At 43.1% G+C, this 144179-nt stretch overlaps 4 protein-coding genes and 1 pseudogene across 4 annotated transcripts; 1 reads left to right on the forward strand and 4 right to left on the reverse strand.

Annotated features, from left to right (window-relative positions):
* Positions 1-1026: 1026 nt before the first annotated feature.
* On the reverse strand, positions 1027-16974 carry LOC130123971 (vang-like protein 2). The gene is made up of 7 exons (XM_056293317.1): positions 16718-16974; positions 14818-14941; positions 12901-13508; positions 11366-11499; positions 10846-10981; positions 8012-8255; positions 1027-3068 (listed from the first exon to the last, which is right to left on the reverse strand). The coding sequence occupies exons 1-7, from the start codon at positions 16786-16788 to the stop codon at positions 2808-2810; spliced, it is 1578 nt and encodes a 525-aa protein (XP_056149292.1). The 5' UTR covers positions 16789-16974; the 3' UTR covers positions 1027-2807.
* An 8303-nt stretch (positions 16975-25277) lies between these two features.
* Positions 25278-51762, reverse strand: ncstn (nicastrin). The gene is made up of 17 exons (XM_056292861.1): positions 51688-51762; positions 50878-50979; positions 47747-47870; positions 47187-47308; positions 44059-44204; positions 39914-40058; positions 37813-37925; positions 36485-36637; positions 34317-34421; positions 33921-34001; positions 32640-32809; positions 31756-31858; positions 31503-31601; positions 30964-31051; positions 28459-28631; positions 27597-27812; positions 25278-26676 (listed from the first exon to the last, which is right to left on the reverse strand). Exons 1-17 carry the CDS (start codon positions 51743-51745, stop codon positions 26554-26556), a joined length of 2121 nt encoding a protein of 706 aa, XP_056148836.1. The 5' UTR covers positions 51746-51762; the 3' UTR covers positions 25278-26553.
* Positions 51763-54631: 2869 nt separating this feature from the next.
* copa (COPI coat complex subunit alpha) lies at positions 54632-84209 on the reverse strand. The gene is made up of 30 exons (XM_056292860.1): positions 84041-84209; positions 83550-83663; positions 83375-83448; positions 82979-83059; positions 82360-82436; positions 81885-81994; positions 79920-80029; positions 78623-78722; positions 76961-77179; positions 75983-76133; positions 75585-75651; positions 75403-75478; positions 70138-70220; positions 67393-67618; positions 66926-67064; positions 65885-66047; positions 62897-63043; positions 62201-62390; positions 61915-62010; positions 61664-61752; positions 61281-61404; positions 60644-60733; positions 60079-60185; positions 59656-59802; positions 59330-59470; positions 58981-59163; positions 57104-57214; positions 55942-56103; positions 55555-55749; positions 54632-55005 (listed from the first exon to the last, which is right to left on the reverse strand). Exons 1-30 carry the CDS (start codon positions 84078-84080, stop codon positions 54946-54948), a joined length of 3672 nt encoding a protein of 1223 aa, XP_056148835.1. The 5' UTR covers positions 84081-84209; the 3' UTR covers positions 54632-54945.
* A 2542-nt stretch (positions 84210-86751) lies between these two features.
* On the reverse strand, positions 86752-91776 carry pex19 (peroxisomal biogenesis factor 19). Its single transcript, XM_056293206.1, has 8 exons — positions 91639-91776; positions 90999-91087; positions 90460-90622; positions 90283-90368; positions 89960-90133; positions 89693-89863; positions 88780-88824; positions 86752-88525 (listed from the first exon to the last, which is right to left on the reverse strand). Exons 1-8 carry the CDS (start codon positions 91700-91702, stop codon positions 88439-88441), a joined length of 879 nt encoding a protein of 292 aa, XP_056149181.1. The 5' UTR covers positions 91703-91776; the 3' UTR covers positions 86752-88438.
* A 1769-nt stretch (positions 91777-93545) lies between these two features.
* LOC130124219 (uncharacterized) lies at positions 93546-113259 on the forward strand (annotated as a pseudogene).
* The last annotated feature ends 30920 nt before the right edge of the window (positions 113260-144179 follow it).

The raw sequence follows: 144179 nt of genomic DNA on the forward strand, positions 1-144179 counted from the left end.
TGCCCCATCCATTTCTTAGACAACACCAGACTCAAAAATGTGCTAAAGTTACCATATCTTGGCAGCCTTCGCTTCTCCAAAGCCAACAGTGACATTGAAATACATCATCATCTCAGTTGTGCCAGCCAGGCCTTCTCAAGATTGAGTAAAAGGGTATTTGAAAATTGCAACTTTCAGGCCAGAACAAAAATTCTGTTGTACAAAACAGTATTGCTGCCCACCCTACTGTATGGATCAGAAACATGGACCACATATATAACAGGCATCTGAAGGCACTCGAGGCATACCAACAGTGATGCCTCAGGAAGATTCTTAAGATCAGCTGGGAGGATAAGTGCACCAACTTCAGTGTCCTTGAGGAGACCAACATGCCTACTATAACTTCCACCATCGCAGAACATCAGCTGAGATGGACTGGCTATGTCCTCTGCATGTTTGACTGTTGCCTCCTGAAACAAGTCCTTTACTCTCAGCTCGTGACAGGACACCCCAGGAGGACAAAATAAACAATATAAAGATAACATCAAGGCCCACATCAAAAGGCTTGGCATTGAACTTAACACCTGGGAACAAGCAGCAAAAAAAAAAGGAGGCCTGGAGACTGGCTGTCCGTGAGGGTGCGGTGGTGTACGCTACAACCATGACCTCCACTGTGCTGCTGAAAACAAGCACAGACTTAGAAAGGAACGAGTTACCAGAAAGGACCAAACCACATCCTCAGCCACACCTTCACACCCTTGCCCACATTGCCCCAAACTATGCAGCTCCAGGACCGGCCTCTATGCCTACCTGAAGACCCTTAAGGACGTAGGAGAACAGTCATACTTGACCCCGAGTGACTGCTGATGATGGTGCCACACAAGCAGAAATCCCATAATTTGTACCATTAATGAATATGCAAACATAAAAAGATAAAGAAGCCTGAAAAGTTGGTCTTAGAAACGAGTTAACATACATCAAAAACACAACCACAAATTTATTTTGAACTGGATGCTCTGCGCCCTAGAGGACTTTGAGTTTTCTATAAATGCATCACATTAAAAGCGTCACCCAATGAGCTTTGTGATGTTTTGATCCCTGAAGCTAAGCTTCAAATTAATGAGAAAAATAGTTACAAGGAATAAATGGTTTAATAGTGAAAAAATGGCTAAAACACTATACAAACTACAGTTACCAAAAGTGGGAAGAAAATACAAAACAAATCTACATAATTTTTTTTACAAGCCACCTCTTTTTCAAAAGTAAAAACATTCTGAAAATTGCATCATTATAATTTAGGCACCTTAAAAATGATAGAAAACAAGTTCTCAAAACAAAGTGTAAAAAAAAGTGAATTTGAACCCCACATAATTCTAGCATGCATTTAGAAAAAAGGAAAGCAACAATCATTTGCATTTTGATCACACTGATGTATGTCGATCGAGCAGGTATAGCCGTTGTTCGTTGGTAGGGTAAGTCTCACAGAAATGTAAGGCCATTTTTGTCACTCACGTTCCTTTGAAATGTCAACCGGCCAGTTGGTCACACTGTGGCTCAGCAAAGGCATATACAGCTGGGACTGTCTTAAGTCTCAGGTGTCGGAACCTGGGAGTGGTCAGAATAAGAGATACTTTCCCCCCTCGCTCCTGGTTAAGGCTGAAAGATGGAGGCAACATTTGCACTGTGCACAGTGTGGCGATGATGCTACTACTGCAGGAGGACTCGCAGTGATGGGAAGTACAATCACACAGTCAGGGCTGGTTGAAACAGTTTGAAAATGTATACAAAAAGATTTTGTGAAATGATGTCCTGAGAAATCAGTTCACAGTTAAACTATAGCTGCTTCTTCTGGACTAATTTCTTAAGTGATATACAGTGTTAAAAGGCAGAAAAAATGGATGGAACCCCATTTAGTCTCCCTGTTAAAATTCTAACATTATAACTGAGTACAAAGGCCAGTGTAGGGTAAAATAAAAGTCGCATATGTAGACAATCATGAATTATAACAACATAGTCTCAGGCTGAAGAGGCAACCATTTAGAAATACACTTCCTTTTTTTCTGTACAGACACACGAAAAGACATTAAGGCCTAAAGGCCAAAAAACAGTTTGTTAATTCCATAAGCATAACGCTACATTCTGTAATAACAGAAAGAGTCACACCACCTATATGAAAACAGTCCTAATGATTTTCAACCAAAATCATACAAGTGACGGGCAGCCTGATCCATGTAGTGAACCAGCCTTTGCAGTCAAAGCCATGCAGATTGGTCTGTTAAGACATCAGGAAGAGGAAGTGAGATGGGTGATGTGATCTCCCCCTCTAGTGGTTAATGTGATGAGTCAGCACAGTCATGTAGTCCAGTGGTTACAGCAACATAAACCAAAAAAAGGGTAAAGAAAATGGGAACATGTACAGTGTGATGTATAGACAAAGGTTTGGAGATTGTATCAAAGAGAAATGAACAAGGCAGTCATTTTGGGGGATTTGGAGTCATGTAGCTTATCACAGTTTGACAACAGAGCATCCCTATGTGGATGATGCAATGAGAAGGTGGTCATTGAATCCAGCCCTTTGGAGAGGGGGGGGGGGTTAAATTTCTGTTGGGTCCAAATGCTCAAAAATGACTTCCTCCTCTTGAATCATTTTCTCTTCGTGTCTCAGACTGGGGAAAACATTGAATGAGTATGGATTACATTGCTTCAACTTGTGTCACATCACGTAAGATCAGTAATTGAGGAGGAGAAAGCACAATGTGAGGAGACAAAGGAAGATGAGGGGACACGTGTTGGGGGGCATGATGAGGGGCTGCCCTGTGATCCGCTTTCTACACCGACGTCTCTGACTGCAGCCTCATGACAAACTTGTGGCTCTTGGGGTCGATGAACTCCTCACCAAGGCGAAGGAAGGGGAGGGGCGTCACCGTGACGACCAAGGAGAAGTCGAGGCGCCGCAGCGAGAAGACCAGGCCCTGGCGCAGGGCGGTGGTCACTGGCTCCTCGCTCACCAGTGTCCATTGGCGCCCTCTGCCGTTCTCTCTCTGGTACTGCATGGTGGGGCCGGGGGTGAGGTAGCGCTCCAGGAAGGCCTAACGGTGGGAATAATGAAGTCTGGTATCATTTTAACAGCTAAAAGAATCGTTGAAAGCTCCTACAAAAAGTGTTTGATAAAAATATTCTCTCTGTGATTCTGTATTACATGTCACCTAAATCTTTAGGTAAAATATTGAGTATAATATTTATTATGGCACAATGGTGTCGTAATAATAATTAATAATAATTCATGAGTGCAATGATGTGGGAGAAATGTATGAACCACAGCTTTGGCCTGAAGGGATTTTTGTGCGGCGTTTCTATGAGGTGCGCAAAACCCAGGGCTACTACAGGGCCAGTGGATGTAAAAACAACTTATTGCTGCAAGGAATATGCGTGTACCTGAGGCTGGGGCATCTGATGCAATGTAGATATGGTTGTGATTCATGAGAGCTGTGTCATATAACTAGCGTGGCTTGCGCTTGGGTCAGAGCGCAGGGGACAAAGCACAACGTATTGTTATAGACAAGTTCCTCGGACAACGCTGATATCTTGTGTATACAAGAGTCGTTATTAGCTGAACAAGATTTAGACAAACTTAATTCTGTTAAAAATGATTTCCATGGGGCAGGGGATTCCACAACAGACCTAAGCATGGGGATAGTGCGTGGCAGAGTACCTGGGGCAGTAGCCATTCTCTGGCACAAGAAATACGTATGATCTACTGATCAGTGTGATTAGATTAGAGGTGGACTGGTGCAGAGCAATCAAAGTTGTACATAATAAGAATGTCTTTATAATTCTAAATGTTTACACTCCTTATGAATGTTACCAAAAGAATACCTTAATAGGCTCGCTTTTATTAGTGCATTTATTAAAGAAAGTGCATATATGTGCATATTTGTTGTGGGAGAGATGAATGCTGATATCTCAGATATTAATTCCTTATTTGGTCAACATCTAATCTGGTTTTGTCAAGATTGCAAGTTGGTTGTTTCTAGTAAAGTGCTGCTATCAGTAAATAGCTACACATATACCAGTGAAGCATGGCATACAATATCCTGGCTGGATCACTGTATAGTATGTACAGCCGATGCTCATTAATGTTTAGAGCAAGTGGAGCGCTTGTATGGTCTGGCCACAACAGATCACATACCTGTGTCTATGATATTAAATGTGAAGAGTCTACCTGAGTTGACCAGTTATGATAACCATGAACAAAGTGGGAAAGTAGATTGGTCTAGGCTTACAGAAGATGACTTAAAGCATTATAATTCAATGACTGACAACAGCCCAAGTAATATGGATATACCATTTGATGCTATTCTGTGCGGCAGCATTAACTGTAAAAACCAAAACCACAACCATGATATGTGTATAATGTATGATAAAATTGTGAATTGTCTTAATAATGGCAGTAAATCATTCTACCAAAAAGGGCTAAACAACATAACGTCAGGCCAGGATGGAATGAATATGTAGCTGAACTACATGTAGAGGCCAAATAAGCTTTTAAAAACTGGGTCTTATCGGGAAAAGCTAGGCATGGCCCAGAGTGTGAACACAAGAAACACACTAACGCTAGACTTAAATATGCTGTATGTTTTATTAAAAGAAATGAGCAGGCCATGAGGGCAAACTCCATGGCCAAAAAGCTTCAGCAGAATAATGTCTATGACTTCTGGAAGGAAGTTAAGGTTATTAATAATAGTAAGATGCCCTTGCCATTCAGCATTGATGGGATTACTGGGCCTGAAAATATTGCTTAACTGTGGCGAAAACACTAGAGATATTTTTAATTGTGTCAAGAGTGATGAATTTAATGTGGGTGATGTCTCTAACAATGATGATGTGGTTATTAGATCTGATGAAGTGTGCTATGTCATTGAGAAATTGTCAGAGAACAAAGCATGTGGGCTTGACCAAATAACAGTAGAACATCTGAAGTATGCTAGCCACAGAATCTCAGTGTTACTGGCTATGTGTTTTTCTGGATTGTTAATGCATGGCATACTACCTGACTCTATGTTGTCTGTCTTAGTAGTGCCAGTAATCAAAGACAAAACCGATAAAATATCCAGCATAGAAAATTATAGGCCCACTGCTCTGGCTAGCATACTATCCAAAGTATTAGAACGAATTCTCTTGGATAGGCTTCAACAATACATATCAACTACTGACAATCAAGTTGGTTTTAAAAATAAACATGGCACAGATCTGTGCATATATGCTCTGAAGGAAGTTGTTGGTAAGTATCGAAGACATAACAGTACAGTATTTATGTGTTTCCTGGATGCATCAAAAGCTTTTGACCGAGTTAATCATGGTAATTTGTTTGTTAAACTAAAAGAGCGAGGGGTCCCCTCTTATTTGATAAAGATCTTGCCTTGTTGGTATTCACATCAAACCATGCAAGTTAGATGTGGTAAGAGTATATCTGTACCCTTCCCAATGACCAATGGGGTCCGACAAGGTGGAATACTGTCACCTGTTCTATTCAATGTGTATATGGATGATCCCTCTAAAAAGTTAAAAGAGTGTAAGACTGGCTGTATGGTGGGGGATAGTCTTATTAACCATCTGATGTACGCTGATGACTTAGTCGTCCTGTCTCCTTATAGTGCTGGCTTATAGCAACTGCTCAGAGTCTGCTCAAGTTATGGTGTACAGAATGACATTAAATTTAACTCAAAAAAGAGTGTTATCATGATTGCTAAAACCAAGGAGTATCAGAAGCAACATTTTCCTCCATTCTTCTTGGCAGACCAAGCACTAAATGTGGGGAACAAAGTAAGATATCTGGGTCACATCAACAGGAATGATTCATGTGATGACGATGATGTGCAGCACCAGTGTTGCAAACTGTATGCACAAACCAATATGCTGGCATGCAAATTTCATATGTGTACAGATGATGTTAAAACTGCTCTTTTTATGGTCTACTGTACTCCACTCTATACAGTCCACTTGTGGTGCGATTATAGCAAAGCAAAAACGAAAAAGCTGCAAGTAGCATATAATGATGCTTTCAGAATCTTGCTCAAGCTTCCAAGATGGACAAGTGCAAGTCATATGTTTGTGACTAGCAATGCTCCCACTTTTCATGCTGTGTTGAGGAATTTTATGTATAAATTTAAGTGCCGATTAATTGATTCCAAAAATGTAATTATAATGCTCTTAATTGAGCCTACACAAAGTGACACAAGATACTCCTCTTGTTTCTGGAAACATTGGAACAAATGTCTGTATAGGTTTTAATCATTGTGGACTTGTGAACTGCTATTAGCTATATTTTTGTGTTGTTGTCCTGTCTTGTACTTTTCTTTTTAATATGGACCTACCTATGTGTCTGAATAAAGTAAGATTTGAATAATTAACAATAATAACAATTAATCTGAGGAGAGCAATAACCATTTAGACAAGGCAATGTTTGCTGCCTTCTGAGTGCTTAAGAGTAAATTTTGATAGATTGCACTTCCCTTTTATCTGATTTCGATTGCATTTTTGTGTGAAATGCATTCATCAAACGCACATTACAGTACCATGGACACACAAATTTAACATGTTTAGCCAAAGTGAGCCACAGCGCTTTGTGCATTTTTACATGTTTTACGCTGAACTCTTGTTCATCATTTGTGTGTGTGACATTCTTCTGTAAGAAGTGGGGTTGTTGTGAAGCGTCTAGTGTGTTGCTGTAGTGTTCTGTGCCTGTCGCGTCTCACTCTCAACCTTCACTGCTGGCTACCAGAAATGCGAACAGGACAGCCAAGCACGTAAGTCTCTCCCTGCCAGTACATATAGCCTCTCCAACAGCAAGCCCTGTGTACTGCCTCCTCATGGCAACACACGGTAACTGGGTACACCTTGGACCCTGACTGAACTACAAGGGACTCGTTGGAGGTCTGGCCCCTAGACTGGTGTGTGGATATTCCCTGATGCCCACGAACCAGCCCCCAGCTATGGATTAAATAGTGCCATTGCCTAGTGGATACATTGGGAGAGGAATAGGCTACGGGAGTAAACCCCTACTGAAAATTAACGTCTACATTGCTGTTGTTTTTTGTTTTTCTTGCTCTTTTGTATCCATTTAAGTTGGAGAGTACTGCTGGCGTTGTGTGTGGGTACCACTTCTCCCTCCCGTAGCCCCCCCTTCCCATCCACCCCTGTATGTATGTGTTATGTTTATCTGTTGTCTTGTTTCACCACCGTTTATTGTAAAGCGACTTTGAGTGTTAGAAAAGTGCTATATAAGATTGATTTATTATTATTATTATCATTTATAACTGCTTTCTTGATCAAACCAAAGATCAGGTTAAAGTAAAAAAAATCCAACAAAGACTATATCAGTTTTTTACAAACAGGGTCTTGTTTTTGTACTTTCTTACCATCATGCGTTTTAGTTACGATATAATTTTAGTCACCAGGTTTGGTTTTTGAGATTTTGAACACAGAACCACCACTTGACAGAGCTTTATATTGGCATCTTATGGGGCAACCTTACACAAGCTTTAAACCTGTTCTTTCAAAAGAACAAATAAACCGTCATGCCTAAAGTTATACCGTGTACATAATTTCACATTATTTATGACTTCTAAGTTTATCAGCAGGCAGTTTATCGATGGTTGCTACTTCTGACGGTAAATAAAGGATGCTCATTCCTTCAAGGTAAACCAGGCACTTCCTCAGCAATTCAGTCAAGCATTGATAACATTGGAAATTTGGTGTAATACTGTTTAAGTCTTGCTTTTGTTTTCATTTCCAAATAGGTAGTTTAGGTAACTGGGTTAAACTGGACTTGCTGAAGCATGCAAAGCTGTTGTAAAGCTGTGTCCAGTGGCGATCGCAGATCCAAAATCTCAACAACAAAACTGGTGAGCAAAAATCATATAATAGATATGCATGATGGCAAAAACTATGAAAATAAGACCAAGGTTGTACAAAAACTGAATTATTTTTTAAGCCGCAATGCTTCTAGGTGAAGGTCACTAAGGGCACCCACCTTGGGGGTCATGTTGTGCGTGATGCAGAACTGAAGATGTGTGAGGATGCTCTCCATGCTGTGGAAGGGCTGCTGACGGGTGGTCCTCAGGTACTTCTGCATGGCTCTGGCCATGGGGGCAAAAATGGCCTGGGCAGCCTCCCGGGGATCCATCACCTCTCTGGGGTGTTTAGGGGAAGACGCGACCTCGTCCTCATGAAGGCGCTTGATGTGTGTGAAGGCCTCCTCAACTGCTACTACCAGCCTGGTTGGGATAATGGGAGGTTTAAATAGTATTATATTCAGCTATGTGCTAATTACATGCAATAAGAGTTTGCAACAGCTTATATTTTATCTTAAGAGTGTTGTATTATTTAAGAGTATACTGGAGTGCAATGGCTCTCTAACTGAGGCAAAAAGGACCACATGGGATTCATGAAAATGTCTAAGGGGGTTCACATCAAAATAAGATATACTTAATTACTTTTGCTTTCTTTAAAGCAGATCCACTAATAGAATACAAGAGATTTACCAAGTCGTAGGTTTTATTCCCCATATGTACATTAAAAATCAAACAGCTGCGAAATTCTTTTCTAAATAACTCTCCTGAGAAAAGGGTTCTTAGGACAGATCTGACTGAATGGGGGTCTGTAGTCTAATGCCTATGTGTTTGGAGATCCTTAGCATGACAAAATGTCAAATTTCCGTAATCATGAAACCCTGTTCATAGTTCTTCAGCTTGATTGCTCTTCACAGTAACCGTATTTCCCGGACTATAAGTTGCTATTTTTATCCTCGCCTGGCTGGTCTTGCAACTTATATTCCAAAGCGACTTATACAATGTAATTTTGTGGGATGAATACACAGCATTTCAAATAAGGCCACTAGACAGCACTGTTTAATCTTGTGACTCAATTGAAAATACTGTACCAGTGATGTCTTCATGCATGCCCAATATATAGACTGTACCAGTCTATATATTACAATAGTATATATAGACTGTACCAGTGACGCGTGGGTCAGGCGGGTTCGGGTAAACTTACTAGGAGAATTTCACGTGTTCGGGCCGGCAGGTCAAAAAGTGATAAAGCAGTGCTCCGAGTAAGTTATAAATAACTTAACAGAAACATTGCATGCAATATGCTAGGCTGTGTGTTACTAGACCACCTTCTCTTCCCCCTTTTCTCTCCCTCTCTCTCGCTCTCTCTCTCTCTCTCTCTCTCTAAGACACATAGGCAAGCAGCTTTATCATAAATTTGTGATTGTAGTTTTGGTCAGTGCATGTGTTTCAGAGTGCTGAGGCTTCCCCTACAAGTTTTTTTCCCAGTGGTATCCGTAGCCTTTGTTAACGCCGCCAAAACTCTTTCTTTGGTCAGAGAGACAAGGCATGTGTGTGAGTGGAGAGAAGGAAAGAGACAGAGTTCATGTCTTTAATGAAGGTTTACTTGTTTTGCTGCTATTCAACAATAAAGAACACCGTTTGGAACAATTCATCTGTTTATTTAGTAGCCTAGACCAGACGCCGTTAGGCTAATATAAGTCAGTCAGTCAAATAAATTCAGGGGCGTCCGGGTGGCGTGGCGGTCTATTCCATTGCCTACCAACAGGGGGATCGCCGGTTCGAATCCCTGTGTTACCTCTGGCTCGGTCGGGCATCCCTACAGACACAATTGGCCGTGTATGTGGGTGGGAAGCCGGATGTGGGTATGTGTCCTGGTCGCTGCACTAGTGCCTCCTCTGGTCGGTCGGGGTGCCTGTTCAGGGGAGAGGGGCAACTGGGGGAAATAGCGTGATCATCCCATGTGCTATGTCTCTCTGGCAAAACTCCTCACTCTCAGGTGAAAAGAAGTGGCTGGCGACTCCATGTGTATCGGAGGAGACATGTGGTAGTCTGCAGCCCTCCCTGGATCAGCAGAGGGGGTGGAGCAGTGACCGGGATGGCTCAGAAGAGTGGGGGAATTGGCCGGATACAATTGGGGAGAAAAGGGGGCGAAAATCCAAAAAAAAAAAAAATCAAATAAATAGGCTATGCCTTGCAATCAGTGTATTATGCTGGGCAAACAGCCCAAAAACAAAATAGTACAACTGCTCACTTTGCTGTAGCCTAGGCTAAATTTGGAGGTTTTTGATTTGGGATGGGTTCAGGTGGTTATTTTAGCGGGTCAGGCAGTGCGGATTTGCTTTCCTATTGGGTCGGGTGGATGCGAGTATTAAAAAGCCCCGACCTGCAACATCACTACTGTACTACCATATAAATGCAACTTATACACTGAAGGGACTTACAAGTTTTTTTCTCTCGCAACAAAACTTTTTTTGCTGAGTGCAACATACTTCGGTGTGACTTGTAGTCCAATAAATACGGTAAATCCCGCTATCATATCATCCATCCATCCATTATCCTGCTCTCAGGGTTGCTGGAGCCTATCCCAGCAGTCATTGCGCAGCAGGCGGGGAGACACCCTGGACAGGCTGCCAAGCCATCACACACACACACACACACACACACACACACACACACACACACACACACACACACACACACACACACACACACACACACACACACACACACACATTCATACCTAGGGACAATTTAGTATGGCCGATTCACCTGACCTACATATCTTTGGACTGTGGGAAGAAACAGGAGCACCCGGTGGAAACCCACGCAGACAACTTGCAAATTCCACAAAGAGGACGTACCAGGACGACCCCCAAGATTGGACTATCCCGGGGCTAGAACCCAGGACCTTCTTGCTGTGAGGCGACCGCGCTAACCACTGTGCCACCGTGCCGCCTGGCATCATATCATATCAAATCTAATGAAAATTTAAACTGAGCAGTTTCTATTTTACCTGGCCTTGCGTTTGCGGATCCTACGGTCCATCTCAGCCTCCTCATAGTAGTATTCGTTGTGGGAATTGTCTCTCCTCCTTGCGGCTGCTGCTATCATGGCCCGAGACTGGCCTGTAGAGTTATTGGTGGGGTTCTCTACAAGCCAACATAAAAACATTTAATCAATGCTCGGTTATGGTAGGGATTAGTAGATTACATTAAACATTTTTTACATATTTAAGCATTTAGCTAATGCACTTACTGGAAAATGTTCTGTAGAAGAGTGGTGGTAAAATAAGCTTGAATCCCTAGGTAATTCCTAAGTGCATTTATGTATTTATGGTAAAGTTAGTTATTTATAGTTAGTCATAGTTTTCTTGGTTCTGTGTGACAAGTTTCACATTAATTTACAATACCATACATAAATCAAGGGATTTGCACAGCGAAAAAGATATTTGTAGATAATATCTGAGCTAGCTCTTCACTCTTATATGATGCTATACTGGAAAAATGACATCAGAGATGTAAGGCTGTATTTACCATCCAGAGAGTAAACCTTGAAACCAGTCATCTTCTTTGAGAGGATGGACTTGGGCAGGTTGAGCAGGGCAGGGTTGTAGACAGGGAAGTCGCTGTAATAACGGTCTAAAACCCAGACGGCTGCCCGCTGGATGCTGAAATAACAAGTTGACATTCATTATTACCAGAGCAAATACAAGTCAGATGTCAACTCATCTCTTTGTCTACCAACACGGGGATTGGTGGTTCAAAACCCCGTGTTAACTCCGGCTTGGTCGTGCATCCCTACAGACACAATTGGCCTTGTATGTGGATGGGAAGCCGGATGTGGGTATGTGTCCTGGTCGCTGCACTAGTGCCTCCTCTGGTCGGTCGGGGCGCCTGTTCAGGGGGGAGGGAGAACTGGGGGAATAGCGTGATCCTCTCATGCGCTACATCCCCCTGGCGAAACTCCTCACTGTCAGGTGAAAAGAAGCGGCTGGCAACTCCACATGTATCGGAGGAGGCATGTGGTAGTCTGCAGCCCTGCCCAGATCAGCAGAGTGGGTGGAGCAGTGACCAGGACAGCTCGGAAGAGTGGGGTAATTGGCCAGGTACAATTGGGGAGAAAAAGAGGGGAGGAGGAATCAAAAAAAAAAAAGAAGAAAAAAAGATGTCAACCCATCTCTTGTGCGATGGCAGTACATACATAATGGTAAATGAAGGTACTGTGGACTTATGGACATAATTCACCATAGCTTGTTTGTATGAAGTTGACATGTTCACGTTAAGGGCTCGGGGTGTGGCCAGGGTGACGCAGCACCATGTGGTTGGGTGGGGTAGTGTATATAAGAAAATAAACAACACACGTGAGGTGGTGGTCAAAAAGAAAAGCTGTTCGTCTCTTTTTTCATCCCCACAAGTCTGCAGTCAGCAGAATACATTTTCATCCATCACCACGCCCACCACGGTCCCCTGCAGCCTCCCTATGATGGCCGTTCCATGTCCTGGAGACTGGGAACAAGCACTTTGTCGTGGACCAGGCCCCCATCCCCCAACAATGCCCCCAAGGCTCCTCCACCCCCCACCTTACCCCCACGCCGCCGAAGGGTCCCTAAGACCCCTCCAGCCGGAGTTCCTGGCCCCTGCTCTCGTTCGGCAGAGCCGCTGCGGCTGGACCATCCAGCCTCCGCCACGTTAACTCTTCCTGTTATGGTAAATGCTGGGGGGATGTGTGTCACCATAGCTTGTTTGTATGACGTACTTGCCTTAAGGGCTCAGGGTGTGGCCATGGTGACGCAGCGCCATGTGATTGGGCAGGGTAGTGAATATAAGGAAATAAATGACACACGCGAGGTGGTGGTCCAAGGGAGAAGTTGTTCGTCTCCATTTTCTCCCAACTTCGACAGTATTGTCTTTTATGCAACAGAATTATACTGCTTAAGAAGTACATGACTGATCAGAGAGTGAGTTTACAAAGATTTCTCCTCTAAACAGATGATCTTCTTATATGATTCAAACCTGCCGAGACTATAAATCTGACATAGGGCTATGTAAATAAACCTGACTTCACCAACCTGAGGTGGCCCACATTGTAGAACTTGCTTGCTCCATCCGTGGTCCTGACCACCTTGAGGCAAAAGGCCGGCTGTAGGTGTCTGACCTCAAGCAACACCAGGGCCAGGTACTGGATGAAGAGGAGGGCGTCCACCAGCGAGGCGGCGTACTCCACGATCCCCCTATAGTCCCTCTCCCTGGGCTCCAGCACACGCACGCCATAGAACAGCCAATAGGACGCCACGAATAGGAACACCAGTACCATCAGCAGACAGCGGAAGACAAAGAACCGTGGCAGGGTGGCACGAGGTGGTCTGAGGAACAGTGCCCAGGAGGAGATGAGGAGGACCAGGAGTTTGAAGGCCAGTGAAACATAGAGGCCTTCGCAGGGCGTGCCACATGGGTCCAGGGTGTCACGCCACAGTACCTGGGGGAGGACCAGGAAGGCCAGAGGGGTGATCAGGGCAAAGAGGCTGAGGCAGCCGCCCAGCGCTGGGCCAACGAAGCGCTTGCACTCCAGCGGAGTGGACTCCTCTAGTTCTTTGGAGACGCGTGTCAGATCTTCGTTGGAGACGCTGTGCTCCGAGGTACCAGTGACCACTGTGGTGGTCTCGCCCCAGTTGTCATCCTGTAGGATCAGAGAGATGAAGAAATGGTAATGAATATGAAATCTAATTTTACTACCTCTCGTTCAATTTAAAGCAGCGGGTATCATTCTGGTCCTCAGGGACCCACATGTTGCTGGTTTTCTACTCTGCCAGGTAGTTTATTACATTCACATGTTGTTCTAGGTCTAAAAACTCACCGATTAAAGGTTAAAATAAGTAAGTAAATAAGCAAGCAAATAACGTTTATTTAGATAGCACCTTTCACAGACAGTCTCAAAGTGCTTCACAATGAAAGAAAAGGGAAAAAAATGAAGATTTAAAAGATAAACAGATTACATAAACTAAAAAATAATAAGCAATGCACAAATTAAACAAAAGCCAGACTAAACAGGCGAGTTTGCTGGTAATATAATGATAATAACAACTGAAACAATAGGTTAATATAAGAAAAAACAACCTCATGGCAGAATAGAAAACCAGTAGTACTGCAGCTCCCAAAAGCCTTGATTGAGAACGAGTAGGTTTAAAGTGAACACTGATGCAGAAACCCAGTTTGTGATGGAAGCCAGCTATGGAACTAAAGGCAGAAAATGTTTTGTTTTGTTTTCCGTCGAGTGTCCCCTACATCACAGATGATAAAACTGAATCTCATTACTTAAACACTTTACTTGGCCTCCATATGAGAATAACCAATAAAAGATGGAAGGTTTACAATCTTCATACTGGAAAGTTAAAGGGCTCTGAGTAGTTTTCTCAACTCATTGAACAACACACAATGATTCTGATTCCGAATGGAATGATAGTCTACTCTTACTATGTTGAGTAACTTTATTTATGGGTTGTTCACATGATACACATAAGAGGTCATATATTGTGATGGCAATATATTATGAAAGTAGTACATCTAAATCTAAGCAGGGAAGAAAATCAACAAATTTCAGAGAAAAATGGGGCCCTTCTATACAGTGGGCAAATAGTTGATGATTAACAATATTGTAAAAGTATGTTTGCAAGAGTTATTATCTAACAAGCAGTGATAGTGGGTCTCTTCTATAAACACCGCACTAGTAAAACACATTAACAGACATAATAAGTGGTCTGGGGAAACACCTTATACATGGGTGGTATAAACATAAAGATGGGTATAAAGGTGGTATAAAGGGTAAATATACAATACATACAAAAATTACAGCAATATAACCACAGCAAATCTGAGTATTAATAATTGACTAAACTGAACTAAATACTGGATAGCATGGACAAACAGGGCTATTCTGAACCACATTTTAAAATGGAAAGACTTGTACAGGATGAGGCAGTGTGACTGACCCTGTCATCTCCACGGGTGGACTCTGCATCCAGCAGGGGCTCCCCGGGAGCCTGGATGGTGACTGATTTATCTCCACGGCTGCTACTTTCTCGGCTCTTAGACCGGTGCCTGTCCCTGCGATCCCTGGAGGACACACACAGGGCAGCAGCAACCACCAGGATTATTGGTATTTGAGTAAGCTACATTTTAAATGTGGCAAGACATTTCTCAGTACAGCCAAAGGGTTCCTGAATCTAATCATCTATGGAAATATACCAGCGTGCTCCAAGGACAGACATCTACAACCTGTAAATTAGATTTTACAACATCACATTTAGCAGACGCTCATCTGGAGCAACTTCCAAGAGTCAAAATTAGCAGATACATTGATGTGTGACCTACAGACACCTTAATATACTGAATAGTCATCTTATTATAGCCAAGAATGCATTTCTTGTCATATACAATCAGTGTAAGTGTAGAATAGGTAGATAACCAACACACAAATAACACGAGTCATAGTGGATATAAATTAGCCAGGGGATGCCACAAATCAGTGTCATAGACGTATCATAGTCAAGAGTGCATGTCATGCTGAGTGCAAATACTGTAAGTGAATAGGGAGACCACTAACAGTGACATGTGTAATAGTACTACATGAATCAAATTAGAAATGAGCTGGACAATGCCAAAATCAGATTAACACACATGTTTAGAGATGATCTATGGATTTGGGCCTGGAAAAGGAAAAGTCTGTAGTTCTGGTGCAAGACAGTTCATTTCAACATTTTTGGGCCAAGTGAGAAAACTCTGGACCTAGAGCATTATTAGCTAAAAAATACAATTGAAATGGCATCTACCGGCAACATACCCTTTGGTTGGATCTGTCATTAATTGAATTACAAAAAAAGACAAACTATATATATGACACAAATACAGTATTTGTGGTTGATTGCTTGCATGGCATGTTAGAAATAATACACATTCACAATATTATAACCATACTTAGACACTTCACCCTGGTTGTTAAACACATAAATACTTTTAAAGTTGGATGTTTGCCTCAAACAACAAAGGATGTTGGGAGACTGTGTGACATGAATCTCCTCTTAAGGAGAGCAATACAAGTCAAACATGAGATCAAACGTTTATCCAATTGCTCAGAGATAGCCGGATGCATTTGTCCACCATGTCCGTGGTCACGTACAGACCCCTGCTGGCCAAGAATCAAATCCTATCACAAACTTTCTTTGTGTCTCCTCTTCTCTGTCTCCCTCCCAACTTTCCAACTGTGTGACCAAATGAGTACAAGTACTACAATGAAAGAACTGCCCAATAAATAAATAAATAAATAAATACATCTATTTGAAGTAACATTACAAAATTCTTCCCCGAGTTAAGACTGCACAGGGTTACACTCAAGTAAAATTTATTCATGAATGTGAGTCTCCAGTGGCTCCAGTGGCAAACCCTGGGTGGAAAAAAAAATCCTCTCATTGAAGCATCCTCTAAATCCTCTCATTGTGCAATATGTAGATAAAAGACTCTTCCAATGATGGGCCAAAATTCATATGGGGGGGGGGTATCACGGAAGGGCTATAAGAAGTCAAAACACAGTATCTGGTAAATATACAGATGGAAAATCCACACACCGAGAAACATCTAAATTTTGACAATAAAACTGAACTCAAAAGTTACAATATCTAAATCTAAATTCTATCTAAAAGTAGATTCTAGACACAAGTTTTTATCTGAATCTGAATTCAAGACTTACAATGCTTTATTTCTGTTATGTTTTCTTGGGGCTTTGGGATTCGATTAAATAGCAAATGACTTTTTCAGCACATACAGAAACCCAGGTACAACTCCTGCACAACCTTGTTCGTTTAAAACCCATCGACAGCAACTGCTCCATCCTACCTGTGCTTGCGGGAACTGCGGGAGTGAGAGGACTTGTAGGAGTAGCCCGAGTACTGCGACTCGTTGTCCATGTCCCGGGTCGGCAGTGGGCGGGCTTTGCGGGCCCCCCCCCCTCCTCCTCCTCCTCCCGAGCCGCGCTGCTCACCCGCTCCTCCCAGCTGACTCTTGCGCTCAGAGATAGACTTGGTGGAGAGGGCCAGAGGCAGCTTGAGCAGGTCAACCTTACTCCTGAGGGACTCTATCTTGAAGGCCGACGAGGAGGGAGCAGGAGAAGGGAGTCAGGAGGACAGGACGGGCAGCGGCGAGGAGGAGATGAAGAGGGAGGTGGGTGGGGGGGTGTCGAGGGATGGGAGAGAGGGCAGAGGAGAGGATGGTAGGTAGGAGTGTTGTGGTGGGGGAACGCTCAGGTGGCCAGGATCTGAAAAAAAGGGATGGGACAATACATTAAGGAAAACATTCACCCTTAGTATCACTTTAAGATGTCACATGGACAGAATGAGCTGTGGATCACATCATTCTGTTTAGAGGTCAAAGCCTACAGAGCTAATTACTGAATTACTGTAGTTTTAAAAGCTAATAAGATTTCTCGAGCTACAAACAAGGTTAGTTGCTTGTTACACAAAAACAGGCCTGAAAACCACCTCAGGCCCCTTCATAGCACAGTTTCTTCCGATCACTGGTACTCCTTGAGGCTGATACACAATCTAATGCAATTTATCCCAGTCTCAGTGTACCCATGCTGTAAATTAAGTCAATTCAGTTACATGACAGACCCCATTTTAGGGGAGACCTTTATCCAAGGCACCTTACAGCATAAAAGGCACTATTTTTGTGAGCAGAGAACGGTAAGACCCAACTGGGTATCGAACCCACAACCCTGGCAGTGAGTCATGCTCTATCCTTTAAGACACATGGCACATAGCAGTCATTCCTAGAGACTGGGTCGCAACCCATGGGTCACATGAGATTTTATTTTAGTCGCCAAATAAATTTGTAGAATTTCTTCCAGTCTTTTATTTTTATTCTTTATTTTATTCTTATTTAAGATTTATCCCTGCAGTACACCTTTGAGCCACATGAGTGAGCTCGTTGGTATTGCTACCACACTCACGGTTTCAGCGATAACACAGAACACAGAAATAGACAAAAAGCTGCACTGGATATGCACGCTGCACTCTCCCCTATTAAACCAGACTGGAATGAAATACTAAAAAGCAAGCAGGCCCACCTATCACATTAGCAAGGTGTGAGGAAAATTAATACGCACAACTGGATATTTGGAGTAGGCCTAAAAAGATAATATGCAGGATAAGCAAATAGCGCATAATGGGCCTAATGAGATTTGACGTGGAATAGACCTGATGTGGCTAACGAATTGATTGACTGTTTGATAACAATAGCTGCGCTAACACAAGCTTAGGCATGAGCATTTAAAAAACCTTTCAACAAGAAGCATGTTTTTGATAGTAATATATGTTCATATTGTTCCGATAATTGTACTTATAGCATTGAATCTAATATAATATGAAAGGCTAGCATACGTTTGTTTACCTGATCTCTCTTCGAAATGGCTGGTTTACCTATTCAAGATATAAGATATAAGGTGATGTGGAAATGGCAGTAAAAATGGTCAGAAACATTCATTTATGCACAAATTCAGTACTCTCATGATTTATAGATAAGTCCTATTGTGAACTGGGTCACAATGGTTTGTCATTTTCAAAAGGTGGGTCCCCAGAAAAAAGTTTAGGAAACACTGCTTTATATTGATATTGATATTGACATTTATGTTGATTATCAGGTCTCAACTGAGGTTATCCCTCACACCTGCTCAGAATCAAGAAGCTAGCTTAGCCGCCGTTAGCTCAGGCACAATGTCGGCCATATTGGATTACTGCTTCTTCCACAAAACTTGTTTGCCCTCTCCCTCCCTGTTGCCATCTCGCATTCCCTCCCGTACTCCCCCCGTCCCCTGGGTAACAGGGCCTCTCCGCTGCCATGGCGATGAAAGAGGGTGTTCAGCTGAAGGGGATTGGAGGTTGACAGTTTCCACGGAAACCTGACCTTAAGCCGCCCTCTACCACTCTGAGAAATGTGCTCCCGATCGTCCCCAAAATAAGTGTTGGCATGACGGATGTAGACCTGTCATATGCCAGTTAATTGATAAAGGATGGGAGTGGCCGCTGGCTTTGATTAGCTTTGCATGGGAAATAGAGAGGGAAGGAAGCCGCCATCATTATCACTGGCCTTATAAAAGGAACTGAAATGGGTTAATTTATATTTTGTAACCCCCTAAACCACCACTGTAGTTTCCTTCGAGTCTGGTATGTGTTATTTCATATGTACAAGTGACATAGCCCTCACGTTACCTAGTTTTTCTGTCTGTCATTGTCTGCTAAGTTGTAGTCTTGTACAAACTGCTCTGCAACAAGCTCTGTATCTTCCAGAGAAGTAAAATCCTAGAGGTCCTATGCTGAACCACAACTGCTTCCATATTATGCTGTCAAACCCATATCAAATGTTATAATCAAAACAGATCCAAACCCCTTTTAAACAAATTTAGACAGCTACCATTGAGTTTTATTGCTGTTGTCATGGAGAACAGCATTTCCCAAAATAAAGCTGGCCTGGCCAACTTTAATTTGAATGATAAAGACCTGGAATGTTGATTTATTTTCTTCTTCTTTCTATCTGCTAATCTAAAAGTACATCAGGCCATAGTTTACAATGAAATGAGTAGATGCTGCAAAGATTTGTACTAGCAAAACCTAACATCCTTATGAGAAGCTGAAAATGTTTAATGCAACTGCCCATGTAATGTTATTGTTATAATGACTAATTAGCTATCTATGCCTTAATCAAAATGAGTTCTTCTTGTCATGTCAATTTTATCAAAATCCATGGCTTTTTCCAGTGAAGTGTACCATTTGAATCACCATTCAAGACTGATGGTATATTAAGGAAACTGTTCTTACCAAGCCCTTTGTTTCAAACTCTAAAACTCTCAGTAGCTTTGGCACATTTCTAGCCTACATATTACCTCCGCTAGCTGACTGCTAAGTACACAGGATAATCAATACAACAGGGGATAACCAGGGAAAAAACACACCAGCAGGGTACTCCACTCACAGATTCGTGACAAGGGAAATTCTTAGTAAATTGTTTATTAAATCTAAATGCACATTGTATTTTTGTAAACCTTTCACGATGCTACATACTTGACTCTTACATATTTCACTGTCTCTGCTTGCACAAAACTAATATGAAAGAGGAGAACTTTGCACTGCTAATTGATACATCCACATAGCATTTCTGATTAACTCGCTGCATCCGGTAAGTTCCCAGGTGGCCAGCGTTTACGTAAAGGATTTGGAGAGCAACATCACAAGTGCAGCCTGAGTGAAGTTTCATACTTTTCACTCAAAACAAAGGCCTAAACAGAGGAATGGGACAGGTGTGCCCTTCCTGACCGGCACATGTCAATTCACATCACATAATGCCAACATCTTGGTGAGCACTTTTATCCAGTGTACTGGAGTGCTATGAGAACACACATCAGCAGCACGGGGGCCTCAGTGGGAATTGAACTCCTGAGCCTGGCACCCAATAACAATAATACCATTAATACTAATAATAAACCCAATACAGTGACTATACCTGTAGCTTGATATGTGTCAGAGCACCTGTCTATGAGGGTTTGACAGAACACTTGATCTGCCAAGGTGTGGTCCACTGGAGAGATGGATACTGTTTCCTATTCATCCCACTGTCCTATAGCCTACTTAATGACCGAGAGCGGGACTCCTCTTATTCAACTCATTGTCAGTTCAAAAATGAAACACCACGTAGAAATGATAAATTTGAACGAGTGTGACAAGCACATCATCTAGTATGTCTGTCCTGCAAGGGACATTGCATTACTGTTATTGATGTAGCCACAGATGGTTTTTCCTGCTGGCATATTATGTTCAAGAGGGATGAATTCAACAAGACAATCCAATGTCCAGTGTGTGTGGTCTGTGATTAAGACATATTACCATGTCCGACTTAATGCCAACTAGTGTCATGGCTCTAAGGAGGCAAGACATGATAGAGGCAGGAGTGTTACCCTCTATATCCACATTACTACCCAACAACTATGATATATTATTTCTGTGCATGCATTGGCTAGGAAAGGTAGGGTAATGCTCTGTCATGTTAAAGGTTCTTTGTTTCTGAAGTAAATAATTCACGTTGTATGCACATTAATCCATAAAAGACAATGTGTCAGTCCCCTAAAGGAGCTGCAGAATTAACTGTAAATTCAGGCATATTTAAAAATCAAAATTTTTTATTCGCTCTGAAACTCTGATGTAGCTTAAGTCAGAATATTGTTTTAATGTGCAGTAAAAAAACAATAAAAAACTTTCGAGTCGCTCTCTAAAGTCAATGACACCGACAATTGCAATTCATAACTGTAATTACAACATCTAAAGAAAAACTAAGCAGAATTATCGTTTTAGCCATTACCGTGCAGTCCCATCACTAGCCCTATCTTCTGAAATCAAAACCCATGACAGACCATTATGGGATTTACATTCTCAAAAAAGTACAACCTCAAGTTGTCATCAAACCATTTCAAGTCACTGGCTCCAAGCCAGCAGCTGTCACAGTGGAAAAGAGATATGGGCCGTCCCAGAGATGACCGGCTCCATCCAGCAGCCATTTGAGGCCTCATACACCAATTGTGAAAATAAGTACACCCTTGCTCCACTAGGCTAGGGAAAAGGTTGGTTCATGTAATCGGGGGCCACACACACATACATACAATCGACCGCCACCCACTGCTGACAAACAAGACAACTGTTTCTGTCAACCTTAATGCCCACCTGGCAAAATGGAGCAGGTGTGTTTGTGGTGTATAAATCTAATAGGGTGTGGTTGAATCAACAAGCTGATCTTCTGCTTAGTCATGTGATTGAGGGAGGGGTGGGTCAAAGCCACATGGCCCCTCGTACAACAGTCTGTCACCATGTCCACACACAAAGTATTACAATGACAGGGAGTAATCCAGCGGGTCGAGATGGACTTTCACTGTATATAGTCACAGAGGCAACTGTTGGACTGAATAATCGGGTTACTACTGCGAAACAAGAACCCGCTTCATCCTGAGCCTATGGGACGCAACTCGTGCAAAGCTTAATGTAAAGGGCTAAATCCTCTGGCAAACACGAAAAAAAGGTTTTTTTGTGTGAAGCCAATGTGCAAAACACAGCTACCCAGATATGATACAATTATTGGTTTTAACTAATAACACTTGATAATTCTATGTAAAATCTGCAGGTGTAACAAGTCTCACGTCTCGAGCTACAACAGACTGCGCCCAGTGCAACTCAATGCATCGTCTTATTCAAAAGCGCGACATTTGTAAGCATGCGTTCAACAATTAGCTACATTTCCATCGGGGGCTTCAGATTCCGGGCAGGAGGAGGCTCAAGAGAGGCGAGTCGCTTTCACAGTCCAACAACTGCCATAGCATAACCACAACCAAGCGTCAGGGTCCAACTTACTGTCTATTCGCCCGAATGTGAGAGGGACACGAAGAGTTATGCGACCACCAAAATCTCCAGAAAGGAGGCTCCCGGAGCAGACAATGGACGAGGCTCCCAGTCTCTTTCTCTCTCTCTCTTCCCCCCTTTCCACTATCGGGTACTGAAACCAAATTATCACAAGCGATGGTTTCCTTTTCCCCCTCTTCCGAAACGGGGCGCTCTCAAAGTAATGAATGGATGCGGCGAAATTTCCCACCGTGTAGGAAGGAGAAAAAAAAACCCCAACTACGCAAGGCCTTCGCTGGTTTTTTGTACTCGTCTCACATTTTACATAGCACACAGAAAACACTCGACCCCCGTGCTCAAAACCGACCAGGAGAGCTACGTGGCCTGGGTGGGAAAAAACACAATAGGGCCGATTAGGGCTGCTAAACTTCCCTGCTGTTGCTGCTGCTGCGGTTTCCAAACGGGACCATCGCGTCTACTCGACTATTGTTTGAGAAACATGAGACCCCCCAGCGCACAAAACGACCGCTCCTTTTGTCGTTACGTCGGTGCAACAAAAAAAAGAAAAAAGAAAAAGAAAACGTTTATGACTCAGCGTTATCAGCGTTTTAAAAAATATATATCAATTCACAACCGAAATCGCTACTTACTTATTCCGGAATATCCATTCAGGTATTTTCTCCACTTTCTACTTCTTTCCGCTCGGCCGTAACGCAGCGCGCCCCGCCCCCGACTCATCATGGCCCCTCCTCCGGTTCGCTAGGGACGTGGAGGGATCGCTCCCAAAAATGTTTAAATTTAATTGTCTAAACTAAATAATAATAATGATAATGATAATTTGCAGTTTTAAATGTTACAGACCACAATGCAGAATGTAACTTTTTAACAGGGACTTCACCTACCTGCCCAGGAACTGCAGATGGAAATTAGCCAGCTATTAGCTAAATCTGATACAAAGCAAAAGGTCCCTATTGAAAAGTAAACATCTAAAAACAGCCAAATGTAGAAGACAAATTCTCACTTAGGCTAGTTGAGAAAATGTTAGGACAAGAGAGAACCATCATTTGACCTGGTTAAATCCCACGGGCTGTATTTGGGTGACAAGCTATTATGATCTGCATTTGTGTTTTTCCCCGTTCCCATCACTGTAAAGAAAACAAATTTAAAAGAAGTTTATTTCATTATGAAGGCATTAATCATTACACTGTTATGAGATTTGTTTCGTCAAAATGAATATCCATTGATACATCAAAAACCCCAGCTTGATGTAATCAAAATTTCAAAGGTATATCATTAAAATAACTGAACTGTTGCAAAAGTGTACTAACCAAAGCTCATACAACCAGGGTTCCAACACATATTCTTTATGGCATCAATTTTTTGACTGGATATGAAAACTTAAGGGGGTGTTGTACGACGTATGCCAATAACTGCAGGTTACAATAGGGGTGGGACGATACTGGATCGAATTCCGAATCGTTCGATACGGTCTTCACGGTTCGAGATGCTCCCCATGTCGCGAGATCCTGTGTTATTAACACTAGAACGACCGGGGTTTCACTCCTACGTAAAACGACCATGGGCGGTCAAAATGACCGTAGGTTTTAAAACTATACTCTGTCAAGATAAATATCTAATTGAGATATTAATGCATTGCATATGTTATTGTCTGTTAAGAAACGACTGACATGGTCATTATGACCGTTTTGGATTTTCAAAGTTTAATAACTTTGTGGAACAAACAAAATATAGACCTGCCGCTCCCTGAATGCTCCTAAAATTGCATGTTATTTGCATTAAAATGAGTTTTAGATCAACTGCACACAAAAAACGTACGAAGATCTACCTAAAACGACCATGACCGGTCAAAATGACCGCGTGTAATTTGCGCGTGATCGTGCGCGTCATGTCACTATTTACGGCGTGAGTTGGTCACATCATTTCCATCGCGTTGCTCATTGCTCTGTCCTAGAAAAGAACTAGCGTTCTCCAGTGCACAGTAATGGTCTAACCTTGATTTTTTATTATTGCCAACATGCGTTGTGACAGATGCCATTTCAGACGCACCATGACTACAACCGAGGCGTTGCAGTATTTACAGGCGTTGGACGGCGGCTATTTTAATTTGAAAAAAGTATTAAAGTTGTTAAAATGTTAATTTTGGTGTCAGTCGCTTCTTAACAGACGTACTAACATGTGTAATGCATTAATATCTCAATTGAGTATTTATCTTGACGGAATCTAGTGTGACGTGCATGGATAAGTAGACACGTTGGTCTTTAACTAACGGGTCAGACCTTTTAGTCGACTGGTTAACGTTGTCGCTTGCGGAGTAGAAGGTACGGGTTCGCGTCCCGACTGCGGCGGTTAGGGTTAATCAATTTGACCGCCCATGGCCGTTTCAGGTAGGGGTGAAAGCCTGGTCGTTCTAAAATACTGTAGCGAATTCAGAGGGCAGCCGGGAACGGCCGCAGCCGGGAGGCGAATCCGGCAATCCCGCATGACTACGTTAAGCAGTCGACTAAAGGGTCCGACCCGTGAGCTAACGGGCTAGCGAGTCTACACATCCGTGACCGTTACAATACTATTTTTCAAAAAATTTAAAATCGCCGCTGTCCAACGCCTGTAAATACTGCAACGCCTCGGTGGTAGTCGTGGTGCGACTGAAACAGCGACATGTTGGAAATAATACCTTAAAAACAAAACGGAAAACACATATTGCTAATCTAACAAACACAACGCCTATAAAACATGAAACGTAAAAAGAACTGAATGTTGCGAAGGAAATGACGCGAACAATACACGTCATATTGAATAACACACGTCATATATGACAAAGTGTTCCTGATAGTGACATGACGCGCACGATGACGCGCAAATTACGCGCGGTTATTTTGACCGCTCGTCGTCGTTTTAGGTAGAGCTTATCATATAACTTTTTTTATGAAATTGATCCAACACTCATTTTAATGCAAATATATGCAATTTTAGGAGCATCCAGGGAGTGCCAGGTCTGTATCTTTTTCTTTTTTTCCCCAAAAAGTTATTTAACTTTGAAAATCCAAAACGGTCCAAATAAGCACCTTGGTCGTTCTAGTAGTTTTTAGAGTTGAAAGTTTTAAAGTAAAGCAATTGTGTAACCAAACAAGAAAAGATGGCACAAAATTTTGTTGGAACTTTTGCACTTGCATTACGTTTGAATACGTGGCTTGATAATGCCAAAATGTTGGACCTACTTCTTAAAATAAATGAAAAATAGAGAACTGCAATGGTGTATTGTCGCTTGCTTACCAAGGCATCTACTGTATTGTATTGAATCGAAATCGTGAGCCCTGAATCATTAAACATATCGAACCGTGAGATTTGTGAATCGTCCCACACAAATGTCACAATATGTTAAATGACAGAGGGTCTACGGGTACATACATCTGTAGTTATATGTGTACAGGGACTGAGCAACTATATTTTCTAATACATTAAGTATTTTTTACATAAACTTTATTTTGTGAACGATGACCTTGTTCAAATTTGTTTAAGTTTTCATCGCACTCTTCCAGATTTTTCCGGGCCTTGTGGAGGAACCCTGTGCAGTACAATTGTATCATTTTATTGTATCTTAATCTGTGCGTTCATTCATCAGCTCACACCTAACTACCCGAGTCTTCTCATAACCCAGGAAGTGGTTCCTTTGATTAGAAATGTCTGATAAGTTAACTACATACGGAGAAAAGATGGGTATTGCACATACCATCACAATCTTCATACAACATTCACACACATTCAGAGGGGATCTCACACCTCGCACACACGCGCATGCACACACACACACACACACACACACAGAAGTGTAGGTTCAAACAATGTCGTGTCCAATCCCATAACACAGTAAACAAAACATTCTATGAAAACAAAGGGAAAAAAAGAATCCCCCCAAAAAGAAAAATATGAACATCTTTTACACTGGCAGAGCCAAGCGACACTAGACCAGTGCTTTCTGACCCTGATGAGTCCGAAGCCATCCAGGCCAATCCAGTCCTTATGCCCCACCTCACTTAAGTGAGTCCATGGTTGCAGAATCATGGTCGAAAATGTTAAACTCCTCCAGCTACACCTAACCTGTCTATGTACCTAAATGCTTGTGTTGTAAAAAAAAAAAAAACAACAACAGACGGGGGAAAAAAAAAAACAACTCCCAGTCCATGCTTGGCTGGAAGAGCAGTAGTAGTCGTACTAGTGGTTGTGGGTTTGAAACCCTCTCTCGTCCCCCTCCCTCTCCACCCCACCCAGTCGTGCTCCATCTTAGTATGTGGCATTGGTAGGCTCTCTCCCCGAGCTGAATAGTATGTCGGCCTTGGAGGTGATGACATATGTGAGCAGTAGGGACATCAGCAGCACAGCCACACCAACCCCCAGTGTCAGCATCTATATGTGAGAGAGAGAGAGCTAGCTATATCATTCCGTTCTACCAACATCCAATAAACATGCAGACAAAAAAAATAAGAGTCTTTTTCCATTGTGAATGGACCTGAAACATTTAGCAGATTTTTGCCACTAGAACATGGGAACTTCTGTGTTTCAATTGCCCCCGCTACAGTTCCACAGAGTTCTTGCTGTTGATTTGTGGTACCTCTTTGAGTTGTGTGAAACAGGACCTCGGGGATGGGACTAGCAGCACTGCTTATCACTGATTGGTTATGCACGTTGCATCACTCAAGTTGCTGTGAGCAACCGCCAGATACAATTTCATTGTGTGGTTAGCTGCGTTCTTTTTTTTTATTATTTGTTTGATATGAGCCAAAATACATTGGTTCTGCTACACAGCTTATCAGGAATAGAGACAAAATTCAACAGAGGACTTCATTTGCCATATCTCCTCTAATAATGCTGCTGAAATTATTTAGCCCTGCGCTTTAATGGTGTCAGTTGCTTTTTCCTGTCATCACTATACAGCTGTAGCTGTTTCCCATGAAGCCGTGGAAACAAAAACGGGAAAATGGTGTCACTTATTGTTAGCGCCCAGTTGGGCTTAATCTTGTTTTTTCTTGTGCAATGGAAAAGGAGCTTTAAATTTTTCTCACATGGCACAACTCAGGCTAGGTGTTCAACTCAAATCATAATTATCCATTTACTCTGCATTTACTCAGGATGAGTGAAACCAGGATCAAAAGTATCACAGGTTGAGATACTTGAGCACATTTTTTCTACAATTTTATCTTGATCAGTTTATTGAATTTCTTTACAGGGATTAATAAGGTTAATCTCATCTCCCTATGCTACATTAAGCTATTTGTTATGTTATCTGAAATGGTTGCAGATAGGAAGATGAGAAGAGGAAGACTCACCTGCAGGTCATGGCTGGCCACCAGGAATATACGTGCACTAATGAACTTCCACCGGGACTCTGTCCACGTGGAGTAGTCTTTAGAGTTGTACTCCTGGAGGAGGTCAAAGGCTGGGGACACTGCTTTAGAGAGGCGCACTGAGGAGCGGACACAGAGGCCCTCCCTCTCTGTGCCATTTGGGGTAGCCGGACCCTGGACCCACAGGAAGGAGTACATCTGAGGGAGGGGAACAAGAGGGAGAGAGGACAGATGAGACAGGGGACGGTAGTAAAGTGGAATATTTCTATTATTTATTATTGCTTCTTGAATCTTTATCCATATAGTGCACCAAATTTTCCAAACAAACAAAAAGAGGCTAAGGCTTTGTTTCAAATTTAACAACTGAGAGGGAGTGAAAGAAGATGATCAGAGAAAATGAGAAGAGGGCATGGAGAAAAGAATGGACAACTCAGTTTACTTCAGCTTTGGAGTACAACATGGGGGGAAAAAAAAACAATTTCTTCAGGGCTTTACCCAGCTGTGTAGGAAGAGTCAATCCAGTTTATCACTCTACTGGGGACAAACCAACCAACAAATCCAGTCTTATATTCAGATAATATAGCTGTGTTTTTAGTTGTCATTTTACAATAAAAAAGATGTTAGCACTTCGGAGATGCAATTTTAAAATCAACCATTGCCTTTCTGCCATTCCTGATTAGGTTAAACAGGTAAGGAAAAAGCTTTCAAAGTCAGTCATAATCGAAAACACTTTTTGAATACATTAAATCTTTCTGGTAAAAATTAATCATGGCATAAACAAAAGAACAAGACAGACAATCATTTACATAGACAGACAAATAGACCAACAGACTTTAGGTCTCACATGTTTGCTCTCTTTGTCCTCCTCATCTATTCTCTGGTTTTGACAGTTCTCCTGGCTGATATTTAGGGCGGTACCCGTTAGGTTAGCCAGCACATACTGGACCAGACGGGTGGAGGTCCGGGCCAGGCTGGATGAGAGGGCCACACCCACGTAGTACTCTGGTGGCTCAGATTCTGAAAGATGAAAAATACAGCAGTCAAATAAAAGAAGAAAAAAGTGTTTCTGCATCCTTAAGATAAGCCTTTCATAACTGAGTGTCTTGTATCCTAACAACCAAAACATCGACCATAAAAAAAAAAGGAATTTGTATTTGTGGACTGACTTCCCATGTTACGAAAGTAAAAAATTAACAGTTACTCTCTGAAGGTTAAGTAAAACGAATATTATGCCTTTTCCCAGGTATATGATGGCCTGCTGGTTGTGCTGTCTTCAAACGGTGTTTGAAAAATTCTCTCTAACCATTTAGTTTCAAGTCCTGGGAGCAACTTTATCCTCAGTTTCCGCCATGACATCTTACCCCAGTGTTAAGTCTCTACCCAGGTTCTTCCAAAATTTTCTCCCAAAAATGAGTGAGAAACACAATGGCGTCAAAAGCAACCCTTTAAATGTTTTTGTTTCCCCTTTATTGATTAACTTAAATAGGACAGTCTGTCAGAGGGAGGACAAGAGAAGGTAAAACAACAGGATGGGACTCAAACACAAAACCATGCTGTTAGATCTAGAGGCCATACAGTATACCTGATCTGGGTGAGCAAGCAAGACACACTGCAGTAGAGGTGGGAATCTCTAGGCACCTCACGATTTGATTCGATCTCAATTCAGAGGGCTACGATGCGATTATAAAATCATTATTGATGCATCTTGATGCATCAACATTTTTGGTTTCTATACATGATTTACTTTTTCTCCCTGTGTGATACTTGCTACTTTTAAAACATAGCATGTTTGTAATGATCCATAATTAAAATAAACAGATGAATTAACTTCCATTATCTTTTATTAATAAAGTAACAAATAGAAGAGATGCGTCAACTAAAAGGTCACGTTTCTCAGCATTGCGAAGAACGAACAAGAAAAGAAACAAAAGTGTGCCTGTAGCAGCATCCTTGTTGTAAATAAACATGGGCTTCAGCAAGACTTCAGCAATCACTTGATAACATAAAAAGCTGCCCTCATTCGCAAATAAATAATAAAGACTTTAACTGAAATCCTCCTGTTATGGGCAATGAGCACAGAATCTCTCAGACAAAAAAACAAAAACAAAAAACAAAACATTTTGCTGTATATTAAAATCAAAAACAGCTTTCATACAAAAACAGCATAGAATTCTGTACTAGCTCTCATACAAAACTAACGCTTTCTGTGGAATATGTGGTAAAACAATAAATTATGGAGAAAATACAAATAATAGGCCATAATGAAATCATGGCAATGCAACAGAGCAAATGGCCTTAGCTGGTGAACGCTGGAATGTGTAAGATTTGTGTAATCATCAGAATCAGAATACTTTATTTATCCCTTAGGGGAAACTGAGCTAAGAACAGGAGTTGGTCTACATGCTCTGGTGTAAGTGCACTCCGCTGTGCAGTAACTATATCCCCTGCACGTGAGACACGAGCTGCCACTCATCGGTAATAAAGTGCGCAGTTACGGTGACATAAGATTCTGTAGCAATGGACATCCATGCATCACATGTTATTGCTATCCTACCCGCTTTCTTCAGTGATTCCATGACTTTGGTTTTGGTTTTATTGTAGAGTGTGGGTATCGCTGTGTCAGTGAAAAAACATCGAGATGGGATGTTGTATCTTGGCTCCAAAGTGTACAGCACAGAGTGAAAGCCCTGGTTCTCAATGATTGAGTAGGGGCGCAAATCGTTGGCAATAAAAGTTGTGATCAACTTTGTGATTCGCTTTGCTCTTTCCGAGTTCGGTGGAAGCTTTGATATGACTTGTTCAATTGTTCTCTGGTGGCAGCAACTACAACCAGCTGTTTTTCCTCCAACTCCGGGTGGAATATGGTTTCTCATGTTTGTTGTGTTCCCAAAATATTTTATTTTAGTTAGACACAACTTGCATACAGTGGGGCTCTTGCCCAGGTCCCTTTTCCCTTCAACTTCATAGAAGCCAAAACGTTTCAATGCGCTGGCTTTTAAGCCAGAGGGTGCCGGTCAGATTGCATCCAACTTCGGTTGCTCACGCTCAGCCATCCTCACCAAAAATGAGGAAGTAGCCTAGCTTAGAACGTAAACACAACGCAGATGTTTTACATCCATTACGTTTCACCATCCAGTTGGTTCAGCGGCAGCCATAAGGAGCGTACAGCCCAGTCAAGAATTGAGCTATTGAGCTTTAAATTTCCGATTACTGAGTTTTCTGCATCAAGACATAATCTTTTATGAGAGAATCTTGATGCATCTAAGAATCGACTCCCCCCACCCCTTCACTGCAATATTTTTGCCCAATATTTCTTGAAAACAAAGCGCTGTTGAACATTTAAACTCACTGAGAAGGCTCTGGAGTTCTGGTGGTATTACAGCCTGGAACCAAGAGTTATTGGACCGTACCAGGAAGCCATACAGCATCTGAGTCACCTGAAAAAAAGAGAGCGAGAGAGAGAAAGAATGCCCAAGGCTAGTCGTCATCATTCATGATACTACTATAAGACAAATAACACAGAGCAACAGACATGAAATTTATAAAGAAACATCAAAGCGTTGCAAAATTAACAACAATTTGAAATACATTTGCAACATTTGCAACAAAAAAAATCTTCCTTTATATTTAAACTGAGCATGCTCTATTCACATCATTCTTCTTGACATCTTCTTGCTTGTAATGTATTTTCTCCACTACCTGAAAGAGCACTTGTACATAAAAGTGGTTTTAGCATGTATCACCATTCATATCAATATAAGTATATGAGTATTGTCACTAGATCAGAATTAAGAAGCAAGACTGATAGGCCGTTGGAAACATTTTGTTGGGGAACAAACTCCAGCAGCTGTATACCAGTGTCACAGGTAATGAAATACTCAGTCTTACTATTTGAGGATCTGCAATGATGTTGGCTACTTGGGCATCATCTCCGCCTGCCTGCTTATAGAGAGCACGGGCAATCACTGTGGCCAACTCAGTCAGAGCCTTAGAAGATATGGTGAGAAAAGGGGGGGGGGGCAAGCTGGAGTTAAGATGCCAATGGAACGCCCTTTCTTATTCAACATAACATCTGTGAATATTGGTATGTTTTTCAGCGGCATGTCTACACAAATGACCTACTTGACATATATATAGTTACCCTTGCTGTCTCTGTGACAAACTCCAGCTGCTGCTCTGGAGTCAGGTTTGGTGGGTAGGTTAGGTTCAGGTACGCTGCATTATCATACATACTCTCATAGTACCTGTGTATAGACGTGAAAAATAATATAAAAAAACATGAGGAAATACCGTGAATCATAACTAAATATTGGCTATAAAGAACAAATATTTTTAAGGGGCAGCTGCAAACTGGAAGAATGTGTCCAACCATTGATGGTCCATTTATTCCATGGCTGGCAGGTTTTAATAATCTACCAACTATTTGGGCAGGTATTCAGGCATCCTTTGAGTTTTTTTTTTTGTCTTTTATAAATTTATTTCTTTTTTTTCCCCTTTATTCTCCCAATTTAGTGGCCAATCGATCCCTATCTTAATTCAAACACCCACCCTCGTACTGCATGCGTTCGCCAACTGCATCTCTCCGGCCGGCAGTCTCGAAGGAGACCGCCTCCCCACTTTCGTGACAAAGTGACTCCAGGCCGAACCACTGTTTTTTCCAACACACACAGAGACGCATTCACGTGACGAACACAAACCGACCCCGCCCCCTTCCCGAAGATAGCGTTGCCAATGATTGCTGCTTCATCGAGTCCGGCCATAGTCGGATCTGACGAGACCGGGGCGCGAACCCCAGTCCCCAGTGGGCAACTGCATCGACACAAAGCCGATGCTTCGACCGCTACACCACCGCGGACCCTTGTTTTTGTTTTTAATGTAATTTAGCTGATAAATTGGTGAGAGTGACTAGTACACTTAAGAAGCCACCAGCTATTACGGTCAGTAGACAAATAAGTTTGTTTCCAATCATGATTATGATGAACTACATGGTCAATGTTACCACTGGGATGAAGCAAACTTTGTCACCTATTGGCAAAAGCAGTTTGGTGGTCTGTGATAACGATGCCGGGGATTGGCTGAGCTCGCAGGAAACGTTGGAAGGATGAAGGCGGGAGTGGTTGAGAGACAGTAGGTTCAACCAATGAGATGTTTAGGTCTGTGGCTGCAGACTGCAAATTGCCAATGAGTGTCCTCACCTAAAACAGAGAAAGAGATGCTAATGATGGTATGCACACACCACATCTAAATATTTTTCATAAGCAAAGATGTTTATGGTATACCCATGTGATAAGAGTCCATCTTGGAAAAATCATTGTTCTGCTCGTAAAGACTTGAGGTTTTTATTTATATAACAATGTCGGCTCCTTCATAGGTCAGTATTTTTTAGTGATCTCTAAAATGTCTTAATTGTTGCCCAATAGTCAAGTTCAAAGTGGTCTAAAAGTGGTCAAATAAAAGTTAAGTCTCCTTTATTAATCCATCCATCCATTATCCAAACCGCTTATCCTGCTCTCAGGGTCAGGGAGATGCTGGAGCTTATCCCAGCAGTCATTGTGGGGCAGGCAAGAGACACCCTGGACAGATCGCCAGGCCATCACAGGGCCCACACTCACACTCACACTCTCACACACACACACACACACACACACACACACACACACACACACACACACACACACACACACACACACACCCTGGGAAAATTTACTACGGCCGATTCACCTGACCTACATGTCTTTGGACTGCGGGAGGAAACTGGAGCACCCAGAGGAAACCCATGCAGACACGAGCATGCAAACATGCAAACTCCACACAGAGGATGACCCTGGATGACCCCACGATTGGACTACCCTGGGGCTCGACCCAGGACCTTCTTGCGGTGAGGCAACCGCACTAACCACTTTGCCACCGTGCCGCCTCCTTTATTAATCTCCTTGAGGAAATTTATTTACTGCAAATTCATCCATCCCTATTGTGATCTGTGTAGCTAGGAGCAGTGGGCTGCCGCCTTCATGCTGTGCCCGGGGATCAACTTCAGTTCTTTTTATGAGTTTTGGTTCCATGTCTATTACTGTCCATGATCATAGCATAAACTGCATTTACAAAAAAAAAAAAAACACTTTTCAGTGGATACCTTATTCCAACATTAAATCCAAACATGAACGCAGCACATCACAGAGGAAAATTTTGCTGAATTTTGCTTGTGATTTATAATTTCTTGCTGTGAGGGCAAACCAATGCTAAATTAATGCTAAAGACCTGCTAAATTAAGTTGGAGTGGACACAGCAATATATTTGGCTACAAACCTCATTATTTATGCTGCTGCTATTCCTCCTGGACACGGGGTCTGAGTGAAGCCACAGGCCAGAGCCTTTGCCTAGTCCCACCTAGGCAAAAAAGCAACATAACAGGATTTTAACATAACATTATTAGGTCACTACGTCATCATTAAACACACTGTTGAATAATTCTTATGGCTTGTTTCATGATAATAAGCAGCTAGAGGAGTAGGGTTTGTTGCGAAAGTTCAGATAATCAAAAGACAGGATTTTTAACTTCTTAGCTCCATTTTTCTGTGGCTGTCTATTCACACCATCTAAAATGTTCTGATGTCATCAACCCCACCTATCAACAACTTAGAAATGCTAATTTAAGCAGATTCAACTTGAGCCAATAAAGGGTTTCCGGAGATTGATCTATACCTGTCCAATCTCCAGAACAGAGTGGATGTTGTCCAAGTCTATGGCAAACTGATCATTCCCCATTTCATACACCATCCGTGAACTGCCAATGTAGTCAAAGGCTTCCTAGGGTCAAAGAGGAAGTAATTCATTAAAATGGGTCTTCATCACGTGTCAGAACTGATGACTGAAAAACACAAGCATCAACAAGCACACGTCCAGGAGACTAAGGTTCAGCATCCACTGGGTACCTGTTTTTAGAGGCTGGCAGTGGTTTAAAGAGCTGGTTGCGCCTCTGGCCAGAACTACAAGACAACTGAAAATTTGTTGGAGAACATTAACATATTCTAGGCTCTGTAAAGTGAGTAATACCTAGGTTCTACTTCTACCTGAGCTCCTCGCCATCTCTTTATTTAAAATGGAAATTAATCTGTTAAACAAACCAAAATGATTCAGATAGATAAGGATGTTTTTAGTGCTGGGATCACAAGGTTGAATCAGTTCAGCTAGATACAATGTTTATGACAGATAAGTTTCATCACTCATCTAAGTGACATCTGAAAATATCACTTAGATGAGTGATGAAATATATCTGTCAATAAAGGTTGTATCCAAATGAACTGATTCAACTTTCTTTGATTTTCTTACCTGGATTATTGAGCATGCATCAGGACATTTCAAACAAATATTTTTATCAAAAAAAAAAAAACCAAAAAAAAAAAATATGGCTGCAGGAGCCATGACACAAATGCATCTATTTTTACATGGCATGCACACACAAGGACAATTAGTATCATAAATGCAAAGCACAACTCCTTTTACAACTTTTTGTTCCGTTATTACAGAGTTGTAGCTTTTGAAAGCTTTTCAGTGCATTTGCCGTCTTTTGTTTTTCTGCGTGTACACACACACCTTAAACAGTCCTCAACAGTGGTTATGTGACTTTGTTGCAAACAGAATAATTTGGGATCATTATCTTGAGTTTTTAATTGGAAGTAGGCAAAGTATTGTCGGCACGGGTTCAATTGAGGAACTATCGTATTGCATTATTTACCTAATATCCTGATTGGGCACTTCACATGTACATTGTAAAATTTACCTTTTTTCCACTAAAATTAGTGCATATATGTGGGGGGATTTTTTTAAATGTGGGAAAACCCACTAAAAATCAGGGATTGACTCCTTTCCCATCACCGGTACATGAGTATGCCTTTCTGTTTTTTTTCTTATGTGTAGGTTTTTTTTAAACACAGGAAAGCCCACTAAAAATCGGCAACTAAGTCCTTTCCTATTGCCAGTAGACGAGTATGCCTTTCTGTTTTTCTGGGGTGTCACGTTTGACGTCACGAACATGCCGGAAAAGGGGTGATAATTAGCATATCTACATGGTTGTCATATTTTTCCATCGCTGCCGATCAAAGCTGGAGCCAATAAATATCCGTGACTACTGCAGAGGATTTGTCCGGGGAATGAATGCCAATTGTAACCAGTCCCACTAAAGACAAAAGCCAGATGTTAGTGGGTTTTTTGTCCAGTGGGAAAGAGATCACAGATGCTTTTGCACCAGTTCAACAGAACTAAAGTTAGCTTTTCTGAATTGTTTTCAGCTAACCAACAACCCCAAAAAACAAGCAGATACAACAGAAACACACGCAAAAATGTAATCAAAAGATTTGGTTTAGCACATTAAAGGTCACGTCTTATTTGCACCTCTGTTAATGGTGTTTCTGTGAAATCTGAATGAAACTGCACGGGCCCCTGGTCACCTCCCTGGTCACCTCTTATGCATCACTTGGTGCAAGTGATGCATAAGAGGGAGAAGCTAAGAGAGAATAATGATGGGGTGCGGAGAAAATATATTTTGCCAATTTTCTGACCAAAGAGGATTATAACGTTAATGGGGAAAAAAATCGTTAACGTCATCCAAAAGACCTATGCAGATGGTACAGCTAAAAGTGAGACTAAATGTCAGTTTGCGAGCGAGTTAGAGGCCAGGTTCATGAGGAGCTTCATTTCAAGGAAAAAAGGGCGTTTGGTAAACACAGGGTTAATCAAGTGAAGCCTTATCCACATCACAGTTAGGATAACAGTTGTTTTACAAATTACCCATTATTAGATATTCATAATGTTAAGAGAGGAAAGCTGTCAGGTGAGCTCAGCAGAAGACTCGACAGTGTTATAAAACTAACCCCTTGGAAGAAGGTGTAAAGGATGGTGCGTGGAGGGTGGGCCGCCTGGGTGGCTTTATGCAGCGCATGGGCGGCAGCCAGCAGAGTGACAAACCCCGAGACCCCACTCTCTGCTCCGGGAGCAACCTCCGAGAAAAAGGACCTGCTGTCAAGCTAGGATAGGAGAGAAGACGAGAACAGGAGAAAAAGGTAAGAGGGGAGGATTGGAGATGATGGGAAGTGAAGTGAACAGGAGGAAAGAAGAGGTAGCGATAGACGAAAGGAGGATGAGAGGCAAAAGAGGGAAGAATGGGAAAGTATAGCAAAGGAGAATGACGGGGAGAGGAGATAAACAATGGAAGGGTGTTGAGAGGGGAGGGGAGAGGGAGAGGAAATGAGAAGTGAGTAGGTGATAGCAAAGGAATGAGATGACAGAGGTAAAGGAGATAACAGGAGGGCACAGAAGGAAAGGGAGGGAGAGTGGAGAGGAGATGAGTAAAATGAGTAAAGCAGGTAAGGGGGGAGAGAGGAGGGCACAGTAAGAGGGAGGGGAAGTGCAGAAGAGAGAAAAGAAAGGTCAGAAGGAATGATAAGGGGGGCAAAGACAAGGGGAGAGTAAAGGAGAATACAGAGGGGAGATCAGGAGCAGTCGGTGCACACAATGGGTAGAATAGAGAGAATTCAAACAAGTAGAGATCATATCTAGGTAAGTAGTTCAGTTCAGCTTGTTGTAGCACATTTTATAGTCTCATAAATCAAAAATGTGGCCCCAAACTACACAGGAATGTAGACTACTTTGTCTCTAGGCCTACCTGTTATATATTACGGTCTAGCAAAACATCATAAGATTTATGCAAGGTCTATGGTGAGTGAGATTTCACTTGAGAAAAGTAATTTTATTTTTTGTCATAATTCACAAATGGGTAAGTCCAAATACGTCTTGATATCACTTGCATTTAATTTTTCTAGACTACAACAAAAAATGAAATGAGAAAGCTTCCCCTTGAACACACAAAACGCAGGATTAAAAATGATCCAGACCACACCCATGTATGAGGATTAATTTAATGGACTTCTAAAACAGAAGTAAGTAGGCAACACCACTATAGATTCCTACAGGGGACAACATTGGCAGTTTAAATTTCAATAAAGTCTCAAGAGAGCTGTAAAGCAAGTATGTTCCTTCAAACTGAACTATCGCTTTAGGTGTCTAAACTTTACAGTGTTGCGAAAGACACACACACACACACACACACACACACACACACACACACACACACACACACACACACACACACACACACACACACAAAAACAAAAAAAAACAAAACCCTTTTTGAGGCACTCACCCTTGCTGCAGCTATAACCATGCTCTCCTCTTCCTTGTGGCCTTTTGCTGTGCTGTTGAGAGGCTTGGTAGAGCCCCACACATTGAAGTCACCCAAAGGGTCACACACCACCTCTGAATGGAGACAGAAAATAAAAGAGAAGGGTGGGGGTGGGGGGTGGGGTTATAAAATAACACAATAATGACTAACAAACTTTACAAATCTCACAAGGGGGGAGATTTATTCCTTAGAGGAAAGGGTGTCTGAGAAAGGCACGCTGGACAAAGTATTCAGGGATGCTGTGCAGAATCCCTGGTCACCAAGTCACACTGAGTACTTTGATCTTAAATCAGCAAATAGTACATGTTTTCCTGTCACTTTATTCCACTTAAAAAAAAAATCAAAATCAAAATCATAAAAATTTGCTCAAACATTAGAGAAAAGGTGGTATTCAAATGTACATGTCCAAATGCACTGCAACAGCAATATTCTGCAAAGCAACAGATACAAGTTGAACCTCACTATTGTGCAACCCTTGAAGATGTGTGCCTACACAAGCTTTGCCTATGCAAACTTTTCAGAATCAGAAATTCTTCTTATTCTGTTAAATTTTTTCTAGCTCTCTTATAATATATATACACACACATAAATAAGTAACGTGATTCTGTCAGTTGAGGGCTGAAAGGGCAAGGGGCCTGTCGATTAGTCTGGGGGGGGGGGGCTGCTGATTAGTCCAACTGCAACTGGGAAGAAACCGTTCTTGTGGCGTGAGGTTTTGGTCCTGATGGACCTCAGCCTCTTGCCAGAGGGCAGAGTCTCAAAAAGGTGGTGTCCAGGGTGGGAGGGGTCAACAACGATCTTCCCTGCCACCTCAAGGTCCTGGAGGCAAGCAAATGATGCGCTGCAGCCTGCCGTGGTCCCTGGCAGTGGCAGCAGTGCACCAGATGGTAATGGAGGAAGTCAGGATGGACTCAGTGATGAAAGTGTATAAATTCACCATCATTGACTGTGGCAGGCTGAATTTCTTCAGCTACCACAAGAGGTACATCCCTTGTTGTGCTTTATTGATGAGGGAGCTGATGTTTAGCTCCCACTTGAGGTCCTGAGCGATGGTGGTACCCAGGTAACTGGGGAGTCATCAGGGTGAGGGTGGGGGTAGAGGGGTGGTGGGCACAGGGCTGGGCTTCTCCTGAAGTCCCCCACCCACCATTTCCAGTCTTCAGGGGGTTTAGATCCAGGTTGTTCTAGCTGTACCAGGAAACCAGGTGGTCACCCTCCCATCTGCGAGCAGACTTGTCACCCTCAGATATGAGTCCAATGATGGCGATGCCATCCGCAAACTTCAGGAGCTTGACAGATTGATGTTTGGAGGTGCAGCCATTGGTGTAGAGTGAGAAGAGCAGCTGGGACAGAATGTAGCCTTGGGGGGCACCGGTGCTGATGATCCGAGGGTCTGAGACATGCTTACTCATCTTCACGTGCTGACTCCTGTTGGTCAGGAAGTCAGTGATTCACCTGCAGGTGCAGCGGGGCACATTGAGCTGGGAGAGTTTGTCGTGGAGGAGAGCAGGGTTAATTGTATTGAATGCGGAGCTGAAGTGCACAAACATGATCCTGGCTTAGATACCAGGAGAGTGTAAGTGAAGGACGATGGAGTGGAGAGCCATGTTGACTGCAAGTCTGTTGAACTTTTGGCTCTGTATGCGAACTGTAGTGGATCCAGGAGGGGGATGGTGATGAACTTGAGGTGGGATAACACAATGCGTTCAAAAGTCTTCAACACTCCTGAGGTCAGGAGTGTTGAAGTAGTAGTAATTTAAGCCTGTAATCCTTGGCTTTTTGAGACAGGGATAATGGTGGAGGCTTTAAGGCTGGCTGGCACCATGCAGTCCTCCAGGGAGGTGTTAAAACACTGGAGAGAGCTGATCTGCAAAGTGTTTAAGGGTTCAGGGGGAAACAGCATTGGGTCCAGCTTCCTTTCGGGGGTCTGTCTTCTGAACAGACTTGAGCAGACAATAGACTGTGTGCATTTTTTTTTTATTGACAGTAGTGGAGCACAGCCTCAGGGACAAGAAAAAAAGCACTGTGTATCGATAGATGTACGGTATGTTTGTTTGGATACCTGGAATGATGCTGAAGTTGATGTCGTTTCGCCTCATGCATGTGGCCGTGTCGGTGACAGCATGCATGTGGGAGAACAGCTGCATGGCACACAAGGGGTACTGGGGGGCGCTGCCATTCACAGCATGGTTATGGTCAAAATAACACTGTGGGTAGATAAATATAGAGGTTTATATGTCTACATATGTATGGCTTTACACAGACAGACATAATTACAGAGACATATTGCAACCTCTTGTTGGGCTGTCACAATATAGAAGTAACTAGAAGAACCCCGCTACAATGTAGCGGTTTGGTTATCCACCCGTCTAAATCTCCCTCCTCTTCATCCTGCCAGGTAACCGCCTTTCCCCTGCCCCTAAACCCCCCCCCACTCAACTCTCTCCCCCCAAATGCTCAGAATCATCTGAAATGCCGAGAAAATTGGTTTTTAGCCATTTTTAGAGAATGCATATTTTGCATAATTATGCATAATTATTTTAATTTCTGCTATTTTTCTGGTCCTCTCTGGAACAATACCTACCACCTCCAAAAAAATGAGGATCATAAGTGCATTTTTGCAAAAATGCGTATTTTGCATAATGCCAAAACATTTCTAAGTCCCAGAAATGTTTTTTTATATAAAAATCAAAGATGCTCAGAATAATCTGAAATGCCGAGAAAGGTGGTTTTTAGCCATTTTTAGAAAAATGCATATTTTGCATATTTATGCATAATTAAGTATGCATAAGTTTAATTTAATTTTCTGCTGTTTTTTATAGGTGCCCCTGATCATCCCCAATAACCTCCAAAAAGAATCAAGGCCCCAAGTGATTTAGTTTGGCCGTTTATAGACTCTCACACAGACACACACCACACACCAGACACACATTGTGAAAATACAGGAGTAGATGTTCATTGGGTTCATGACCAGTTTATTAGATTGGTAGATGTAGTTGCTCTTTCTCAGGGGCATTCTGGCAGATCTGGGCAGGGCCTGTACTGGGTAACCAGCAACCCACTGACTGTCAGGCAACTGCCATAAACCTGGCAGCAAACTTCCCTATCAAAAGAACAGGAACTGAGACTTCTATTGTTTCCATTTTTGGCATTTAACTGCCACTTTTAGGCCACGGTAAAAGACATCAAATAGTACCATTGATTAAAACTAGGGCTGGGTGATATGGACAAAATCAAATATCACAATACTTTTGGACCAAATACCTTGATATCGATACTGTGGGGATGACTACTGGTGCTTTCACAAAATGTTTATACAATCAGACTTTTCATAAATAATCATCCGTAATTGCTTTATAATTAACTAAGTGGGTAAAGGTAAATGATTGAACAGCTAAACAGTCTGATAAGTTAAAAAAAAATTACATCACTTTGCTGTAATGCAGCCTGTAATGTAACTATATGTTGATTGTGCTGGAAAAATGTGTCTATTTGTATTTTGTCTATTTGTATATATTTTGTTTTTCCATTTTTTTTTATCTTGTTTGTACCACAGGGGAGTTGCACTTAATTTTGTTGTACAGCAGTGCAATGACAAATAAAGGCATCCATTCATTCATTTAAAACCAGGAAAAGACAGCAAAGTTAAGCTGACTAAGGGCAGAAACATTTCAACACATTCTGTCTGGTCAGGCATGAATCAGAGGGCTGTTAGAACCCATATAATACTAACATCATTAATGGTTTACACCACAAAGATTGTTGTTTTTACATTCACTTGGCTGTAGTCATCCCTTAATCCCTATAGCTGCCCCCACAACTTAGAACAATATATTTAAAAACATGAAAATAATGTAATTAAACAGCTCAATACTAAAAATTTTTGTAAATAATTCGTTTTAGTGTATTTGTATTGCTTTGCTTCCTATATAAACATAGACCACACAACGACCCACGCGCACACACATGGGAAAACTATATAAGCAATTTTCCTTTTATTAACGCCAAGGGCAGTCATTACCGTATTTCCAAGACTATAAGTCGCTGTTTTTTTTACTCGTCTGGCTGGTCCTGTGATTTATACTCCAAAGCGATTTTTAAAACGTAATTTTGTCGGATGAATACCCTCGATTTCAACTAAGACCACAAGATGGCTCTGTTTAATCTTGTAACTCGACTGAAGTATGTATGAAAGTAACTAGAAGAACCCCGCTACAATGTAGCGGTTTGGTTATCCACCCATCTAAATCTCCCTCCTCTTCATCCTGCCAGCTAACCGCCTTCCCCCTGCCTCTAAACCCCCCCCCACTCCAACTCCCTCCCCCCAAATGCTCAGAATCATCTGAAATGCCGAGAAAAGTGGTTTTTAGCCATTTTTAGAAAATGAATAATTATGCATAATTATGCATAATTATTATAATTATTTTAATTTCCTGCAGTCCAGGAAAAAAAATTGTATAGGTGAAAAAATCCAAGATGCTCAGAATCATCTGAAATGCCGAGAAAAGTGGTTTTTAGCCATTTTTAGAAAAATGCATATTTTGCATATTTATGCATAATTAATTATGCATGATTTTAATGTTCTGCTATTTTTTATAGGTGCCCCTGATCATCCCCAATAACCTCCAAAAAGAATCAAGGCCCCAAGTGCTTTAGTTTGGCCGTTTATAGACTCTCACACAGACACACACCACACACCAGACACACATTGTGAAAATACAGGAGTAGATTATGCACTAGAATCTAATTTCGCTACATTATTACATTAGGTATGCATCTACATTAGGTATGCATTTCTTTATTAATATAGTAAAATAACTTTCCCTCTGGGATGGGAGAAGACACAAAATCAATGGAACTCTATTGTGTGCATGTGTATGGTCAGAATATTTGTGAGTGCAAGTGGGAGCAGGTGGTAATGGTCAGTAATCCAGTGGGAGCAGGATTAAGAGAACAGTCCCGCACAGGACTCTATACAATACCACCATATAAATTCGATTTATACACCGAAGCGACTTATATATGAAATTTTTGCACGCAACCACCTGTTTTTTGCCGAGTGTGACTTGTACTCCAGTGTGTACTCCAGTGCAACTTGTAGTCCGGGAAATAACGGTAATTTTGCAGGGGTCCATCAAAAACCCAATCAAGATTAACACAACATAGTGACTTCAAGACAATGAAATAACAGATACCATAAGACAGCAATGTCTTGATGCATGCTCAATAAACCAGGTAAGGAAATCCAAGAAAGTTGAATCAGTTCATCAGGACATGTTTAGTGGGAGAAATGTTTCCTCACTCAGATGAGTGACTTCATCAGTCTCACCCGACTGCAGGTATCCCCAACCTTATAAACAGCACAGTTGTGTCACAACCGAAACCAGCGATCGGTTTATGCTTAAACAGTTGTTGTCCTTCTCCTCTCCTCGATCGGCTGGTGCACTGTTTGGGCGTCTCCCTGGCTTTGACAAACGCCCAATTAGGATGACCACACTTGCCCAGGGCCTGTGTAATGTGGGATTTTCCCCTTCCCTGGCTGCTGTGTCAGTGGGGACCTTGTCAGCTAACAGTGCAACAACTGTCTAAGCGTAAACCAGTGGTGATTCTGTATGTGGCGGAAATGTCGGAACAGTTGAGATGCACATTTTCCTAACACCACATCTCGGTTCCTTTCAAACCCCAAAACACGCTGCGCCAGAAACTGGCCCACCCAAAGGATCGTGTCCCGGGCACCAACAGAGCAATTAAAGTGCACACTGTTAAGTGCCGGAAGGATTTCCATGAATAGTACATAAGGGAAACCAAACAGACAACACAGGAGTGCTAACAGGTCAGGCCAGGACTCCACAGTCTACACCCATCTACAGGCCAGTGGACACTCTTTCAAGGATGAGGACGTGCACATCCTTGATAGGGAGGAACGCTGGAGTCAAGGAGGCCATCTATGTGAAGAGGGAACGACCATCCCTGAACCGAGGGGGGAGTACACCTGTACATCGGTCACTATACAACTGTGCTGTTTATAAGGTTGGGGATACCTGCAGTCAGCTGAGACTGACGAAGTCACTTAGATGAGTGATGAAGTTTTTCTCCCACTCAATGTTGTGTCCAGATGAACTGATTCAACTTTCTGGGCATGAGACAGAAATGTTACAAGAAAAATTATAGGCAAAGGGCAACTTCATCCTCTTTCCCCGTGCTTACCTGTCGTATTACTTGGGTCTCGTTGTCTTCTTTCAGGTGGAAGATGGGGAAGTCAAAATTCTCATAGGACAGGCCGTTTCCTAGTGGATTCCACACTGTGCCATTACAATTGGCCATGAGTGGACCATAGCTGTCTGAGTACACACCTGAGGGGGCAGATGAGACAGTTTGTCAGCAACCACAATACTAAGGATAATGGTGATGAAGTGGGGGAACAAGGTACAGTCAAGCACCATCAGCAAAACAAAGGCATACCCCCTTCTCAAAAAAACAAAAACTTAACAAAATAATTAAAAATATTTGTGAAACAATAAGTGATGCTTGTGTAAACGCTCTAAAGTTTTCTTCAAGATGGAAGGTAAACATAAAGGTAAAAACTGGAAAAAGAAAATTACTATCTAGTGACGCGCGGGTCTGATTTTTTTTTTTTTTTTAAACACCCGCACCCATCCAACCCACTATGAAAGCCAATCCACACCACCTGACCCGCTAAAATATGATTTTATTAACCACCCGAACCCAACCCGACCTGCAAACTTCCAAAATTAGCCTTGGGTACAGCAAAGTGAGCAGTGTTGTAATATTTATTTTTGAGCCATTTTCCCAATATAATACACTGATTGCAAGGCTTAGCCTAATAGCGTCTGGGTCTAGGCTACTAAATAAATAGACGAAATGTTCCAAACGGTGTTCTTTGTTGTTGAATAGCAGCAAAACAAGTATCCCTTCAATTAAAGACATGAACTCTATGACTGAAAAGCAGCAAAACAAGTAACCTGTCATTAAAGATCAATCAATCAAGTTGCATTTTATATAGCACTGTCTCTCTCTCTCTTACTCACTCACTCACTCACACACACACACACACACACACACACACACACACGGATACCACTTAGGGAAAAAACTCATAGGTGAAGTCTCAACACTAAAAACCAAGCATTGACCAAAACCACAACCTGATGACAAAGCTGCTTGCGTGTGTGAGCAGGAGAGAGAGAGAGAGAGAGAGAGAGAGAGAGAGAGAGAGAGAGAGAGAGAGAGAGAGAGAGAGAGAGAGAGAGAGAGAGAGAGAGAGAGAGAGAGAGAAATTGGACTAGTAATGCACAGCCTAGTTTATTGCTTGCAATGTTTCGGTAAGTTATTCATAGCTTATTTGGAGCACTGCTTTGTCACTTTTTGCCCCGCCCGCCCGCCCGAATCCATGATATTTTCTAGTAAGCTTACCCAAACCGACTTGACTCCCGCAGGTTGTGGGGTCGACCTGCGCATCACTACTATCTAGCTATCTGGTTACCACAAGAAGTACAGTCATTTTTTCCATTTTCCAGAAACCATGGCTGAAAACGGCCTTTTATGAAATAGTAAGACGTCTGAAACATGGCCACAGATGTGCAGATTAATGTACTGAAACTACTTCTATGACAAAGAGAGAGTCCTGTACACAATAACAGTGTTATACATGCAAGCATAATATATCTTCATAGTTCCAAGAAGGTTGAACAAGTTCATCTGGATACAACGTTTATCGAGAGAAAAGACCCGCTAACACCAGCTAACATCCTCCTCTGGTGGTTAATGTAAAAAAAGAAAAGAAAAAAGGATACAATCGGCATTCACTCCCGGGTCAAATGACTCTGCAGTAGTCATGGGTATTTATCGGCTCAACGCACCTCGGATCGACATTGACGTAAACGCAACACCCGGGTGGACACGCTAATTTGCGCAATGACGTGACGCCATTGTCTGCGCGTCATAAAATCGCGACTCTTTGCCATCTCAGCCACAAATTCCATCCGTCTTCACTCAAGCGCTTGAACATCGTTCAGCCTGCTTTGAGTTTGTATGGTTTAAAAGAGAGGCTGAAGTACAAGATATAAAAAAGTAACGTTAACCACCGTCTCTCTGACGTCCATGTTGCTTTCTACTGTTTACTTTCCCGTTTTCCGGCGCATTCGTGACATCACGAACATCATGACGTCAACGATGACGCTACATAAAAAAAAGAAAGGCAAACTCGTCTGCTGCCAGTCAGACCCAGGTCTGCTGACACCGTGAAAGGAGTCAATTGCCTATTTTTAGTGGGTTTACCCGTGTTTAAAAAACCCCACTTATACACGCTAATTTTGGTGTAAAAAGGGTTTTAGTGACCTCTTCAGTCTAAACTGACTGCAGGTATCCCCACCCTTATAAACAATAGTTGCACAACGACTGAAAACAATGATCAGTTTCATACACTAATAGGTGTGACCATTAACTAGTTTCAGTGGCCATGTGTATTATTCACAGACGATTTGGGAATAGTTGCAATCACATTATTGTAAGATGGCGACAGATGTACTCTTAGCCCCCTCTCTCCCCCCCTCGGTTCAGGGATGGTCGTTCCCTCTTCACATAGATGGCCTCTTTGACTCCCCGTTCAAACCAGCATTCCTCCCTATCAAGGATGTGCACATCCTCATCCTTGAAAGAGTGGCCACTGGCCTGTAGATGGGTCTAGACTGCAGAGCTTTGGCCTGACATGTTAGCTCTCCTGTGTTGTGTCATCCTCTTGGCAAGCATCTGTTTAATTTCCCCAATGTACAAGTAAAGGTAATCCACCTGGCACTTAACAGCGTACACTATATTGCTCTGTTTGTGTCGGGGGACCTGATCCTTGGGGTGTGAACACTACACATGGCCATTGAAACTCTAGTTAATGGTCACGCCTATTTGCATATGAAACTGATCGTCGGTTTCAATCGTTACGCTACTGTATTGTTTATAAGGGTGGGGGCTTACCCTTGTCAATTTAGACTGAAGAGGTCACTTAGATGAGTGATGAAATGTTTCTGTCAGTAAACGTTGTTTCCAGATGAACTGATTCAACTTTCTTTGATTTTTTTTACCCGGATAATTGAGCATGCATAAAGACGTAGCTTCATAGTGTTATGTAGTGTATACATATGAGGGGCTGAACAAATGTTTGGTTAGCGGTAGTGCAAAGTCACAGGGTTTATATCTTGTAATACTTGCACATAACCATTGCGTGCCATCAAAGGTCAAACTAGGGTTGCCCAGCTTTAAAATTAATTTCTATGTATTATTGTGCAATACTGACAAAAAGCATGCCGACTCTTCCCACTCACCTGTGTTTTCATTAGGGCAGGTGGTGTGGGGAGAAAAGCCCTCAGGTGGGTTTGTGTTTTGGCCCACGACAGCAACGCCGGCCACCCTGCTAGAGCCAGTCTTCAGTTTTATCATGACAGACCTGAAGAGCAGAGGGAGGGATTGAAGGTTTGTTGGGTTTTTCCCTTTACGCTGCCAGTTGGGGAAGACAAGCGGCACAGCGCAATGTGTTCAAGAATGTAGCGCTATTCACAGGAAAATTTAGGTCAATTTGGTAAATTTTCTAGGCATATAAATTCATCAGAGGCAATACGAATAGTCTCCACATGGCAAAACCCCACCCACCTGGTACTCCAAATATGTTAAAATAAACACCAACATTTTCAATAAGCTGTCGGTGTTCAATGAAATGTCCATTATGTGAATGAACCAGAAATCATGCAAGGACATTGGCGAGAGCAGAAAGAGCAGACCAGAAAACGAGACAGAGATAAAGATTTATTATTACCAAGTGTGTAAGTATAACAGGAACTTCTTCTACATGGGGACCTGATGTGTGAATGTGCGTACGTAAGCATACCTGGTAAAGAGTGGCCACTCAAGTAGGACCATGTAAGGAGGGTTAGGTCCAGTCCTCAGAACCCAATCCAGGTTTTCCTCTGACTCCAGCAAATGAATCACACCCACATTACCTGATATAGATGCTGACAAATGGAAAGAGAAAGAATCACTTCAGCTGTGCCAACACACGCTAACACTTAACTGTCAGATTTCTAACTAACATTCTCTTTCATCACAACTAGTCTAAGGATGTGTGTCTGACCTTTTCCCATTTTAGTAGTGCTAATGAGGTTATGAGAAGCACTGGGAATGACACATTCTGGTATGATGAGGAAAGAAGTGGTGGACGGAATTATTTACAAAAAAAGACCAACTTAGACCCTAAAGACTGATAAAATGCAGACAATTCCTTCATTAAATGCCTGCTGATTTAAAGCTACTACTACTACTACTACTACTTTTGGCTGCTCCCGTTAGGGGTCGCCACAGCGGATCATCCGTTTCCATTTCTTCCTGTCTTCTGCGTCTTCCTCTGTCACACCAGCCACCTGCATGTCTTCCCTCACCACATCCATAAACCTCCTCTTTGGCCTTCCTCTTTTCCTCTTTCCTGGCAGCTCCATATTCAGCATCTTTCTCCCAATATACCCAGCATCTCTCCTCCACACATGTCCAAGCCATCTCAATCTTGCATCTCTTGCTTTGTCTCCAAACCGTCCAACCTGAGCGGTCTCTCTAATATAATCGTTCCTAATCCCGTCCTTCTTCATTACTCCCAGTGAAAATCTTAGCATCTTCAACTCTGCCACCTCCAGCTCCACCTCCTGTCTTTTCGTCAGTGCCACTGTCTCCAAACCATATAACATAGCTGGTCTCACAACCATCTTGTAAACCTTCCCTTTAACCCTTGCTGGTACCCTTCTGTCACAAATCACTCCTGACACTCTTCTCCGCCCACTCCACCCTGCCTACACTCTCTTCTTCACCTCTCTACTGCACTCCCCATTACTTTGGACAGCTGACCCCAAGTATTTAAACTCATATGCCTTCGTCACCTCTACTCCTTGCATCCTGACCATTCCACTGTCCTCCCTCTCATTCACAAATAGGTATTCCATCTTGCTCCTACTGACTTTCATTCCTCTTCTCTCCAGTGCATACCTCCACCTCTCCAGGCTCTCCTCAACCTGCACCCTACTCTCGCTACAGATCACAATGTCATCCGCGAACATCATCGTCCATGGAGACTCCTGCCTGATCTTGTCCGTCAACCTGTCCATCACCATTGCAAACAAGAAAGGGCTCAGAGCCAATCCTTGATGTAATCCCACCTCCACCTTGAACTCATCTGTCATTCCAACCGCACACCTCACCATTGTCACACTTCCCTCATACATATCCTGCACCACTCCTACATACTTCTCTGCATCTCCCGACTTCCTCATACAATACCACACCTCCTCTCTCGGCACCCTGTCATATGCTTTCTCTAAATCTACATTTAAAGCTACATTAATTAAGATTACTGACACCTATGACGACACTGGTAACTGCAATGGTGTTTGACCACAGTAAACCAGCCCAGATTTGAAATGAAACAAAGCTGTTAGGGAGATTGCCGAGCTGTTGTGGGAGCACTTACCCAGCTGCTAAAGAAAAGGCATCTGGGTTTTAGCAACTGATGCTGTAGTAGCCACTTTTAACAGCCTTTCACAAGCTTAGGTCATGATATCTGCTTATTTACCAAAGCAAATTTGCTTCTTTTTAGAAGTTGCCACTACCTGCCATTTTGTTCTGCATTTGGTTGCTATGGTGAAGGCACAAGAACCCTATCATTTTTCAAAGGAGAGTCCTACCAAATAGTAGACATAACCATTAAAATGAGCAACTACAAAAGCATTCATGATTTGAATTTCTGTAGACTGGATATTGTCTTAAATACACCACCCACATAAAGTATCAAAAAGACATTTGTGTACATGTAGATCCTCGGAATTGTAGCTTTGAGTCAAGCACTGTACCTGCACTATGTACCTGTGTCAGCAAAAGGGTTGATTTGCATGATATTTTAGTTAGTTACTTGAACGCTGTCTTTCATTATGAAGTATCTGAAATAATTTCAATCTAGGGACGCAAAGTAAATGATCAACCCATGTATGTTTATTGTTGTGTAGTCTGACCATAGCAATCATCCATCCATCCATTACCCAAACTGCTTATCCTGCTCAGAGTCGCGGGGATGCTGGAGCCTAGCCCAATAGTCATTGGGCGGCAGGCGGGGCGACACCCTGGACAGGCCACCAGTCCATCACAAGGCTGTCACTCACTCACTCACTCACTCACTCACTCACTCACACACACACACACACACACACACACACACACCCCTAGGGACAATTTAGTATGGCCGATTCACCTGACCTACATGTCTTTGGACTGTGGGAAGAAACCATGGCAATCAATTTTACCAAATTATACTCACATTGTTTAAATACAGCAATCCTGTGGCTGAGAAAGCAACCACAGGATTATTGTATGTAAGACTTACTATAACTCTGTCTCTCTCTCGCTCTCTCCCTATGCTAATATTTTAAAATAAACACTGCAAGTTATTGTTTTTCCATTTACTCTTGCAATGTCATGCACCTTGACCTTTACTTGATACTGACATGTTTGTGGAATTTAAGTTTGTTTCAATGTAATTTAAACAAGGAAACTGTTTATTAGTAATGGGCCAGATGTTAAATATCAATAATACTGTATTTCCACCACATCTTGATTTTGCTCGGTGTCATATAAATGGCGTAGTTTCAATTGCAGCAATTAAATTGAGCAAGCATCCCTCATTGGTCTGTCAATTTCAGTGAATGTCAATTAAGGATAAACTTTAAAATGGACACCTCCATTTCAAACCAAGGTGCCAGGAACAAGCGACCAATGGGATACAATGCTCTGAAAAAAGCAAAGTTTAGCACCTTTCTTAGAGGCAACATGATGATTTCTATCAACTGAATTAAAGGCACCAGCAGTCAGACATAGAGGTCAATAAAACAAACACACATTAAATCTATGTAAGGATTGTGTGCCCAGTACCTTTAGGAAACCATTCATTTACCCATTTTAAGTGTGAGTCAACATCAATTTACTTACACTGGCAACCTATCTGATGTGTTGCATTGAGCAGTCTTACACATGGAACAGTGTTGTTGAGCTGCACGTAGATCTTCTGTTCCACTGAATTACAGCTGCTGTCTGCGAACAAAAAACACGGCATTTTAACAAGTATGTCAAGAGAGCAATGTAATATGCGGGCTTGTGATTACGGAATCAAGGAAATTGAATTTAAAAAGGCACTGAACAATCGCCAAGTTCCCACGACACAAGTTCAGTGTGCAGTCACATCCCTCATCAGTCGAACTAGAGAGCACTAGAGCTGATCGTATGTGTCAGATGTTTCCATACCGCTCTGTTGCCTTTGTCTTCCAGCGTGTCCCCATATGAACATATGTATGTGACCCCCCCCCCCATCCTAAGAATGACCAGACTGAGTTAACTCTAATCCCAACACCGTCCAAAGCAGCAGCACAGCAGTCACGAGTACTCGCACTGACTTGCGCCGTAGGGGGTGAACGTGAAGTGACTCTATGGCTCATTTGCTTTAACACTGACATGCACCAGATTTCACCAAAAGACCGTAGTTAATGCTTCGGGTATTGTAAACGGATCAGATGCGATAACACGACGTGTGATTCGCAAATAACTTCAGGTAAAAACCTCATTAGAGGTTGTGAATATAACTTATAACCAAGGCCACATATAGTTAGCAAAGCTTTCGGCTAGCTGCCTGAGATGCTAAACACAATGAAGTCTAACAAGCTAACCGGTTAAAATATGAACATGATAGCCGGAGGGAGAAACAATTGGACGCATTAAGTGCAATATTGTCGCAACTCGACTTACCATTAAAAAGTATCGATATTAGGAAAATAATAGCCCATTTGATCGATAACAAATCCATCTTCCTGGTTGTAAAGGCAAAATCCCATAGGAAGTGTTGACGCGACTCTTCCGGCTTCACTTCGTTTTGGTTCCGCTGCAGAATTGACCTCATCAAAATGGTTGGTGACAACGACCTTATTTTAACAGTTGCAATTTTACAAACTCAAGAAGGAAACAGTAGCTTGCATCCATCCATCCATCCTTTATCTTAACCGCTTATCCTGCGTTTGAAACAATAAATACAAGCCAGAATATATACATATATATACATATACTTCCAGTCATAGTGTCACATGCATTGTATAACAAAAACAACAACAAAATGTAAACAAAGAATTTGAGCAACAATGACTATAACTTAAGATGAAAGAGACTTCACCATATAATTCATTAAGAAACTGATTATTCCTGGATAATGTCTTTATGGATTATGGTTTTTGCGTTAATTTTTAAAGCAAATCAAGGAGGGTTTACCGTTTTCCATTTGCATTTATGTATATGGTATTTACCCATAATGATAGTTATGTTTACCATATCTGACACCTTCCTTGAGAGACCATCTATATAAATCAAAACTGAACTAAATTAAATGAAGGATTGCCAGTTCCGATGTTTAAACAGCTGTAAAGCTACTGCCAAAACTGCAATGTGACCGAACAAGAAAAACAAAAACAACAACAAAAAAATAGATGAAATATATGCTCAATAGTTTCAGGCTCTTGCAAACAAAATCCACGTGACTGTACCTCAGAATTACACTTTTCCCGTAAGGTTCCGGCATCTGGATAAACATTGTTCATAATTTTTAAACTGAATGTCTTCTATTTTAGGTGAAATTGGCCGTTTAAGATGACTACAATATTTATTTACTAACATTGTTCCGTTATCAGTTATTCTTACGTTTGGTGGTGTTTCAAAACCAGAAAATAACTTACACTTTCAAACATTACCAATTGCTTTGTTTTTACGTTTACTTCACCGGTGTACACTCCAGCGATCTCCAGTTCAGGCACAGACACACAAATACGCAGGCGTATTTTGTATCATGTGTTTTAAAGTAAGTGCAATGGCTTTGCAATGCGACAGAATTCCCTGAAGGAGCATTTTAAATCAAACTTTTCAATAAGTGAATTGAACTGTATAAAATGGACATGTTCCTCCATCAATACAACATAAACTTTTTTTTCTCATACTGTGGCAGGATGAGGAAAAACACAGGAGACGAAGGCGAGTTTGAACTTTATTCCTCAGCTCCAAAACCAAACTGAAACAAGGAACAACCTTGCACCAGAGAGCCCGGGAACGCAAACCACGCCCCCTGCTCACAGCCCTGCTGGGTGAGAGGCATAGCCCCTAGTGTCCGCCACAATACCAGTCTTGTTTACGTGTCTTCCTATTACTTGTAATGGTCCTATTGTTGCACAAGGGGAAGCGATGCGGTGTGAAATTATGGGGAAATACCATTTTCCAGCAATAAAATATCCATCCATCCATTATCTGAACCGCTTATCCGGCTCTCATGGTCGCGGGGATGCTGGAGCCCATTCCAGCAGTTATACAATATCGGTTTATGGAAATTTGACAGCTTGACAGGCGGTTTGGAAATCTCAGAAATCACGTCTCAACAAAAATCCCAAGCGTCCAATTTTCTAGAATAAACTTTTTGGTTTATGGAACCATATAGAACCAGGCTGTGCCAAATAAGCTTTTATCCAATTCAATTTAAACACTCTGATCATAGATTCAAATTCAACGGCTTCATATTCAATGGCAAATGAATTGGTATAGTTTTTAATTATCTGAAAAAAAATTTTTAGATAGTGGGATTTACTTTTTCATATTAAAATCAAAAGTTACAGAGTTCACCTTTTTAACAATTTGAAGTCAAGTCAATTTTATTTGTATAGCCTAAGAGAAGAGAAACAAGAGAAGTGAATGACATAATTAGTTTGAATATACCTTCTGCTTTTGTCAACAGGATTCTGCCCAAAATACAAAGATCTTTTATGAGCCAATGCTTAAGAGATGTTCTCATGCTATTGTTCCTTCTGTTTGTTTGTTCTCTTATTTCTATCTTTGGAAGTTATTATACCGAGGTATTTTCAGTTTTAACAAGAATGGATTCCTTTTGCCTCAACTCAAGGATTAAAAAGGTAACAATTCACTTTTTTTCAAATTTAAAACACAGACCAGATTCTCCTGAGAAGATTCAAATTATGTCCAGGGCTTTTCCAATTTTAGATGTGTCTTTTAAGAAGCTTCATGTGTCATCTGCAAATTGACTAATTCTGTATTCATAAAGCTAATTCATTTTTTTTTTGAGGATGGTTCACAATTAAGTAAGCCAGCATTTGCGCACATAAGCATACATAAGGGAGGATGTCGAAATCACGATAACTCGATAAAGACATACAGGGCTCAGTTTTATACTTTATAAAATTGGCAAACTTTTGACAGGGATTTGTATACATTGTAATGAACCAGACAGTAACTGGGATGCAGGGGGGCTACAGTGAGGAGAGGAGTAAACTGCTCACATTGAGGGACACGGAACACCATCTTCTCTCTACAGGGTCTCCTTGGAAAATCACGGTATCCCATGATGAACTTTTTCCAGAGAAATGGGCCTAGTTGAGAGAATTTAGTATTTTATTGTTTTACTGCCGAGCGACTAATCCACTCCAGTCCAGTAGGTGAAAGACATAAAACGGAAACTATAATCTTTAATTATTTTTTTTTGTATTTGCAACGTAATGATCTTTTACCATATATAACAAACTAGTCTGTCGAAACCACAAAAGACAGACAAAACCAACTCTGGTTTCCGGAATGCCCTCTCTCCCTCATGAAAAACACATCAAAGACTTCTGCACACACACACACACACACACACACGTTACACTGGTTAATAAGCAGGTTTATTGTTTCACTGTCACGTATACATAGAGTTGTTGAATGTGCTTTTATTCATCTCGCGGTTAATACAAGTGAGAAAAGAGACAGAGGTCTCAAAGTTTCAATGAAACTTGCTTATCAGGAAAGGTAGAGCAGAGTTGACAACCAGGAAGCTGACAGAAGAAAGAAAAAAACGTTAACATCAAGATTTAACATTTCCACGTGGGGACAAACATCGGCTTCAACTTTTAATTCATTTTATCCGTGTGGATGATTTTTCTGACAGGATTCCTCCTCCCCTCGTCTCCTTTCCTTCGCTTCCGCCTAACGGAACTGGAGGGGGCTCACTCGCAGACCAATCACATCCTTGCCAATCTCGGTCACCTTCAAAATAAAGAGGTGAAAACTTTGAAAATGTATTCCTGAGTGGTTTTATCCCATCATCACATGATCGCCTTTTTAATTTAAATGTCTTAAGATAACATTTGCAAATGGACACCATTGTGTGGGATTATCTCAAAATAAACTACACCGAAAGGAAGTTCATGTTTTTTGGTTTCGTGGACAAAATTGAACTCCTCATAAAAAAGTGCAACAACTTTTAAACATGCCAAATTCCCGCTTAAGAAATCCACATTACTGTAAACTTTCTTCTTGAAACACACTTTTACAGACTTGCTTTAAATGAACTCTCCATTTATATAACTTCCTGCTGTAGTAACTATATTTTTCATGTTTCCCTTTGTTAGTATTTTTTTTACTACTAATTTCAAGTAATTTATTATTTCATTCATAAAAGCATTTATCTTGTTACTTACTGTGAAGCACTTTGTAATTCTGGTTTTGAATTGTACTGAATTTGGAAAAAATATTCCCTATCAAAAACTGTATCAAACAGTAGAACTGGTGTTGCACATGGTGCTCTTGACATACCTGTGTGACCCTGCAGACCTGGCCCTTGTATATGGGTGAATAGCAGGCGCCAGACAGAGGACACTTCTCCACTGGACGCCCACGGTACAGGGGGACGAAAGAGGCAGCGCACAGGTCAAATGGATTGTGGGGGTCATAATTCAACTGGTGGGCATCTGTCAGAGTCTTCTCGCAGGCTGCCAAAATCTTGCGTGTCTAAATGTTAGACCAAGAATTCTATTCATGTTAACTGAATTTTTGTCACAGATATGATCAGGACCACAAAAACAGCCCAATAGTAACATCACATTTTTGTCTGTCCACAGATTAAATTCTTGTGTGCCATTTTTCATTTTTGCATGCATAAATCATTACCACAAAAAAAAAGAAAAGAAAAAAGGGAACCACCTGTTGCGCAACTTCTTGTTTGGGCCCAAGCTCAAGCAGGCGTCGTGCAAAGCCGGCTGCCGTCTTGAAGTTTTTCAGTTTGAAGAAGAGGTTCAGAGCTGTGCGCAGAACTAGGACCATATGGACTGGCTGGAGACTGCAGTGGGTGAAGTAAGCTGCCATCTTTTGGAAAATAAACATGTATGCACCAGTCAGAAAATCAACAGTTGATTTATGTCAAATGAAAACCTTTATAGAAATGAACACCAGATAAATGCTGGTAGATTTTGTCTTGGGCTAGTAGGTCAGTTTACCATAACAGATACTTTGGCAGGTAACCAGACATCACTTGAAGGTAATATTTTATTGTACTGATTCCTAAAGTAACTGGAATTCTAGATAATCAAGTACTGTAACCAGTGGATAGCTTCTCGCGTCAAAAACCCAGCCCAGCCAGGCGTGACCTGCTCCAGGAACAGTGACAGTTAGGAGTTGATTGGTGGTACGTACACCTGTCAAACAGTAACCCAGAGCTCGGGGAGGACTGAAAACCCCTGGGGAGCAGAAGGGCAAAATCTCACTTGGTCTTAATTTTCACTGTAAATACAGATCGTGAATGTGGGGCCTCACAAGCTTTCTGATTTTTTGGGGTTTTAAGCATTTATCACAGGGCTTACTGGCTTGTGACAGTGTTAATAGACAATGCTTTTTGATTCTTAGATGTCTGCTCTTCCTATAATCGTGAAGCAGAATTCCCCAAGCTTTGGTTAATCCACTAATAAGTAGAGAGAGTGAGCTGGGTGTAGACGGTCACGAGACAGGTTCATTTTACCCCACTGATGTGTTGTTGCAATTGTAATCCAGTGGGTATAAATGGTTTTCAAAGACCCCAGTGTGTTGGAATAGAAAGTCGAAAAATGCTGACAATGCCGTGTCCTGGTGGCTCAGTTAGTCAAAGCATACCACGCTGGCTCAGGCTGAGTAAATTAGTGGGTTTGATTCTTGCCTAGGATCTTTGTCACATGTTTTCCCTTTGCTGTCCTCCCTTATTTCACCTACAAATGGAGGAAAAACTGCTTGTAAAATAATTTTGAAAGAAAATAAGAGGACTGAGAAATTTCTTTTTTAGACCAAAAAAATGCTCCTTTTCTTAGAGCAGGTCAAGAGAAGAAAAGAGTCTTACCTCACACAGCCGCTTCTGCTGCTCCAGTGTGTCTTTAGGCAACTTTTTCCTCTCTGTCTCCATGGTCAGTCCCACAATGTACTCTCTGCAGATTGTTATCAGCTGTTGGGCCTTCAAGACAAGTGATTGCTTTAAAATCAGATTCAGTAAATCTTTTTATAAAATCTATAACTGCCAACTAAATATATGTAGTCAACATCATTTAATTTTGATCTTATGAGTCCATGAGCTAGATGCCAAGCTCATAACAGCCTATGAAATGTATATTCTGCCACATAGAATCTACCTCGATCTAAATATTGGCAGAAAAACATAAAATTCAATGTAAAGCTAATCCTAGAAAAAAAAGGACAGTAGAGCATAAAATCAGCATAATTTTTTGATTTCTCTGCAATGACATGAAGTAATAATAATAATAATAATAATAATATAGCATTTATCCAAACACAGTTTGCAAAGCTACTTTACAGTTAAAAGAAAATCGTCAAAAGAAACACTCAAAACAACAAAATGAGAAATACTCAATTAAACTAGAGTCGTGCACCCAGTAGAGTGCAGATCTCTGCCAGGCGTACGTATCTCTCCTTCTCCGGAGTTCGAACTTGGCGACAAACCACCCCTTTTTTCACTTTAGGAAATACACCGATGGAAAAACCAGTGTTTTTCCTGCCATTACAAGACTTTTGCGCAGCACCCAAGTTGATTGAATGGAAAATATGGGGGGGGGGGGCAGTTTTTAACATGCAGCGCTAAAGCTAAAAAAAAAAAATCTACCTAATAAAAATGCTTTGCCCCTGTGGATGCGCAGCCTAAGCGGACCCTCACACAAAAAGCGACCAAGTGTGACATGAAATGAGAGATTAAGCTACCATTTTTCAAAGCCCTTATTAAAAAACGTCAACTGTGTTTCAACGTCTTGGTTTTCATGATATAAATGAATCAAGGTGAATGGCCGCTCTGCTGATTGACTTTCATTCACAAAATGCTAAGAAAACATAGCTCAGCCATGGGAAATGTTTTATTGTAGCTACTCAAAGGATTTCCAGCTGTGACTAATTAATCCATCCATCCATCCATCCATTAGCCAAACCGCTCATCCTATTCAGGGTCACAGGGATGCTGGAGCCTATCCCAGCAGTAATTGGGCGGCAGGTGGGGAGACACCCTGGACAGGCCGCCAGTCCATTCTATTTTTATAGCAGAGTTTTAACATTGGAGACTAGGGCACTTCCACTTGGCAGTGAGGTGAATAAGGCAAATTATATTTGGTTCATCCAGTGTTCCTCCAGTTCTCCTGTGCCGAGATCAGCAGTGAATGATTTGCTGGCTTGCGAATACATAATGTTTTGAGTTTGACACCATCACTGGTGGTTGAGCTGAATAAAGTGGTGATAATGAGAACAAATGTTTTTTGAAGGTTTTGAATCACCGCAACCACGAAAGGTTCTTCATCATACACATAACTGTGCATACAATCTTTTAGGCTGGTAGGTCTAGTAGTTTGCGAGATTAGCCGCGAACACACACACACACACACACACACACACGCACGCACGCACGCACGCACGCAACCAACCAAATACATAATCCGATAAAAATGGCAATTTGAAAAAAAATAGTTAAGTAGTAGACATCCTCTGGTATACTGCCTAACAATTTTGCATATCAAATACGGAGTTTTTGGTTCAGTTCACCTGACAAGGTTCAATAAGTGGTCAAACTCAATACATCTGAAAACCATCAAGTAGAGCATCACAATTTGTTTCACCATCTAAAACCAAGTTGTCAGTATTCCACATCTTCACTAACAAGTGAATTTATTGCACTTATCAATTAAAATGACTGAGATTCTTATACATTGCAGGGCTGGAACCCACCTCTGCAATTTCCTGCTTGTTATCCACTACCAGCAGTGGAACAGAAAGCAGGATGGCTCGGAAGCGCTCCACAGCTTCCTCGAACCGTCCGGACGTGGTCAGCTGGTAGCACTGCTGCAGGCGGGCAATGAGATCAGACAGGTGCAGGCCCACAGCTGGCAGACCCTGCTTTGCCCCGCAGTCCTTCAATTGAAAAAAAGGGAGAATAATGGTTTGGCAACAAAATGATTTAACAAATATTTTTCCTTTGCCTAACAAATAGATAAATCCAAAAGAAACTAGTAATTAGGGCATCTAGCTAAAGAACATGCAAAACAAAAAAAACATCTACACATATGCATCATCATACCTTCCAGTTCCTCTGAGGGTGGCCACGAAGGCAGGGAAGGGAAGGCAAGCCCAAGTAACAGGTACGACCTCGGGACAACGTCTGCATAAACAGGGACTTGTAGGGGGCAAAGTTCACCACTCCTACCTGGTCATGGAGCAGCTATCAAGGAGGCGAGGGGAGAGAGGGATGTTAAGAGTACTACTCTTATGTTGTGCGAATGAGTGTGAATTAACAAACAAACAAAAAAATCTCTTCTAATTGGCAAATTGTCCTTGGCTTAACCTCAAGCAAGATTGAAAAACTCAAGGCAGGAATAAAAAAAATTCAACAAACTCATCACATACTCTCATGGTGGTCTCGAAGGAGCCTGCCAAGATGTGGTCCACTGGCAGCTGTGAGTTGTTGCACCACATCTGGGTTGGACTCATGCCCTTGGTGGGTGGGACGAAGAAGCCATCCTCAGTTCCGCCCCCTGTGCCTGCTTGCATTTCCTATTGGTTGGAGACAACAATCAGTCAGACTGGCAGTGAAGATGGCATCCTTATAGAATATTTGAAAAAATAGCTTGCTTTCCCCCCCCCACCAATCACCTGAACACATTAGCCAGATGAATGATGAGTTTCAGTAACCAATTGAATTTTATTATGGGGTTTTAAAAGAAAAAGAAGCTGGTGTATTTGACATCAAAAGGTCAAAGTGTATATGCTAATGTTCATGTACACTAATGTTAATATCAAACCCTGGCTTATTGTTTGAAGGGTTCTCACCAGCTCTGGAGGAAGATCCAGATCCTCTTCAACCTCCCAGCCTCCTCCTTCCTCCTTGGCCACTCCTCCCTCTTCTCCTAACCCCTCCTGGGCATCCATGAAGCCATCTGAAGAGGGTACAATGACAGGGGGAAAAACACAAGCGTTAACGCATTAAGATGCTTGGTATGGAAGATCTTACTTCAGATTAAAGAATCCCTTTGAACAAACTGGATTGATAATGAGATACAGCCATGAGAAAACAGGAAATGAACTGTAATGGAGTAAAAAGGGTATGTAAAACAATGCAAGCAACACGAGTACTACACAGATGTTAAGCAAAGAGACTATGCGAATATGATTCAATGGCAGACTGTAGCTGTGCAAACGCAGCAGTCAAAACCAGCCAGCATAACATTATCATGTTAACCAGAAAGTCTTTAAGTAAAGGAAAAGCGACAAACAGCTGTGGAGAAATATGTAGTAGTAGTAGTAGCAGTGGTGGGGATGGAATATATATATTAAAAAAAAAAAACCCCCAAAAAAAACCACACAGCCAAAAAAAAAAGGGGGGGGGGGGCTTTACCTTCATCCAGCTGAAGCTCTGCATCCTCTCCCCATCCCTCTCCTCCAGGAGCATCCATGTCCAGATCCGCTGCCATCTGACCTGCCTTCCCTTAAAGCCCATAATATATAAACGTTAAAAACAAACACCACCAGTCATCACTAATAGAAATTTTATTTGAACCCAGAAAGTAAAGTATGTCATTAATCCTGAGTGGACTCAGGTGTCATCATCACAGGTTTCGTAGAACTGTTACTCTTGAATCAAAAGCAGTTTTAAAGAACCTCCCATAATACTGAAAAAAAACCACTCATGGCAGTAATACATTGAAAAAGTTGCAGTGAGATTGTAAAAGCATGTATGGGTATACATCAGGAGCATGAGCAGGTTTGTGAGTGAGTATGCATCTGTACCAGAAGTGAGATAAAACAAAAAACATGGCGAGATATCTTGCAAAAATATGAATGTTATTAATGATTGTGAATGCATCAAAATAAATTATTGTTATTATTAATAATAATAATAATAATAACAACCCTTTTTTTTATTAAGAAATAAGACTTATGCTGAGAGTTTCTTGGGATGTCAGGGGACTTGGGCCTTGACTCATGTATGCACACACACATACATTTAAGATGTGACTAGACTCACGGCTCACCCTTAGCTGCAATGGCTCCTTCGAAGAAGCCCTTGGACACAGTGAGCAGAGGCCAATTGGTATCCAGTGGGTTAATGGGTGGTGGGGGCTGCAGCAGTTGGGCATTGGGATCCACCTCTGGCACCTACAACATCAAATATTTAAGGCCCAAATAGCAACTACAGAGCAACGGAACACTTAAATTAAGCAAAATAAAATACACATTTAAACTTGACTGATGTATCATCAATGCAAGGGCAAAAAAAAAAGCATCTCTTGCCACACTGTTGCCCTTTGGTATTGCCCAAAGTTTTCCCAGTGTAGCAACCCGTTTCAGACTAATCCTTCCGACTATAGCCTAATACATGGGGGGGGGGGGGGGTCAGAGGATCCATTCTACATACAGTTTCTTTTTCTGGGTCAAAGGTCTCTTTCAGCGCCTCAGCCTCTTCATCCATTCCATGGGTGGCAGCGGTCAGGTAAGCCAGAGACTCTGAACGCATTAAAAAAAAAGCTAGGCTTTAAATGACCACCTCTGTAAACAGCTAGCTACATTTAGCAAAAGGAGGTGCTTTGGCACATTCTAGAATGTTTATGGAAGCCAAAATGTTGATCCAGTTTTTCTTTCTTCTTGGAAAGCAATGCTTGAACTCACTCTGTCCACAGTTCTTGAGGATGCGGACTCTCTCACTGACGTCTCCCAGGTAGAGAGCTCCCTGATAGTGGCCACTCATGTCCTTCCTGATCTCAGCTGCAGAGAAAGAACAGACGTGTGCGCACGCACGCACGCACGCACGCACGCACGCACGCACGCACACACGCACGCACACACGTTAGAAATAAATGAACACATTATTTGCACTATTCAGTACCACTTATCCACCAACGCAAATGCATGAAGACTCTCACACAGGGACACACACACACGTCTCATCCCTCACCAATTTTCATCATCTTGCGCAGCTTAGCCAAGTTGCCAGTGATGAGGTAGAGGAAGGTGAGCTTGTCGAAGTTCTTGGTCCTCTGGTAGCACATCTCCACAACCTGATGGTGACCCTGCAGCAGGGCAGCCTCACCAAGACGTTCCCAACAGCTGCGCTCATCCAAAGCTTTGGCTGCCTCTAGTGCCACCTGGAGGTTGGAGGGATTAGGTGTTACTAAATATATTGCTATATAAATAAATATATATAAATATATTCCTTGCTAAGGAATACAATTAGGTAACTCAAAGCTGGTTGTTATTTCACTTTCCCTTTAGTTTATTCTCGAGTGTAATTTTTTCCAGAAGTGATCCAATAAAACGGTCCTTATAGGCTAACAACCATTGAGAATGACGTTATCATCATATGAATGGCAGATTCAATATACATTTTGAAATAAGTGAGCTGACAGGAGCTTGTGATCATAGTCATACCATGCAATACAAGAACAATTGACCAATCAGTATGACTCCATATTGTTAATGCTGGCAGACAAAAGTTCTGGAAGAGGTTCATGATGATGAAGCACTAATGTTACTCCCATCTTGTCCTTAACCATCAATGGAAAAATCTCTAAACTGAACTCTGTCTCACTTAGGACAAATTTCTGCATAGGCTGGTATGCAGTTGAGAGCTAACCAATGATTGCCAACCCACCTCAATGTTGCCACACTCCAGAGCTAGGCTGAAGCGGGTCTTCTCGTCTTTGACAAAGTGCAGCGCCACCTCTGGGTAGCCCTTCTTCTGCAGGTAGGCAATGATGGACTGGCCAACCAGTTTGGCGTTACGTACCATGTGGAGCACCTAAAGGATGCAGGAGGGGACAACGGTCAAAATTACCCATGATATCAGTTACAGAACACAATATCAATTGTTGACTAGAAGAGTGCGCTCAGTAGAGTGCAAATCCCCACCAGGCAAATCTTCCCTTCGCCGGTGTTCGGAGTTGATGACAAACCACCCCTTTTTTCCCCCTTATGGAAGAAAGAAAAATACAGAGGCACTGCCTGCATATCTCTCCTTCTCCAGTGCTCGGACTTAGACAAAAAAAAAACAAAAAAAAAACAGCTGAGGCGGTAGCGCTCGATTGAAAGCCACTTTATTTTGTCATTATATTCTTACAAAGAATTGTAATCTTATAACGAATTTGTTCTCTGCATTTAACCCATCCTATTGTATAGGAGCAGTGGCCTTGGTCAGGGGCACCGGCAGTAGTATTAACCCGAACATGCACGTCTTTTTGATGGTGGGAGGAAACTGGAGCACCTGGAGGAAAGCCACGCAGGCACAGGGGAGAACATGCAAACTCCCCACAGAAAGGACCTGGGACGACCTGGGGTTCGAACCCAGGACCTTCTTGCTGTGAGGCAACAGTGCTAACAACTGGGCCACTGTGCCACCCCATGTCGTGCAGTATAAAACAGGTTTTGAATCACTGCAACCACAAGGTCCTTGATCATAGTCATAACTGTGCACAAAAATTATTGGGCTGATAGACCGAGGAGTATGCAAGATTAACAGATGACAGATACATGCACACAAACAGAAAAAACTGTTTTTCCAGCCACTATAAGACTAAGTCGATTGAACGGGAAATATGGAGAAAAAAAAGTTTTTAATATGCAGTGCTCAAGCTAAGAAAAAAACCCTACCTAATAAAAACAAATTTCCTGTTAGTCTGTGGATTTGCAGACTTGTAGGTGGACCTTCGCAAGAACGCGACCAATATGAACTTGCACTTTCCAAAAAGAAAAAGTTTGCTATGCGACCACTTTGGTTTAACCCTTACCCTGTCTTTATTTTCATAATATAATAAAGCTGGATAAACCGTTCAGGGTTGCCCATGTGTGACTCACATCTACAGTTGACTCAGATTGGGCAGCGACAAGAATATGCAACACTTCCTGTTTTGACTGCAACCTAGAAGAAGTTGTTCCTTTATAACTTTTGCATTTTTTGGATTATCAATATTCTTTTAATAACTTTCGATTATGTTGCTGTCCAATCTGAGTCAACTGTAGATGTGAGTCGTGGATGTGCACCGTTGACTTACAATGTGTCCTAACTGAATGCGACGTGAGTGAGCATCAAAATCAGTTTTATTGCTTTATTTTTTATTGGAATGTCCTAAATGGTCACGAGCAATGCAGCGCTAAGTAGTGCGATGCAGCATGCTGTTTTGAGCCGAATTTTTGTCAAATGCCCTGTTTGTATTTACTTCCTGTTGCTCTCATTGAAAAGCACTGTGTCATGAACGAGTAATGTCTGCAGTCTGATCTCGAGCGCACAGCTGATAGGTACGTGGTTTGTTTACATGACGGTTTCAGTGTGGACAGAGTGTCCGATGCGACGCAATTGTCAGACACTCGCATTCATGGAGATAGCATAAATAAACATTTTTGGAAGGTTTTTAATCACCGCAACCACAAGAGCTTCTTCATCAGTCATAACTGCACAAAAAAAAAGTTGGCTGATAGGTGCAGAAGTTTGCAAGATTAGCCGTGAACACACACACACACACACACACACACACACACACACACACACACACACACACACACACACACAGCACCTTTCTAAGCAGTCACAAATTACTAACCAACCAAAGAAAAGAATAGGGACAAGAAAACGGCTGGATAAAATAAAATTCTCAACCATAGGCAAAGACAGATAGGCTAAATGAGCAGAAAAGGAATACAAAGACAGAGGGAGAATGTGAAATAACTATAAGCTAAATAAATAAATAAATCAAACAGCAACTGCACACCCCATTTTGCTGGCTTGATATTATCATAGCCAAAAAATTACATATTACTAATTTATTTTTAAATATCATGATAATCGTGAAAACCAGTATATTTTGCCACCCCTAGTAAACATACTCTATTTGAGTGGTATTCAACCATGTCCCTTGGAGGGTCATGTGTGTTCATTTTCTTTCAAACGAAACACTTCACCAATTTATTTCACTCATTAGCAAACATTGAATGCGAAAGGTAAGGTCTAATTAATGTAATCAGCTGCTGTAGTGCTGGGCTGGAAAGAACACTTGTACATACATGACTCTCCAGAGTACACAGTTAAACATCATTGCTCTCATTTCATAGGACCCCTTTCAAGAAATTAAATGCTCAATTAAATGCCCAATTTCCTCCTGTCTATCCTACCAATAAAATTTCATCCATCCATCCATTATCCAAGCCGCTTATCCTACTTAGGGTTGCAGGGATGCTGGAGCCTATCCCAGCAGTCATTGGGTGGCAGGCGGAGAGACACCCTGGATAGGTCGCCAGTCCATCACAGGGTTGACACATTCACACCTAGGGACAATTTAGCATGGCCGAGTCATTTGACCTACATGTCTTTGGACTGTGGGAGGAAACCAGAGCACCCGGAGGAAACCCACGCAGACACAGGGAGAACATGCAAATTCCACACAGAGGACAACCTGGGATGACCCCCAAGGTTGGACAACCCTGGGGTTTGAACCCAGGACCTTCTTGCTGTGAGGAGACCACGCTAACCACTGTGCAACCCTCCAATAATACCAATAAAATATTAAAATAAATATTAAAATATACAATACAATATACAATAAAACTAATAAAATTTAAAAATTAAAAAAACCTTCATTAATATACCCACCTCTTCGTATTTGCGGTTGACCAGGGCCAGTTTAAAGCGGTATTCGGTGGGGTCAATGGTGAGTACTCGGGGCCTGCACTCCCGGTCCAAGCAGTAGACACTATGGCCCCTCACACGAGTCACATAGATGGGCAGGTCCAGAGTCCTGATGATTCCGTGGTCACTGCAAGAAAGAAAACAGCTAAGTTAATAAAAATCAAAATGACAACTGCATATTTCATCAACATGTTTTGGAGACACTGGTCATCACTTAAGACATGCCTGGCATTTTTCTTTATCAACTGTACAATTAACGTACTTGAATTATCACACAAATGTTGTAGACAGATGCCTGTTGATTAATCACACTATTGACCTATTAAGGTAGATCAATTACCAATTAGCAATGGCTAAGATGGTTGCTGATGAAACACTTCAGAGGCCTGTGGCGTGACAAATGTCTCCAATTGGTTGTTTACATTTCAAAACATGATCCAAGCACCTGTTAGGTATCAGGAGTAGCCCTCTTAATTTCATCGTATTCTATACTATGACAATAAAGGCTTTCTTATAAGGTTTTCTGGTTAAAGAATGAACATTTGAAGTATACAAGTCTTTGATAGAAAAAATGTGCCTAAACATTGATACCAACTGTGTACATTCAGAATAAACCAACATCTGCCCTTGCTTATCATCCAACTTCATTTTGATAACGGGACCCATGGCAAATTAAAACACTTCATCTCTGAAACATGTTTTATAAGAAAGAATACAATCTATACAATCTGGGAATCTTATTCTGTTTAGGTTTGTCTGTGATAAGATAACTGCCCACTATCAGCCATTCTGACCTGTAAGCAACCATCATTTAGAGTTCTTACTCTCTTCTAGAAGTTATATTGGCTAATATAAGAAATTAAATGCCTGGGGAATTATGTGATATACCAGCCACTGTGGCCTGTAGACAAGAGGCAGCTCCCTGCCACATAAGGAGTATGTGATAAATGCTACATTAAAACAAACATTGCATTTGTCAGAGGTAGCAAAATCATATTCTGATACCCGGAAGTGAGTGCATATTTGATGTGGTTGGAAGTGGTGTAGATGAAGACTCCGCTCTCGTCCCAGGCTCCACTCTTCACCCTGATGTTCTCATGGATGTTACACAGACTCTCCAGCTTGCGGTTGCAGATCATGATAGCTAGAAGGATGGCACAGACAACAATGTGGGTTTAACCTCCTGAGGCTTCTGTAAAAACGGTGCATGGTTAATTTGCTGTTAAAAAGTCTATGAGCTCTTGTAAAATTTTTCAAGATTAAGTTTTGGATTGAAGTTTGGAAAACAAGTTTGTTTAAAGTTTGGAAAACAAGCTACCATATACCCCAAAAATTCTAGCATCTAATAAAAATATCTATGTGTCAACCAAAACATTAAGGTGGCAAGAGCATTCGGAAAATGCACAAATAATTTATGTGCATTTGCTGTGTGTGGGTGCACAAGTTTTGGTGTATCTCTATTGTCTGCTCACCATGTTTGGCCAGCAGAGCTACGTGGCTGGTGTCCGCACTCCACACCACATACTTGACCTTTGCAATCTTGACTGTAGCCAGTGAGCGCTTCTGCTGCACATCAAATAGGGTGACGCCATCCGCATCGCGCAGCAGCAGTGAGCCCGTGCCAGCATAGAAGATCTCCTCGCAGCTTGGGACCTGCACTTTCTTCACTATTTCATTCTTCAGGTTTTTAATCAGCAACTGCAAGGGGGTTAGTTGGAGCTTGGTAAGAATCAAGATGGACAAACGAAAATAACTGACAAGGAGAGAATATAAAAGTTGCCGATGAAGCGGTTCATCATAAAATAATTTGTCCACCGTCTTAAAGTGACACCTACTGTTGAACAATACTGCAAAATAAACATGAACATGAGCAATTATAGTGGTACTTTTTGAAAGGAAAACTGGGTAACAAAGAAAACCTTCAGTAAACGTCTGACAAAGATGAAACAGTATGAAAATTTCATATCACAATTATAGTGACCAAAATGATCACGGTTATCAGTATTATCCCAGTATTGTTAAAATGTGTTGAAAATGTTCAAAAAGTACTGATACACACACTGAAATCATTTCACATAGTTTGACACTGAAAAACACAAATAAAATTAGCAGCACTATGCACTTTTTGTTTGCATATACATTAAAATAATAATGTAGCCAATACATTATGTAAACATATGAAAACCATATTACATGTGCATTACAGTTTTTCTTGACAGCTTACACACATTTAGCGAATCATGGGTCAACTTAATCTAATGCTCACGCCTTCTTTGCACAGCAAGAGTCTTCTCTGGCGAATTGGTTAACTATTTCTCATTGCTTTCACACAATTTTCTTTGAGTTTTAACACACTTTTCAAAACAGTTAACACACTTCTCAGAGAGAGACACGAAACCTAATTGAATAACTATGTCAACACATTGCAGAAAGTAGCAGCCTACTGAAACTGCTCTCTCAATTCTAAATATCATCAGCACGCATGTGAACTCTCTGTGCACAATTCATCAATTAGTTCTCAACCTATAAAAGAGGTCAATAGATTGAAGTTGATACCAAGCATGGATCAAGGAGGCCGCCGCAAACAACAACCTCAGCTAGGACAAGGAAAAGGTCGTGGTAGAGGGGCCCCTGTCAGGGGACGTGGCGTTTGTGTAAGATGCTCTAATGAAATTAGGGCAACAATCATTGATCACATAGTCAATCATGGCCTCTCCATGAGAGAGGCTGGCCAAAGGGTTCAGCCAAACCTGAGCCGTCATACTGTGGCATCAATTGTTCACACGTTCCGCAATGAAAATAGGTAAGTCACTTTGCCGGCCTTTACAGTCAATTTACTGTACTGTTTCGCTGTATTTGCACTCTTGGCAACAACAATTTCTATACGCGTATTGCCACAATACAATGCAGTACTGTAGTTTCACTGAAGCCATTTACAATAGAGTAACTGACTTTCAAAATATATAATTTCAAATACTTTCTGACAGTATATTCTCTAAGTAAGAGTGCTCAGTACAAACCCCAAATTGTAATATAGTTGTCAGTGGTAAAACGGTCAATACTGTGAGGGTGGCTGCACAAAAGTTGAAGTGATGGTTGCAGAGGTTGATATTGATAGCTGTAGTTTCAATTTTTTTATCCATTGTTAAATGAGAAAACATACATTTTCAATTGAGCACAAATTGTAGGTTTTGATGGAAATGTTTGGTTTTGACGGGTGTGTGACAAGTTTTGAGAAGGTGGTGTCATTCTGCAAACATCATATACTGTTTTGGTCATTTCATCTTCTGTTAAGAGCTGTGTGTGCGCTGTTTTGAAAAAGTAAACTGAATGGAAAAATGTGCCAAAGGAATCGAGGAAAAACTAACATTAAAGATGGCACAATGTGGCCATGAGAGGTAACTGCACTTTGTGTACGTTGCAGATAGGAAAACTGCAACCAAAAAGATATTTCTTCACATTCTATGCTCAAGTAATAAGATTTATTCTTTTACAGATTTCCCAGCACTGGTTGTTAGGGCAGCTTCACTGTTTCATGCATCACTGTTGAAAGGGTTTTCTGTTCAGCTGAACTCTTGCTAAAGAAGCTTTTTTTTCTCCCCTAGTGCAGGTTAAGTGCACACAACGACCACACTTCGGCCTTAGAAGGCTTCATCCCTGCCGGAGCACTGTCAGTGCCTTCTGCCATGGTTTCATTGATGCAAAACAAATCCACATTACAGGCTGCACATGGTTCCACAGTTCAGTTGGTGGCAGTAATGCACCTCTAAGCTCGTTTGCCAACTGCCGTTAAAGACACAACGAAGCCCTGCATCTGGGAGACTATTGCTGATGCTGAACAGTATTTAGCACAGGTTTTTCAAAGTGTGGTAATCAAACACGATTTTAATAATAATTAAAATTTAAAACGGTAATAAGTCGGGAATTTTACAGGTAACTGTTTCAACAACAAAAATAAAGTGCAAATAATGCACTTTCATTTGTTCATTACATAATGAATAATAAACACGCTTGTGTCTGTTCTTTAAAAATGCATACACAAAATGGACCCATTTTGGCACAGACATTATGAGTCTCTTAGTATAATCATCAAATTAATAACTCACACGATAACAATTCTGCAACCAAAATTCTGGTTGCTGTTGAATTATTGCATTGTGTGTGTGTGTGTGTGTGTGTGTGTGTGTGTGTGTGTGTGTGTGTGTATATACACTTACTGAGTGCATGCGGTCCAAGACAGCAAACCTATTTCTGGCCACCCAGACTGCAGTCAGACCAGAGGACCTCTTCCCCTCAGGTGCTGTGGAGAGAATAAATCAGAAACAATTTATAATTAACTTAATTTAGCAGACGCTTTTATCCAAAGCAATGCACATCTGAGAGCTGACACAACACAAGTAAGGGTCTAGGCAGGCGAGAACAACATGAGTGCCATAAAGCTAAGGTCGAGCCCGATAGGACATAGGTGCCAACAGGTAGTACACAGATGCAATGAAGAGAAGTGGATTTTTTTTTTACAGTCCATGTGCAGAGGGGTGCGCGAAAGAGCTGGGTCTTTAGTCTTTTCTTCAAGGTTGATGAGGGCAGGCGTCCAAGTGGTGTGGCGGTTTATTCTGTTGCCTACCAGCACAGGGATCGCCATTCAAATCCCCTTACCTCCGGCTTGGTTGGGCATCCCTACAGACACAATTGGCTGTGTCTGCAGGTGGGATGCCAGATGTGGGAATGTGTCCTGGTTGCTGCATTAGTACCTCCTCTGGTCAGTTGGAGCACCTGTTCAGGGGGGAGGGGGAACTGGGGGGAATAGTGTGACCCTCCCACACACTATGTCCCCCTGGTGAAACTCCTGTCAGGTGAAACAAAGCAGCTGGTGACACCACATGTATCGGAGGAGGCATGTGGTAGTCTGCAGCCCTCCCTGGAGCAGCAGAGGGGGCGGAGCAGCAACCGGGGTGGTTCGGAGTGGGGTAGTTGGCCAGGTACAATTGGGATTAAAAAAAAAGGGGGGGGGATACAAAAAAAAAAAGATTGACAGGAGCTCTGCTGATCAAACAAAGTTTGGTAACTCATTCCACCACCGCGGAACTACAGAAGAAAAGAGTCTCTCTAGCAACTTAGCACCCAGTTGTGGTAATACCACACGCCAATCATTGGCAGAGCGTAGTGAGTGGGAGAGAGCATAGACCTGAATGAGGGAGTTCGGGTACACGGGAGCTGTTTTAGTTGCTGTTTTGTGAGCAAGTGTCAGGATTTTTTTTAACACTTTTTATTTTTAACAGCATTTAAAATACAAAGTGCAGAACAAGAGGTCTTGCTTGTTATCATCCAACACCAAAAACAGATGTACAGGTACAAGTCATCACAGGGATTTCAGCAATGTTGCCTAATGAGAAAGAAGAGGGGAAAAAAAAACCCTAATCAACAACAGTTTCCATTAAGTAGCAATCCCATTTTTTTCCAGTATTTTTCTCCTTTGTCTTTCTGTAGACGAAGGGCGAAAGTCATCTTTTCCATGGAGCATATATATTTGACAATTCCAGTAAAAATGTCCATATTTGGAGGATTTCTCTACAGCCAACATTTGGTGACAGCTTTTTTTTAGATGCTACTAGGAAATTTTTTCAGGAGATAGGCATCACCTTTACATAAGTTTTTAGTGGAAACTCCAAGATACAGAGGAAAAAGACGTGTCAATATTAAAGCCCAGGATCCTAGATATCAAACGTCCCACTTTTTCCCAAAAAGGTTGAATATGTGGACACAACCAAAATATCTGGGCATGGTCCACTTGCATTGATCCACACTCTGTCCAGCAAGGGTGCTGGGTCCCAGAAAACTTCGATTTCTGCTTTGGTGTTACAAAAAAAGAAATCGAGGCCTTCCGGCATAAGTCCCTCCAGGTCTCCAGGAATTAGTGGTAGTGCAGTTAGTTTCCCAGGCATGTAACCACACATCCTCAGGTATTTCCACCCTCATATCATTTTCCCCAACGCTGTCTTACATAGTCAATTGAATTTTTGTTCATTAAGGTGATAGCATAGTATAATTTTCCAATGACCCATTTGTTACTTTTATTTCTCTGTGAAGCTGGAATTGTTTAACAAAATCTTAATGGAAAGACTGACACCTTGATTTTGTAACTGAAATATTTCTTTCACCCTATCGAGACAACCCAGAACCGACTGTATTGGTGTATCCACCAAAGAAAATTCTGTCTTTCTATTTAGCTTCATATGTTGAATTATACCAAAGCACCAGTGATCTTAACTGAGCAGATAAAAAATAACCCCTCAAATTTGGTAGTGCCATGCCTCCCCTCTCCCTAGGCAGCTGCAGGGTTGAGTATTTTATTCGATGTCTTTTTTTGTTCCATATGAACCTGGAAATGTGTTTGTCCCAATCTCTACACTGTTTAACAGGGATCTCTACTGGCAGAGCTGTGAATAGATATAGTAGTTTGGGGAGGATATTCATCTTGATTGATCTTATTCTACTGCCTATATCAAGGGGAAGCAGAGCCCACCTATCCATGTCCTTATATATTTTCTTACTGATTTAATTATAGTTTATGGCATATAGGGAGGACATATCTTTTGGTAAATAAACCCCAAGGTACTGAATATGTGGCGAATACCAGTTAAAATTGTACTTATTTGCCAATTCTTGGGCGGGGGCAAAATTGAACATTAATGCCTGTGTTTTATGAATATTAAGTGTATATTCAAAATAACCCCCATACATCTTTAGGATATTCATGCGCAAAGGAACCCCTGAAGGTGGATTTTGTAAAGTCACCAATACATCATCAGTGTAAAGGCAGACTTTGTGCTCTATTCCCCCTATAATTATACCCCCCAGACCTCTCTCCTGTCTAACGGTTTGGGCCAGAGGTTCAATGAAAAGATTAAAGAGAATTGGGCTAATGGGGCAACCCTATCTGCAACCATGATGTAGAACTATAGAATTTGAGAGACTACCGTTGATTTTTATCCTAGCAGTTGGGGATGAATACGATGTCTTAATACACTGTATAAATCCTTTACTGAACCCAAATCTATCCATTACTTGGTACAACCGACAGAGTCAAAAGCCTTCTCAGCATCTAAGCTGAGAAGGACCGCACTGTTATTTTTTTTATTATTCTCATCAATTATATTATTATCATGGGTTTGCCTGTTTCCTATAAACCCAGATTGATCCTTGTCCATCAAGAGTGGCATCACCTTTTCTAACCTCTTTGTCAGAACTGATGCATACAATTTATAATCTATATTCAAGACATTTATTGGCCTAAATGATTTACAGTCCAGGCTATTTTTGCCCTCTTTTGGTATTACAGAAATGAAAACCTCCCTCTAGGAAGGGGGGAGGGTCCCTTCTGTCATGATGTGATTGAAACAGGTTTTAAGTAGTGGGAGCAATGATTCTTTCATCAGCTTGTACCATTCTGGTGGATATCCATCAGTACCTGGCGATTTACCTGTTTTAAGGGCTGAAATTGCTTTGTCTAGTTCCTCATTTGAGATTTCAGAGGTAAGTTTGTCATTGTGCTCTTTGCCAAGACAGGGAAGGTCTAACGAATTTAAGAACTGTTCAATTTTTTTGTTTACTCGCTTTCTCTGGTTGAGTGTATAGTGATTTATAGTAGGTTTCAGATGATTTTTGGATTCCTTCTAGTTTGGTTGTTATAGGGTCTCTAACGTTATAAATTATGCTTTCAATTTGTTGCTTGCGGAGCCTCCAGGCTAATAGTTTTGCTGCAGCAAGTATCAGGGTTTTGAATTTGATGTGGGCAGCGATTGAGAGCCAGTGGAAGGATATGAACAGTGGGGTGATATGTGCTCTTTTGGGTTGGTTGAAAACCAGATTCTGGATCATCTGCAGAGGTTTGAACGTACATGCAGGGAGGCCTGCCTGCCAGTACGGCGTTGCAGTAGTCAATGCGTGATATTACGAGAGCCTGTACCAGGCGTTGTGTTGCATGCTCAGACAGGTATGGTCTGAGCTTCCTGATGTTGTATAGGGCAAATAGACACGACCAAGCAATTGAGGTCATGTGAACCTTAAAAGTTAGTTGGTGATCAATCATGACACCCATGCTTCGGGCAGACTTTGTCGGCATGAGTTGGGTTGATTCAAGCTGGATACTGAACTCTTGTTGTAAAGAGGGACTGGCTGGGATGACAAGGAGCTCAGTCTTAAAGCGATTAAGCTGAAGGTGGCATTCTTTCATCCATGCTGATATATCAGGAAGGCATGATGAGATCCGAGCCAGGACTGTGAGGTCTTCCGGCGGGAACAACAGAAAGAGTGGGTATCGTCAGCATAGCAATGGTATGAGAAACCAAGAGAAGTGGTGTATATTGAGAAGAGCAAAGGACTGAGCACCGACCCTTGAGGAACCCCTGTGGATAAGCCGTGCTTTTTGGACGCTTCTCCCATCCAATATACTCTAAAATATCACCCTGAGAGGTAGGATATGAACCCACGGAGGGCAGTTCCCGAGATACCAAGCTCAGTGAGTGTGGAGAGGAGGATTTGGTGGTTAACCATGTCAAAGGCAGCAAACAGATCTAGCAGCAATAGAGAAACTCTAGCTGAATGGGGTGATTCCATTACCGACAGGAGTGCAGTCCCAGTAGAGTGCCCCCGCTTAAAGCAAGACTGATTCAGGTCGTACAGGTTATTCTCAAAAAGGAATTCAGAGACTTGGTTAAAGACTGTGCGCTTAAGTATTTTTGATAGGAAGAGCAAGAGTGAAACCAGGCTGTAGTTTTCCACCTGGGCTGGCTTGAGTGTAGGTATTTTGAGCAGCAAGGTGACCTGAGCTTGCTTAAATGCGGTGGGGAACACATTTCTCCTAAAACCAAGTTAATTCAACAAGATTATTCCTTAGTCATACATGTGCATGGGCCATAATGACTACTACTGCAGTAACACAGCACATAACTGACACGTGGTACAGCGACAACAGGTTCTCTCACACAATGCAAAAGGTACAGGATATTACAGTAGACTGTACATCCTTGAAATACACATAACTACACAGAGCTATATTCTATTCTTCACTCTTCTAAACCATTATCAGAACTGTATATAATCTACAGTATGTTATTATGGTTCTTGACAGTGCAGTGTTTCTGCAAGTTTACAATATTTGTTAATGCTGTACAGTAAATGCCCACTATGTGGAGATTTTTCCTGTTTATAGAAATATTTCCCTTTTCAAAATATCTGTACAAAAGACAACCATCATTTCCTTTAATATCTTGCCAATGAAACAGCTCTTCTAAGATATTCTACTTTGCAATGCCCAGTGATGTCCTACATATCTTCATGTAATCATTCCACCAAGTCAAATCCTTTCACTTAACTACTGAAAATAATTCTGAATTCTGATAAATCAAAATGTGATTCAATTTCAAAGACCAGTATTTCACTTGTAAAAGCTACATAGTTGAATTGAACATTTTTTTTAATACCGTCAGGGTTCTGAGAGTCGCTCTCTTTGGGAATGGAGTACAGGTCATAGGTGCTGTTCTCCAAGTTGGTCGCCCTCTGCAGGAGACAAAGAGTTTTACATGAAATACATAAAGAATACTGTGCATCTTCCTATACACATCGAATGACCAGGAGGTGTACGATTTGACAGGTCAATACTTACAGTACAGAGCAGCACCGCATTTTCGGCAGGGTTGTAGGACATGCTAAAAACTGGAAACTTTGACCCACTGTGGGAAAAACAAAAAGAATATTCAATTAGTTTGAATCACTAAATGCTAAGCATTCTGATCCATCATGCCAAACAGGACAAACAAAAGAATTGACACCCAAGACCTTTTTCCCCCTGGAAATTTTAGAATATTGCCAATGGCAAAAAAAAAAAAAGTACAGTCCAACCAGGATTTTTGAAACCACAATAGGACAGTTTATGACTATTTCAGCAGACAGCGTCAACACAGATGAGTTATATAACAGACATACATTTTACACCAAACTACATGCATTCAGAATACAACAGAACCATTGTACTTATATCCAATAATGACAACACAAACAAACCTGCGTAGCTGCATGACTGCAGTATCCTTGCTGCTGTTGAAGTCCAGCTGGCGGAGGAAGCGGTCCTTGACGTAGAAAAGCATGTTAGCATATACAGCATAGGCAGGACGCTCCCGCTCCAGCTTGAACACCAGCATCCCGCTGTCGTGACCTGGGAAGAAAAAAAAAAAGATTTTTTTTTTATTTATACAATACTGCCCAAAAACATCATACACTTGCCAACTGAGAAGGAGTAAACAGCCCCTTATCCACATAATGTATGGTGCCTATAATCTGGATATGTTGTGTTGCTAAAGCCGCTTTTATTTATTGCGATTACTCTCTTCTCGTTCCAGCGGACACAGTTAAATTTCTTCTCATTCCAGCGGACACAGTTAACATCCAGAATTTAAGTGCTATTCTTTCAAAATCATGATGCTTGCTTCTTCTTTTTTTTTTGTAACCTCACCACCCATAAATTATAATGTCGTGAATATTGGGATGAGGCTTTTAAGCATATTGTATTTGTATAATAAATAGCATAGGCTTAACTATATGGACAGCGCGTGGGCAACTTTATTATCAATATTTCTCTGGGTTTATGTGTTGGTACGTAGCTTTGTAGAGCCCAAATGGTTCTTGTTTTAAGTTCATTACTTGTTTAAACTTTTGTATAACAGCACAATTACAAACCTTCCTTACCTTAACCATTAACTTTAATGATGGTATTGAACTTGAAATGACATGGTTCCCATAAGCATATTCTATATGTAAAATAGACTACCTACCACAATGTAACGCAGGCACATGAGGTGTACCCAAGTGTCATTTACCAGCAACAAACAACTTGAGGTTGGGATGAGCCTTCCTTACCTTAACAGTTAATTTTAATGATGGGACCAAACTTAAAATGACATCATACCCATAAGTCTATTGTATATGTAAAATAGACTACCTACAACGATGTAACACAGGCACATGAAGTGTATCCAAGTTTACCGGCAGCAAACAAGTTGAGGTTAGGATGAGCCCCCAGCACCCAGAAGCGGTCGTGGTCTCTGCGGAAGGTTTGGACACCAGTCCTCTTGGACATGTCCCAGACCCTGATGCTCTTGTCCTCGGAGTTGGACAGGATGAGCTCCTGGCGCGGGTGGAAGACTGCACAGGACACATTGTTGTAATGTCCTCGGCAGGTATCCAGCTCCCATGCCTTGGACTCTGGATTGAGGGAAACAAAGTGGAGAGATTGAAGGAGGGAGAAAAAAAGAAAAGCAGAGATAAAGTGACAGAGAGAGAAACATGGGGAATTGAGAAGATAAGTAAATTGGTGTTTGTTTTTTAAATGAGCAGTTAAGAATGGGGAAAGTAGTGTTCAATGTTTCATTCAAACCTACTAGCAAAAGAAAAAAAAATTGCTGACGTTTTCTCAGAAATTGTTTCACATTGTTCATAATGCAATGAGTTTTTCCAAAACACCACTACGTCTCTCACTCTTCTCGTCAAAACAACTGCACACGCTACCAGAGAATGAATGAATGTAGATCATCACGACATGAGGCAATGCTTTTGCAAAATGAAGTCGTTCTTCTATGAAACACAACCGCTTTTGTCCACAGAGGTGCACAACGCCATTAAAAATCCAACAATCCAAGTAGCAGCCATAAGTATGCATATTATCATGCTACCTAATTCAGGAATTTCTGAAAGGGTCAGACCATTGCCATGTGACCTAAACAAACAGCTTAGACTGGACTTGAAAATGTCATCTTTGTCAGAAAAGGAGGCTCTGGGAAGACAATGACTTATCAGTATTATGGTGAAAGACAGAGCTAAAGGTTAAAAGATTGAGATATGTTCAGATTCAAAGTCACGGTCTCATGGCCTTGAAATGCATTTAGAATACACTTTAATATCACTTATCTGTACGTTTGTGCCATGTCAGATTGTGTGGGTTTGTCTGCATAGGAGAGCAGCTCATTTCTCAAGGCCAGAGAGAATCGCTGAGCAGGACCCTGATGCTTTTGCAGTTACTCCCTTTCATATGAATGCATTCATATGATCAAGATGTGTGACCAAACCAAAAACGCCCATTGTTGTAGTCACCTTCTTCATTTTAGGCCCAACAACAGAAACCCGAGCTAGGCAAACTTTGAGTACTGGCTCAACATGGCACATCAAGAAACCAAAACATCTTTATTATCTCTAAAAGAAATATTAGGAGATAAAATTCTCTAATCAACAGACATTTCAAAAAGGCCTCGAGTTCAGACATGACTGAAAAAATGTGGGATGTTTTCGCTTTTTGCACTTTTCCATTCATCATAAATAAAAGCCATCAACTGCAGACATATATTTACATATGTACATATTTACAATTTCATTTTCAGCCCTGTGATGGACTGGCAGCCTGTCCAGGGTGTCTCCCCGCCTGCCACCCAATGATTGCTGGGATACGCTCCAGCATCCCGCTACCCGAATTCGGATAAGCGGCTTGGATAATGAATGAATTAATAAACTCCAGACATTTTTGGTGCCACACTAGTTTTACACCAGTGGACAAGTTGGTTATATTGGTTTATACTGAATTGTCAAAATAATTTGTTGACATTCCCATTGCTATTGTGGATTCCTTTATATGCGTCTGCCTTTACAGATACTCACCGTTCATCCTCCAGATTTTGACCTGCCTGTCGTCAGCTCCGGACACGATCAGAGGCATGCTGGGGTGGAAGGCTGCCCAGTTGACTCCTCGGTCATGACCCTGTATACAGAGAAACAAACTTAGACAACATCAACTGGTTTCTTCTCGGAGACACGGAAGCACTAAGGCAAAGAACTAAAGGCTTGCTGAACACTGAGGGATAAATGAATTAACTAGCCTCTCTGGGAGATTTGAATGCTTAATTCCATTGAAATTGACTGCAAACAGTAAGCCTTTCTTGAATACTCAAAAGATTTAGGGTTTTTATTTGGATTTTTTCCCCAACTGTATCCGGCCAATTGCCCCACTCTTCCAAGCCATCCCAGTTGCTGCTCCACCCCCTCTGTTGATCCAGGGAGGGCTGCAGACTACCATATGCCTCCTCCAATACATGTGGAGTCACCAGCCGCTTCTTTCCACCTGACAGTGAAGAGTTTCACTAGGGGGATGTAGTGCATTGGAGGATCACACTATTCCCCCGTTCCCCCTCCCCCCCGAACAGGTGCCCCGACCAAGACACACACCCATATTCGGCTTCCCACCCGCAGACGCGGCCAATTGTGTCTGTAGGGACGCCTGACCAAGCCGGAGGTAACACGGGGATTCGAACCGGCGATCCCCGTGTTGTTAGGCAACAGAATAGACTGCCACACTACCTGGACAAGATTATTATTTTGCTGTTCAACTTAGAATAATGTAAAAGATCATAACAAAAAAAATCAAGTTGTTTTTTTACCGGTACAGGATACACACTACCAACTAAATATGAAAATCAAACCACATTCTGAGGGAATCCTGTTTAGTACCAACTTAAAACTTGAGCTAATGGGGAAAATAGCTTTAAGAAACATAGATAAATGCCTGCTTTTGAAGAATAGCAAAAATAGATCTGAATTCTCCTCGACACTTAAACTGGGCTTGAACTTGGATTTAATTCATAACATATGACACTGGCTTCTTTCTAGCCTTAATTTTCTCATAAAAAGGACAAGCAGTGGTATTTCTCTGACAGCTTGGTAACACCTCAAACATGTCTTCACATTTACAGGTCTGGTTAATGATACTGGAGAAATAATGGCGGAGGTTGGTGTAAAATAAAAAAACAAAGGATTGTCATTTGTAATCAACAGTTCTATGTCCTTCAGCTGTCAATTCAAAGGGTTATTTCGTTCAAAAAAGCAAATGATTTTTTTTCTGGTTCTGCAAAAACAGTCATACATTTGAACATTGAGTGAGTTGTACTGAGGGCCGACTCACCTCAAGGACATGCTTGACAACAGCGTCTGATGCGCCAAACAAGTCAACGCCAGAGATGCCACGCACCTCCGTCTCCACGGCGCCAGGAGAGAGGTTCTTCTTTCTCAGACCTGGAACCAATATTCATAGTAGCACGTGCAAGGGTGGAGCGGTGCAGCCATATACATATTACAACAGGGACAATCACAACGCAGGGGAGGAAGAACATGAAACAAGACAAGTTAATGCACAACCAAATACAAACCACCATCTAGGAAAATGGAGATGACTGGAGTAGGATTTTCAATTTCAAAACATAAACAAAGGAAAGGAGAAAAAAAAGTGATGTAACTGTTGGACCACTGAACACTCACACAGGCTCAAAACACATGTACAACCTCTGGTCTCTCATTGCCTCCCAATTCGAGTCTGTAAACAACTACCTCTGTAAACAACTACCTATATGACCACCATAAAAACATCACTATTGATTGGGTTAATTAATTACCAACACAAATGAAAGGAATATTCATTCTTTTTCATTGAATCAGAGCCTATAAACTTACATTAATGAAGCCCCAGACTCAAATTGGGTTGGCAAAATTAAACTGAGAAAACAACAGTTTGCATTAATGATTCCTGCCCATTAAATGGATGTGGTGAACAGATGGCTCAACAGGCTTAACAGATGTTGTGAAAACAGACTGGCAGTAGAAACCAATGTGCAGGTATGGATGTTTCCAGAGAAGGTGGAAGGAAGAGGGGACATAAGAAGTGGGTTGACTGATTTTGGCTGATGGGGAGGGTGGTGGCTGGGGTTGTAAAGATGTGCTCTGATGGGGCATTGGATGTCAAAAAGAGATGTTTTTAACTTGAAAGAGTCCATGCTTGTGTTAGGCATCACAAACTTGCAAAATCATCTCTTGCAATGTTGCTGTTTAAAGTTGTTTGAGACATGCTGAGAAATGAATACATTCCAGCTATGACATTAATATAGGGTTATACTTTATATTAATCTCAAAAATGGTAGGGTTACTAAGCAGATATACGGGAAAATTGTAAAAAGCTGAGTAGAAGCTTAGCTTTGGCTGTTAAGTGAGAATGGAACCTGATATGCCAAGAGAAACATTCAGATATTTATTCATCACTGGTTAAGACGCATCAAAATGTGTTCGTGAGGGCTATGCTGTCATGCACGTTAGTGGTGACGGGTTTGTTTTTTTTTGCAATTCATGTAGTTAAGGTGGAAAAATAATGCAACAACAGCAGGAGTTGAGCACTGACACAAATGTGAAGAGATGCAAAGTGACTCTATTTGCCATCCACACAGAATATGAGAATTCCAACGTCCGGTTGTGAGGTTGTGTGATGTCAGTGTTCAGACTCTACAAACACAGAACCATGCACACATAATGGACAAGAGACCAAGCTTGGTACTCAAACTTAAAACAAAATCCCATAGACAGGAGACAATAATAAATCCTTTCGATCTTTAGGTTAAAAGATATGAAGAACACGAGAGGGGGATGTAAACTGGTTAATGGGTTAACAAGCAAGAAAATGCTAGGACAGGCAAGGAAAGAACACCATTACAGACAGTAAAAACATGCAAAGGTACAAAAACACCTCTCCCATGCCCTACCTGCTTATCTAACAAAATCTTGACTCTTGCCAAACCTAAATTCATATAGAATGCTACCTAAAACAATGTAAAAAAAAAAACCTACATGATTATGTGATTATTTTAAGCTGTAAACATATTTTACTAGCCTGTCTCTGCCTGGCCTAAAATAGAGAGGTGTTTCTGGAAACAGCCCACAGAGATTTATTCTCTACATTAAGGAGGAAGAGGAGGTTCAGAACCTTTCCAGTCATCCTGTTCCTGCCTCTTTCTCCACATCTGTAACCACTCCGCCTCACCCACCCCAAACCCCTTAAACTTGACCCACTATCCCTTGTCCTGCCCTCCCCATCCAGAACCCTCACCGGAAATATCCCACACACGCACGGTCTGGTCAAGACTGGCAGATACAACCAGGTCCTCAGATGGGTGGAACTGGGCACACATCACATAGTGATTGTGCCCTGTCAGCACACTGTGTAAGAGAGAAAGGGAGAAAAAGGAATATCACTTTATCGAACTACACAGAATGAAATGATTTTGGAAAATTTCAAAAATGTAGGTCACTGCAATGTTTCTCTTATAGTGTGCAGAGTAATGACTCAGCTTTTTTTGTTCTGCAAATATGATGAGCAATGGGTGTGGCGTGGTTTAGGATGATGTTTGCAGGCAGCATCTAATTTGGATACCATACCATTCCATATATCATTGTATGGAATCCTTAATTACTCTTAGTATGTTTTTGTGCACAGTAAGCTCATTAACATTCTAAATTGTGTTTACATTTTTCTTTTAGTGCATTGAATTGTACAGGTGCTGAATAAATAAAGTCTGCCTTACCAGACACATGTCCTGGACTGCCAGTTCCAGATTCGAATAGTCTGGTCATCTGAGGCACTCAGAATCCAGGGATACTCCTATATAAAAGACAAGTGATTGTGTTAAATAACATGAGTTTCTTAGATCTGAGGAACTCAGAATTCAGGGATACTCCTACATAAAAGAGAAGTGATTGTGTTAAATCACATGAGCTCCTTAGAGCTTAAGCCAAAATGGGAAAATATATACATTTCTATATTTGTACCAGTTTGTGCCATACCAACTCATCTGCAGAACTTATTTCCAACTAAGTGTTGAACACATTCAAATCGGTATAGTTTTTGAAGCTAAAATTCTATTACTGTCACCCAGAGCTTCCAATTCTTTAGACTAGTCAGGCTCTGAGAGAAACTTTCCAATGTAATTCACAGTCTTACTCGTTAACTCACACCTCTTCATATACAACTTTTATCATTTTGTTGTTGTGTAACGCTTAACGAGCAATCCACCAAGTTTAATTACTTGTATGGGCAGACTAACTTGATCCATTTGTCATTTATTATTTCTAAGCATCCTTGCACCTTGAAATTGTTGATGAATACAGACATAGCAGATATGTCAAAGTGGCACATCTACTCACATGGTGGAAGAAGGTGGTTCTTATGTAGTCAAGGTGTCCAAGAAGAGTGAAGAGGCAGCGTCTCAGCTTGTAGTTCCACACCTGAGCAAAGACACTTAATCAGGGTGTATCCAGTAACTATCAGTGTCAATTATAATAGTTATTTTTATAGTTTTCTTTTCATTTGCCTTCTCCTGAGGGATCAGAGCGCAGGGTTAGCTAAAGAACTACATCAGTGTAGCTAGTGTTTTGCATCTTAAACAAAGAGTCTAGTAAGTCCAAGATTTTGTTAACATAAGAAGCTCGAACCACAAAAAAGGAATATCAATGGTCTTTGTTGCACTGGGGAGAGATTTATGAATGTTAAAAACAGACATACACTCACACTTTTTAAAGTATATTTCACTCCAATCTCACCTTAATCTTGTAATCATCTCCACCAGATACAAACAGTGGTTGCTGCTTGTGGAAATCAATACCTCTGACTGGCCCTATGGGAGAAGACATCAAACATATCCCGTATCCGTCCACAAAATGATTTGATTTCAGAAGTTTAACCAATGCCATTCTTTGAACTCATCATACTTCTTACCATCATGCTCATCAAACTTGTCGATCAGTGTACACATCCTGTAGTCCCAAAGCTGGATGACACCGTTGTGCAAACTTGCAAGGATCCATGGCCTCTTGGGATGGAAGCTTAACCCTGACATTCAATATAATTTGGTAAATAATTCAGCGGGTGACAGTGAAATCACAGTAAATCGTTCATATATTTAAACAACCACAGAAAACAGCGAATACAAATTTAGGCAGCTAGGAAATTGCATTACTATGGCCCGAGAAGTGCATCTGGCTAACTAAGCGCAGTGTCACTACAATGCCATTCAAACGCAAGACATTACTGCAACAAAGATCACAATAAGTGATATGAAAGACTGTCACTGAATGTAAACAGCAGCTAAAGAAACATCAAAATGTAACAATAAGAGAAACACGTTAATTCAGCCAGTAAATGTTGCGTATCATCTGATAGCTAACGTTAAAGCTATGCTATGCTAGCTATGGTTTGTATCACCATACCTTTGACACGGGCTGACTTCGTTTCAAATTTGGTTAACATCTTAGTTAGGCAGTGTAACACTGCTTTTTATCAATTACCGGCAACAGCAAGATATAATTTTACATTAACCATAAAAAGCGACTTAAAAACCCAACGAGGGTAGGTCGCCCAATTGACTCCTCCGTCTGCTTCCTGACACGTAGCCTGTATTGTCTTCCTGCTCTGCACAATAAAGTTGTGCAGTCGGTGTGTTGGAGAAATATGTATCCCGAAAGAATGTTTGTCTTGTAGAGCCTGTGTCGTTAACCTTAAACATACATAGTAAAAAAATTTTTTTTTAGAAAATCCACATGTTGCTATTTTTCATTTCCATACACAACACACAAATGTAACAATCAAGGTTAACTTTCAGTGAAAAACATGTGCATTGCTGCAACGTCATGGAACTCTGGGATACAGACTTTTTTGGGTATACACAAGTTGGCTTCACAACAGTCTGACGCAGAAAGCTCCACGATTCTTTTTTTCCAACCCGCATTTCGTGAAGACCCGCCCTACTCTGCATGTAATTGGCTAGTACGCGTTGCCTCCGTTGGTTGTTACGATTAGGGTGGGGTTAGGCTAAGGTTTAGCCAATCAGAGGCAAAGTGAGCTGGGTTTTCTGGGAGAGTGGGTGGGAAAGAATAACGCCTCCACGACGGCTCCCAAATGGCAGCAGGTAGAAATGCTAAACATAGATCTGAACTGGTAGCCCCCGGTGGAAAAAAAATTATAATATATCTATATCTATCTATATATATATAAAACTTTGGTAAACGTAACACTCAGCGGTAGGGATAGTTGTGTTTTTCTCTATTGTGTTTCATTTTTTAGCTTGGTATGTTACTCCCAATGCCATGTTTTTATAATCATTCATTTTATATATTTATTGGTTTTTTGTGACTTTGTAACTGTATGTTTTTGAAAGTGCTATATAAATACAATTTTGCTTGCTTGCTAAACAAATAAGCAGCAAAATAATCCAGTGAGTCAAGTAAATTCTTTGAGAGTACAAGCTCACACACACAAGTACAGCTTGACAGCTGATGATTGCTTATGGCATGAAACAGGCTTGTACTGTCTCATGAAGAATTTACTTGACTCACTGGATATTTTTATATATATATATATATATACACACATATATATATATACACACATATATATATATAAACCAGTTGAAACTGGTGCATATACACTACCGTTCAAAAGTTTGGGATCACCCAAACAATTTCGTGTTTTCCATGAAAAGTCACACTTATTCACCACCATATGTTGTGAAATGAATAGAAAATAGAGTCAAGACATTGACAAGGTTAGAAATAATGATTTGTATTTGAAATAAGATTTTTTTTACATCAAACTTTGCTTTCGTCAAAGAATCCTCCATTTGCAGCAATTACAGCATTGCAGACCTTTGGCATTCTAGCTGTTAATTTGTTGAGGGAATCTGGAGAAATTGCACCCCACGCTTCCAGAAGCAGCTCCCACAAGTTGGATTGGTTGGATGGGCACTTCTTTGAGCAGATTGAGTTTCTGGAGCATCACTTTTGTGGGGTCAATTAAACGCTCAAAATGGCCAGAAAAAGAGAACTTTCATCTGAAACTCGACAGTCTATTCTTGTTCTTAGAAATGAAGGCTATTCCATGCGAGAAATTGCTAAGAAATTGAAGATTTCCTACACCGGTGTGTACTACTCCCTTCAGAGGACAGCACAAACAGGCTCTAACAGGTACTATTTAATGAAGATGCCAGTTGGGGACCTGTGAGGCGTCTGTTTCTCAAACTAGAGACTCTAATGTACTTATCTTCTTGCTCAGTTGTGCAACGCGGCCTCCCACTTCTTTTTCTACTCTGGTTAGAGCCTGTTTGTGCTGTCCTCTGAAGGGAGTAGTACACACCGGTGTAGGAAATCTTCAATTTCTTAGCAATTTCTCGCATGGAATAGCCTTCATTTCTAAGAACAAGAATAGACTGTCGAGTTTCAGATGAAAGTTCTCTTTTTCTGGCCATTTTGAGCGTTTAATTGACCCCACAAATGTGATGCTCCAGAAACTCAATCTGCTCAAAGAAGTGCCCATCCAACCAATCCAACTTGTGGGAGCTGCTTCTGGAAGCGTGGGGTGCAATTTCTCCAGATTACCTCAACAAATTAACAGCTAGAATGCCAAAGGTCTGCAATGCTGTAATTGCTGCAAATGGAGGATTCTTTGACGAAAGCAAAGTTTGATGTAAAAAAAATCTTATTTCAAATACAAATAATTATTTCTAACCTTGTCAATGTCTTGACTCTATTTTCTATTCATTTCACAACATATGGTGGTGAATAAGTGTGACTTTTCATGGAAAACACAAAATTGTTTGGGTGATCCCAAACTTTTGAACGGTAGTGTATATGAACCAGTTTCAACTATCTCGTCCCGTCGAATTTCAGTTCAGTTTGAAACATAACTTGCTTTGCAACAGCAAAGGCAATGCATCACATTGTTTTTTTACAGACAGAAATACATTAAACTAAGAGTGTATACATTTATATAATAAACTCGCAGACCTAAACAACCAGCATGTATTTTGTTTCAAGTCTCTCCCCCAGTGTTCAATCGAAAAGTTCAAAATGATATTTTCATTCTGAAAATACGATAATAGCTTGACTGCTCAGGAAAAAAAGACAAGGATTCAGAGATATTGTATCATTACTTTATTCTATGGTGGTATTTACAAGTACAACAAAGAAAAAAAATTAAAATGACAGTTTTGCGTGTTCCTTTCAAATCATGCCGTGGGTATGTTTGCATCAACCCTAAGAGCTGAATGGGTTGCCCACTCCCTTTTTATATGATAAACACCCTCCTTTATCAACAGCTACAGCACTGCTCAGTTTTATTTGATGTTCTCATCTCTTTCAGGGCACGGTTGGCTTAATCCCTTCAGAATACACCCTCAGTGCACAAGTTTTGATGACAAGCTGATGGTTTGCCTGCATGCTGTGTCATTCGCCAAATCCAACTGTCAGTGCCGGAAACTGACTGCTGGCCATGGAGGTCTTTACATTTCAGATTTTACAAGCGTCTCTAGTCTTTCTGACAAATTGATTTTTAAAATTAAAAGTAAGCCAGAGGAAAGTTTTCATCACAGTTGCTTGTAGTGTAAAAAATAAAAAATGAAATGAAACTACCAAGCCAGCCATATCCAAAGTTAAATCCAAACTGCTAGCCAGATCCTCAAACTTTTATCTACTTTGCCTCTGCATGAGATACTCTGGCAGTAATATAATCTTGAGCAGCTCACCACTGCCTGTCAGCTGGTAACTTTAACTTCAAGTTAGGAAATAAACTTGGTAGCGAGACATAAAGGACACACCCTACACGAGAGGGGCACAGGCCTGAAGAATTGGCTAGGTGTTCCTTCTTTTCTTACATGAATGTCATACCACAAAATATGTCTGCACAGAAAAACAATGGCATTCACAAGGGGAGTACTTTGCACGGTAATTCTAATTCTAGGGCTCACTGCAACCACAGCAAAGGCATTTGATAATCATTATTTGCACATCACGAGGAACGGTCAAGTAGAATTTGTTAGCTGAAATACGTTCTGGGAAATTATTCCATGGATTTTGTTCCTCAATAATCTTCTTTAAATATTTAAATATACCAATATATAATAAACCATTTACCATTATTTCTGTACACATAGTTAAATCATTATTAATGAAAACATCAAACCTTCTTAAGTCTAAAATTCTGTGCCTGTAGAGAAACAGATTATTTTGTGTGATTAATTACCCACACTGGTAACTGCCAACGTTCTGTAAACCTAGCACGAGAACATTTTGCAATTTCACAACTTTTTCAAACAAAAAGTCAAAAAAGTGCTTGGCATAGAGATGGCAAAGTCTTTACATTATAATAAGACATAAAACGATTCAGAACTGTTTTGCAAAGGCACCGTTAACACCTGTGCAGTGGTTTGTTTAATTCTAACCTAGAGGAAAAAAATGTTTTGTAAAAACAGTGTGATGGGTAGCGAGAGGATTTCTACTTCCAGGGAATGCCATTATAGACCAAACCATGACAGAATTGTGAGAGCCACTGATGAACTAAAGCAGGAATGTTTAGATGGTTCAGTGATTTTGTACCAACATGAGAGAGGGTGTGCTTGTGTGCGTGATTCTGGTTGGTTTTATGTCATTCTCCTCACTGTGTCTGCTATCTAGACACTTTACAGTAGAGGGAGAATGATGACAATAATACGGCCACCTGCCAACCTTCACTTTACACGTTTTCAACTATTCTCCATCCAACCCTCTTTGCTCAGTTCTGATGCACCCAGACAGACCCTTGCTTTAGTGCCTTGGACAAAGTGCACCACTCCCTGATCACATGACCGAGCACTGCTCTGCCGCACCTGCCCCAGCAACTCCTGGGAGATTGAGTGATTCCATGTCAAAGTTAAGGCCAGGTGGCTAAAGAGGAAGAGAGGAAAATAGTTGATAAGTTATAAATCTTTCCGAGTTTCTTATCTCGTTTGTATACTTGTTCTGAACTAAACACTTTTTATCCTACAAGAGTCCAGTATATTAGTTTGTGCTCATAAACTAATTAACAACTTCAATAAAATTATGTATCCATATATTTTACATTAAGCCTTTCACATCATCTTTGACATAGCATTAGTATTGCAGACCACAGCTATCACTAGAGACACGGGAGAGCTTACCGTGTCACCAGCTAGCTCTTTAGGTGGCTGGCCCAGGTCTTGTAGCTGTGAAGACATGTTTTGTTTTTTTTAATTAAATCTGATGGGTATTAAACTGATACTTGCTTCACCAACTAATCATTATATCAAAACTAAAAACTTTTACAACGGTAACCACTGTATCACGTCATTATGAGCAAACTAAACCTCAGCATATCATAGACGGAGTACTGAGCAAAATAAATAACACTGGCAAGTTGTATTCCATTCCAGAGTTCAACTGTAGCTATGCAATATGTTGCACCTGCGGTGGCCAAAGACCTAAATTCTGCAGCAGACTTGAAAACATAACTGCCAAAGAACTCGCACTGCAGGTAAATATACATTCTAAAAATATATATACATATATATTTTCTAAAAAATCCAATGAAAGTAAAGTATCTGGGAACAGTAAACACTAGCTGAATAGCAATTAAAGGGTTTTTTGCTATGTACTGATAGCCAACATGCTAACTCAGCTTGAATAACTCATGCCATGTGCCTCAGATTTGCATTACTTTGATAATACTTCCCGTCCAGAAGCGGGTGCACAACAGTCACTGCTGTCGTGTGCTATTTCAGCTATGTACATTAAACAAAGCCCCACAATAAAGGGGTTCCACTCATAGTGTTGCCAAAGTAAAGAAATGCTGAGGTCAGAGTTTTGTGGAGCGCTCCTACATACACTTGTAGTTTGGGCTTGCCACGGTTAAGTTCACAATTAAGTGACATGTCCAACATGCAAATGAAAAATAACTGACTTTTCACAGGTAATGTAATTGATGATGCTAACTAATCATTGCAGCCTCTCAGCTTACCCTTCAAGATCCAACTAGTGCAAATCAAATGCATTGTGTATCAGTGCTAAAGCAGTTAAAGAACAGTGCTGCCTTACCTGTTGCATCAGTTCCAAAATGCTTTCAAATATGCTTTCTTTATGTCCACCACCTTCTTCTTCCTTCTCAAACTGCTTACATATGTCTCCCATGATCTTGGCCTGTTGCTCATACCGTTGGTAGTCCTCTGGGGTAAGGCTTGACTTGTTGGCATCCAACCAGTTAGGGTACTGCACAAGGATAATTGACAGGCAAATATCAAATTAGAAACAGAGGTGATGTTCATACTAGACTGCATTATAATCATGAGCAGATGGGATTCATACTTTAGCTGTGATCTCTTTGAGAGACGGATAAAGCACTTCCTTGGAGAGAAGATTCTGCATGATGGACTGCATGATGGGCAGAATATTTCCATCATCCCCACCCCCTTCTCCACTCTCATCCAATCCCAAGCCTTCTAGAGCCTTGACAAGATCATCTCCGACCAATCCTGCACTCTGGACAAAAAAAAAAAGAGAGAGAGAGAGAGAAAGAAAGAACAATCATAATAAACGACATCTCTCATATTTGCAATATAAAATTAATATAGTTCTTCAAAATTACCTTAAAAACTTTTAAGAAATTACCCCTTGTTCAGCTGACCCACCTGCAAGTTGTCTGCATTTTTGGCCAAGCCACTAAGGGTTTCCTTTAAACAAGACGTGAACTCTTGTTGGGAGGCAACATCAGTACCTATAAACAGAATACATAAGATAAAATATACAATATACATAAGCCTTAAAAACTGACCACAACAATGAACAAAATTAAGTACCCTCCTTACCAACTTTCCCTGCAGCCTCTGACAGTTTTTGGAAGTGTTGAAGAAGCTCTGGCTCCTCCTGGGCCAGTTCTGCCATAGCCTTCTCCCATTCTTCTTTGGCTTGGGTGGCTATGTCCCCTTCAAAGAGATTCTCAAAGAATTTGCTGTCTTCCAGCAAGGGGGGCTAGACAGACATTGCAACAGGCAAACAAAACGGTTTCCTCACTATGAGAAATGGTAAATGGCCGAGAGTCAACTGAGTATTATAATATTAGGGTATTTAGGGTCAATGTTAATTGACAAAATACAAAAAAAAAACATTACAAAAAAAGTCATCGGTTTCCTCAGCACTGGCGATTAAAATGTCATTGGCTTTCCAGTCACCCATTATTTCAGATAGCCACAAGCAGCAGGTCGAGAACAAAAGAAAAAAAATTGAGGGAAAACACACCATACATGCAAGAGACATCACGGATAAACCAGGGGTGGTTTTTGAACTTCAACCTTTCATTCTAACACTGGGCTGGCTACTTGTCCATCAGGGCTTTGAACAAACCCACCTTCTCTGCACCACTTTTAGCTGAAGGGGAAGCAGCTGCAGCCTCAGGGGCTGGAGGGGCGGATGTCTTGTCAAAGTCATCCAGTGCGCCTATAACAAATAACTGAAATTACTGGCATATCCACTGTTTATAAGAATATTAATTACTGTTTTTAAAAAAAACTAGGTGGGACTGACAAAGATGTGCCAAGAAGTGACACTTTTTATGTCAAATATTTCGTTTTAAAGTAAGTTTCATCACCAGCACTAAAGGGGAGAGCCTCAGTAAATAACTACTACAACGAAAGACAGTGAGCCGTTCGGGATGAACGTCAATTTTAGCAATATCTGATTCGATTCAAGGGCAAAGACAATCGAAACATTTTGATAAGTTTTATTTCGCCTAAGGCGGACGGATGGTTTTATGTGATATTTTGTTCGTGGGCCTTGTTGGTCTGCAAGCTTGACAACATTAACCTTAGCAAGTTTGGAAAATTTCGGACCTAGCGAGCCTGACAATATTCCCCGCTCCATGTCAACTTCCCCGTGTGACAAACCTCCTTCCTGGGGGGGGGGGGGATTGCTGGCCAAATATTACCAGAAGATATGCGCTTTCACGGATAACTCAAACGTCACGTCAGAAACCAAACGTCAACCCTTACTGTCCAGTAACTCATCCAGATCTGAATCTTGTCCAGCGGACGGCTCGGCTGGTCCGGACGCCATGTTCTCCAAACCAAGCACCGCTGATCGCCGCAAAATGACGTCCCGCTGTAAAACTGTCGCCGACTGCTACGTCACGCACAACGTTTAACCCTTTATCTGGCGCCATCTAATGGTAGTTTTGAAATTACAGAACAGAATGAAAAACGACTAGACCTCAACCCAGGATCCATCCAGCCATCATCTTAACCGCTTATCCTGCTCTCAGGGTCGCGGGGATGCTGGAGCCCATTCCAGCAGTCATTGGGCGGCAGGCGGGGAGACACCCTGGACAGGCCACCAGGTCATCACAGGGCCGGCCGACACACACACACACACACACACACACATTCCTTGGGACAATTTAGTATGGCCAGTTCACCGTGGAGGGTATCTCTGAAGACCCGGAGACTGCATATTCAGACCCGCATATCTGGGACCGCAGTTCTAGGCCCCTCACGTTTTGCGACAGCGCCACCTATCGAACTGGACGACAGCAAAATGGAACAGGATCGGAGTGTGAGTATTTAACATGAATCACATTATTTGTTTTTGCATAAAAATACTTTTTTGAATTGAATTTGACAGCGAAATGTACGTTTTAACGTGATACGTTTAATATGATGTGACTCTATTTACCATGATAGTCTGAAAGGCACGTCAAATATTCATCTAGGTTAAGCTAATAGGTAGCTAATGCTAACTTGTTGGAAATGAACTGTTTGACCCGTACATTTTGTTTAATGAAACCGAAGTGCGATGACGAATACTTATAGCATGTGCATTAAATTAAACATAAAACAATGATTAAAGCAATTAAGTGGATGACATGAGAAAAACACCGAAAGGCATAACGTTTTCAGAAAAGCATGGAACTGTTTACATTTTCTGAAATTGTGACATTGCAGAAACACAACGTTACTTTATGCTAAAAGTAAATTATGTATTAGGCCTATGTATCATGTATGTTAACATGTGTTATTATATATCATATTACATATCATATATGTTTATATCAGTATTTACATTTAGCCTATGTTACTCTATACTATATTTAGAGACTTTGTGGACAGAAATTAAGGTCTTCCAAGTAAGATCAAAAGACAAAACAGGGTGGGTGTGCACATCCAAAAAAGTAATACAGGTGCTGGATCAATAAAGAGCCAAAAGCAAAAAAGGTAATGTCCGCACAGTGTTTAAAAGCTCCAAGTAACTTTAATGACAAGTGCAACGTTTCAATCTCACTGATCTTCTTCAGGCATTTCTTACAATCACAAAGCAGGTCAGACAATATAAAGGCAAGCAAACAAATTAGCTGCACAGGTGATTGTGATCTGCATGGTCAGCATATTCTCTCTCTCATGCAGGAGTGTCAAGACAGTGTTGGTCAGCCCTGCTTTTTGATTGGTCCTGCTCCAGAATATGCTGATCATGCAGATCACAATCACCTGTGCAGCTAATTTGTTTGCTTGCCTTTATATTGTCTGACCTGCTTTTAAACAGTGTGCAGACCATGTTACAGACATTACCTTTTTTGCATCCAGGTAAGATCAGAAATTTATTTTTGTCTATTATTAGGTTTAGGCCTAGTTTATGTCTCTAAAACTGTAAAAAATATTAAATTTGACTAATTAGGCACTCTCTTTTTAAGGTGCACATAACAATCCAGGAAGGTTTGACCTTGCCCTAGCTCAACATATGTTCAACAGGTTGTCAGAACTTCCATTGTCCGTTCTGCAGCCCAACATTGTTCAACCCAACGAAGTTGAGCAAGTGTCAAAAACATCTGGACCTGCATTTTAACCGTGCTGTTTGCCATGAAAGTTAAGTTTGCAAACATTCTCCTGTTGCCTCGAGTGGCCTGCATTTGGGTCCTCACTTTGCGAACCTTGACAATTTGGAATAAAATGCTGATTATATAATAATACTTGATTCTATGCTCTTATGTTTTAAGGATATACCATTCACAGATGTGGACTGGGTTGTCGGCTCCAGCTGCATTATCATTGCCTATACTGCAGTTTAACACTGATGCGCAAACCAGATTTTATTAATCTTGATTTGTGCAAGAAGCAGCACAGTGCCAACCGTCCAGCTCTGGCAACCACTCCCCTGGCATCGACATGCTCCACCACCACCCTGGCACTGACAACCTCAACCACACCATCCTTCACTGCACCAGCCACCCCAAGTGGACAAATGAAAAGGGTCCGTGTGAAGCCAGTGCTCCAAAAAAATGCCCCATATGGCAGGTAATGATGAACAAGAGAAACCTAAAAAGACACATTGCAAGAAAGCACATCAGCAAACATAAAGCCATAACCACTACTTCCCACCTCGACAGTGAATGCATCGATCCAGAAAATGGGATCTTTACTGTCCATAAATCATTTCTTGGACCCAATAATCCTCTTCATGTTCAAAATAAAGTATGGGGGGAAAATCAACATGTGTTCTGTGAGTCTACTGACTGTCAGGTAAACATGAAGTTGGCATGGAGGAGTGGCTTAAAAGCTGATCAGTGTGTTCACCTGAAATCGATTGCATACTGTTCATCATATGTCGCCTGCCCTACACTAGAGGAAGAAACGCTAACTGAGATGGTAAAAAGCAAGTGGTTTGGCGAAGACAAAAAGAAGTTATGCCTTGATTGACAAAATCTTGCCACAACCAACCGTAAGCCCCTTTCCATACTCACCAAAACCGGAACACCTGAGTCCAAGAAATTTATCTCCATTTACCAGCCCACCATTTCATACTACAGTTGGCTGGAAAGGGTCATAGTTTTGTACGACACCAAAAAGAATTCATGGCACTGTCCTTGTGCCAAAACAAAGAGATCATGCCCACACAAATATATTGCCAAATGGCACTTATTTGAAACAGACCCCAGTCTGTTCAGAAAAGTAAGGAGCACAGATGTAGAGGAATGCTTGGACACAGCACCATTGATGGCAGACGAAAGTCGCAAGGAAGGTGATGTGGGGGATGTGTCATATCCCCCAGAAGATCACGAAAAGATGAAGTGCATGGTTCAGTACATTTTAAAGTTTAAAAAAATACCTGCAGTTCTACCAGAACTCCATCCAGTGGACAAAGACCACACAGGGCATCTCATTCCTGAGGAGATGCTGTGTCAGCACTGCCTGGGAAGTGCGCCTTTGAGTGACCCAGTCCTCATAACAAATAAAGCAAAGATCCTCGCCATCAAACATATTGTGCAAGGTAGGTCAATGGTGTTGTGTCGGCCCTAATAATGCGTCTGTTTCTTCACAGCTATCTCCTTCCTTCTGCCTGGAGAGGCGGGCTGTCCAATCTTCCTGGCCACATCTGAGTGTGTGGTCTCACCTTATAGAAAGGTCTCAGTTGTCAGCCTGCTCTCTCTTTTCCCCTGACTGAGCAGCTGACAGCCACATGGCCAACATGGTGTAGTTTGGTTTGCCTTTGTTCCATTTATTCTGTTTTACACACACACCGCTACAACATGCTTTATTTCCTCATCAAGTATGTTTAGTTAAATAAACTACCTTTTGTACCTTGAATTGTTTGTGTAGAATCTCTTTTGTTGCAAACTGTGAGGCAGGTCAGTTGATTTCTTATAACAAATGTGACAGATGTGATCTGCTTTTATCAATTATTCCATGTGTTATACACTGCGTTCTTAATCATGTTGAATTTTTGGATTTCCAGATGTCTCGACCTACATTAAAACGTGCCATCAACGCGGGACCCATTACCGGTACCAAGAGTGGAAAGATGGCCTTCACAACTTTAATGATCGAATAATATTTGATATCCAGTTATGCCTTATGATAAGGAACCTGTTGCAGGTCATTTTTAAATCTACCTTAACTGACGTATAATCAGTGAGACCATTTGTATTTGTTTAAAAAAAACATTGTTTTACAGTACTTTGTTTTCATTATTATGTTTCTCTCTTAGGTTCATACTGCAGTGAGCAGAGTTGTGGCATATTTGGAGTTAGATACTAGGCTCCAGTTCCCCTCAGCTGACACAGTCCTTCAGGGGTATCTTCACTTTGAAGCTCTCTGTGAACATGAGTATCAGTATTCCTGTGTCACCTGTGGTGATCACCCACCAGTTGTGATTATGGACCTCCATAAGAAGGGTGCCTTTCATTTGTCAGGTAATAACGCTTTCATAGATTAGACTTATTTTGATGTTATTTATAGACCCAATTACACTCAGAATTACCCTATTGTGTAATGTTTTTCACATTATTTTTTTTTAGTAAGTGATCTAGCACAACCTCCGGAGGATTTCAACGAAGAGGTTGACTTGGACTGCTTTTGGGAGGCACTTTCTATGGAAAGGATCGGCCGAGGATTTGTTCCAAGTAATGCAAGACAAGCTTAACAAGCAATGACTGCAGAATTGTGTTAAAACAAACTAATACAAGGAAATAGATGTAAGATATTTTCATTTAACATGTTACTTAATATAAACTGGTGTACTTACATTTTGTGTGTTTTGATATTTCCTAAGGTCACCAAAAAAATCCATTTGCAGTTGTACCATCTTTCCACTTTTGGGCCCCCTGGATTGGCAAAAACACACGCAGGTCAAACAATGCCCTTAACACAGAATTCCAAATGATCCGTCAACCAAAGCCGGCTGAGGCGAGTGAAATAACAGTGTCAGAGAACCGACTCAGAGAAGAACTGTACAAGCAGAAGGTAGAAACCCCATTTATTTTAATTTTCTTTGAAGTGTGATTTGCAGGCCATTATTTTCCCCAAACCACACATTTCCTCGTATGTTCAATGTTTCTTATTTGACAGGTTCAAGTGATTCGGACATTATGTAGAGGGTGTGGATTGGATTCCTCCGGATCACGTAATGACCTTCTCGTCAGACTTTCAAACGAAATGAAGTCAAGGGAGTCGTATGACAAGGTGTTTCAAAAGATTTGGGCTGCTTCAGGTAAGCAAATTTTCACATAGTTTATGTATTTAGAATAATAATAATGGGGGTAAATAACTTCTAAAGGTTATCTGAAATGGAATTCCATAATGACACTGAGAGGTTGTCCTGTAACAATCCCTTTCATCCGTCTTTTTTTTCCATCTCAGGTGGTTGGGCTGTGATTATGTGCCCATGCGGCATTGTATATAGTATAAAGTGTAACATTCGAGCAGAAAGCCCACGGGACTACACTGATCTCCTACTTTCCTGGAAACACATGCCAAATATAGTCATTTATGACTTTGCACATGGGCTAGCAACGCACATGAACCTTAGAGATCCAGAGAGGATTCCCTTCAAACCCTTCGAAGGACGTTTAAGGGACCCAACTGAAGAAAATATAGCCCTGGCAAAATCTGGGAAGCTGAAGGTGTCACTGCCTTGGCTAAACTTCAAGAAACTGGTCCCAGACTGTAATGGTCATCCAATAACAGGTTCAGCTGAGCATTATGCTCCATATTATCGATCTCACAAGGACAACACAAAGGATGCCCGAGATGTCCTGAGGAAGCTTGGCCTGGTTCCGCAACTTGCCGGAAAAGTAAACAGTCAAGTAGCAGAACAGCTGTTTGCAAACATGAAAAAAAAACAATTACTTCCTAAACATGGCATTACCATCTACCCATCTGTTCCTCATGAGGAATATCATCCACCACTACAATGTTCATAAAAACAAACAACGCCTGGACAAAATTACAAAGGATTTTGGAACTGGGGTATCAATGAACAGATACGGCCAAGCACTTTTGGGTAACTTTTCAAATATAGATTTTTGATGCAATTATTACTGCTGTGCAGTACATTATTTTTTACATGTATTTCATTGTTGATACATGTGTGCATATGTTTAGGGAATCCAGAATCTTCAAGGACGTCCGCCACTGCTGAACCTGTTCCAGTGGACACGTGCACCAGCTGGTGAGTAATTATGGGAGCTAGTGGAGCTTTTGTTCTGTCAAGTTCTTGGCTTATTTTTCTGTATGGCAGGAGTTTCATATCCTATCAGGATCAGAAACATCTTTCATTTGGTGGTTCAACTTTTTTCAACATGCATTGACATGTATGACTGCTAATCTTTACTGTGATTTTTTTTAACTTGATTTATAGTGGAAGCAGTGCCCCCGACACAACATTACATACAGACACATCATATACAGGCACATATATAACATCTCACATGACATGCACATATATGCCCCGCACGCTGCATGGCACATAATGCTATACGGCATATGATACCACACATGTACAGCACACCACATAGTGACATACATACATACAGTCTAAAAAATATTCCTAATGTAAAGTGCAGAGCAGAATGCACCTAGTGTGCCCATATAAAGTGCTGTTTAGCCTATTATAAATATTCAATGTTGCCTACATAAAGTGCCAATGCAATGCCTATGATTTTTTTTTAAAACAGTTAAGTATAGTGCTGATGAAAAGTATTAAGTTTACAGTGAGGTAAAATGTACCTAGTGTGCCTATAAAAGTGCTGTTTAGCCTATTATAAATAAGCATAAGGGGCCTAGAACTGCAGTCCCACAAATGTGGGTCTGAATCTGCATATTTTCATGATAAAGGGATAATATGAATCAGAATTGTTTTGGCGTTTGGGTGGAATTAACATTTAACAATAAAATAATTTGTGGAAAAAACCTTTAACATGAGGGGCCTAGAACTGCGGTCCCATATATGCGGGTCTGAATGTGCAGCTTCCGGGTCCGATAGGTGGCGCTGTCGCAAAAACATGAGGGGCCTAGAACTGCGGTCCCAGATAGGTAGAGGCTAGTTCCCATCGATGCAGAGAACGGTTAACTGAGCATGCGCAAGTACTCGTTGCCTCCGTTGTTTGGGTAGGTTAGGGTTAGGGCGGGATTAGGGTTAAATAGCTAATCAGACGCAGAGTAGGGGTGGGTCTTCCTAGAATCCTAGCGCCTGGATGCTACGCGGGGCGTGCGGACGCATGGTAGAGGCATTTCGCGCATGCTCAGTTGACCGTTCTCTACTCCATTTCCGTTCTCTGCATCGATGGGAACTAGCCTCTATACCATCCCTGATATGCGGGTCTGAATGTGCAGCCTCCGGGTCTGCAGAGATATACCATTGAATTCACCTGACTTACATGTCCTCGGACTATGGGACAGTCGTATGGCCAGTCATAATATACGGAAGTGAAGGATGGACTTTGCCTAAAATAGATGAAAAGAAAATCAATGCTACCGAAAGATGGTTTTGCCACCGTTTGCTGAGAATAGGTTGGATAGAAAAATGAAAGTGTGCTACAGCAACTTGGAACAAATATGATCCTTCTGTCGACCACTCAGAGACGAAAACTAAAATATTTCAACCATGCTATGTGTCATAAGAACTGCAGTATTATGAAAAATAGATAGATAGTGTAATATTCTTTAGAATATAATAGCCCGTTTGGCTATAAGGTTGATGCGATACAAGCACTCCTATTGGCTGTTAAGTTAGCTGCAAGCTGATTGGTCCATCTGACGCATGAGGACGCAGGGGAACCACATAATCGTCAGTCTATGTTTAGCACTCAGACGAGTCACTACTGCGGAGCTAGCTACTGTATGATTGTAACCGTCACCGTTGAAATAAAGACACTGAACTATAAAGTCGTCATCGGATCCCTCCATATAGACAGAAAGTCAGACATGGTGTCAGAGTTAAAGCGTGAAAAGGAGAAGAAAGAAGAAACAGAAAAGTCAGAATGGACGTCGCTGGAGGACCTGCACCCCGCATGGACTGGGAAGCCAGCAGTCTGCCCGAAGCATGGCGCAAGTTTAAACTGCACGTCGAGTTGATGTTTTCTGGATCTTTAAAGAGGAAATCGGAGGAAGAAAAATGCAGCTACCTACTGATTTGGGTAGGAGAAAATGGACGGGACATTTACAATACATGGACGCTCTCAGAAGCGGAAAGAAAGTTGTTGGAAACATACTACGGTCGTTTTGAACGGTATGTAAAACCCAAAGCAAATGTGATCTTCGCGCGCTATAAGTTCCATGGAAGGGCACAGGCAGCTAGCGAGCCTTTCGAACAGTTTGTGACTGATTTGAGACTGCTTGTGAAGGACTGTAATTATAGAGAGAGTGAAGAGGAGATCAGAGACCGTATCGTTGTCGGAGTTCATTCACCGAGAGTGAGAGAGAAACTGAACATTGGTTCCGAGCTAACATTGGAAAAAGCAATAGACGTTGCTAGGTCTCATGAACTATCACAAGCACAGCTCAAAACCATGGCTAGCACCAGCACGGGCACGCGCGAACAGGCTGTGCATGCAATCGGTCGGAATGCAACAAAGAAGAAGCACTGGAAAAGGCGCGAGGACGACACAAAGGGCGCGCAGCGTCAGACAATGCCTCATGGAGAGAGGGAGACAGCAACCGCAGTAAAGGATGCAAATACTGTGGGAACAAGACTCACAGTGGAAATGAAACCTGCCCAGCAAAAGGCAAGCAATGCAAAGCTGCAGCAAATGGAACCATTTCGCTAAAGTGTGTCTCTCCAGACCAGGAAAAGGCGTACACACTGTGGAGGAAAATGAGTCTGACAGATGCTCAGACAATGAAGAGCTGTTCATCGACGCATTGACACAAGGTAAAGACAGTAAAAATATGGATCAAGTTTTCGCTGATATGCAAGTAGGTCCAAACGAAAACACAGTCAGTTTTAAAGTAGACACTGGGTCCTCAGCTAATGTCATTCCCACACAAGCTTTCAGAAGACTGGGAATACAGAGTGCATTGCAGCCCTCCACTCGCCCACTATATGGCTATGGTGGTGAGCGGCTCGTCGTTCAAGGTAAATGTGACCTGAAATGCCAGTACAAAGGCACCCAGTCAATGTTGAAGTTCTAGCACAGGCACCACCTGTGCTAGGATTAAAAGCATGCCTAGACTTTGGACTGATCAAGCTCATACTGTCTGTATCCAACACACCCGAGGTGTCACTCATTGAGGAGTACTCAGATGTTTTCAAAGGAATAGGACTGTTTCCTGGTGAATGCATAATCCACGTTGACCCAAATGTAACACCTGTGGTCCACCCACCGAGGCGCGTTCCAGTAGCCTTACACGACTGTCTCAAAGAGGAGCTACAGAACATGGAGAAGCAACAGATTATTGTGAAAGTCACCGAACCGACTGAATGGGTCAACTCAATGGTGGCAGCAGAAAAGCCACGCACAGGAAAGCTCAGAGTGTGCCTCGACCCGAAGGACCTGAACAAGGCTGTGAAACGACCTCATTATCCTCTACCTACCCTCGACGACATCACCTCCAAACTGGCAGGGGCCTGCTATTTCAGTGTCATGGATGCTCGCTCAGGGTACTGGGCGATAAAACACGCAGAAGAGTCGTCCAAGTTGACAACATTCAACATGGTGTTCGGAAGATACCGTTTCCTTCGTCTACCCTTTGGGTTGATTTCCGCCCAGGACGAGTTTCAACGGAAGGTTGATGAGACCTACGAAGGTCTACAAGGAGTCACAGCCATAGTGGATGATGTCCTCGTATATGGAAAGAGCAAGGAGGAGCACGACAGCAACCTCCGAGCCATGTTGCAGCGCTTCAGAGAGCGAGGAGTGAAACTCAACCCGGAGAAGAGCACGATCTGCGCCACTGAGGTCAGCTATTTCGGGCATCGCATCACAAAGGATGGAGTCAAGCCTGACCCAGCCAAGATTGCAGCTGTGAGAGACATGGAGCCACCCAAGGACAAGGGTGAGTTGGAGACTATCCTTGGTATGGTTAACTATCTGTCCAAGTTTGCCCCGATGCTCTCAGACATCAACGCACCCATGCGTCACCTGCTGAAGGAGTCAAGTGAATTCAGATGGGATGCGTAGCATGACGAAGCTTTCAGGAAGATGAAAGAAGTGATCACATGCAAACCAGGACCAGTCTTGGCCTACTATGACCCTGGTAAAGAGCTCAGACTACAAGTCGACGCATCGAAGTACGGACTAGGTGCAGTCCTGCTACAGGAAGAAAAGCCCATCGGATATGCATCCAAATCGCTAAATGACAGTGAAGTCAATTACGCACAAATAGAGAAAGAGCTATATGCTATTCTGTTCAGATGCAAGCGTTTTCACCAATACATCTATGGTCGTCATGTCATCGTGGAGAGTGACCACAAACTGCTTGAGTCCATTATGAGAAAACCACTCGCAGCAGCGCCTCCGAGACTACAGCGGATGATCCTCCAGTTACAGCGGTATGACTTCACTACCGTGCACAGACCAGGCAAGGAGATCCCCGTGGCAGACGTGCTGTCCCGCAAGTCGCTCACAGACCAAGATGACAGCCTCAGAGAAGGCATGGGCATGCAGGTACGTACAGTGGCCTGCCGGTCAGTGACACAAAACTGACAGAAATCAGAGCTGCGACTGCCACAGACACACAGCTCACAATGCTGAGAGAGACAATCAGAGAAGGATGGCCTGAGAGGAGAAGATGCCCTCAGAGAGTTGCAGAATACTGGAACCACCGAGATGAACTGTCAGAGATGAATAACATTTTGTTTAAAGGCAAGAAAATCATCATACCTACCTCGCTCCGCGCAGAGATGTTATCCTGGATACACACAGAACACAGGGGCATGGAGAAATGCAAGCAGAGAGCCCGTGACATAGTGTTCTGGCCTGGGATGAACAAGCAGATCGAGGAGATGGTTGGACAGTGCCCCACCTGTCTCACCTACAGACCGTCAAACGCTAAAGAGCCCATGATCAGCCACAAGATCCCGGACAGGCCATGGCAAGTAGTCGCTACTGACTTGTTCACCTGGAATCATGACAATTACATCGTCAGAGTGGACTATTACAGCAGATAATTCGAACTCGACAAGCTACACAGCACAACATCCTCAGCTGTGATACGCAAGCTAAAGGCAACCTTCGCCAGACACGGCGTACCTGGGACTGTTCGGATAATGGACCTCAGTACTCAAGTATGGAGCGTGAGACCTTTGCGAAGACTTGGGAGTTCACCCACATGACTACCAGTCCGCATTATCCCCAAAGCAACGGCCTCGCCGAAAAGGCAGTACAGATTGCCAAGTTGCTGATAGAAAAGGCCAAGGCTGACCAGAGAGACCCGTACCTGAGTCTGCTTGAGTATCGGAACACACCTGTCGACAGCTTCAGATCACCAGCCGAGCTGCTCATGAGTCATCGTCTACGCTCAATTCCACCCAACACACACCAGCAGCTTCAGCCCAAGGTCGTCAGTCACAGAGACACCCACGCCAGGAGAGTCCAACTTCAGCTGCAGCAGAAAAGGTACTACGACAGGTCAGCGAAGCCGATGTCACAGCTGCACGAAGGACAACACATCAGACTCCAGGAGCACGGCTGTTGGAAACCAGCAGTTGTCATCCAGCCAGCGGATACCAACAGATCCTACCACGTCCGCACAGCTGAAGGACAGGAGTACAGACGAAACAGACGTCACCTCCTGGACACAAAAGAAACACACACTGACACTCACACCAACACAGGCACTGACGAGAACTACGGTCAACTCACAATTCACAACACACCACACGTCTCACATGCAGCGGCTGAGACAGCCTCAGAGACTGTCCCCTACCAGACAAGGTATGGACGAGCAGTGAAGCCCAGAGAGGTTCTGGACATGTAATGTACAAGGGTGTAGGCGGATCGCTGCCCTTATCTAAAAAATTGATAGATAGATAGACAGAAAAAATTACTTAAAAGAAAGACAGACAGACTGACAGAATCATAGTTATAGCTAATTTTAACGTTACTGTTGAGCTGGGGTGCGCAATCTTCTTGTTGTGTATGGGGGATAAGCAAAGCTTGACTGTTTTTTCTTTAGCCTTTAGCGTTAGGCATATTTATTTAGGCAAATACAGCAGGTCTTAGCTCTCTACTACCGACTCTTACAACACATACTGTCGCACACTGAGAACGTGGCGACGTCACATCCGAATGTACCGTAATAAAATGAGTAAGGGCGCCATCAAATAACACTTAACACCCCCACTCACTCTTAGCTCATTGGATTACCTGGAAAACAAAACAACAATATAAGGCTTCTTCTTTACCTTGACGATGAGAACACACTCTTTGCACTTCTAAGTGCCAAACATGTCTTGAGCAAACCTCTTTAGCTTTAGCTTGGTGGCTGGCTTTGTCATTACATCAGCGATCATTTGCTCAGTAGAACAGTATTCCAAGATTACCTTTCCATTATTTACAGTTTCCCTTATGAAGTGGTACTTAATATCAATGTGCTTGCACCTCTGCCTGTTTACTGGGTTTCTGGCTAGGGCTATAGTACCTTGGTTGTCTTTGTACACCTTTGTTTGTGCATACTGGTATTTGTATATACCTCTGAGTAGCTGTTCTAGGTAGATACATTCCTGTATGGCTGATGCTAAGGACATGTACTCTGCTTCGCAAGTATAGTGCTACTGTCGGTTGTTTTCTTGTCTTCCATGAGATCAAAGAGCCTCCTTCACTTAGACTGACACAATAGCCTGATGTACTACGTCTGTCTGTTACATTTGATGCCCAGTCAGCATCACAGTACACTCTTAGACCTAGACTCTCTGTGTAATTTCTCTTGAAGCACAACTCCTGTTCTGCTTTACCTTTGAGGTATCTGAATGTGTTTTACAGTGATCCAGTATTCTTCTGTTGGTTCAGCAAAATGCTGAGATGGTTTAATGACCACTAAACTTATATCTGGTCGAGTGCATGTGAACAAGTAAATTAAACTTCCCACTGCCTCTCTGTACTTTCTTGGCTCTTTCATTTCTTCAGCATTTTCTGAGTACTAAAGTTTTGGCTCACATGGAGTCTCTCTGGACCTGCAATCCTGCATTTCAAATCTCTCCAGTATTTTGCTCACATATCTCTTCTGTGACATTTTAACTTTACCTTCTGCTTGCTCAAAATCTATCCCCAAGAAATGTTTCAACTTTCCCAGGTCTTTCATTTTGAACCTTTCAGTCAGCATCCCCTTTACATTTTTCAGTACACCCTTTTTGCTAGCTGCTATGATCAGATCGTCAACCCATATTATCAAGATTACCTTTTCGTTATGTTTTTCTCTTGAATACACAGTGATCAGCGAGATTCTGTACAAAACCATTTTCACTCAAACATGTAGTATGTAACATAGCATTCCAGTTTCTGCCTGACTGCTTTAGACCATAGAGAGACTTATGCAACTTGCATACTAGCTTTTCACACGTTTCTGACTTTTTCTCATAACCTTCTGGTTGCTCTATATAGATTTCACAGTCAATTGGTGCATGCAAATAGGCTGTCTTAACGTCCATCTGGAGTAAGACTAGGTTCTCCTGCACTGCCTTCTGCATGACCACTCTTACACTTGTCATATCAGCTGTGGGTGAGAATGTCTCCTCGTAGTCAGTTCCTGGTTTCTGACTGTAGCCTTTTGCTACGAATCTCGCCTTGTATTTATCTGATCCATCAATGTCACACTTGAGTGTGTAGACCCATCTACCCCCCACTGCCTGTTTACCTGGTGGCAACTGGGGAAGGCTGAAGGTCTCGTTCTCCTCCAGTGATCGCATCTCCTCGTTCATGACATTTTTCCACTGCCTTGATTTGGTTGATGCTATGGCGTCCTGGTAGGTTTGAGGAATGTCGCATACAGCTCTATAACAAGAGTCCACACATGTTTGCAGTTTGTCCTCTGTATCCTTAGTCTCGAATTTCTGTAGGTGAGCTGGTCTCCTCTTGGTTCGCGGTGGGTTCCTTCTGATTACAGTCTCTGTGACTTTGCCCAGCTGTGTGTGTTCAGTCTGTTCAGGTAAAGTCCCATAAACTCCACTCTGAACACCCTGACCTGGTACATTTTCCACATTTTCATCAACAACATTTTCTTCGCGGTCATTGACCCTGGTATGTACATTCCTATCACCGTATTCTATGTATGACTCAGGTGTTTGTGTTTCCTTTTCTTTGGCTGTCTTGGTTGTGAACTTCACCAACCTGTGCTTTTGAACCCTCTCTGTGTCTGGATAGTACACTAGATAAGCTGGGCTGTTTTTATCATAGCCAATGAAAACACCTTGCTCGCACCTAGAGTCTAGCTTCCCTTTCTCTTGCTTGTAAGCAAAACACATTGATCCAAATTTCTGCAGTTTGGGTATGTTTGGTTTCTTGACTGTGAACAGCTCGTATGGCATTTTCTTTGTGCGCCTGCTGTAGCACCTGTTCCTCACGTAATGTAACTGCTTCACATCAGTTGAGCACAGCATTGGTTTTTGGTTCCTACCTTACCTCACATTTAGTAGGCTTTCACCGGGGCGGAACTAATCTTCATGACATGTGTTACCAGGTGATTGATTAATGTAAACACACAGAGAAGCGCGAAAAACGAGGTCATATTTCAAGCGCAAATAAATATTAAGAGATTTATTATTTCATGATCGAATTGTAAAGAAGAAAGAACAACATAGCTTACAAGCAAAACAAGACCTACTAGCCCCTCTAGTGTCATAGACAGCCTACGAGGTATGTTCATTGTTTACATTTGACAGTAATGTTGACTGTGTTAAGTTACTAGCTTAATAGCTATTGGTAGCTAGCATTCGGCTGTATACTATTGTGTATAAAACACATGCTGTAACGTTATTCATTCACTCATTCATATCTTTTCTTTTGTACGCAGTTTTTTACGGGTTTGTCCAACCAAGACAACAAAGCCCAGTATTCTAAACCGAGAACTCATGCCTCATCGTGTTCATTGCTAGAGGAGCTACACGTACGCTGCTGTCTGCATAGCATAGTTCCATAGCTTATCTGGTAACTCGCTTTCTATCAGTAAGCATCTGCTCATATTATAGAGAGTTCGCCAACCTCTCTCTGCTGTGCCATTTTGGTGGGGTGAATAGCGTGCAGACGTCTCCTGTCTAATCCTATTCTTGGTTAACAGTGCCTGGAAGTCTCGGCTTGTAAACTCAGTGCCGTTATCTGAACGGATACACTTGACTTCTCAGTAAGGTGCTATGTCTGCTAAGAACCTTTCTGTGGCTTGCACTGTATCACTCTTGGACCTTAGAAAATACACCAACATGGTACCTAAGTAGTTGTCTGTAAAATACTGTGCATATCTGTACCCTTCTATGCTCGGTGTTGGCATGGGACTGGCTAAGTCAGTGTGGACTAGTTCTAAGGGTTTCTTAGCCTTTCTGTCTGGCTCCCTATTTTTCATCTGGGTGAATTTGTCCTGTGTACACACTTCACATAACTGATCTGGTCTGACTGCACTTCCTTTTATCTCCATGACTTTCACTACACCTTGTGACTTTTGTACATCTTCATAGTTACAATGACCCAAAATTTCATGCCAAGTTTGCATGTCGTGACACCCTTTACATTGGTCAACACTCTCCTCAACAGTTGGCAAGTAATACAAATTTCCACACTCGTGGATGTCAAACCTGCTACCGTCCTTGATAACCATGCGACTGTCCCCTTTCTTGAAAGTGATTGTCGCCCCTCCGTTTGTTGCTCTTGCCACCGAAAAGATGTCATGTGGGTATGAAGGCATGTACAGTGTATCCCGTAGCTGTGCTCTGTGCTGTTGTCCGGCGCTGTCTAGTAGACATATCATCACCGTTCCTATTCGTTGTGCTATTCCACTGCACTTGGTCCCATCGGCTAACTCCACTGAATGGGTGTCAGGCTGGAATGAGTTGTCGTAGCTTTTAAACTTTCCGATGCCATTCACAATGTGGGATGTTGCACCAGCATCCATCATGATGCCTTTTATCTTCACGTTGTCTGGCGGTCTCTCGTTCTGTGTGTGCTTGGTCTTAAAGAGATGGTCTTGGTCGCTATTTTGTTCCTCCGCGACTTTTCTGACACCATCTTGTTCCCCCTTTTTCTTGCACAGGGATTCTTGGTGTGTATTATTTGTGCAGTAACTGCACCACACTTTTTGAAAACATTTTCTTGCCTTGTGCCCTTTTATTCCACACTTGTAACACGTCACGTTGGCATCTTCATCTTTTCTGTTGCTAGCGTGCGTCTTGATGGGGCCTTGGCCTTGCCTTGCACATGTCTTCATCACATTATCCGTAGATCTTACCGTGTTCATTTTCTCTGCCTCTTCATAGACCCGTAGTCTTCTTTTAAAGTCTGCAAACGTAACGTTATCTTTGTTTTGAGTTATGTGGATGGCTAGCGGCTTAAAAGAGTCTGGTAGCCCGCCTAGTATCATGGCTAGGACCAGTCCATCACTCATGGTCTCGCCTGCATCTCTCAGAGCCGTAATGAGGTTCTCCGCCCTTATTATGTAGTCGGTAACACTCTCGTTGTGCGCCATGCGTAGCTTGGTCAACGACGTGTGTAAATTATACGCGGCTTGCTTTTTCCGGAATAATGTTCTTTCAGTATTCTCGGAGCCTTCCTGCCATCATCAGCGGCTTCATGTCTTATCAGCGATAGACTTTTATGATCTATTAGTCTGATTAGCTCAGCATAGCAATCAGCATTCTTCCTCCTATCTTCAGCTAACTGTTCTTCGCTAGTGCCGGTGGGCTCGCGTAAAATAGTCTCTTTTAGCTTCAGAGTATGTAAGCAGCCTAGGAATCTTGTTTCCCAAAGTTCATACTTATCTTCGGATCCGTCGAAGAAAAGCTGCGGTGCCAAGACTCCTGTTGCTCTGCTTGCCATTTTGCTAACGTGCTAATTTCACCGTGGCCTACTAGCTTGCTATACTTTTTCTTTGGTAAGCTAGCTTGTTAGCTTCATTGGGTAAAGCATACGTCGCATAAAACTTCTTCCGAGAATATAAACACAGATTAAGGAACTCTGTGATATAAACGCTCACTTATCTCCAAGCTGGTCCACAAAGTCTGTAGAAGTTCCGTGTAATACTTTGCGTTAAACTTCCGAAATGCTAGCTTGTGTCCAACTCTGCCGGGCCCATCCGAATGTACCGTAATACACATCCGAATGTACTGTAATACAATGAGTAAGGGCACCATCAAAATGCACCATCAAAATGAGTAAGGGCACCATCAAATAACAACACTTAACAGTTACGTTTAGAAATTACTTCATGTTGAGCATTCCTGCATTTTCAGAAGTCGTCTCTACATCCATGAGTCGTCTACGGCGCAAACGGAAGTGAAGATAACCTGCTTCGCGGAAAGGCGGAAGTTAATTGACGTTATTGTGAAACGGGCCTATTCTGTGACAAGGCGAATCCAGGCCGAACCACTGCTTTTTCCGACACACACCGAGACGCATTCGTGACGAACACAAGCCGACTCCGCCCCCCTCCCGAAGACAGCTTTGCCAATTATTGCTGCTTCGATCTGAACAGACCGAACTGCGAACCCCGGTCCCTAGTGGGCAGCTGCATCGACACAAAGCCGATGCTTTGACTGTTACACCACCGCGGACCCTTATTATGCCGTTTTAACATGTTCTCAGAAGATTAATTATGACTTTGTTTGTAAAAAAAAAAACAAAAAAAAACAAAACAAAAAACGAACAGTCCTACAAGTTATCTAAGTAATCATTTTCGTAGATGTATGAAAATAAATACATAAAAACGTTACGAAAGTAAACCGGGAACATGATGCACCCAGGGACATTAGCTGCTACACCCAGCCAAGGTTAATTTTTTAATGCGCAAGAGCGAATAAGCAACGTTATGAAAACGCGGTTAGCTTAGCTATGGATATTCTTAAATGGTTGAAGCCGAACACCAGCAAAAGAACAACCACCACCGCCACCACAGCCAAAGATACAGAGGAAGCTGGCTGGAGCAGGAAAATCGCCGGAACAACGAGCACTCCCGCCGCCTGTCTTACCGCCTTTCCCCCAGTCTTGCGAGAGCTGCCAGATGACCTGGGAATCGAAGAGCCTGCACAGGTCTGTCTAAAACGAATACCCAAATCGATTATTCAGCAGAACAAAGCGTTCGTTTTGTTCGTGTTGGTTCCGCAACAGAGAGTGGCTTGAGTATTCATGCCAAAAAGACGCAGTGTTTTGTTTTGCTTGCAGAAAGTTCGACACAAATGGTAATGCAGACATAGCATTCACCACAGCAGGCTACAACTGGCGCCATGCTCTTATGCGTAATAAAGGACTTAGTAGGCATGAATCCAGCAAAGAGCACATGAAATCAATGGCATTGTGGAAGGAAAGACTTGTTAGGGGTGCGACGGGGAAGGAGATTTCCACGCTTGTTAATGCAGCGCAGCTCGAAAGAAACTGTACCTACCTGTCAGCAATTGTGGACATCGTTGAATTTATAGCCGAAAACCAGCTGCCTTTCCGGGATCTATTGACGCGTTGGAAGCAAGGGGCGAGGGGAATAGTGGCATTTTTCTAGCAATGATGGACTACACTCTGGAAAAAAAACAAGGACTTTGCAAAGATTTTTTACCAACATCCCATCCAATGGCACATATACATCAAATCATATACTGAATGAAATTATTGAAAACATGAGTGAAATCATTACAGAAGAAATTGTAAAAGAAATTTGAGATGCATGGTACACCTTAAAAGTGGATGGCACTAAAGACCCCACTGGATGTGAAAACATATCGACTGTGCTTCGTTATGTAGATAAGAATAACTGTGTGAAAGAAAGGCTTTTACCAATGACAATGTGACGCTAAGTCTTTGACTGAAGTGGTTTTATCACAGGTTAGAGATATTGGGTTAAGTACAGACAAAATTGTCAGCCAGTGTTATGATGGGGCAAGCATCATGTCTGGGGTACATGGGGGGATGCAGAAGATCTTACAGGAAGAAGTACAGAGAGAAGTGCCTTATGCACACTGTTTCAATCACCAGCTGCACCTGGTAGTAGTGCATGCCATGTCATCTAAGAACACATTGCAGAACTTTTTCAGTGTATGCAACTCTCTCTACAAGTACTTTAGGAAACCTACTGTAGCTGCACTCTATACAGGAGAAAAGTTGAAACGGCTTCTTGACCAACAGTGGACTGGCCACAGTGACCATAATCATGAAATCCTTTGACACAATTCTCCACCTGCTTCAAGAGGTCGAAGGAACCCAAACCAGTGGCACAGAGGTGCAACTTGAGGCCACAGGGCTTTTGAAGGCCATCATCCACCCCAGCTTTAAGTTCATTGCCTGTATGGCACATCAAATGTTGGGTTTGCTGGATCCCCCTAACACTCTACTCCAAGCACAAGCCACAGACCTGTCCACTGCTGTCAGAGTGGTCCAGAGTGTCCTCATGTGTGTGGAGGAACTGAGATGCGACAGTAAGTTTGACATGCTTTGGGAGAAATTCAAGAAAGAGAGAGAGAGAGGGCACAGAATTGCCTGCAGCACCTTCACATAAATGGCGAAGAGAAGCAAGTACGCAGTTGAGAGATTATGTTGTGGATACAACAGTTGGTCAGCAGGAAGTGGGAGAAAAGACAGAGTGTAGAAGGCTGTATTTCAGTACCCTGGATGCTGTAGTGGGAGAAATGTCAGAGAGAAATGTCAGCAAGATTTAGCGAAAGAAATAACCAACTAGCAGAAACCCTGTGCGCCCTACACCCAGGGAGTGAATGTTTCATGGATGGGGGAAAGTGAGACCGCTACTGGACTTAACAGGGACCGAGTTTAAGGAAGCTGAGTTTGCTGTGGCCCGGCGGTTTCTGCTGGATGAAATTGCCCAGTCAGATGAAAACTAGACAACACTGACCATTTTGCAAAGATACTGTGAGGCTCTGGCAGCTATACCTACTGTAACAGAAATTCTGAAGGTCTGTTTAACATTTGGAACTTTGACAGCAACATGTGAAAATTCATTCTCAACACTGAAGAATGTCCTGAGTGACCACAGAAGGAGCATGCTGTACAAAAGAAAAGCACATCTCATCCAGCTTGCAGTTGAGAGGGACCTCACTAACGAATTCACAGGAGAATGGAAGGAGAGACTGCTAAGACAATTCAACTCAACTTCAAGGAGGCTGCAGCTCTTTTGAATGAGGGTAAGAAGCAGTTTTGTTGTTTAATATCACTGTACTGCTACACCCAATGTGACTCTTGTCCTATATTAGGTTTTACAGCCAGCTAAACTCTCCCTTGCATCATATCCTCCAAGGAACAGACCGGTGTTGTATATGGACGAGATTTAATAACAAGGAAGTGTGAAACTGAAAATAAACATACAGAAAAGCATACATCAGTATACAATACAACATAGCTTACTCAATCTAGAGTTACAGTTAGGATAACTAAACCTCTATTTTTCAGGAAACAAAGGTAAGTATAAAACTAACATTTTCTTTGCAGGAATAAAATGTAAGTTGTAACTAAGCAGGTATTGCAATGAACACTGTATTTACGCTAGCATCAAAAGTATAGCCTGAATGCCATCATTAAAATTTGCTGTCATACATTTTACCAAAATTATACAAACTGTAGCAAATATGTAAAAAATACTTCAAAATAAAGATTCTAGCAATGATGGATAATAGCTTTACTTACAGATATTGCCACTCAAAGGGGTAGAAACTAGGTGATGGCTGATGGAGCATGAATATTGCTGTGTTGTCGCACCATTTTCTTGTTGTCACAGGAGAAGGAAGTTGCTGAAACTGTGGTACTTAACTATGCCACTAGAAGGCAAAAGACTCAAGATAATGGAACTATGCCCCTAGTGGCAGGGAGGCTCTAAAAATAAAGGAATCGTTCAATTACAATCACTTTTGCAATTGTATTGCTGTAGATGGCCTTTTTTGTGTTTTATCTTTATGATTATGTAGAACCTGTAAGAATTCATATGTTTTAAACATTTATATTCTATAAGAAAGTACATTAATTTCCATAAGTAATAGTAATGCCATTCAGTCTATTGTATTTACTGTTATTATCATTGGCCAGTAGATGGCAGTAATCAGCAATTGCAGCTGCAATTAGGGGCAGTGGCGTCTTTATCATACAGGAAGCTGATGAATACAGTTCATTTGGAGTTATGCAGAAGTGTTCAGACATGTTGCCTCGTGAATGTTTTCAGTGGAATAAACTTTTGAACTTTTCTACACCAGTCTCCTTATTCAAGTAGACGCCAAGTGTAACAATGGCATGATTTCATAGCCTATATTATCAGTAAACTATAGTTATTTATCAAGCAATTCTATTATACCAATGAGATTGTGAGTTTAACTATTAAAAATCTAATCCTGTCATACTGTAACCTGGATAATGAATCAGGGGCTTAGTTTAACCTTTACCATCTCTGTCCAATAAGGGTCTTGTGTCCCCTGGTCTGTGGTCCCTTTGCTGTCTACACCACCACCTTGGAGGTCCCCACTCCATGAAGTTTACATCACCATCTTGGTGACTCTGCAGGACTATCCCCACTCCATGAGGTTTACATTACCATCTTGGTGGCTCTGCAGGAATGTCCCCACTTGGGCACTCAAGAAAAAAAAAAAGGGCAAGGGTGGTCACCCCCCCCTCCCCCCCGTGCATGCCAGTGATATATTGTAATAGTTAGTTAGTTTGAAGCCTGGCCAATCAAAGCACCTTTTTTTTAGTTTGTTATTAAATAAATACTGTAGGCCTACATAATGGAAACCAGACAACCAAAGCTATTTTAGTGCTTAGTGGTGAAAGTATGTATCAAATTGTAAAATTGAGTAGGCAAAATAAAAAATGCGAAAGTATTATGTTTTTTCTGTAATGGTGTGTTCCTGCTTCAGCAATCATTTTGGTAAAACATGGTAATATACTGCGGGCGTGATACTGTATCAGCATCACAAAACGTTTTGTTGCTGTGCCAGCCAACACAGTGTGCACTGCAGTTAGCTAGTACAACCCAGTGTTTCTCATTAATGGGCCATCACAGTTTAAATTGTCCCGCTACAGTTTCCGAATTAACCCAAAATATTGTTTTACTCTCACAATAATATTGAGCGTAAAATCAAGCGTCGTGCCATTCGGACGTCAATATCTCAGCGATCGTTTTATGTAGAGACTTACAGTAAACTACATCGTATTCAGTTTGTAAATGCATTGGTGTGAAGTGTTTATTTTCATATGCCTATATTCCCAAGGCCCTCAACACCAGATTTCAAGTCAAAAATCTTGTGACTCGTTTGTGTTGTAAATTAGAATTATTCACAGATCTAGCCCCCTTTCCTCTTAAAGTGCACCAGATTAATGCATTTAACTGTTAAAATTGACAAAATTTTCTTCTGGGGGAGCATGCCCCCAGACCCCCCCCCTAGAGGGTTTGTATTCCCCCCACTACTGCACCCCCACTCAGTTCAGATGCCCCCTTAGTGATATTATTCTGGAACCGGACCTGGATGAGCCCAATGAAGGTGGTGCCATCAGCAAACTTCAGGCACTTGACTGACTGGTGGTGCAGCTGTTTTTATACAGGGAGAAGAGTAGAGGGGAAAGGACACAGGATTAAGAGGAACCAGTGCTAATGGACCGGAAGTCAGATGTTTTCCCTCAGCTTCACGTGCTGCTTCCTGTCAGATAGGAAGTATAAAAATAGAATAAACTAGACCAGTTTGCAATGACCTGAATGTCTTCTTCTGCAGGTTGGAGAGGGACAAATTTACACCCCTCACCCACTCCAGCAGCCCCCATCACATCTCTGCTAACCCCCCTACTCTGCTGCACTCAAGATACTTGTAGAAGATATGAGCCGGCTTTTCCAGAGACAAAAGACAAGAAAAGCACCGAGTCAAGATGGTGTCTCCCCCTCCAGTCTTGAAGCCTGTGCTGAGCAATTGGCCTCAACCTTCACGCAGATCTTCAACAGATCCCTGGAGCTGTGTCAAGTCCCCCCCAGCTTCAAATGCTCCACCACCATCCCGGTCCCCAAGAAACCCTCATCACAGGCTTGAATGACTACAGCCCTGTCGCTCTGACTTCTGTGGTCGTGAAAGTCTTTCAAACGACTGGTGTTGGCCCACCTGAAGAATGTCACTGGACACCTGCTGGACCCCCTGCAGTGATGCAGTCAACATAACTGCATTACATCCTGCAACACCTTGACTGCCCAATGACATATCGAAGGATCCCGTTTGTAGACTTCAGCTCAGTGTTCAACACCATCATTCCAGAAATACTCTCCTCCAAACTCTCCCAGCTCATTGTATCCCCCCCCCCCCCCAGCTTTCTGACAGGCAGGAAACAGCAGGAGAGACTAGGGGAAGTCACTTCGACAGTCAGCACGGGTGCTCTCCCCACTGCACCAACGACTGCACCTCCAAGGACCCAGCTGTTGAGCCCCAAAGTTTGTAGACAACACTATGGTCATCGGACTCATCCAGGATGGTGACGAGTCTGCATAACGGCGAGAGGCTGAGCAGCTGGTGCAGGCAGAACAACTTGGAGCTGAACATGCTCAAGACTGGAGATGACAGTGGACTTTAGGAGACAGCCCTTAGCATTGCTCCCCCCTCACAATATCCAAGAGCCCTGTGTCAACCATGGACACACCTTCAAGTTGCTGGGAACTACCATTTCTAAAGATCTAAAGTGGGAGACCAACATCAACTCCATCCCCAAAGGTCCAGCAGAGGACATCTTTCTGCGGCAATTGTGGAAATTTGGTCTGCCACAGGAGCTTTTGAACCAGTTCTACACCGCAGTCCCCGGTTTCATACTGTACATCCGTGGGACGAAGCTGCTTTCTTAGAGCACCCCTTATCGGTTGTTTGCATATGACGTCACGAACTACAGATGGAGTGCAGGAAGTGATTTTCTACATAGGAAGCACTATCACAAACTTTCGAAATGCCTATGTTTGGCGTCATTAACTGAGAAACCACAAGGAGTTTTTATTAAGTACCAAAAGTTGTTGTTCATGGGGGGGGGGGGGGGTGCAAGAAAGTGACCGAAAACGCCAGAGAAAATGGCTTGCGAACCTTCGTCTGCGGTCGGTAGGAGCGGAGTCGGATAAGGCGCGTGTGCAGTGACCACTTCGTCAAAACAAAATCACTCTTCATAAAATAAGGATCATGTCCAACATATCTTACTTTGTGTTTATACATTTCTCTCATAATATCGTCTAAAATAGCATAGTTCGGGCTAAACTAGCTCCATGTCGTCCATTCTGCTTTTCACTTCCTGCCCTCCATCTGAATCTCGCGCGTCATCAGAATCACGTGACTGCAAACAAGCTATTCTCTCTGAGCACTCTGCCTCTGTGAACGCCGTCCTTGCTGTGTGTAGCGCTGTTATGTGTTGTCCCACCCATGCATTCTGTCGTGTTGGATGGTGCACAATTACGAGGAGGCAGGTCGGATTAGAACGGACGTTTACTTAACTCAAGGATCATGTAGGTAGCCATCATTACATTCTCTTCTTCACGTCAAAACAGGAAACAGCATATTAGCATACCACCACCTAGTGCTGCAAGAGAGTAATATGAATATCAATATAAACGGAACACATTTCCTCTCTCTGTAAAAGAATGTTACTGCCAAACCAGCACCAGTAAGATTCTGTAATTAGTCAAACAATATACCTTAACATCTCTAATCCTACAATAACATTACATTTCATTTACCATTTCTTTCTGATACTATCTTTCTCTCTAGGCCATGGTCAATTCTTCAAAACCAGAGTATACATCAAATAAAGATTTGTCAACAGTATGTTTCCCTTATAACAGACTTGCTTGTAATATTGTTTTTTTCTCTTTCCCATGCCTTTTTCTAGCCATCCAATGGCTTAAACTTGGTCAAACTTTCAGTACGGGACATAGTCCTTATGCTAACTAGGCTTGTTCCTTGCACGTGGCTGGATGTGGGGAGTGTGCATGTGATGTGATTTTGGAGCAGGATTGTTGACAGGTTCATACTCAGCTGCAGCAGGGAAGGGAGCCAGGTGTGATGCATTCCATTTTTTTCCATCACTAAGCAAGAAGGTGCTTGTGCCTACCTTCTTTTCCACATTCACTGGTCCACTGAATCTCGGATGTGCTTTGGGAACGTGGTGAGGTATTCGTATCCTAACTCTCTCTCCCTCCTGAAAGAGAGTCAGTGTAGCGCTTCATCTTGGCCTGTTTTTCTTGGACCATTCTGTGCACAAAGTCCACCTGTGCTGTCTAAGTAGGTTGCAGGGGCAGTATGTCCAGTTTAGTGCGCATTCTTCTGCCATAAAGCAGTTCATGCGGTGAGACGGCAGTGGTGGTGTGTGGAGTGGCCCTGTAGACTTGTAGCCAGTCCAACACAGTCTCTTTCCATGGCCGAGACTGCTGGATTGCAGTCTGGATGCAGCCCTTCAGAACACGGTGGAAACATTCAACGGCCCCGTTGGCTGTCAGATAGTAGACTGATATCCGATTGTGGAGGATGCCCCTTTTCTCAAGAAACTCAGCGAAGGCTGCTGACGTGAATTGAGCTCCATTGTCTGTAACGATGCTTTCTGGGTCACCGTGTCTGCTAAAAACAGAGGTAAGAAACTGTATTACGTCAGCAGTTGTTGCAGTGTGGGAAAAGGCCAACTCAGGCCACTTGGAGTAGTAGTCTGTCAGCGTAATAGCATAACGGCAGGCGGGCACATCTGTCTCAAAAGGCCCTACTATGTCAAGACCTAGCTTTTTCCATGGGCCATCTGGCAGAGGTACTGGTTGTTGGGGTGCAGAACGAGGCTTAGCAGTTTTATCATTAGACTGGCAAAGGACGCATGTGGCTATACAGGCTTGGACCTGAGAGTCCATCTTCGGCCACCAGTAAAAGTCTCGCAGGCGCTGCTTAGTGCAAACAACTCCCTGGTGACTCTCATGGGCCAGAGTGACCAGTGTTGATGTAAGGTAATTGGTACAATAAGGCGGTTGCCCCTGAGGACATAATTGTCCTTGACTGAGAGTTCATCTCTGATCTTGTGGTAGGCTGTTAGATTTTGACTCGCTGCTTTTATTGAAACAGCCCATCCCCTGTCGATCTGTTCACGCAGTGCAATTATTTCAGGGCAGGTAAAGCAGGCTGCTTCAAACTCAGCCACCGACAAGGAGCCGAGTGTAGAGGAGATCTGGGCGACTATCTCGGGCTTCACATCCATTGCAGGGTCAGCAGAGACAGGTAGGGGAAGGCGTGAAAGTCAGTCAGCTGTGAAGTTTTGGGAGCCAGGTCGGTAGATTACATTATAGTCAAAGCAAAGAAGGTGTGCTGACCACCGGGCGATATGCATCTCAGCACGTCCAATGCCCTGTGTTGTAAGTAACGTGGTGAGTGCCTGATGGCCAGTACAAAGTGTGAAGCAACGGCCCCATAAGTATGTTTGCCATTTTTCTGCAGCCCACACACATGCAAGTGCTTCTTTCTCGACGGTAGAGTACTTGCATTCTGTCGTTAACAGTGTACGAGACGCAAAAGCCACCACTTTCTCAGTGCCATCCATTTGTATTTTGGCACACACAGCCCCCAAACTGTGGTCACTCGCATCGGTGGAGATATGTGTGAAGAGTGGGGTCAAACAAAGCGAGTGCTAGGCTGTCTACCAGGAGCTGTTTGACTTCATCAAAACTGTTTTGTGCAGCATCAGTCCATGTAAATGTGTCTGTAGCACTGACAGCCTCGCGCATTGGAGCTACAACTGTCGCAAAGTTGGGCAGGAACTTGGAAAACCACGACACAGTCCTAGGAAAGAACACAGAGAAGCAGCATCAGTCAGTGCAGGAGCCTTCAGGACTGTGTCGGTGTGCTCTGACCAGTAGGATACCATCTGCAGTGATGACATGTCCAAGGAAGCGGAGGGAGGGCTTGTTGAAGTGGCATTTATCAACATCAAGCACCAAGCCGGCCTCTTTTAGCTTTTGCAGCATGGTCTCGAGGTTTTGGTTGTGTGAAGCAGTGGTAGGATCATAAATAATCAGGTTGTCCAAATAGTTTTGAACACCTGGCAGGCCCTGGAGGATGGTGGCCATCATTTTCTGGAAGGCAGAGGGTGCAGATGCCAAACCATATGGCACGCTACAGAATCCGAAAAGGCCCTCGTGTAATGAATGCCATGAGGTCTCTGCTATCCTCATGCAACAGCACTTGGTAGTACGCACTTGCCTAATCGATCGTAGAGAACACTTTTGCTCCCCGCAGGTTGGAGAGCAACTCATCCATGTGTGGCAGTGGGTAGCAGTCTGTAATCGCGGCTGCATTTGGTTCATGGAGGTCCACACACATGCAGATTCCAGCTGTTTTCTTTTGTGTAACCACTATCGGGGACACCCAGGCAGAGGCATCAACCTTCTCTATGACACCCGCTTCTAGTACGTGCTCCAGCTCAGCAGAGACAGCAGCCCTGACTGCAAAGGGCAGATGACGTAGTTTTTGGTGCACTGGTTTAACAGTAGGGTCGATCTTAACTCGATGCACAAAGTCCTTTGCATAGCCGATGGCAGGGGCAGTAGGAGCGGTGAGAGCAGTGGTCATCACCAGAGCAGATGTAGCTGGAGCAGAAGGGGGAAGGACGATATTTCCACTAATACAGAGGTGTACAGCAGTCATCAGGTCCATCCCGAGCAGTGGGGTTCCTTTATCCACTACAAAGAACTGTCAGGGTCTGTCATGTGTCAGTTTCCTGTTTTATTTTGATAGTCTTGTCTCTGTGTTCACTTCCTGTTCCCCATGTGATTACCTGTCCCCGTCCTTATGTGTTTCACCTGTGCCTCGTTATCCCTTCCCTCCTGTGTGTATTTAACCAGTGCTCCCCTGTGTGTCAGTGCCAGATTGTCTTGTCTCCTAGAGCAGCATTCCAGCGTTTCATGTTAAAGCGTTTCCCCGTGTCTGACTGTTTTGTTCCTGGTTTCCGAGTCTCGGTCTCCTGTTTTGGTACCGTCGCCTGTTTGTTAGTCTGCCTGGTTCTTGAAGTCTTCTGCCTGCCGATTTTGTACCTCTGCCTGTCTAATTGCCTTTCTGGATTTTGACCCTTGGACCGAATAAAAGACCCTGAGAACTGATTACTGTCTGCCTGCCTGCATTGGGGCCGCCAGTCTCTGTGTTCTTGATAAGAACGTGGCTGGGGCAGTGATGTCATCTCTACTGACTTGAGCCTGTAGGCACCCCAGAACAGGTATGCAAGACCGGTTGTATGACACAAGGGGAACAGCAGATGCAGACAGTGGTGTGGTACTGAAGTACTTGTCGTCGGTAGAGTGTGGCTTTATGGATACTACTGAACCTGTATCCACAACTAGTTCAACTTCCTGGGCAGGAGTAGTTGGTGTGTGGAAATGTAAATTGCACAGAATTTTCTTTGGAGCATAGTAAGCATCATCTAAGTAGAGCCTGTCAGTTCAGGGAGTTCAACCTCATGCACAGACTGGGTTTGAGCAGATCTGCAGACACGAGCAAAGTGTCTTACTTTGTGGCATGCATTGCAAGTGGCATTTGCAGCTGGGCATTGTGGAGAGTTAGCCAAGTGACTGTCAGAGCCACACCTGAAGCAGGAGCGGGGTGATGCAGGCTGTGAAGTAGTAGGTGGCTCAGCTGAGTGGGAGGGCTGTCTGTCTCACTTCCTAAAGGCACGTGACCTTGACTGTACATCATGTACTGGCACACTGTGAACTGGTGCCATTGCTTTTAGCTTGTTCAGTAGCAGATTCAATCTGTGTTGCTATAGTGATAGCCTTATCTAGCGTTATCCAAAGGAGTTGAATCAAGTGCAACTGGACTTGATATATATCCGTGAAGATGTTTCGCCTCTCATCCAAGAGGCTTCCTCAGTTCGTGCCTTTCTGACGAGACCAAGCTAGTCTGACTGGCTGGTGATGAGACTCAGAATTTATCCTCTAGGAGTCGTTGTCAGAGCTATTGATATGCGTGGCTCGTTGTGATCCGATGTTTACCAACGCCCGTCGCTAACAGAGACATAGATATGAGTGGCTCTTTTGTGTACCGATGTTTGGCCGCGTCCGTCGTTATCGGAGCTATTGATATGCGTGGCTGTCCTGTGCTCCGATGTCCAGCCGCGCCCGTCGCCATCGGAGCTATTGATTTGCATTTGTTTAGCAGCGACGGTCGTTGGGGGTGTTAGTTTCGACTTCATTATTCAGTGGTCATGAGAGTCGTTGGAGCCGTTAGTGACCGACTGTTGTTCTTGGAGGCTAGGCTTCTTGAGTCTCCTGGGTAGAGATGAAAGGACGGCATTGTAAGTGGGAGATAGGTGGTGTCGCAGACCTCCTCCTCTGTCGAGGGATGGTTTTTCCAGTTTCGCATAGATGGCTTCCTTCACCCCTCTTTCAAACCATCTATCTTCTCTGTCCAAAATGTGTACGTTGCTGTCCTCGAAGGAGTATGTCTTCTCCTTTAGGTGTAGATAGACTGCTGAGTCTTGTCTTGAGGAGTTTGGCCTTCTGTGTTGGGCCATCCGTTTGTGTAGTGGTTGTTTGGTTTCTCCTATGTATAGGTCAGTGCAATCCTCATTGCATTGTACGGCATACACCAGATTGCTTTTCCGGGTGTGTGGTACACGGTCTTTGGGATGAACCAGTCTTTGTCGGAGTGTGTTGCTGGGTTTGAAGTATACCGGGATGCGGTGTTTGTTGAAAATTCTCCTGAGTTTCTCGGAGACCCCAGAAACATACGGGATGACTGTGCTATTCCTTCTGTTCCTTTTCTCCTTGTCGCTCACCCAGTTGGTCTTTTTGGAACGTGTTGCAGTTTTCACAAAGGTCCAACTGGGGTAGCAGCAGGTTTTTAAAGCTCCCCTCAGGTGTTTGTGTTCTTCCCGTTGGGCCTGAGTGCTGCTGGGCATATTGTCAGCTCTGTGTTGCAAAGTTCTGATGACGCTCAGTTTGTGTTCCAGCGGGTGGTGTGAGTCGAAAAGTAGATATTGGTCTGTGTGTGTAGGTTTCCTGTAAACCCCAATGTGGAGGTTCCCGTCTTCCCCAATGTGGACATCACAGTCCAAGAAGGGCAAACTGTTGTTCTTTACATCTTCCCTTGTGAACTTAATGTTCTTGTCCACTGAGTTGATGTGTTTGGTAAACGCTTGCACCTCTTGTGTTTGGATTTCGACCCATGTGTCATCCACATATCTGAACCAGTGGCTCGGAGGTGTTCCTCTGAAGGAGTTCAGGGCCCTGTGTTCTACCTCTTCCATATATAAGTTGGCCACAATGGGCGATACTGGTGAGCCCATTGCACAGCCGTGTTTCTGTCTGTAAAACTTGCCCCTGAATTGGAAATATGTAGTGTTCAGGCAAAGGTCCAGTAGTTGGCAAATCTGGTCTGGGCTGAGGTTGGTCCTATTGTGGAGAGTGTCGTCCTGTAGCAAACGTTGCCTCACAGTTTCCAAAGCCTCCATGGTTGGGATGCAAGTGAATAACGAGGTCACGTCGTAGGATACCATGGTTTCATCCGGTTCCAGTTTAACGCCTTGGACCTTGTCCACGAAGTCAATGGAGTTTTGGATATGGTGAGGTGTTTCGCCCACTAAAGGGGTCAAGATGTTGGCTATATGTTTGGCAATGTTGTACGTGACCGAGTTTATGCTGCTGACGATGGGCCTGAGGGGGGTTCCACCTTTATGGATCTTAGGGAGTCCATATATGCATGGAATGTTATCTTGTGGGTAGAGAGGGTGGTATTGTATCCGATCAATGGTTCCTCCTTTCTGTAGTTTCTGTAGGTACTCTATTATTCTCCTCTTGTAACCACTAGTAGGATCGCGTCTCAGAGGTTCATAGGTGTCGGTGTCGGTGTCGCTGAGTAATGACGTGATCTTGGCGTGGTAGTCTGTTGTGTTGAGGATAACTGTGCATCTCCCCTTATCTGCTGGAAGAATAGTGATGTTTTCGTCCTTGCTCAGGGCTGTCATGGCTTTCCTTTCCTCCATGGTTAGGTTGGAAGGAGGGAGTTTCGCATTGGACAGAGCTGCTGATACCTTTAACCTAAGCTGTTCCGCCTCGGTTTCCGTTAGCTTGTTTTTCCTTATGGCTGATTCTGTGGATGTGATGAGGTCAACTATAGGTAGTTGTTTGGGTGTCATGGCGAAGTTCAGTCATTTGGCTAAGACCTCCTTCTCTGATTGGGAAAGTACCTTGTCCGACAGATTCTTGATCCATCTGTTCTGTGTTCCGTTTTGCGTGGGATGTTCTGTCTTTTGTCTCCAAGTAAGTATATATGCTTGGCTAGTGTTGTTGGTTCGTCGCTGTAAGTTTTGAAACTTCCTTGTCTGCCTTTCTTTGGTTTTGTGGTGTTGAGATAGTTGGGCTTTCTTGGTGAAATCAGTTATCCACTCCAAGACTGCACCAGGCAAGTGGGATGTTATTTGCTGAAGTAGTTGGTCAGATTTCTCCTTCAGCCCTTCAATAGTGAAATGGACCTGTCTCACTCTTTCATTCAGGAGTTGAGTTATCTAGCGTTAGATCAGGTTCAAGTAGCAGTCTCTCTCTTATACGCTGGCTAACTACATGCTCAATTAACTGGTCGCTGATCAGCTCATCCATTTTATCAGCAAAGTCACATTTACATTACATTACATTACAGTCATTTAGCCGACGCTTTTATCCAAAGCAATTTACAATAAGGGCATTTAAAGTAGGAAGTCTGGAGAACTACTAGTCATCAGAGGTCATAAGTGCATCTTCTCCCTAAACAAGCATCTAAGAGCAAAACCAGTGCTAAAGTAAAAGCACAAGAAAGAGATTTTTTTTTAAATGAGTTAATACAATAAGTGCTACGGGCAAGTAACAGGGTAGTAGTTCTTGAAGAGGTGAGTTTTCAACCTGCGCCGAAAGATGGGCAGTGACTCCGCTGTCCTGACATCAGTGGGGAATTCATTCCACTACTGGGGGGCCAGGACAGAAAAGAGCTGTGACCGGGTCGATCGGCAGCAGGGGCCTCTGAACGATGGGGCAACCAGGCGTCCCGAGGCAGCAGAGCGAAGTGGTTGGGCGGGGGTGTAGGGCTTGACCATGGCCTGGAGATAGGAAGGAGCTGTTCCTTTCACTGCCCTGTAGGCTAGCACCAGAGTCTTAAACTGGATGCGAGCAGCTACTGGGAGCCAGTGTAAGGACAAGAGAAGGGAGGCTGTGTGGGAGAACTTAGGGCGGTTGAACACCAGACGAGCTGCAGCTTTCTGAACAAGCTCCAGAGCTCTGATGGCCAATGCCGGGACACCAGCAAGGAGGGAGTTGCCGTAGTCCAGCCGGGAGATGACCAGAGCCTGGATGAGCACCTGTGCCGTCTCATCGGTGGGGAATGGGCAAATCCTCCTAATGTTATTGAGGAGAAATCTGCACGTTTGCAGCAAACGACAGTTGGTCACCCAGGACTACACCCAGATTCCTTGCAGTCTGAGTTGGCATCACCATGGTGTTGTCAATGGTGATGGCCAGATATCGGTGCAAGCAACCTTTCCCCGGGAGGAACATCAGCTCTTTCTTGTCCAGATTGAGCTTCAGGTGGTGCGTCGCCATCCACTCCAAGATGCCAGTCAAGCTCGCAGCAATGCGTTTCTCTATTTGTCTTGTGGAACGCCTGTTCCACAAGATTTAGTAGCCAGTTCACGTAAAGCAGCAACGTATTGCAGAATAGTCTCATGCGGTCCCTGTGTCTGCTTCCTGAAAATATGCCGTTCAACAACGGCGTTGGTCTTAGGTGTAAAGTAAGCCTGTAAGGCAGTAACAGCAGAAGAAAATGTCTCACCCATATCTGGTAATGTGTAAAAAATCCGTTGTCCTTCAGTGCCCAGACAATGTAGCAGAACAGCTCTATTGCGAGCCTCAGGCCAAACATTTCCAGTTGCATTGATCACCAGGAAGTAATTGTTGAACTGTTGAACATCCGTAGCCATGTATTGAATGGCGTTGCAGGTTCGCCCGGGCAAGGCAGAAACATCGCGGGAGAAGGCACAGTCACAGCTATTTTCAGAAAATATCAGCCAAAAGCATAAAAACAAACTTTGGGTTCACTCGTCACCAGTTTGTAGTGTTGGATGGTGCACTATCACGAGGAGGCAGGTCGGATTAGAACGGACGTTTACTTACCTCAAGGATCATCTAGGCAGCCATCATTACATTCTCTTCTTCACGTCAAAACAGGAAACAGCATATTAACATAGCACCACCTAGTGGTGCAAGAGGGTAAAATGAATATCAATATAAATAGAACACAACATAGACACTCATAGTAGTGCCTTCCAAAGCAGGTGGCTTATCCACTAGGCCAGAGGGAAGATTTGGATTTTGTCCAAATACCAGCTGGTATGGACTGAAACCGTGTACATTCTGCATTGTGTTCTTTGACATGAGTGCCAAATCCAGGGCTGTTCTCCAGTCACATCCATTGTAGAGTTTTACTTTCAACAGTATTTCCGTGAGCGTTTGATTATGGTGCTTCAGCAAGCCATTGCTCCACGGACTGTAGCCAGCAGTGGTCTTAATCTCAATATTTAAGTTCTCTGCCATGTCTTTCATTTCCTCATTGTTGAACTCCTTCTCCGTTGTGACAATAAGTGACAATACTACCAGCGCTGAACCCAGTGAAGTGATTGATAATGTGGAGGTACCACACATTTGGTTCTAAGTCGTGTAGATCCACTGCCACAGTCTCGTTGGGCTTAGGCTTGCCATGTTTGAGACATATCTCATATTTACTTACTATCTCTTCCAGAATAGCAGTGCTCTCATCATCCACATTTCCAGCATTCATCGGCAGTTTTTTTTTAAGTTTCTCAGCTGACGCATGGCCAAACGGCCTGTGAAGTTCCAGTAAAGCTTTGTGCTTTTGTTCCTCGGTCATAATTTCAGTAATGGCTAGTACCACGTTCTCATATGTATCACTTGGGGAGGGTTTATCTGATATGTTTACACAATAGTGTCCTGAGGAAGTACCCTCTAGAGCTAACGATTGTTTAAACATTATCGCTGTAATGTTCTCTAAGTCCAAAACAGCTCCTGCCCTTTTTAGTGAGGTTTTGCTTAGTAGTAAGGGGCTATCAGATGGGACTCTGTTATATGCAGCATTTTGTTTTTCCTACCTTGGCTGGGATTTTGACTTTTCTTGTGTAATGCACAACTCGTCCATCCCCAAATTTGAAAGGCCTGTTACTCTCCGTGTTTGTCACTTCTTGTACTCTCTCATTTAGTTCCTCTACATAGTTATTCAGCCATTTTCACCGCAGACTGTCCTTGTGTAAGCTGTATCAATTATAGCCGATCCTAGAGCCTCAACCATGTCAGACTCTGATTCCTTGGAAAACAGCATTATTTTACAGTCCTCAGGTTCTTCGCTGCATTTATTTTCACTTGTCATCTTTACGTGTTCTTTCTTGTGTGGGCAATCTTTTACCCAATGGTATGTGCTTTGACAAATTCCACACTTCGTCCGTCTTTCATACTTATCAAGCGGGTTAGTGCCAGCGAGTGGTCTTCTAGCTTGGCTACACTGGGCTCGTGACAGCTCTCTTTTGAGATCTGTGTAGTAAACAGCATGTTGACTCACGTTAATTGCTCCCGCCTTTTCCTCACTTTTCTCGCAAAATACTCGTTTGAGCGCCGACTTCATATTGGCAAAAGTGTGAGTACCACACGCAGTTAATGCCAGTTGTTTGTCTTTTACATCAAGGCCGGCTGTATCCAGTAGTTTAAACGCCAAAACCGCGTAGGGCAGAACCATATTAAACTTACGAATCTTATTGTATTTCTGTTGAAAGTCCGTAATATATTCAACCATCGAGACGCCATCTTTCCTTGATATACGATCAAAATCTGAGTACGCTTCATAAGCACGGTCCTTCTCTTCTCTCATAAAAACTTTGTCAAGTTCCTGAATCAAAGCGGTCATTCCATTATCCTTATCGAGATCGTCAGCTTGTATTTCCAGAGCGATATCCCTGGCCCTACCTTTCAGCGACAAAGCCACAGCCAATGCTCGTTTTTTCTTGCCCAAGTCCGTCACCCTTCTCCACATTTCCGCTTCATTTTTCCAATTCTCGAAGGACTTCCCCTCGTCGAATCCCTGAGGCAATTTGTAGTTATTAGCAGCCATCCTCTGCTCTGCATCTCATCTCATCATCAGCTGCTTCTCCAGGGTCGGGTCGCGGTGGCAGCAAGCTAAGTAGGGCACTCCAGACGTTCCTCTCCCCTACACCGCCCTCCAGCTCCTCCTGGGGGATCCCAAGGCGTTCCCAGGCCAGAATGGAAATGTAGTCCCTCCAGCGAGTTCTGGGTCTACCCCAGGGTCTCCTCCCAGTTGGCCGAGCCCGGTAAACCGCCAAAGGAAGGCAGACAGGAGGCATCCTAATCAGATGCCCGAACCATCTCAACTGGCCCCTTTTGGTGCGAAGGAGCAGCGGCTCTACTCCAAGCTCCCTCCGGTTGTCCGAGCTCCTCACCCTATCTCTAAGGCTGAGCCCAGACACCCTACGGAGGAAACTTATTTCAACCGCTTGTGTCGGATCGGATAAGGACAACAAAAAAAAAGTTCAACAGGGAGAAATAATAGGAAGAAACTTCAGGGAGAGCAACAGAGGAGGGATCTCTCTCCCAAGACGGACAACGTGCAATGGATGTTGTGTTTACGCAATTTACAGAATACAAGAGGATAATAGAATTATAATGGAATTATAAAATGTATGAAAAATATTACATTACATTACATTACAGTCATTTAGCCGACGCCTTTATCCAAAGCGACTTACAATAAGTGCATTTAATGTAGGAAATCAGGAGAACTACTAGTCATCAGAGGGCATCCTCTCTCTAAACAAGCATCTAAGAGCAAAACCAGTGTTAAAAGTAAAAGCGCAAGAAAGAGATTTTAATTTTTTTAAAATATGATGCGCAGGATGCCAAGCAGTGTCCAGACGCCATTGGAACAGGCCAGGACACAAGCCACGCGACCAGTATCACCATGTAAAAAAAAAGAAAAGAAAAAAGTCATACATCTTAGTGAGAGAAGGATATAACATTGAAAGAGGATAACAAAATTATATGGATTTAAAAGAAAATGTGATGAGGGGGATGCCAAGCAGCGTCCAGGTGGCGACCACCGTCACCTGGGAGGACGGACTGCACGTGCACACAAGGGAGACACACATCACACCATTCACACACAGAAAAAGAGAAAGGAGAGGACATCATTCAGAGAGAGAAGAAAGATATGAGAGAAGAGAACAGTTTCCATCCATTATCCGAACTGCTTATCCTGCTCTCAGGGTCACGGGAATGCTGGAGCCTATCCCAGCAGTCATTGGGCGGCAGGCGGGGAGACACCCTGGACAGGCCGACACACACACACACACACACACACACACACACACACACACCTAGGGACAATTTAGTATGGCCAATTCACCTGACCTACATGTCTCTGGACTGTGGGAGGAAACCGGAGCACCCGGAGAAAACCCACGCAGAAACGGGGAGAACATGCAAACTGCACACAGAGAACGACCCGGGACGACCCCTCCTCTCAAGGTTGGACTACCCCGGGGCTCGAACCCAGAACCTTCTTGCTGTGAGGCAACCGCACTAACGACTGCGCCACTGTGCCGCCTGAGAACAGTTTACAAGTCATCAATTAGTCATATACGCTATAATCTCGTCGGCAGAATAGCGCTTAATGATGAAGGGTGGCATCAGGGCATATATATTAATTTTTCACTGTCTTGCCATGTGTAACTGTAGCGCTCCCCTCGACAGTTATATTAATAAGGGCAGGGCTTTTGTGTTCTTTTAATAAATTTTAACCCTGATTAACTAAGTTTTAATGATTGTCCTAGATTCCTTTTTACAGTACACACCTGCAGTTTTTTAAACCTACCTATTATGAACTTACCGTTAAAGCTACCTTTAAAGTTATGGTTTTAATAAAGATTTCTAAACAAATGTGTCTGTATGTCTCCTTCAATATGAAATCGTTCCCTTTAAGCAGGTAAGTATAATAAAATCACACAACTCAGGTTTTATAAAAAAATAAGTCAATTATTTACGTAACTAAAGAATGAGTTTTGATTTAAAATGAAAAAATAAAATAAGAATGTTCTTCAAACTTCCCTTTCAAATTTCCCTTTCTTCAGGAAAACCCTCTTAAGGTTTTTCCAACACTAAGTGCATAACAAAACACTACACTTTAACACCAAAATGGATTCTCCTAGAAAATCACAATTAACCAATCTCAATGTCACTTAAATTCAACCAATATAATTCGTGGGCCCACACATACACACACACAAACACACACCTGGATACTGTCCCCTGTGTAACAATAGGAACTATTGTTAGGAACCATTGTTTAGTTCCTTGTTTACACAGGGGTCGTTTATGTTGTTGCACCTGGAATAACGGACCGAGCATGATGCATAACCTTACGTGCCGAAGTTATTATTAAAGTTTATAGCCCAGTGGGGTTGAAACGAGTTGTAACGTCTCATTAGTAGAAGGAAACAACACACTTTAACATGGTGGCAGCGGTGGACGACTCGGTTTGAAGTTTGGTGCGGAAAAGTTTCTAGGAGCGGGAGAGCGGTTAGTGTTCCTAAGCAACGTTCAGTATAAGTTAGCATTAGCTGCTAGCGTGAGACTGCCGTGTGACATGGATGGGCTTAAACCACCGCAAACGTTATGTCTGGACTCAAGCAACCTTTCGAGGACATGGAAGGCCTGGAGGGACGAGTTTGCTCTGTATGTGGATTTAGCCATGGCTGACGCCGATGACAAACAGAGGGTGAAACTGTTCAGCTATCTTGTCGGGGAGAGCGGCAGGGAACTTATGGACACGTTACTGGGCGACACACCGAAGGATGCATGGACGTTAGATGACGTTATCAAGAAGTTTGATGATCACTGCGACCCCCGCGTTAACGAGACTGTGGAACGTTATCGTTTTTTTACAAGAAACCAGGGCACCAGTGAAAATATAGACCGTTATGTCATGGAACTGAGAGTGTTGGCAAGAACATGCAACTTTGGGAAAGTGAGAGACTCGCTCATTCGGGATCGGATTGTGTGTGGAGGTAACAACACAATCGTAAGAGAAAGACTGCTCCGAGAGAAAAACTTGACACTGGACACATGTTTGCAGCTGTGCAGAGCCGCTGAGCTCTCAAAGGACAATGTGAAAACCATCTCGGGATCGATGGTGGAAGAGGTACATGCAGTGCAAGGAGCACAGTATCGGAAACAGACGAGCAACACTGTGGAGTGCAGATATTGTGGAAAAACGCATGAGAAAAGTAAACAAAAGTGCCCAGCGTTTGGGAAGAAGTGCACAAAGTGTGGAAGAGAGAACCACTTTGCAGCAAAATGCAGAGTAAAACCGGAACTAAGGAAAAAGAAATATGTGAGTAAAATAACAACTGAATCTGAGAGTGATGAATATGAAGATATTACCACCTGTGTCACTGAAACTGAGACAAAAACTGTGGATGCAGTAGAGACTGACACAGGGAAAGATGTGCATACAGAGACTGTAGAGGATGTAAAAGAAACTGAGAAAATGAAGAAAACTCAGCTTCTCTATGCTGGCATGCTTCTAGGCAAGGACATGATCAAATTCCAAATAGACTGTGGTGCCAGTTGCAATATCATCCCAATTAACCTGCTGAATCCAGATGCCAAATTAGAACACACGAAGAGTGTACTAGTAATGAACAATAAAACCAAATTAAAACCACTGGTAAAATGTAAAGTGAAAATAAGAAACCCGAGAAACAACAAGCTATATCGCTTAGAGTTCCAGGTGGTGAATGCAGCTGGTACAGTGCCTCTGCTGGGTAGGAGAGCCAGTGAGGCCATGAAATTGATAAAAGTGCAATATGAAAACATCATGACAATAGACAGTATTGTCACAACAGAAACAACAACAGGACAGTGGATAATGGGACAAATTAAAGATGAGTATGCTGATGTGTTCATTGGCGATGGCTGCCTCGAGGGAAAATACAAAATAGAGGTGGACAGCACAGTGAAACCACTACAGCTGCCAAAGAGGCCCAGTCGCCATGATGAAACCACTGAAGGACGAGCTACAGGACCTACAGCAAAGAGGGATCATAACACCTGTGGAATGCAGTACAGATTGGATCAGTGCAATGGTGGTGGTACAGAAACCAAGTGGGAAACCAAGAGTGTGTATCGATCCCAAACCTTTGAACAAAGCTCTAAAGCGCAGTCACTTCCCACTGCCAACCATTGAGGACATTTTACCGGACTTGTCAAAAGCAAAAGTGTTCACAGTGTGTGATGTCAAGAGTGGATTCTGGCATGTGCAGCTGGAGGAGTCCAGCTATTTAACAACATTTGCCACTCCATTCGGACGTTACAGGTGGCTGAGGATGCCAATGGGGATAAGTCCAGCCCCAGAGATCTTTCAGAGAAAGCTCACACAAGCGCTGGACGGTGTACCGGGCTTGTACATTATAGCTGACGATGTACTGATCACAGGCCAAGGGGAAACACAGGAGGAAGCTGAGCGTGACCATGATGGAAAACTGAGACTGTTTCTTGAAAGATGCAGACAAAAGAACATCAAGCTGAACAAAGACAAATTCAAGCTGAGACAAAAGGAGACCACATACATTGGACACCGCCTGATGGCTGATGGACTCAGGGCGGATCCAAAGAAAGTGCTTGCCGTTGAGAAGATGCCGGCACCGACTGATGTGAAAGGAGTGCAAAGGCTGCTAGGTATGGTAAATTATCTAGCCAAGTTTTGTCCCCACCTCTCAGACCAGTGTTGAGAGATTTGACACACAAAAACAGGGAGTGGAACTGGACAGCACAGCACGAGGAGGCTTTCCTCAAATTGAAAGAGACTATAGCAAAGGTCCCAGTACTGAAATATTACAACCCAGATGAGGAACTCACAGTGCAGTGTGACGCTTCAGACACAGGCTTAGGCGCAGCGCTCATGCAGATGGGTAAGCCAATAGCATTTGCAAGCAGAGCACTCACTCAAACAGAGCGTGGGTATGCACAAATAGAAAAGGAGTTCTTAGCAATGGTTTTTAGCATGGAAAGATTTTACCAGTACACATACGGCCGAAAAGTGACGGTGCAAAGTGATCACAAGCCGTTGGAAACAATAGTGAGAAAACCTCTACTAAGTGCACCCAAAAGGCTGCAGGGAATGATGCTGCGCATACAAAAGTATGATCTAGATGTAGTATATGTGCCAGGTAGAGACATGCTGCTAGCAGACACTCTGAGCAGAGCTCATCTTCCTGAGAGTGCACCGGATGCAGAACTAGAGACTGTCAACATGGCACAACACTTACCTATCGCAGCAGACAGGCTACATGATATACGATCTGCCACAAAAGAGGATGAAACACTGCAGCTTCTCATCAAAATGATACAGCAAGGATGGCCTGACGATAAGTCAAAAACACCAAGGGAAATCAAGTCCTACTTCTCATTCCAAGAGGAGTTAAGCCACCAAGATGGAATAGTGTTCAGGAGTGAGCGCGCTGTCATCCCTGATGCATTGAGGAAAGACATCACTTGCCGCCTACACGCATCACATCTGGGTGTGGAAGGATGCCTACGGAGGGCTAGGGAGTGTGTCTATTGGCAGGGCATGAACGACCAAATAAAATCATATATAGCAAAGTGTGACATCTGCAGATCAATGGACATTAAGCAACAAAAAGAAACACTAATGTCACATGATGTGCCAAGCAGGCCGTGGGCAAAGGTGGGCATGGATCCGTTCATGTTTGAAAACAAAGACTACCTCATAATTGTTGATTTTTTCTCAAATTTTTGGGAAATAGATTACCTGGCAGATACCAAGTCAACCACAGTGATACAGAAGCTGAAAGCTCATTTTGCCCGCCAAGGTATCCCAGATATTGTAATCTCGGACAATGGCCCACAGTATTCGTCACAAGAATTCCAGAAGTTCAGTCGCCTGTGGGGATTTCAACATAAAACCTCATCACCAGGTTACCCGCAAAGCAACGGCAAAGCTGAGTCAGCCGTTAAGACAGCAAAAAGACTCTTGCTCAAAGCCAAGGCTGCTGGACAGGATCCTTATCTCGCCCTTCTGGACCACCGCAACACACCATCACAGGGTACTGATACCACACCAGCACAGCGGCTGCTCAGTCGCCGTACCAAAACACTACTGCCAACCAAGGCAAGCCTGTTACAGCCGAAAGTTGTGCAGGTGAAACAGGATTTACAAAATAACCAACAACGGCAGAGGGCATACTACGACAGGTCGGCTAAAGACTTGGACACGCTTGCCCCAGGTGAATGTGTGAGAGTTCAGCCTCTCACACCCCACACTGGCTGGAGAGTGGGCAAGGTGCTGAGGCCGGTCGATAGGAGATCCTATGAGGTCCAGCTGCACACGGGTGGTGTCATCAGGAGAAATCGCAGACACCTCAGGCATGCACCAGGGGCAATCTTCACTGACACTATGGACATGGAGATCAGCAGCCCCAGTCAGCCAGAGAGTGTTGAACCCGGACATTCAGAGAGTGTTCCTTCTCACAGTGTCTTAGCAGGAAACAAAACCAAGGACACTGGTGACAGGGCCAACCCTGTTACCACCAGATCAGGCCGCTCTGTTGTGCAGCCGCAGCGATACAAAGACTTTGTGACCTCACATAGATGAATGGATCTGTAGCACCAATGGACTTGGGGGGGGGGGGGGGGGGGGGGTGAATGAAAAAAAAAAGGAAAAAAAAGTGAATCACAAATATTGTGTACATGTGTTCTTTTTCACCTGGTTATCTGCAAGTTGAGGTATTCATTTAAACATTGGTTATGTTAAACTGTGAAGAAAAGCCATAGCACTTTGATACACAGTCGTTGATAATGTTCATTTTCATTAGGAGCTATAAGTAACTGATAAATATATGTCATTGTTAATATGAAAAACATTTTGAATGTTGATATTCGTACACTGTTAGTAGCAAAGAGTTTTGTTTGTATTTTATTGTTTACAGCAATAGACAATTAAAAAAATGTACTAAAGGTTCTAAAAAAAAGAAGAAACTGAAAAGAGAAAGGCTGTAACAATAGGAACTAGTGTTAGGAACCATTGTTTAGTTCCTTGTTTACACAGGGGTCGTTTATGTTGTTGCACCTGGAATAACGGACCGAGCATGATGCATAACCTTACGTGCCGAAGTTATTATTAAAGTTTATAGCCCAGTGGGGTTGAAACGAGTTGTAACGTCTCATTAGTAGAAGGAAACAACACACTTTAACACCCTAAAGCCGGCAAAACCAAAATTATGTTAAAACAAAATATAAAGTTGCAGGCCTGGTTCGGTGCTTGTGATCGTTGTGGCCCAAAACTTAACGGCCCCTTCGCTCCTCCGTGAGCAAAAGAACAAGTGTGGTACCTGAGACGATGTTCCCGGTTTGTCTTTCTTCAACCGCCACGGTTGCAGGTTTAGCAGCAGGTTGGCATCTCGCACATTCAGCGTCTGAAGTCTATCCTCTCTCCCGCGTCGCCAGAAACACGCTGAGTGAAGCCCTGGTTGCTCCAAACTTCGTCCCAGGTCTCTGCTCTCCCCTCTGGTGGTTGGAAGCAGCAGCTCACCCCTCGAACAGTTCAACTGAGCTAGTTAAACTTAAGCTAGCAAATGTTCGTTCACGGGTAATGAACAGACTCTGCTACACGTCGAGCGCTTAGCATTGCTTAGCAGTAGCAGTAGCACACACCTAAACAGTCTTTGAATTTCGGGTAGAAATTCCTCATGTTCCGTCAATATATAATTTATACTCTCACCCCGACTGTTGTGTAAACAATCCTAAGATATAAATTACACAATGGTTTGTGCACTCTAAACTTAACATACAACACAGAAGTTACCTGTACCGCGCTCACTCGCCGCTTCCTTCCGGCCCCGTCGTCCACCGTCCCTCCCCTCTCTCGTCCGTGCCGAAACACCTCCCCGATCTGTACTCCTGCAGCATGTCATTAACCCCCGTAATTGCTGGTTTAGACAGTTTCCAGGAAAACATTATACTCTTTAATAAACAAAAACACATCACACTTTTTTAAAATGATTTTAACCTTCTTAAACCCTTTTAAACTAAACCTCATTTAAATGTTTTTAACACTATTTATGCAGGGCTCTCAAGTTTTGAACTGAGTTCAGAGTGAGATTTTGGCGGCGGCGGTGGGGGGCGTTTGGTTGGGGTGGGGACGGGGGTCTGATCTGATAAATTACACATAAATTCATACAAATAAAAATATTTATTTAAGTCATAATTTTTTAGTGCAGCTGGAACTGGTGACCTGAACGAGAACAGGAGAGTGTCACTTAATATGCGTAGTAAGCCCGTATACATGTTCATTATGAATACAAATGTTATAATAACATAAATGTATAGAAACCTGTAGGTAATCTGCTGCTCTGTAACAGCTGCTGTGAGCTTTTCTAACCTCACCTGAGATTCTGGCTTTCAGTTTGTGTATTTCATGACACAGACCCACAGTGATGCTCACACTATCTCAGAAACTTTGAATTATTTTTCTTTCATTCAACTCCTGAACTAAGATCGCAGATCTTTCACTATGACATCAGAGCTCACCTGAGAGGCTGCAGCTCACCTGTCTGTGTGTCTCTGTACTGCTCAGGCTGCTGCTGACAGGATTTTCAGAATAAAATGATGCCTGATAGTCAAACAAATCAGTTGGACAAGCTGTGACTAGTTTAGCTTATAAATAATACTCATGTCTTACTACAATACAAGTAGCAGCACATTAATGTCACATATACTATAATAACTCTGCTCTTGAGCCACTAATGGAAAAGGAAGGGTTGGCATTAAATAGTAAATAATTCTCACACTAATTTCAAAGATTAATATTTGGATTAATTACAGAACATTCTCAGTTAATCATGTGTAAACAGTTACTGACACTTTGGTTCTTCTTTAAAAAGGATCAGATGTCTTCATTTGCTTTTGAGAGGAATTTTCACCAACATTAAAGTTGTTTAATTAACAACGTGTCTGAGCAACAATCGCAAATTAGCTAACATCACCTAACGCCAGAAATTAAAATAATATCAATATTGTGGCGAACGTAGAAGCAACGACAAAGGCAACTTTGCAGCCCCTTTATTGAACTCACACAGAAACAAGAACTTACCGAATTGTGACACAATACATGGGGATCATCAACTCGAACAACAAAGTTTTTCAGGGTTTCAGTTACAAGATTACACAACACAACAGAATGACAACTGCAATTACACCACAACAAATAGTAATCACATAAACACATAAAACCACATAAAACACTTACAAAACATTTAATAACAACTGACAATCTGCACGCAGTGCCTGATGGGTAAAACAGGACAATTGGCACAATTCTGACGTGGTAGCAACTTCGCTACATTACCCCCTCCAGCGTGTCGCCTGTCCTCAGCCGACAACAAAGTCCCTATAGCGAAGGGGAAGCCGTCTCCGCCGCCGCGGGGGCACGGGTCCTTGTTCCCCACTGTCTGTCCGGTTGGTAGGGCCCGTGGGTGTAGGAGGGACCGTCCCGGGTGGGCTAAACTGATCTACAGGTTCTTCAGCCAAGGGGCGGTAAGGTGCCAAACGGTCCCGGTGCAGAACTGCCACTCGCCCCCGGACACACAGTTTCACCCGGTACACAACATCCGAAAGCTGCTCCAACACCTCACAGGGCCCCACCCACTGGCTGGCGAGCTTGGGGGAGACTCCTCTCTTCCGGGTTGGGTTGAAGATTCACACCTTTGCTCCTGGGGTGAAGGAGCGGCCCTGACAACGAGTGTCATATGCCCGCTTTTGTTTTGCACCTGCCTGTTCCTGATGCCGCCGAACAAACTCATGTGCCTCGGCCAGACGTTGCTGGAGGTCCCGCAGGTACTCGAAACCGGGTATCTTGGGAAGGTCAGTACCCGGGGGCGTGCCAAAGGCTAAGTCCACAGGGGTCCTCAGTTCTCTCCCGAACATGAGCGCGGCCGGTGTACACCCAGTACTTTCTTGTACTGCCGACCGGTACGCCCACAGGACCAGGGGTAGATGACAGTCCCAGTCTCGCTGGTGCCGTGAGGTGACAATAGCGAGTTGTGTGGTGAGCGTTCGATTGAACCTCTCCACCAGTCCGTCGCTCTGGGGGTGGAGGGGCGTTGTCCTGGTCTTCTTCACCCCCATGCGTTGACACACCTCAGCGAATACCTGTGCCTCGAAGTTCCGCCCCTGATCGCTGTGTATTTCTTCGGGCGCACCGAACCGACAGAACATCTCACACACCACCCGCTCGGCTGTAGTGGCAGCGCTCTGGTCTGGGACCGCATACGCCTCAGGCCATTTGGTAAAGTAGTCCATGGCCACAAGGACGTACCGGTTTCCGTTGTCTGTGGTGGGAAATGGGCCAGGAAAGTCCACACAGACCCGTTCCATGGGGGCCCCCACCTGATATTGTTGTAGAGGGGCATGGGAGCGTCTGGTTGGTCCTTTCTTGGCAGTGCAGGCATCACAACAGTGCACAAAAAGTTCAGTGTCATGCCTGCATCCGGCCCAGTAGAACCGTTGGCGCAGTTTGTTCAGCGTTTTTGCCACCCCATAGTGACCTGCCCCCACCGAGCCGTGGGCTGCCTGTAGCACTCGTTGGCGCCAGTCCTTGGGCACCAGTAACTGCCACATACTTCTTCCCCGGCCCGGCACTTGCCAGACCCGGTACAACAGTCCATCACGCCGGGCCAAGGTGGCCCACTGGGAAAAGTAGGCCTTGGTCTCCACCGACATGGCAGAGACAGCTTGCCAGTGGGGGCGTGCCTTGGCGTCGACCCACTGTCTATCCTGCACTGTTTGCCACTCCTGCTTGTCCATTGCCATCAGCCACGCCTCCTCTGGCTCAACCTGCCGCGTGGTGGACACTTGGAGGATTGCTCTGTCTCGCTCCTCTTGGCGCTCACAATGTCTACAATCCTTGCAGGGACGACGGGAGAGGGCATCTGCATTGCTGTGCAGGCGCCCAGCTTGGTGCTGGGTCTCGAAGTCGTAGCTCTGCAGCTCCTCAATCCACCTAGCCACCTGGCCTTCGGGCTCCTTAAAGCTGAGCAGCCAGATCAGGGCCGCATGATCCGTCCGCAGGAGAAAGGTCTGGCCATAGAGATAGGGGCGAAAATGATTGAACGCCGCGACCACCGCCAGGAGCTCGCGTCGTGTAACGCAGTAATTGCGTTCAGGGCGGCTCAAGACACGACTGTAGTAAGCCACCACTCTCTCTCCCCCAGCAACTTCCTGAGACAGGACGGCACCCAGCCTCACATTGCTGGCGTCTGTGTCCACGATGAAGCGGCACTTAGGATCAGGAAGGGCCAGGATGGGTGCAGTGATCAAGGCAGTGCGGAGCCGGGCAAAGGCGGCTGCACAGTTGTCGTCCCAGTGGAACTCCCGTCCCTTCTCGGTGAGACGGTGTAGGGGACTGGCAATCGAGGCAAAGTTGCGGACAAAACGTCGGTAGTAGGAGACGAGCCCCGTGAAGCTGCGCACCTCGCTGACGTTTCGCGGAACTGGCCATTTCTCGACCGCCTCCACCTTAGTAGGATCAGGGGCCACGCCCTCTGCCCCCACCACATGGCCCAAAAACTTGGTCTCACGTCGAAGGAGGTTGCATTTCTTGGGGTGCAGGCGCAGGCCCGACCCCCAAATGGCTTGGAAGACCTGACGGAGGTTCTCTAGGGCCAGCTCGAAGTCAGCGGCATGAACCAGAAGGTCATCAAGGTAAACCACGCACCGGTTGCGGGGAATGTGAGCCAGCACCCTCTCCATTAGTCTCTCGAACGTGGCGGGGGCATTGCAGAGACCAAAGGGCATCACACGAAACTGCCAGAGTCCCTGACCAATGGTGAAGGCCGTCTTGGGTCTGGCTTCTGGTGCCAGCTCCACCTGCCAGTAACCGCTCCGTAGGTCAAGTGAGCTGAACCACTGTGACCCTGCGATGTGGTCCAGAGCGTCGTCAATGCGGGGCAAGGGGTAGGAGTCCTTGCGAGTTGCATTGTTCAGCCGACGAAAGTCCACACAGAACCTCCAGGTGTCATCTTTCTTTTTGACCAGGATGGCAGGGGCGGCCCAAGGGCTATTGGATGGCTCTATCACCCCGGCTGCAGCCATCTCTAGAATCATCCGCTCTGCAGCTTCACGCTTGGCAAGCGCTAACCGGTAGGGTCGCAGTCTAATGGGTGGGGTTGTACCAGTGTTGATTGTGTGCTGCACCAGGTTGGTCTGGGTGCACTCCTCTTCACGTGCAGCGAAAATCTCAGCGAACTGTTGGAGCAGGTCTTTCAGCTGTTGACTCTGCTGAGGGTCCAGCCCTTCACTGCTCCGCTGATACAGATCCTGGATGGCGGCAACAGTGTCCGGCGAGGGTGTCTGAGGAATGGTAGCCTCAATGAGGGTCGTCGTCATTGTTGGTGGGCTGGGCAGTGTCGTCATCCCCTTGGTTGGCAGTGGAGGTGGGGGCGGCGGCGGCGGCATGGTGACAGGTGGAGTTGGCTGGATGTGGATACGTCCCACCTTCCTCTCTGGACGGCGCCGGAGGGCCAGGGTCTCTGTGCCAAGGTGAATGGCATTACTCGACACATCGACCAGAGCCCCCCAGCGAGTCAGCAAATCTAGCCCGATGATGCAAGGGTCTTGTATTTCAGCCAACCAAAACTCGTGGGTGGCTGCAACTTTCCCTGCTCGCATCTGCAGTGCTCTCTTCCCCAGCATGCTGGTTAGTTCCCCAGTCAGAGTTCTGATTTTACAGGTGGTGGGCCTCCACTCTGTCTCTGGCAGCACCCCTGGACGCACAATGGAGATGGTGGACCCTGTGTCCACAAGGGCCCAGCAGCGGCGTCCACCAATGGAGCAACAAAGATAGAGACCGTGTGCGTGGCCCACTCTGCCGATCTGGGAAGAGTTCTTAATGGGGGATATGGTCGGTTGACTGGGTAGCAGTCTCCCCGCGGTGCCACCCCATTCTAGTTTTTCCGACTGGGGAGTGCTACGGCGTCGTGGTGCAGGGGCAGGGCAGTTACGGGCCTTATGCCCCGCTTCTCCACAGCGGTAGCATGGATCATGAGGCGACCAAGGTCTGAAGGGTGGTTGGCGTCGTCCTGGTTGCTTTCGGCGTGGTGACGGACAAGCCTGGCAGACGACCCCTCTTTCGACGTCTCCTTCATCTGCGTTGACCTCAGCCTGACGCACTCGGGGTCTTGGTTGGTTGTGTGGGGCCATCACAGCCTCCACCCTCTCTGCCTCTTCCAATGCAGTCTTGAAGGCTGTAGGTGCCGTGATGCGGAGGTGCTCCTTCAACCTCTCTGGGGTGAGCCCCTGGATGAAGGCACTCAGGGCTAACTCGTCACGAGCTGCTGGATCAAAGGTGGGGTAGCCACGATGTGCAAAGAAGTGCACGTCTGCTGCATAGGTTCCCAGGGTCTCGCCCTCTTGGCGGCGCCGGCGGGCCATTCGGTCTCGCATGCTGTCAGTAGAGACCCGTTGACCAAAGCGTCGGTCTAAAGCAGCGGCCAGTGTCTCGTAATCCTGCTGTTCTGACGGCATAAGGTCGAGCAATACCTGCAGCGCATTCCCTTCGAGCGCCAGGGCAACATGAGCAGCAGTGTCTTGGGTGCTCAACTGGTTGTGACTTGCTACCAGTTTCACTTGAGCTAGGTATGGCTCCAGGGCTGTGATGCCCGCATACCGTGGGAGCTTGAAGATGCTTGGGGATGGCAGCATCACATTAGCAGGGGGTGCTGGGGTTGTAGTGACGTTGGTCAGCGAAGTGGTGACGGTGACCGGTGACGTAATGGTGGCGGCCGGCGGCGACATGGCGGCTGTTGATAGTGGATGGGCCGTGGCCGGCACCGGCGATGAGACGGCGGTGGAGACGGCGGCGGCTGGCGATGACATGGTGGCGGCTGGCGGCGGCATGGCGGCTGTTGAAATCAGAGTAGGCCGCGACTTCTCGGCGGCAGTTGCCGCCTCCGAATCGCTGAACCGGCCGGCCGTGTCGGGTCCTGAAGGACTGGGGGCGCTGGCTCCGTCCGCCCTTCCTCCGCGGGACATCTTCTTCCGAGCGGCGACGCCCTCTCCCCGGGAAAGCTCTTTTTCCAGACACTCGATGAAGTCCTCAATCTGCCGGAGTTCTACATCGAAGCTTCTTCTTGACTTTGCCATCTTCGATTTGTGGGTATTGGCTTCAATTCCACTTCTGATACCAGTGTGGCGAACGTAGAAGCAACGACAAAGACAACTTTGCAGCCCCTTTATTGAACTCACACAGAAACAAGAACTTATCGAATGGTGACACAATACATGGGGCTCATCAACTCGAACAACAAAGTTGTTCAGGGTTTCAGTTACAAGATTACACAACACAACAGAATGACAACTGCAATTACACCACAACAAATAGTAATCACATAAACACATAAAACCACATAAAACACTTACAAAACATTTAATAACAACTGACAATCTGCACGCAGTGCCTGATGGGTAAAACAGGACAATTGGCACAATTCTGACGTGGTAGCAACTTCGCTACAATATCTTAGTTTAGTTTCAGGGGAAGTCGTTTTAAATTCTGTGACGTTTGAAATGTTTAAACTTTAAATACTGACCGCTGCAGATTCTCCACCTCACAGACTGCTCTGCACCTGTTGCTAGGCGACACGTAGCAGTGTCTTGCCATTAACGTCGCTGATAAAGCAGCTGGCTTGCTTGAGATCGGTAAAAACATAATATTGTAGCAAATTCGGGGGACAACTCAACCACGGGAACTACCGCGGCCGGGAAGCGAACCCGTATCGCCCGCACCGCAGGAGACATCGCTAACCGCTCGACTAAATGCTCAGACTCGCCTGCCGGCGGCCAGCATATCTACTTATCCATGCACGTTACAATATATAACAGTTCAGCAACACGCAAACCTACCACAGAAAACCGGACATTTTCATGAATCTATAATCCGCCCCCCCAGGACATGTCCGAGGAAAAGAGACCGTTTGGTCACCCTAAACTAGCTAGGCTAGTTCACACACTCTGGTTAAACCAACTGCCTGGACACAATATTCATAGAGAGTAAAAAGAGACAATATTCCCCAGCAACGGAAATCAAATGATGAGATAACTTACTGAAAACATAGGATATGGTCTTCTCCCACGTCGTTGTCGTCCTACTTCGGATTTGTGACTAAATTAGTAGATAGCTGCCCTCTTCTGTCAAGTTGTTGTAGCGGGAATATCTAAATCTTACCCGGATACAGCAATGCTATTATTTGATTGGCTGTTCGGCAGCTATATTCTTTAATTTGATTGGCTGGTGAGTGGCAGGTCCTTCTCAACGCTATGGGGAATCCACTTGATTCCTACCTGTTCCACTGTTACAAAAAATAGCGGCGCAACTTGTTGGGCGTTAACCTGGTTCTCTGCGTGAGAAATACAAGGTGTGGTGTGTGAGCGTGTGAACGAGTTGAAATACGTGTGTCTCACGCGTGAGACTTGAGAGCCCTGATTTATGCATCACCCCTTATAACCGCGTGTTACTGGGTTACGTAACTTTTATATTCCGGCTTGTTGTTTGAATGAATTTGAGCAATGAGTGTTCGTACCCTAAATTACTTTGTACGAAAATTTGAAAGCTGCTGCAGCTGTGCTCCTCTGTTCTATTTGTTTGACAATAAAATTGATTTCGATGCAATAAGAAACTGAACTGACAAAGAGCATTTTAAAAATTGGCCATATTTGTGACTTATCTTGTGTTGGATTCTAGTCCAGTTTTGATCTATGTGTTGGTACTGACATTATTTCCTAAGTGATTATTGTTACTCTCAAAATGCATTAAAATGCATCGAATTATATAATCTAGTACTACTTTCGGCTGCTCCCGTTAGGGGTCGCCACAGCGGATCATCCGTTTTCATCTCTTCCTGCCCTCTGCAGCTTGCTCTTTCACACAAGCCACCTGCATGTCCTCCCTCACCACATCCATAAACCTCCTCTTTGGCCTTCCTCTTTAACTCTTGCCTGGCAGCTCCATATTCAGCATCCTTCTCCCAACATACCCAGCATCTCTCCTCCACACATGTCCAAAGCATCTCAATCTTGCCTCTCTTGCTTTGTCTCCAAACCGCCCAGCCTGAGCTGTCCCTCTAATATACTCATTCCTAATCCTGTCCTTCTTCATCACTCCCAATGGAAATCTTAGCATCTTCAACTCTGCCACCTCCAGCGATTATACATAGAATTATACAATAGTCTTCAAAATCTTCTTGGGGGGGGGGGTAGGGGGCGCTCCCGAACCCCCCTAGCGGGGCTAAGACTCATGACCTCAGTATTTCTAAAATTCTGGCTAGAGTAGAATAGTATTCTATTCTATTCTATAGAACAGCATAGAATTGACCGGCAAGACCGAGTCATACAGCACACACATATCTTGCACTCACCTCGAGGTTAGGTGCTGTTGTCTTTTCCTCTTTGTGTTAGAAATAATGTGACACTGTGAAAGTTTTGCACTACTGTCACCATGGCAGATACCTTTCAATTTATCGTACAAGTGGAAGAATAGAATAGAATAGAATAGAATAGAATAGAATAGAATAAAATCACCTACTTTCTCCATAGGGAACATTATGTGTAGTTGGCAGTTTGAAGCGGATCAACAAAATATGCTCATTGTACAACTATATTATAAGAAGAAATTATGCAGCTACTATACTGATAATGCACTGCACAACTAATATACTGGTATTAATATTAACATCCATTATCTGACCCGCTTATCCTGCTCTCAGGGTCGCGGGGATGCTGGAGTTTATTCCAGCAGTCATTGGGCGGCAGGTGGGGAGACACCCTGGACAGGCCGCAAGGCCATCACAGGGCCGACACACACACACACACACACACACACACACACACACACACACACACACACACACACACACACACACACACACACACACACACACACACACACACACACACAAAATTTAGTATGCCCAATTCACCTGTCTTTGGACTGTGGGAGTTTGCATGTTCTCCCCGTGTCTTTCCTCCGGGGGCTCCGGTTTCCTCCCACAGTCCAAAGACATGTAATATGTAACATGTAACATTACATACTAAAATGCTTTACTAAATGACTGGCGCTAACATTTTTTTGGGGTGGGGGGCGCAATTTACCTTGGCACACCTGACAGCTGTGTTAATGCCCACACTGCTGTCCTTCTTGATAACTCTGTGACTGTGTGGGCATTAAAACAGCTGTACAGGTGTGCTGTGCCAAGGTAAGTTGCGGCGCCCCCCCTCCCCAAAAAAAGTTGTTAGCACCAGCCGCCACTGTAATGCTATTGTACTATAGTATTGTAGTATAAAAATCAACTGATTTACCAATACTGTAGAAAATATGAAACTGAGAAAACATTAGGAAGCGCTATCAGTTTGTGTCCTCGGGTGTGAGGAGGATAGAAGATTGAGCGGAAAACTATTTCTCCCGCTATCTGTCTTCCTCTCACACACAATGTGTTGCCTCGGCAGAGACGGACAACACAGCTGGGTCCTCCACATTTGACGGCATGGCTACTGCGCAAGTCATT

Source organism: Lampris incognitus, chromosome 14 (assembly GCF_029633865.1).
Source record: "Lampris incognitus isolate fLamInc1 chromosome 14, fLamInc1.hap2, whole genome shotgun sequence".
NCBI classification, from domain to species: Eukaryota; Metazoa; Chordata; class Actinopteri; order Lampriformes; family Lampridae; genus Lampris; species Lampris incognitus.

Bases quoted from the DNA above. Each gene is read 5' to 3' on its own strand.
- copa (XM_056292860.1), bottom strand. From the start codon at position 84,080: ATGTTAACCAAATTTGAAACGAAGTCAGCCCGTGTCAAAG. The intron at 75,652-75,982 runs GTTTGTTTGTGT...TTTTTCCCACAG, and splicing joins GCAGTCATGCAGCTACGCAG to TGGGTCAAAGTTTCCAGTTT. The intron at 61,753-61,914 runs GTGAGTTCAAGC...TAATGCGTTCAG, and splicing joins CCTCAAGAACTGTGGACAGA to AGTCTCTGGCTTACCTGACC.
- ncstn (XM_056292861.1), bottom strand. From the start codon at position 51,745: ATGGATTTGTTATCGATCAAATGGGCTATTATTTTCCTAATATCGATA. The intron at 50,980-51,687 runs GTAAGTCGAGTT...TTTTGTTCGCAG, and splicing joins AATATCGATACTTTTTAATG to ACAGCAGCTGTAATTCAGTG. The intron at 32,810-33,920 runs GTTTGTAGCCAA...TCTCTGTTTTAG, and splicing joins GCAGCAGCATAAATAATGAG to GTGAGGACACTCATTGGCAA.
- LOC130123971 (XM_056293317.1), bottom strand. From the start codon at position 16,788: ATGGACAACGAGTCGCAGTACTCGGGCTACTCCTACAAGTCCTCTCAC. The intron at 14,942-16,717 runs GTAGGATGGAGC...TGTGTCCTCCAG, and splicing joins CGCAGTTCCCGCAAGCACAG to GGATCGCAGGGACAGGCACC. The intron at 8,256-10,845 runs GTAAAATAGAAA...TATCCCAACCAG, and splicing joins ATCCGCAAACGCAAGGCCAG to GCTGGTAGTAGCAGTTGAGG.
- pex19 (XM_056293206.1), bottom strand. From the start codon at position 91,702: ATGGCGTCCGGACCAGCCGAGCCGTCCGCTGGACAAGATTCAGATCTG. The intron at 91,088-91,638 runs GTAAGGGTTGAC...TATTTGTTATAG, and splicing joins TCTGGATGAGTTACTGGACA to GCGCACTGGATGACTTTGAC. The intron at 90,623-90,998 runs GTGGGTTTGTTC...ATGTCTGTCTAG, and splicing joins CTAAAAGTGGTGCAGAGAAG to CCCCCCTTGCTGGAAGACAG.